We start from the raw sequence: 144,179 nt of genomic DNA, 5'->3' as shown, positions 1-144,179 counted from the left end.
TTTTAACAAAAAACTTCTGGGGTTCCACAAATGTTTTTGAAGTGCAAATGACAAAATATTCTGCAGGAGTCAACAAAATATAGCTCAAGTGTAAATTTTACATTTAAAAAAATATGTAAAAGACCTAAAAGGTTGTGAACTAAGATTTCATAATTAGCCTCAATCCATCAATATCCATTGCCAATGACATCTCCATCAAGGGATCCACTTAAATCAAATGACCTTTCTTCTGGAAAACACTTCTGTAGAACCAGCCTTAACAGCCAACATCTCCAGGTTTTACCAGTCCAGACGCAGAGTGAATGTGACACAGGAGTTCTTCACTGAGAATGAGTTTTCACAAGAATGCTGAGCTGGTCTAACAGCTTCCTACCACTAAAAATATGGTTCAGCTTTGCCCTTTTTCTCCGTCTCAGCTGTGTGTACTTACCACTTCCTTTGTGCTAGCTCCAACAGTTTGATGACTCAATTCAGCTCACTCAGCAAGCAAAAAACGGGAGATAATTTTCTGCCTGTTGAATAAGCTGACATGTCTCATCAAGGGGTCAGACTAGCTTCAGAGACAGCAAAAGAAAATGTACAGGATCACACAGCCAGAGTGCAATGGGGAAAAGAAGGCACAGGATCTCCTGTGCTGGTAAATTAGCACAACCATCTTCTGAAATGCTTATTTCTTGTCATTCACACCTCAGCACTGAAAACGGGACTGATAACATCCGTATTGTCAGATTTATTCCAGGTACTCTACTCTCCATACACCACCAGCTGTTAAACTTGGGCAAACACCTCAAGAGTTTGTCTGAACATAAACAAAACTCTATTGCTTAATCACTAGGTGAAACACATAATGTTCACATCTTTCTTTCCAGCAGGATAATCAGATATAAGTATTCACTTAATAATTTTCTTCTAGCTGGAAGCTACATTCTCTGATGGTATGCGAAGAATTTGACCAATCTCATGACATAAGATTCTGTTTCTTAGCTGCAAATTTCATTAAAAATACTTGAAATATCTGCCTAATATTAGGCATTGTAAGTAGTGTTAGCTCTGGTAGTAGTGGTTTCATTTGTCACAAAGACAGCACAGGATCACACCCAGCAGCTTAGAAGTGGAGGTATTCATAAATAAACATCCTTTTTGAAATGTGTGCCCTCCCCTACACACACCCACACCCACATCGCACACCCCCCAGCCCAAAAAAAAAAAAAAAAAAAAAAAAAAAAAAAAAAAAAAAAAAGAAAAAAAAAGCAAACTACACCCTTTGGTCCTTATTGCCTTACTGCATTTATTACAAAAAGCAGAAAAACTGGTCCCTAAACGTGTGGCTATGAATTGTGTGTTCATTTTTGCGCCCTTCACTACCAGAAGGACATTGAGGTGCTGGAGCGAGTCCAGAAAAGGGTAACAGAGCTGGTGAAGGGTCTGGAGCACAAGTCCTATGAGGAGAGGCTGAGGGAGCTGGGATTGTTTAGCCTGGAGAAAAGGAGTTCTGGAGGGGACCTTATTGTTCTCTACAACTACCTGAGAGAAGGGCAAACCAGGTAGGAGCCAGTCCTTCCTCCCAGGCGACTGGGGACAGGACAAGAGGAAACAGCCTTAATTTACCCCAGGGAGGTTTAGGTTGGATAGTAACAAATATTTCCTCATGAAAATTGTTGTTAAACATGGGAACAGGCTGTCTAGGGAAGTGCTAGATCACTATTCTTGGAAGCATTTAAAAAAGTATGGATGCCATCCTTAGGGGCATGATTTAGTTGTGGACTTGGCAGCACTGGGTTAACAGTTGGACACAATGATCTAAGAAGTCTTTTCCAGCCTAAATGATCCTATGATTCTATTTTATCTGTTGATCCACAGCTAACTGACTGTTGTGTCTCATGCTTTTTTTTATTAAGAGGCTGGAGGGGAAAGCTGTCCATTAGATTTGTGAGAGGAGGTGCTCCTTGGGTCAAAGAATACTCTCTGTAGGGAGTGGAGGTCTGCCCCCAAGCACACTTACCTTTTAGATTCCAGGGTGGAAAAAAGCAGAGACTCTGGATCAGGAGCAGACAAACAACTAGGGTTAAGATCAAAGACCAGATTTTTATATAGTGTCTGCTGTAACCTGGGAAGACACTAAAACTGAAAGCAGAGCTGGAGGAAAGGACCTGTCCTTCAGGGAGCAATGACTAAGAGAAATAGTTGTTTTCAAAGCTTTTAGTTTTTGTTCTTCTGTAGCAGACTTCAATTATCTCAGTTTCAAAACTAATGTATTCAAAGCTGGTTCAGTAAACAAGGAGTTTGATTCTCAATTCCCTTTTGCACCCACTGGAGGAGAAAGATGAAGGCAGCTCCTCCTTAGTGCTTTGGCTTGTTGTGCATTCTGTCTCACTCGGATCAGCAGGCTGTGCCCACTGCACCCCTGCCATCTCCACACTCAATCCTGCCAGGCCAGCCTTCCTCCTGCAGAGCAGCTTCTGCCCTGTCTCACCATGACTGCGAGCAGTCAGCTTCCTCCAGCACAGGACCTGCCCATCAGGAACAGCTTCTTTGCCACATTCCCCAGAAGCAGTTTTAGCCTTGCCCTGTGCTCTGCAGTTAAAAGCCCAGCCTCTCTGTGACAGACAATCTGATATTTCACACAAACCCAGGGGCTAGGCATAGCCTTTATCGCTGCATTAAAGATGCCTTTATTCTTTTTAAATTAAAAACTCTAAAATATTGATTCACATCAAGCAAAACTACAACACACATTCTAAGACTAATTTAAAATATTATTCAAAGTCTAAAAACTTTTTCATGAATAAGCTTTCTGCACACTTGAGAGCAGAATATGACATACTGAATGCAAAAGTAATATTAATCTTTGAGAAAGACAAATTTCCCAGTCAGCAAAAATTTGCTGAAGTTGTATACTTTTTACAAAGAAATTAAATCACAGAGCTGCTCTGGAATCCTTTATAGCTAATAATTAAAAATCTAAAATCTTCTTTTCGTCCTGTAATAAATATAGCTAACAATCAAGATAGATGAGACAAAACTAGAAAGGTTTGTTGGATGATTTAAGTTGAAGGAGTTACTACATCAATATATTGTACTCTAAAAAGGGCATGCATCATTAAAAAAGAAGGCTTTATAATTAATATGTTTTCATACAACCTACCTTATTTCCCCTGAGATCACTAACCAAACCCTTTTAAAAATCGATTAGTTCAAGCACTTAGCCTAGTACCACTTTAGAATGTAGCAAGACAGATATTAGCTGAATTTAAAATTACAGCAATTTTATTTTTAATTACTTACCAAAATGCCAGATTTACATATTATCAAATACATTTCCATGGCAGAACTGACCGCTAAGCATTTTTGCAGAGGGCAAGAAAAATTAATCATATTCTTTCTAAAAAATTCACTTAGCATTCAGAACACCTGCATTGTTGTCAGGGATAATAAATGTGATTAAACTTGTATAAATTTCACTATATTAACCAGTACAATAACTCAATAGCTTTGCTGAACTGAGCTGATGTTATACATTGCAACACTGTAGTACCCAAGCATAATGTAGGGGAGTTCTAGAAAAAGGTATGAGTTCCAAAGGGAAGAATTGCAACCTGCCAAAGACAAATTCACCTTCTTAAGCTGTGAGTAAAAGGGAAATTTCTGGAACTGAGACATTTTAACAAAAAAAAGTTTGATCATACATCATGCACTGCTAAGGCATAGCAATACCAATACCAATTGTCCTGCTTGTGCTAACATATTAGTACTCAGGGTCTGGCTGTTTTACTTAAGAAGAAAAAAATTGTGTTTTGAGGCATTACAGTTGGCTGAACATGGGGGAATTTTGCAGTATCCCTATGCCATTCCACAGGAGGCTTATGAAACAAGAATGGTGTTTGGTCCATACAACGATGTCGTGCTGCTAACAGTTGACAGCTGCATCCTGAACAAACAACAGAACATAAGTAGAAGTATTTACAGGTGAAGGATATTTTTCTTTTATTGAAGTGAAGTTCCAGACTCCAGAGAACTGTCTAGACAGGTAACAAAGCATCCTAAATATCTCTCAGAAACCTGTCACCTGGTGCATGCCACTGGTGAGGACAGGAGGAGCTGGCCCTGGAGATCCCTCATGAGTGCTTCAGTTCATCCAGTGGGAATTTCCTCAGTGCAAGAAAAGGAGATACTGAAAGCATAGGCCTGATGTGTCTCTAAGGGTAGGGTGTGCAAACCAGAATGTCACAGCTCACCTAGATGCAAGGGAAGGACTATGGATATCTGCACATGACAATTTCTCCTGCTTAGTCTTCTCTTTTACAAAAACCATGCCCCTCTCGATGGTGCTTGTTCTCTGTCTGTCAACTACAGGTGAAGCTTAGGTGATGAGAAAAGGTGTCTTGCCTGTATTCAGATAATACTGAAGGACACCTCACTCTGAACTAAGCTTTGCATTTTTCCAAAAGGCTATGCAAGATTCACTGGAGCAACACCCAATCTTCACGTTAAAAATACAGCCCCTAATAATCAGAGAAGAGTACTTGAGAACCTCACTGCTCAAGTGTAATGCAGATGATGGGCAAACAAGAGCTAAGAATGGGGATATGTGGTCTTTGTTGTCAGTCCAGTCAACAAGGATGCATAATTTACAAACAATGGAGTCAAAACTGAGGAATGAAAATGAAGTGACAGATGTGCTTATTAGAATGTCTGGTCAAATTCGGATGCCTCATTACTCATTCCTAGATAATGTTTAAAAGTTACAAATATCACAAAGGGAGAAAACTACCCAGGGGCCTTGAGTCAGCTGATAAGAAAAGGGTAAGTTATTGAAGGAGGGTTGCAACTAGAAGAGCATATGCAATGATGCCAAGCAATTCAGACGATGATGCAAAGGCTGCTGTATAAGCAAACATTTGCAGGAATCTGAAAGAAAGTTTGAAAGCTTCTTATCCTTTTAAAAAATCCATCTCAATTAGTTTAATACCCCTTTGAACTGCCACAGCAAAGAATATTTTTGTGGTGAGGCAGATTGCTGCTGCTGTCTGGGGGGGACTGTTGAATGATTTCTTTATTTATGTCGTGGCCATGAGAAGGGAAATCAAAAATATTTCCATTCACAGGCAACACATCCATGCATGCACACATATGCACACACACATAAACCATGGTAAGGAGCAGAGGGTGTTCAAAAATTAACAACGAGCCCAAAACATACTATACTGTTTTAAAAAGCAAGTATTCACATTTGGGGACCAGTCTCAAATTATGGGGCCTGACTCATATTTTTTTGAAACTTTAGTATTAGCAGTACAGCCCTTCATGCTGTAATTACAGCACTCTTAATTAGATTGGGAGATTGCTCCAAGATTCCTGAGACAACTCCTGTAACAAATATAGACACCCTCAAGGCAGTCATATACATTTATGGAAACAGCAATTTAAATAACAGCTATAAATGGATCAAGTTGATCTGATGACATCATCATAATGAAAAAGTATTTTTGAAACCACCATACGAAAAATTATTTTAAAAGTGACTCATTCTTGTTTTTCTCACTACATCAAATCACAAATGTGATTTAAAATCACTCTTGAGGGAAACAAAGGCTGTTCTTTCACCCATCTAGTAGAGCACACTTTCTGAATAGAAGTTTATAAAGAAATTGTGTTACACTAGAAATAGTTCTGCACACCTTTGTTGGACCAGTAGGAAGCTATTAAATGCAACCTTGACACTGCATTCTTTGCTTCAGTTGCTCCATGCATGAGGTTATCAGTTTATATGATGAGATTTTAAGCACATTCCTGTATGCTTTTCTTGTTTTCCACTTCTTTCCTAGTGTCTACTTTGCTAGACATACCTAATTTGGTTTTAGCAAATATAAAACAAAGATTGCATTGCCTTGCCAAATTCCCTCCTACCAAATTACTGAATTACTGAAGGCAATCCCTGTTTCAGTAGACCTTGGTTGTTTTCCTTGACCTCCAGCAGGTGTCCAATTAAGTCTGAAAAATTTATATGATATTCCCTTTCCATTGATAGTTCTAGAATTAAACTGATGAGATCTCTAGAGAAGGATCATCAGTGTTACACCTTTCATCTTTAATTACGCTGGTTGAAGATGAATGAATGTACCAGAAGGATCCCAGCTGGGAAGTAGCATGCTTATTAGATAGTTGATAATTTAATATACACTCTGAATTCTGAATATTTTCTTAAAACATCTGAAGAGTTTTCGACATATCTTATGACAAAATCATAGTACTGATTCAGCTGAACATTGACTGTGCTCTTTTCCTTTTAAAAAATACTGCTCAGATGCAGGCAAAGAACTGTGACTGGCACATAGAACAAAGAATTTTAGACAAGGTGAGTTAAAGGTCCTGGTTAATACATTCAATCTGTTGTTTCTAACAATTGTATATGCATCTAAGAGAGCACATAGAGAAGCAGAGCAGAAAACTCCTAGAGGGCTCCCAGGAAGAAGAAGATTCAATCCCTCTGCTCCATCACTATAGCTCCATCTGCTCCTCATGTATTTTTCTTCTTAGAATACTTCATTGAAAATGAAATACTAAATGAGTGTTCAGTTTCAGAGTGAGTCACAGCAAAATAGACTTGCTAGGCAGAGTCTATAATAGAGACACTTAACATTAAGTCTCAGCCACTAGAGGTTGAGAGCTACTTGTCTGGACCTCTTGTAGACTATTGAGAGAAATAGGTATGGAAATAATTCCTTTCATCTTCAGAAATAGGTAAGAAAAGAGATCAGATAATACTGCAAAAGTACCATCCTTAGGGGCCAACATGAATGTCGCTGAATTATTTCAGTATTACACTCAAAAAATACTCAAGTCTTGCCTAAAGCCGGATGCAGTTAAGTAAAAGCAAAATTTTGTTCAGATATCTCAAGCTAAGTAAAAACATTGTAGCAGGATGCTCTATCTAAGGAGTGATACAGCAGTTCAAAACTTGTATCTTTTGATGCCATCCAAAGCCATCATGCCATTTTGAAGCCATCACAGATTGACGGCTTAAGCAAGGAGAGTTTGCCCTTTGTTGGAGCAAGGAGGGTCTGCTGATTTTAGTGTTGGTGAATGCTGGTATCAGTTTGGCCAAACCATCAGACCCCACCACAAGGACACGCCACACATGCTCCCTGAGGCTGGGACCAGCAAGGAAATACAAGCACTGATGCAAAAGTGGGAGTCAGAACTGTTCAGCAGGAAAAATCAAAGAGCTGCTAATACTTTTGTTCAGCACAAAGCATTTTTTGCTGAGTAAATCTGAGAAAACATAATCTTAAAAACACGTATGACTCAGAGTCCATCACTTTATACCATGTAAGGCCAACCCCACTTTGCATGGTAAGACCCTTGAGCATACATTCCTAAGGTGTGTGATGGTTCTTCCCTTGAGTGGGGATACCCCTCAAGGTTACTTCTTGAGCTTGAGAGAAAGTGATTTGCCCACAGTCATTAATAATTGTTTTTTCTAGTTTTAATATAATTGCTTCAATATAATTGTGTTAATATAATTGCTCCAATATTGCATCAAAAAGAGCATTATACTAGAAGTTACAGCATACTGCATAGTAAATAATTCTGATTAAGCTCTTTTTTTGTCTAATCATTATAATTTTTAATTAACTCAAATAAACAGTTCATTTTATTTATATAAATATATAAATATATATGGCCATCTTTAATCCCGCAGGACAAAGTTTTATAAAAGGTCAATTACACCTGTAAAATCACTTAGATATGAACTGTTGACTGAGCCTATGGAGATCCAGTCCCACCAAGGCTCCTCTCTAAGAGAAGTTACAAAAGCAAGGAGGTCCTTCCTGCACCTTGTGGCTCAATGGGAGGACCTTTCTAACAAATTTTGTCTGAAGCTCCCACTCCACCCACAAAAATCACGTTGATTTGTTTTATTTGAGTAAACTCACCAGCACATGAACAGTGCCTTTTTCAGTTGTTCAGGGCCTGCCTTGGAAGGGAGAAGGTACAAATGATAGCCTGGCACCTCTGCTATGCCTTTCTAGACTCCACTGCAGTCAAACTGAGCTGCTGCAGAAAGCATATCCTCCACAACAGAAACTAAATCTCAGATCTTCTACTTCTATTCATGGGTAGGCACAGCATAGAACAAAGATGATTTGAAACAATTATGTGGGAAGCTTGAGTAGTCCTTCCACTGGGCATATTCCTTTGCTGTATTCTTATTTTCTTATTAATATGCTGCTTCTTGATCAAAAATGAGCCAACTCACATTACCAGGCAAAAGCCTGCTCAAAGATCACATGCATTGAACAGAAACACATCTGTTGAGACTAAAAAGAAAGTCATGGGTGATAGCTCTAAGGTCTCACAATTTTTTGATAGGTTGCATGAGTCTGTAAACATCAAATCCAGCCATTAAATATTCTTTTACTTCTCTTGTACAGAAATTAATATCTTTTCTATCAATTATTGGCTAGTATGATAGGCTAGAATTAAAAAAAAAAAAAACAAAATCAGAAAACATTGACTCTTCTTTCTGCCTCCAGAAATCAAAGAACATTGTGACATCTCAAAAAATATTGTGAAGCTTTCTTTATTTCAATCCTGAAGAGCTCAAAAGTAGATATTGTCTTGTGGCACATACAAATCAGACATAATATTCACAGTTACTTTGAGAGATATGAAATGAGACCCTACACAGATGCACAGCAAGACTTACAGAAACATATGCACACAGCTACAAGTGCCTTCCACTCTTTTTTTTTCTATACAGAAAGAATCTATTCTGCTATTTTGGATTCAGTCTGTTATCAATTAAAAATGTTTTACAGCTCAAACACAAGATCAGTCAACCAAGGGGCTTAGTAAATGTGTTATTTATATAGTTATTTGTTAAAATGAACTTCATTGCATTATAGAATGTTAAGACAAATTGTTGTGCCCTTTAGATTCATTATAAATGACAAAATACTAAATAAATCTTAAATAAGTATTCACCTTTCATCACACAGGAACATAAGTGGTTAGATCTTATCAACAGGGGAGTCTTTTTAATCTTCCTTTATTAACCATAGGAAAAAAAATGTTGTTTTTCCTGCCTTCTTTTTAAAAAAGTCTGATAATTCTTGGCATGGCAGGGGAGAGTTAAAGCAGATCATCTTTCAAGTAAGGAGCAAATCAGTCTCAGTGAAGGAAAGTCTAACCAGCCTCACCGACTCTGGCCTGCCAGGTGCTGTCTTACAGAGAGACTTCAGTGAAGTATCAAAGGCAAACCAGCACTTTATAAGGGTATTTTATTGTGCACAAGAAAGGAGTGCATTATCTTATCATCTGGTTTTATAACTTCCTGCTTCATTGTGCTGCAGATTTAAAAAAAGAAAAAAAAAAGGATATAAATGTCATCTTCTATGTCATTAACCTAAAATCTATTAGAATTTTATTAGAAAATAAGTAGCAAGACAGTACAGCTACATTTCCTCCCTTATGCTGTGCTAAATTGCTTGTGAAAGTGATATATTATGACTCTTACTCTACATCTATTGCAAAACATGGAAGAGAAGCCCACATACTGTGTACACTAAATGGTAATGTTAAATTGGCAATGAAGCAATGAACATCTCCCTAAATCTCCAAGCAGGTTCTACAAATTTTGAAGGATAAAGATAAATAAAGATTTTTTTTTTCCACCTAGGACTACACAAATGATACTAGTAAGCTTCCTTGCTGATATACCCAGGTCACAAGCCATTAAACTTTTTTTAAAGATACCCTTTTTTTAAGAATAACCAAAAAAGGTAGTGCTCTGGTATTTCTCTGCTTGGAGCAGGCAGTTCCTTTGTTACTAAAAGTCAAAAGTCTTCAGAAAGAAAATAGATTTCTGAGGCAATAATTTAGAGGCTATGAAAACTTATTAAGGTTTCTGCAAAACAGAAAAGGTGTCAGTTCATTTGGATTTTTTAATTATACATATTGGAAAGCAGAATTCAGGAGGGATTCAGTTTATTCCTGATTACTGGTCAGCACAAGGTTAAATAAAGAAGCAAGTTATGTGTGGACTTCAGGCTCCCTCTCTAAGGGTCACTTTTACCTAAAAATGGAGCACATGAAGAAACTGCAAAGGATAGATCCAAAAAGGCAAAACAATACATCAGCCAGTGGCAGGCTTAAGCCTGTCTTGGGAGCTCTGCTACCAAGTAAACTTGGCACCTTGAAATGTAGCCATTCTCCCAGAAGGATGCAGGTAGCCTCTGTAAAAAGCCCATTTCTAATTCTCCTGCTCCCATGGCTGTGGATAGTGATGATAGTCCATAAAGCATTCATCTGCACAGAAGAGCACCAGGAGAAATTAGAGCTCTTCGTGCTGGAACTGCTGTTGCAGAATATAACTGACCCATCCAACCTTGGTTACTGCTTTCCAGCCTTTGAAGGTTTGAGAATGTGTAGTGGGACAAAGATTTCAGAAATTGAAGCAGCCTTCAGGTACAAGCTGAACCAGGGCATTTTCAATCCAGTCTTAGTTCAGTTTAAACTGGGACTAAAATCCTTCCCGCTTAGGTCCAAGTTCAGGCCCATAATTAACATGATTGGGCCCAACAATCCTTTGGAGCATTTAGCACTGAGAAATGCTGCATTTAAAATGTGATGAAGGCCTGTGGCAAAGGTAAAGCACCCAGGCCCAGCTCAGCCAGAGGGATTGCCCCTGCTCCCCCAGCAGCACAGGCACTCTTCACACTTGTAGCACAATGCCACAGGGTCCTCTTACCACTCACATCTGACTTCAGAAGATGGAGGGATGCTGCAGCATTGCATGGGTGCTGCTGTGCTGCAGAAATCAAGCAGAAGCATGCTACCTGCTTGCTACCTGCATACACCCCAGATGTACAGAAACTCATACATATTTCTACAGTGATGCAAGCCACAGGACTGCCAAGGTTCAAAAGGGATATAAAAGGCTCTGTTGTATAAAAATGCATCATTCCCTGTTGTAAAACAAAGAAAACCAAAAGAATAGAGCAAAGTGAGCACAAGAAGTACCTGAATTGATAACCACCAAGCTTAATGGCTTTTTGTCATGATGCAGAAATGAGGGGTTTTCCTGCCCACACCATGGTAGGGGAAAGGCAGAGGAGGGTTACGAGCAGGGGAGTCTCTACATGGTGTGGCCTTGTATACCCTGGAAGGTTTAGACAGCTCCTGTGCTCCATAAGGTGCCAACAGAGAGGCCACTTTATGATCAACTCAGAATTTTCAAGTAGTAACTGTTTGCTGGTTCAGTCTCAAATTGACTACAATGATTTCAACATTAAAGTTTTGTATCTGTCTCAGGTAAAGAACCCCCAAGATTTGAAACACTTATATGCTTAGAATTGGTGCTAAGTTTAGCTGATTGTGAAGAAATTAGGGGATAAATACCCCATATATGGAAAATGACATCCATTTTTCTTGACAGTTAACAAATTATACCTGATCCTCTTTGTACAGAGACAGAAAAAAAAAAAAAAAAAAAAAAAAAAAAAAAAAACAAAAACAAAAACCTGGAACTTCAAAAGTACTGGTGTTGCTGCTACTGTCAGAAAAGCTGTTGGTGAGCACTCGTCATCAGAGGACATTTCATGTCTGCATCCACACCCTTCACATTCTGCTGCCAAAGAAATATCAGGCTGGGTCAAATGCCTTCAAGGCAACTTTAACTTGGGAACATTTCTTAAAAAGTCACTAAAAATCATTTACATTTTTTCTTACTAAATCATTTGTGTATCATTTGTGTCTGTGCCAACTTCCTCTCATTCTTCACCTCTGTTCTGGTCTGGCTTTCCCCTCCCTTGTGTGCTCCTGAATACCACTTGCATGCCAAGAAATCCATATTGATGAATGTAAAGTTTGTCTGGCTTATTGGAGAAAACTATATTATACAGCCTCCAATGTAACCTACACGAATTTTTTTTCTAACATTGGCTTACATCTTTCATGAATAGGAGTAATTTTTCTGAATAGGATACTTCCTTTACAAATGCCACATATCCGAGATTTGGGGTTTTTTTCTCATTACATTTTTTGACTCAAGCAGTTAATGCCAAGATGACAGAAAGTGGCACACTGTGACCTCTATCCTGTCAGGAGGAGGCTGAGATGCAGAATTTTGGACTTGGAGCAAGCACTCAGATACTGTGGTGATTATCTCACACTGATTATTGTTCTTTACTGCTGATATTTTCCCTGACTTCTTAACTTTTCCCATCCCTGTGTCTCTTCCATCAGGGTAAATTATTAAACAATTCATTTAGTTTGCTTGAGTGCTGTTGATTTGGTTTGGGGTTGTTTTCCCTTTCCCAGAAACACATTCAATTTACGTTGCAGCAGTGTGCAGCAGAAATCACAGTGAATTTCAGAAGGAGTTAACAGGCAAGAATTGCACATTATTCATATCTCACAGAACTTGAAAATAAGTTGTTATTCCTCACTCTCAAAGGGACAAACTGCCATGAGAAGTGATTGCTGAGATATTCCAGTGCTTCTGCAGACACAATGGTGTGAATGTTTCCAGTGTGGCTCAGCAGACTGTCTTCACTTACATTTACTGCCAATGCCAAACACACAACATGAGGGCACTAAAGTCCTTTCAGATGTTGATGACTCACACTCTTTAAATACATCACATGCCCTGACAAATCCACCTTCCCATAGAAGGCACCAAATGCCATTAGATGAAGCAGATGTTTCTAGGCAACCTGACCACGACCGTGAAGTGACCCTCATCTATTTTGGATTTATCAAACTCATCAAAGGCTCCTGCCAATAAGACTTGGGACAGGGGATTCAAAGAGGTCATTATATAATGACCAGCTGCCTGAGCCTACTGAGGTAGAAAATACTGCCTACAGGGAGCGGATTGAGGCTCTTCCTGAGGGAAGAGGAGCCCCCAGGAGCCAAGGGGACACAGAAGAGCCAGTGTCTTCTTCTATCAGGGTGCTGACCCACCCCATCTGAGAGGAGGGAGCCTGTGACTGTGGCAGCCAGCCAACCAGCCTGGGACCATCAGGCAGGGTGAATGAGTCACACCTGGGGTCTATGCAGGAAGACCCTTTGGGAACAGGGGGAGGCAAGGATGGGAACCTGACTGCAAGTCTGAGATGCCTCCAGAAAATCCCATCAGGAAGTCAAGACAGAAAGACTCTGAGCAACCCTCAAAATTTCTCAGTCAGGAATGGGGACCTGTACTGAAATGAAACTCCTTATGCATAGGCAGGGCATGTATGGGTAATAATGGCAACAGAGGCATTCGGATGCTCTTATGGACCTGACAGCATCCTTCCCCTTTTAAAGGGCAGTAAATACCAAGGTTAACCAGCTTCCAAAACACCTTCTTATTGTACACACACCAGAACACAGATAATCACAAACATCTGGAGGGTAGCAATCCAGTCAGCCACCTAACACATCATACTAAATCAGATACCAGATATCAACCACAGCGTCAAAAACAGACATTAAAGCAAAGAAAGGCCACTCAGCATTTGCAATTTTATTCCAAAAAATCCTGACTTCCCAACATCTAGCAATACAACATTTTAGCATCCAATCCACAGCCACAGCCCACTTACTAAGCAAACATGCCCGAGATGCAACCGTATAAGTACTGATAATGTCAAAATGACAATGTGGAATACAGAGGAGGTCGTACTCCCAGATATTTTCTCAGTAACCTATCAGGAGTGTTACATATGAATTATGTTGGGAAACAAGAGGTTAACAGTGAAAAAACTAGCTGATAAAGAAGCATTGTAGCAGTTTATTAGAAATGTGGGCTGTGTCAAACCTCTTATTGTAATTACAAATTGAATAGCTGTGAGGGAGAAATGAAAGCAGATGACTACACAAAAAAGACTCTTTATGGAGTGTTCAGGCACTAAGAACTTCTCAGCCCAACCGTCCTTTTCTGCTTGAGTGCTATTTCCAAGCACTTTATATTTTGTTCTTGGAGACTCACACGATCAAAGCCTGGAGTTAAAACGATGGTTCTACACCAGGTAAGCAGCTAAAGGGAGTTTTCAATACCTGTATTAGGCACATTCTTTTTCAGAATGTATTAATCATTTAGTTTACCAAATACAGACCCCAAGCAACTCCAAACTATCAGTAGGGAGGAAAAGGTTTTGATACCAAACATAACCCCTTGCCTTTGTGAATTTTATAGTGCTATGGTACCTTACCAATTCTGGGGTAAACAAAAACAGCTCAAAAAAAAAAAAAAAGGGGAAAAAATCAGCAATTAACTTGGGCAACAGACTCTGAAAAATGCAAATTTCCTATAAAATCAGGACTGATGCTGTCACTGTGGAGGAAGGGTGATACTGCCTGGAGCAGGCAACTCCACAGGCTCAACTGCTCCCCTGTCTCTGGTCTGCATCTCCCCCTGCTTCCTCACCCTCCTTCCCTATCCTCTCTCTCTTCAGAGGCCACCTGTCCTCCCAGGAGGAGGTGAATCCTGCTGTGGCCAGTGCTGCCCAGAAGACCAGAGCAGGTTCTTGGAGCAACAGGCAAGGACCACTATGCTGACTTTGGTGGAATTCTGCTGATGCAAAAGCAGCCTTCAGCGATACCACACAGCATGCTGCTATAGCTCCAGTAATAACTGACTTGGCAAATTTCTTTTCCAGACAATCTAGCTCAGAAATGGCAAACAGACTCTCTTTCTGTGTTGTTTAGCTGCTAGGAAGCAGTGAATAAATGAAGCATGCACAGGTATGTGCACAACTTCTTTATATTGGGAAAGTTACCTGTCCTTCACTTTCTCATTTATTAAATTCTTACTTTGACAGGTTCTTGCACACATGCTTGGACAATTTTTAGAAGTATCATCAATCTAAGTACAGCTGAGTTGCTCTCTCACCTCCCTATTCAGTCTTTGACTGAACGTTTCTTTTAATAAATGAGTGATATGGCTGGGTGTTATCAACCTACTGTAACATTTAATAGATATTCATAACATATATTAATCATGAGCAAGTTTACAAAGGATTCAATCCTGCAAGGTGTGGAGAACACTCGATTCTCCTTGAAGCCAGTGAAAGCAGAAAGGGTGAAATTTTTGTCCTTCCGTGCTCTGCAGTATGAATGCCAAGTCTTCCTTCTGGACATTAAAAAAGTGAGTGCAGCTTTCTGAAGCAATGTATGAGCCATTTGGTCAGTTTGTTTTACCAGTACCCTATTCTTTGTGGACAGAAAGATCTATTTTGTTTTAAAAGTTATACTCTGAAGAATAGCCTTCCATCAAATCTAACCCAGGTTCAGAAGTCTGCTCTTTAGCAGAACTCTCTGCACATTCCCTACTTGCTTTGAATCACAGCAATACTGCTTGGCCTATAAACTCCCATATAGAAAATGGCAGCGTTCACATTCCTTTCCACATGCAGAACTCACAAAAACTTCATGAATAAAAAACCAATCAAGTACATAAGAACAACAACAGAGCTTCCTAAAGTCTAGCAAGCTATTAAAATGAAATAGAGAATTACAGTTAAGATTAATGGGAGACAACTAGAATGAATTTCAATCAGTTTTATTTCAAGTGCATGTGGGATCCTGTTCATCATTTATATGAAATTATTAAACCTAACCTCATTAGTGTTACTTTTTCCCTATATTGGGATTTTAAAAATAAAGTTCTAATTCCTAACATGAAATAGAAAGAAAATAAGAATGTTTAATTCTAATAAAAGGGAAAGAAAATAAGAATGTTTAATTCTAATAAAATACAGTTTGTTGAGAATTTTTTTCGTAATAAGAAGATGGCAAGGCTGCAATACACACAACTCTGTTCACTAGATACCCACCAATTTGTCTGGTTTGTTTACAGACATATTCTTGCCCTGGCAGCAGCTCAGCCACTTCTTGACATCGTTATTATTTTAGACATTTCATAAAAGATTACAGAAGATGCCACCCAAACTCTGTATACCACAGAAGGTTATGTTCTTTTCCCCCAAACGGTGTCCCAGTTCTGTAGTTCATTTCCATGTTGAACACAGCAATTTTCACTACCATCTGCAGACTTGCAGTTTGGGTGTGCTAATCTCTTTCTTCACTTTCAAACTGAAAAGGCTACTGGTAAGGTCTTATGTTTCCACAGATTGTATTGAACAACAAGCCTTTTATCTGAGAGGACATCTTGACTAGTGAGTACCTGTTGCAGGGTTTCTTGGAGAGCAAGGACATGATTTATATTTGGATTGAGGGTTGAGCTATCACAGACTGGGCCTGGAGCCTGTGGAGCATCACGCCTGTGCTGTGGTGCAGGTGGAAAATCGTGTTAAGGTATACACATGGAGATAGTGGGTTTCTAAGTGTAGTTTTGTGGCATGAACAGTTCAGCCACCTTAAGAATAAGCTAAATAGTATTTGTTTGCATTCTTTGTATGGCTGTCATTGTAAACTATGCTAAGAATCTATATAACCCACCATCTGGGAGAGAATAAATGGAGAACACCATGCTAACCACATTGGTTCGATGTGTCAAGCGTACTGGGTCATAAGCAGTGAGAAAATCTTGGTGATTTTCCAGTTATTTCATTCTGCTGAATATTTCTGAAAGAATTTAAACATGATAAGAAGAATATACTCTCTCTTACAGCACCAGAGTTAGTGAAAAATCACTGGAAAGCAATTGTTGAGTCTTAGGAATGGCCCTCCCCAATTTAGTACCTTCTGCATTCCTCAAGCAAGACTTTCTGAAACCAGACACCACCTGCTTACTCCCCACCCCATGCCCTCCCCCTTCCCACTCCAGGGATGGAGCTCAGAATTGGAGGCACAAAAAGGTGAAAGGGTGAGATAAGAACAATTTACAGGAAACAGCAATGAGATAATATAATGAATATCAATAACATTAATAACAAAAGGTATTAAGACAAAGAAAAAATTTACACAGAAAAATCGCAACAAAACACCAACCTTCCCCCCCAGAACGTCAGTCTCTTACTTCTGCCCCTTGTAAGATACGATCGAATAAGAGTATGCCCCTCCAAAACTAAAATATTAACCCTTTCCTGCCCAAAACTAGTTCACCAACACAGATGTTTACTTTTCCAGATAGCAGAAGGTTGAACCTAAAACTAGGTCCAAGCCCAGGAATGCAATACTTGGGCAGCTGAAGGAGGTTACACTATGGCCCCTGACCAGTGCGACTAATTATAGTCAAAATATTTTACTTTCACTTTTTCTGTATTTATACTTTGGGCTCATTTGTTTGCAACATTCTATGTTATAATTGCTTTGCCTCCATAACCCATGATGAAATGTCAAATTAGATGATACTGCAAACTAGCAGAATATTCAACAGCCATGAAGAAGAGTTTCTTCACCTTCTTCGGGCTTGTATATGTAAATGTCTCCTTGTCTCCTTGAACACAGTCTAGGCTATTTCAGGGATTCTTTACCTCTGGACATGCTTTCAAATCTCATTATGCAAATCCAGTATGTGACATATAAGCAAAAAAAAAAAAAAAAAAATCAAGTTATTAAGTGCAAAACCTGAATTCTTTTTCAAGAAGGAGATGCTCAGTAATAGAAATTAGAACTGTTAACTGAGAATCAATTTTCCAGCTGTCAGTTTAACAAACAGCAATGAAAGTTTTTTAATTGGCTACCTGATGTTTCCTTTAACAAGAGGCATTCTTCTCATGACAGGTTATTGGGAAGAGGCACAACAAACCCTATATACATGGGCCGAATGTCTGTAACAGGAGACATCCTGCTAGCAACAGTCCCTGGAATATCCCAGCTCTGCTACCCTGCAAAGGGGTCAAGCAGGAAGTATCCAGTGCAAAATTAAAGAGGAAATGGGGAAACTACAGTCACGGTGAGCAGAAAAAAACAGATGGTGCCAGTAAGCTGTAGGATTGTTGATTTTAGTTTGTAATTACCACTGGCAATCATTTTGAACCACTGCTACTTTTTTTTAATTATTCCACTTTGATTGCGATTACCAGCCAAAATCAACAATCCTAATAATAGAGCTCTTCTGATGAAATGGTTAAACTCCCAAGTGTTTGCAACCAGACCTTACAAACCTGCAATTTAACAGGAAAACTTATTAACAAGAAAACCTTTTGGATCATAAGCTGTATGCCAATGTAATCATAGCCTAGAACCATGAGAGTAAGAAGGTTACAGTGAGGACAGTTGAAACTTTCTTTTGGAAGTTGAATTACAATCAGCAAAGGCAACACTTAGCAAAGTTCAAACAATTTCATGCAGAGTTTTGCTGTAGACCATAGTTTAAGGCAAATGAGTGTCTCAAGATTAACCAAAGCCGAAGGTTTTCCAAAGCAGTGAATTTTTTTTAAAGCACCATGTTGACTTCTAACTCATGGGAAACTGTGCCACATATACAGTAAAACTCGTCAAATTTCTTAAGCATTTGCAAATAGGGCAGGGGTATTTTGAAGTCCACCTACTAGGCTCAGCCAGCACCACAGGCTCACACAGGATGCAAAAAGCCCATTCTGAGCATGTGAGAGATGATCATGAGCACACAAGTGGAAATCAAGTCAAATGAATCTCTTTTTTTCTCACAGTTATTCTTGAGAAGGAATCTCATCTCAAAAGGAAAACAAAAACAGACTCGGACAAAAATCATACCTAGAAAATCATACTGAAGTGACCTCAAGAGTACATCTAATCCTACTCCCCACTGAACTATACCCAAGCCGTGTTCCCACAGACAAGTTCCTCTAGTGGAGATTCCACAATCTTTCACAGACTGTGCTTAAGTTTTTCTGTCTTTGTTTTCATTATATTATTCTTAATTTTCAGAGTGAATCCTCATTACATCAGCTAAAACCTGTTTTTTCTCATTTTATCAGTAGAATATGAAAGGAACAGTTTTCCATCCTCCTTTAATGTGTGCAAAGAGTGTTATGTTTCCTGATAATGTTTTTCTTTCTTTACTTAACCATCACAATTTCTTAAGCCTTTCTTCATAAATCACATTTTCTGCTCCTACAGTTGTTGTTTTCAGCAATCTCTCCAGCTAAGTCAGGTATTTGTCAAAACTTAGTACTCAAAACTGGGCATAATATTCCAAATGAACCTTTACCAAAACTTAATAGACTAGGAGATGATTTCAAATACCCTACAGGTAATACTCTTGTGTTACTATCCTATTAACTCACAACAAAATTACTTTTTTCTTATCCTGTTCAGTAGGTGATTCACTGTGACGAGAGATTCAGCCTAACCTCTTATTCTCCAGTGAGTAGGACACTCAATTATCTAGCCTCTTATTCTCTCTCTCTCTGTGGATGTAAGAAGATTATTCCTGTCCAAGCATAATATCTTGAAATTCTTCTTGTTGAACTGCTGCCTTAGACTGCATCTTTAATGTGTCAAACTCTTTCTCAAAACTAATCCTGTCCTACAGCATGCTCCTTAAATGTTGGTATCGTATGAAAATTCACAAAAAATACTAAAAAGTCACAATGAGCTTTAAAAAAGTTTTTAAATGTAGTTTTCCAGTGAGAGTGCAACTAGTCTTATTATAATTAAATCTATAGCATGCTTTCTTAGTTAGTTTATGAAATGCCATGAGAGATAAAATCAGAATTTTTCAGGAGAAAGCAGCATGTCATAGCCTATTTCTTTCCTGTCTATAAAGGTAGTTATTATTTAGTTCCAGAAAGAAATTAGATGACTGATATAACCTGATTTTGGAAAATCTATAATGCCTGTTAATTCATCTCCTCATCATCCTCCAGATCTTTAAAGATACTTTGAATATTTGTTCCAGTATTACTGCAGAAAGTAAAGCCTAGCTGACTAAAGCATTAACTCAAGCAGCTGGTGTGAGAACTACAAGGTACCTCACGGTGCTTTTGAGTGCAAATCTGGTCAGCTGGAGTGAGTAGGTGCATGAGAATCTGCCTTGCAGCAGCCACTGGCATTTAGGGTTTGTAGTGGAGCTCGTGGTTATAAATGTTCACAAGTGGAGTGAGAGCTGGGATCACATCAGGTACCAAGAAGAGCCACCATCAAAGACAACGGAAGAGCAGACAGCAGTCTCATGTATGTGACAGCATCATCTCCCTTCTTCTCATGTGCATATTGGAGGTCAAATGTAGACTGAAGAGTAGGGTAATGCTGCATTCAGGGGCTCACTGTACCCTGCATCTTGTGAGACATCCCTCCCTATCAGACCTACCTGCAGCTGCCCTAAGTGCACCTGCTGATGACTGTCAGCCTGCTTTTGCCCAAAGCTCCAGGCAGACCTGAAGGTGGACCAAATGGCTCCTTTTCTCTCTATTTTCTTTTCAGTTCCTCGGTCTGTAAATAATGAAATCTCTCTCTCCACCATGCCTCCCTTTCTCTGAGCAATGCAATTGGAGCTGTGTCAGGGCAGCTAGTCCTTTCTTTGCTCTGATTGAATAATAATGAAAGGATGGGAAACAAAGACTAGCAGCTTTTGAGATTAATCCCCCTTCTGTTCTCAGCTGTCAGACTTACTTATTTTTTCCTTTTTTCAGCTAAATCAGGTCATTATACTACAAATCTTTACTCTGAATGAAAGATTAAACTCAGGTATTTTATTTTCATCAGGGCATAATATTCAGCACAGAATAATTGGCTAGAGTTTCAGCTGGATGTTTGTATGGGGCCTCCTATCAAATTCCACTAAAATCTCACTGACTCTTTCCATTTTTCTGAATTTCTTAGGATCTTACTGTAGTAGACTCCCGGCAAATGGAATCTTTCCCTCAATTATACCTATCTCTACATCTGAGATGTCATGTTTTCATGAAGCCTCTTTAAACAATCAAGAGAATTAAAAGGTCCTCAGGGTTACCTTGTAATAAAAACAGTAATAGAAAATTTTAAAAAATCTATAACCTAAATGTTTGTCCTTAAGATAGTTTTGTGGGGTTTTTTTCTACAAGGAGAAGGAAAAAAAGAGGAAGGAAAAAAAAAAAGCAATAAATAGAAAAGGTTTTCAGACTACATTTGACTGCTTTGAAGCCAACAATAAACTTACCACAGTTAAACCAGAAGGCCAACAAGGCATAGGGTCATCAAAACCAAGGCTCATTGAGCCAGTATGTTTGTATAGATGCTATTTCCACTTTGTCAGTACAAAAAGTGCTATATTGAACAGAGAGAACAGAACTCATGCTGACATAAAATTAAAACCAAAAAACATCAGGTCTTTTGTGGTGATCTCCTGAAGCAGGCAGGTTTGCTATGCATTAGTAAACTCTTTGGTGTGACTATTTGATTTACCTTGATGTTTTTTACTTTACTGATTACTTTATTGATAGTGTCTTTTTAAAAAAGACATTATCACAGAGGGAATGTATTTTCTCAACTGAGAAAAGCTGGCTTTATGCCACTTCTGCTCTACCCAAAATCGACCCAACAGTAGCTTTGGGATTTAATTTAAACAGAGAGAGACAAAGCATGACAAAAGTATAGGGCATAGTAACCCAACATGGGCTTCTGCTAATACACAAATTTTTGCTGCTGTAACAAATCAGAATATTTCTAGACTTAGTCTTTCTGTTCATGTTTTGCTTTGTTTTCTCTTTTAAAAAAAATCTCAATTTAGAAGTAAAATACTACTATAAAATTCTCCTTAAAAGCTAATAAAGGTCTTTTGGGTTTAATGGGACTGACTAATGTTTGGAGCCCTTGAAAAGTTATATTAATGCCTAAAAATATTTATGAAGCATTTCAGGTTATTTCTCCCAGAGGTATCACATTTTCATAATATAAAGGTCATGGGAAGAGTTCATATCAGAGTAGGTCCTGCAAAGGCCTATTCTGATATGAATATTGTTGATTCCTTTCCTCTTATGAATGGAAAGCATTTCAGACACATTTTTAGTATATGCAGTGCAAAGACAAGTTTATCCTTGTGCTCTATGATACAGACAGTCCATTGACTTTGGGCAGGAGAATCCTAATGAGAATTGCCAGAAATACTGCTTGGATCAGCAGTGGCACTAACAACTTTGAAAGGTACAAGGCAAGCAGTGTCCTCTGAATGTGGAAACATATAACTCACCTCTTCTTCAGGTTACTCATGTCTTGTCTGATTAATATCCTTCTGAGGTTATTCTCATTTCCTCCTTTGATTGAGCTTAGTTTCTTTTGCACTGCTGGGAAACAAAATATTCTATTGTGAGAAACATACAGCTAGGAAACAGAACAACTACAATGTCCCAGTGACAGCAATGGCAAAATGTTGCTTAAAGGGTGATGCTGGGCAGGGGCTGGAGATTCAACCATGGCACCCCAAAGCCACTGCTCAGGTAGGACAGGGGAAAGCCTTCCACACAGACTACCAGCAGGCATGATCCTAAAAAGTTAAACCAGCTTTTACATCTGAAGAAATGAGGGTCTTTCTCATCAGTGGGTGAGTGAAGCACAGAGAGGAATAAGTGAGGAAGCCAGGATGGGGTCCTGAGCACCTAGGTCTAGTGGAAGGGTGTCCTTGCCCATGGCAGGGGGGTTGGAACTAGATGATCTTTAAGGTCCCTTTCAACCCAAATTATTCTGTGATTTTTGTATTACTCTGAGGTGGATAAAAGTCACTCAAGAGATCCTGAACCTGAATAAGCACTCTTTGGTTAGAGCAAGAGCAGGTTGCCCTGTTTTCTACCCGTAGGCAAGTCTAGGGACAATCCTGACACCTTTCAATGAAATTGAACTTTCAAATGTACACTAGACAGCAATAGGTTGCAGTAATATTAACAAACAGCCCACTAAGGATCTGAAATCCTGTAGAAACTCGTGGAACGCATGGACCTAACAAACTTCCTTGCCTTTGAACATCACAGGCAGGCAGACAAACATGATGCCACTATCAAAAATGCCAAATCATATTTAAACACTACTGAAAACTTCATAAAATTCAGTGAAGAAATAATTCTTCTGTTTATTATTAATGGCTACAAGATAACCTTTATTTATAGTACCTTGGGGACTTATTCAATAGGATGTAGTGACACTGATGAGAAGGATTATTTATTGTTTATACAGCTGCTTAAAGATGAAGGCACTGCACAAATACTCTGGAAAGTATAATTCCATGAAAAAGCTCTTCGTAATGCATCAAAATACTTCCTGCATTAAAGTTATTCTGGACTCACTCTTTGCATCACAAGCCACATTTGCAATGCTCAGAAGGCCTGACTGTATCCTTTATTACACAGTATCTGATATGCAGTCAATGTAAGAAAATTATAGTTTCTATCTGGTATTCATGTAGTGCCAATAATCTGCAAGGCACATTGACATCTTTTGAAAAACCAAGGAAACCGTGGTCTTGTTTGACAGAATTTGATAAAGGAAGTTTCAAAAAGTACATTAATGGGCCATAGAACTTGCATTCAGAAATGACAAAACGGTATGATAAGGACTACATGAGGAACAAAAACCTCCCCATTTTGTGAAGGTACATTAAAATACACCATGTTATTACCAGGTTGTGCATAAGTTCAGAAAAATCTTAAGTGACAGAAGACACACTTTGTCCATAATTTCCAAAACAGATGTAAAAAGAAACTTTATGCACCCACGAGGCAGGTCAGACAATACAGAAAATGCAGGTCAGACAATTCAAAACCTTTGGTTATCACCTTAAACTCTTACTCTTCCCCTCCTGTCACTGGTACCCCAAGCAAATACATTGATCACAGAATAGTTTCCACCACTTCTGTCCTCACTTTACACCAAGACCACCAACAATAATGATTTAGTGATCAGTTAGACATAAGAACTATTCATATGGCCTGTGACAGAATAATTCACACCAGATACCATTCACACTGGAAGGACCTGCTGTTTGTCCCATGAGCCCTTTTGTCTTGTGTTCTGTGCATTACGCTTCTGTGAGAATTTGGTTTATTCAATTCCTTTATGCCTTTATATGAACATGAACTTTTGTATGTTCAAAGACTGCTATACCAAATACATCTGCAATCATTCTCTATCATGTTTCTTTTTTCTCTAAGCTCCAGGTCCCAGGGTCCAACTTTTCCCAGAGGTAATGAGCAGTCTAAGCCAGTTTTCACTGAATCAATAACCTCTAATCAAGAGCATCTCTAGGGGTTGATTTTAAACACTTAAAATTAATCTGTCTCAGGAGGCACCTGTTCCTCTGTGTCCACTGCAGACCTGGCTGTTCAGACCAGGTATCTGACTTCTGGTGTGCAGCATCAGAGAAACCGAGTGCCATCATCTCTGGGGTCAACTGAACTAAGCTACAGCAGTACTTAGCCCAAAACCTACTACTGTTTCAGAAACTGGAAGTTTGGGAAGCTGAAATGCTCTCTTTCTGAAGCCAGTAAATTAATCATAGAATCATAGAATGCTTAGGAGTTGCTATGAATCTTAAAGATTATCTAGTCCAAACCTCACTGTGATGTGCATGGACATCTCCCACTTGACCAGGTTGCTGAAGGCTTTATCAAGCCTGGCTTTGAACACCACCAGGGTTGGGTCAGCTGTAATCTCCCTGGGTTCAGAGACATTTTAGACCAGTGTCTAAATACACCTCACAGTGAAAACTTTATATCTTTTTTTAATGGAGGATTGGGAGAAAAAATGCGTTTATCTTGTGGGAGTCATAGGAACAGAAAAAAGAGTCTTTTTGGCTTTTTCTGCAGAAAGAAATCCTCAGTGATATAAGTCCTCAGAAAATTTTGTATGCTGAAAAAGATTTTCTGTTAAACTTTTCTGGGCAAATCCATCTGGGGTGTATTAAGACAAATCTAGTTATACTGATCTATTAGTTCTGTCTGAGCACTTAGTTTTCTTCAATTTATAAACAACGTAAGGGAGCAGGAAATCTTTAAGCAATGAGACATGACATACTATACCATGCTGTACTGTTGATTAATGTGCATCCCAGGTGTATGGGGAGTAAGATAAGTGCCTACACCATATGTGGTGAGTGCATTAATCAATATTAACGTGTATTAACAGGTATAGAGAGAGGGTACTGAAGAAGAGCTGGTTTTGGAGCTCACAATCCTGCTGTGATGGCAATGGGGATTGAATCTTGTTGACACGAGGAGTCAGCCCAACATCTGAGACTGATCTTAGAAAAGCATGCAAATTTGACAGACTCCACACCACAGGATGTTGCAGAAGCTAAAAGCTTACACGGATCCAAGGAGAGACAGGGCAAGTCCACAGATCAGAATTTTTTTCAGGCTGTAAATGTAAAGAAACATCTCCAGGTCATGAAGCCTCTGAGCTGCAAATGATTGGAAATAGAGAGTGCCTAAGGAAGTATCATGTATTGTGCACAATGTTTTTATCCTCTTTCCTAGATACCCCCTTTTGATGGCCATCAGGGACTGGGCAAATAGCTAGAGAGCCATGTGGTACAACTCCATTCAGTGCTTTTATAGTCTGGTGGTTTATGTCCTAAATTTACAGCGTACAATGAGTCTCCAGTAAATCTGTGCAAGCTGTTCAACATCCAGAGTGGAGCAGTGTGTGCAGGTGCATGCATACCTCCATTGATCCACTGAACAGCACCGAGGCCCAGGGAATTGCCTCACTGCAAACCCTGGCAGGAATTCAGCGTGGTCTCCTACTGCAGAGACCTGATACCACCAAATATGTGCTGCCAGTGATGCAGCATCTCCCTTGTCAAAACTCTGGTGAGGCACAGAGCCTTGAGAGATACTGCCTGCCTGAAGGTAGAAAACCAGCCAAGAGACATAAGTCAATGCAGTATGGGACATTTCAGGAACCCCACAGCACCACTGCTCCAGACACAGGAGAGGACTGGGATTTTCAGGAATGAGGCAGCATCTCTTGCTCTCCGCTGTGTTCAGAAACAACCCCATTTTCCACCCTGCCAGACAGAGACCTTATAACACAACTGCCATATTAGGGAAACCAAACAACAATAACATATTGCTTATTGGAGCATATTAACATGCCCCACAGCAGTCTCATTACGACTGTTAAACTTCCACCTAAGATACCAAATTAAACATCTTTTTTTATTTACAGCTTCCTCTCTAGACTCTCTGTTACTTCCAGCCCTTCCTACCAGCACAGGAACCAAAGGAACAGCTCAACAGCCAAACAATGCTGTCAGCTGCCTACTTTCAAATTAAATTAGGCTTCTCTAATGTTTTTAATTTAATGTATTAATGCACATGTCAAAAGCAAAGATTTTGGGTTGGCTTTTGTCTGATTCATGTAGTCCTGTGTTTCAAAATCTTTTTTTAGATGCTGAGGTGGCTTTTAAATTATAATTTCATATATAACTGATAAGTTAACCAACATATTTGAATGCTGATCACTCTCCAGAACTATAATTTTGAATTTAAAAACCTTCTATTTTAAAGGTGGAGAACTCTATAAACTGCACATGGCAGTAAAACAGCTCAGCTATGTTTCATGCTTTGTCTCCATTCTAGGCAATATGAGGGAGCATCTGTAGCTTACATCCAGCTATTAGGATCTGGCCCTGTGTTGATCAATAAAGACTTCACGACTTTACACTTCAGTTCCAAGCCTTAACTACTCAGTAGACAGCCTGTAATTTCAGCAAGGGAAGAGAGCGCCTGCAGGTGTTGAATTAATACACCATGAAAGCAGAACTCTGCTGTGTTGCAGTGGAGTTAAAATCAGGCTTCTCTGCTATTGCTGGCAGTATTCAGCTCCCAGTATATTTCTGACTTTGGATACATAGGCTACCCGGTAATTTTGTCATATCTTGAAAATAGAGCAGAGATAAAAATCCATTTAGAGTCTTACAACCATAGGTCATACTTATCATTTGCTAACAGACCATTGTGTTGTGAAAGGAGCCTGCTCCTCCAGTCCCACCACTGAAAGTTTCTTTTGTCTCACTAAAACTCTCAAAAAGGAGCTCAAAACCAAAAAAGTCACTGATTTCCTAGGAAAATAATGTAAATTGTGATGTTAACCAGAAAAATATCCTCTGTAAAAGTCAAACTTTGGGGAAAATTATTTTGAAAGAAAAGAGTTTAAATTATTTTTTAAAATTTTAAAATCAGAGCTGAAACATTGTACTGAGTATTTTCAATGTCACTGATCCCTCTGACTTTGGATGAGAAAACTGACACAGGCAGTGAAGAAAAGCCATCATCAATGCAGCTGTTTTTTAAGCAGACACCTGCTCAGCTATGCCTCTGTGGGTCACATCTAGTTGCCAGTCCATATGTGTGACATTTCTGAGGCCAGATTGCAGTTTCATCTCCCAGTACCTCAGTAAAGCTGAGAAAATTTAGATGTCTCACTAAGACCATGTTGACACCTGTCTCTGCTCCTAACCTGTACCACTGAGCCAGCCCATGGGGAGAAAGAGGAAAACCTTCAGCGCTGAGATGGAGATGAAGACGTCTGCTCAGTATTTTGAGTACAGCTGCTCTGTTCCCCAGGGCAAGTTTTCAAGTCCTGAGTAGAGCTTGTCATCAAGGTGAGGTGATGTAGGCAGCTGCCTCAGGCAGCAGGCTGCCAGGTGGAAATCAGCCTTTGCTGCGACTACAGCTGGAAACATGAAGGGCAGCAGCTACTTCTGGGTGGGAGAGTGGGGAGCCTTATTCAAGAAACAACTACCATTCCCCTCTTCCTCTCAGCAATGACAAATGAAGCTCCCCAGGGGTCTCCCTCTATTTTCTCCATCTTAGTTTTACCTCTCTCCTTGCTAAGAAATCTCAGATGCACAGAGTCCCCCCAGGTAACTGCTGCAGATTTTGATGTCCCAGTGAGTGATACAGCTTACGCTACCTGTGACCTTCTGCAAAGCCAGGCCAGGCCAAAAGTTCTAGTTAACAAATGTACTCATTGTGTCAGTCCCTTAACATGCTCTGGAGTTCACAGCCTTCTACAACGAGAATTGTGCATGTTGGAAGGTGTCTCCCAAGGTCACCTTGTCCAACTTCCCACTTGAAGCAGGGCCACCACAAGCATTAGACCAGCTTGCCCATCTAGGGCAAACATCCAACAGTAGAGATCACACAATCTTTCTAAGCAATCTACTCCAGTGCGGAACTTACGGCACAAGTTTTTCCTAGTGACAAATCTGAATGCAGTCTCTCGCTGCTGCCCCTGGCTGTATGACCTGCCACCACTATCAAACACTTCAGTTGCATCATCTTTGTGACTGGCCTCCAACCAATATACCTTGCTCCATGTGCAACACCACCAGCATGGACTGGAGAAGAGTTTATTTCCTTTGTCTACCCACCACAGTCCTCCCAACATACTCTGCATGATGTGCCTCGCTTACAATGAGGCTGCATAGTCACCTCCCATTCATTTAGGTATCCACCCAGTCCTTTTCAGCAGTTACCACTTGGGCAGTCAGCTCTCAGTATTATTGGTGAGCTTATTTTGAGCAGAGGAGCAGATCAGGAATTAAAATATGCAAAACACATCCACTGGAGTTCAAAAATAGCATGTTCAGTTCCCATTATCCACTTGTTCTCTCTTCTGTATTTGCACTGCCCACACTAGGCTCTGCCCCATGTTATTATTATATTCAGCTGTTGGAACTGCCAGTACCAAAGCATTCACAGATGCTTTTAAAAACAGGCTTAAAATCATGATGTTCTCAAACGTAAATGGGACAACTACTCTTGGTTTGATCATTATTTATATATGTTCATATAGCCAGAATGTATTACGGGTGTCGGCAGGGCAAGGGACAGAGTCCTCAGTACATTTTCCTGCTATATCCACACAAGCAAGAAGTGCAGCCCTATAAAAGGGGCTTTTTTGAGTGAAACAATGCTGAAGACTCAGCTTACACTTTACTAGAAGTTCAGGGCTAGTCAGAATTTTATTTCTGACTAGCACCAGTCTATTCCTATGGATTTGATCAGCCATGAACAATGTGAATTAGGTACAAACTGAGAGCACAGCTTTCGTTTTACTTTTATATGCTCCAAGATGCCTCCACAATATGAGCTGAATATTGTAAATTGTAAAGATCATGATTTGTGCTCCAGAGGTACTCTCCTGACTTGAACTAAAATGCTAATGCAGAGATACCTGAGTTTCTTCTTTGTGCACTTCCTGACCCTACTCCTTGTCTCTCAATAGCAAGAAAGATACAATCACTTAGACTGGAAAATGCCTTAAGATCATTGAGTCCAACCTTTAACCCATCACTGCCAAGTCCATCCCTAAACCATGTCCTTAAGGGCCTCATCTACATATCTTTTAAATACTTCCAGGAATGGTGACTCCACCACAGGGCAGGCTGTTAAGAGAAAGGAGAAAGGCAGGTATTGCATGAAAAGTACTTGTGGTAAAACACAGGCATTTTGACAGCAAATAGTATCTCATGTCTATCAATGTGTATTTCATTTTACTTTCCCCAGCTTGAGCTTATTTTGTGCTCAATTATTCATTTTGCATCATTCAAACAGAAACAAAACAGATAAGAATGTTAAATATAATTACATAAAATGCCTTTCTCTGAAGCCCTGAGAATCACTGTGATTAAAAGAAAATTTCAGATGTTCAATACCATTTTGTTTATCTCATGCCTTCAGTTCAACAATGATTATTATTTCCTTATTTGCCTCACATCTCTCATTGCCCCTTCTTCGCAGCATGTGGCAGTGCAATCCTTCCTGAACTGTTTGAAGGTTGTTCAGTTTATTTACATCCAGTAGTACATTAATACTTTCCACTGTGCAATGTGAGGTCTTAGCTAATCCTTGGACACTAATTTAGTTGAATAGGATAGTTACAGCTCTCTGACATTGCTTAAGTTAATGATTTGATACTTTACAAGACAAGAGACATTTCAAATGAAATTGTATTAATACTTTTATTGAGCATATTAACAGAAGTGTGTTGTTCCACAATGTCCTCAAGCAAAGCCTTTATTGGACCATTAATGGTGACATAATGTTCAAATCCATAGTAAGAGACACTTTTTATTTCTATAAAATACAATTATGGATAGCCTAAAATTCTACATTAGAAACTTATAACCATCTCACTCTGCTTGAAAGCCCCACCTTCTGTGGGAATGTATGGATAACTGCTGCATGCAAATCATCCAATTTTATTGACAGATTCTCTGTGTTTCCAGCTGTCTGTGCTAGAGAAGAGGAATGTCTGGTGGAAATGGGATGCATTAATCTGCCTCTGAGGTACTGAAGTATCTAGGAGCCCATTTGATATTAGAAAGAGGGGAAGGAAGCTAGCATCTTGAAAAATAAGACTTTTTCAAAGAAGTGATATTAGAGCATTTGAAGTCTATGGGATGAGTGTAGAAAAACCTTGGTGAGGAAGGTAAGAGGGAAGGGAGCTGGGAAGGGCAGGTATACTCTACTTGAGAGAGTCAAAACCGGCCTGACTCAAAGCTGTTGAAAAGCAACTCACACCTTACCTATTATCTCAGTCTACTTGACTTAAAAGGACCTATTCAAGCCAAAGGTTTTCTCATCTACAGGAATGCTGCACTAGCCATCATGCATATGGATCAAAGTTTCTCACACATATCACAGCCCAAATTCAAAAACAAACTTTTGTTCTCACAATGGCCATATCATTTAGGTCGAGTGCCAAGTATCAATGAAAAATTGCAGAATTTTCAATTTTATCATTTTCTCCATGTGAGATTGCCAAGCAATCCAAGCCGTGTTTCCATCTCATATATACAGACATTCTTTATGAAGCTGGATATCATCATAAACAGCTATGGTCAATCAATTAATGCCATATAATTTGCAGCAGGTTCAAAAGGGTTGTCTAGCACAGTTTAAGGTGTACTGATGAAGAGAGAGTATCTGCTACATTACTTAAAGCACCCAAACAACAGAAATCAGAAGAGAGTACAGTTCAACAAAATGTTTCATCTCCATCTGCCCTTAGAACTGGGTGTATTTGCCTGACATGACACATCCAGGGAAGAAAACTGAGGTCGTCGATGATGTAATAAAATAATGAATTCCGCCCACAAAATGCTGTGTCAGACCAGCACTCAGAGGGTTCTACCTCAGGTGCTGTGATTGTTTTTCTCTGCCAATGGCAGTAGTTTATCTCTACTGGTAGCAACCTGAATAGTACAACACTCCCTCAGTGTTAGACACCATAGCAGCCACAAGTCGTGTAAGAGGCAAACACACCAAGCAGTGTGATTACCACAGAAACACAGAATCATAGTATTGGGCTTGGGTTGGACGGTGACCCTGAACTTCATCTATGTCCAATCTCCTTGCCATGGGCAAGGACACTTTCCACTTGACCAGGTTGCTCAAAGCCCCATCCAATCTGGTCTTGAACACTTCAGGAAGGGGGCATCCGCAAATCTGGGCAACTAGTTCCAGTGTCTCACTACCCTCACAATAAAGAATCTCTTCCTAATATTTAATCTGCATTTATTTACTCTATCAGTCCAAAGAGATATTTTGGATGAGCTTTGAACCTTATAGCAGTGGTCAAAACTGTGGCTTGCAAGGGCTTGAAGTTTTCAGCTTGTCATTTCTTATAGTGTTTTCAAATAAAAGTGTCAGACAGTGTGTGAGATGTGGTGGGTGTGCCCATAACCCACTGAAGCAAAAGGCTTGTGAGGCATTGCCTTGGAGGAGTAAGACTCTATCAAATCATCCAAGCTGCCTTTAGTTACATGGACTTCTGGCACCCTGCTAGATCAACAAATAGAAAAAGCAATAAAGACCATCCCAACTAATAGGGTAAAGAAGCCTACATGGCAAACACTTCTGCCTTTTCTTCTGTGTTTTGCTGCTTTCTCCCCAGGAACAAATGATTTCCTGTGCCTACAATTTTCAAGAGGGAGCCTTGGAAACTGTGTATGATGCAGCAGAGTTTGACAGCAATCTAGCAAGGTGGACAGCTGAAAGAGGAGGCAGAGGCAATCAGGGGAGAACTGCAGACAATTGTTCCACAGCTGAATTGTAAGCCTGCACTTGTGAACTAAAAAATCTATCTCAGATAATTGACATTTATTTGATTGAAACAGCAGGGTGCCCTCCATCAGAATGGGAGGAGACCATATGGAACAACAGTATGAGTGGAGATAATGTTTGTCTGCTGAGTGTGTCAATGTGTTTAGAGATTATTCAGCGGGCTCTAGGGATTCCAGTATGGTAATGTTTCAGCTAAATTAGAATCAGATTAATTGCTCTAATCTAATGGAAAGACAATGTTTATCAAATTATTGCTCCTTCACCACATGATATTGTGGTGTCATTACTCTTTGTGTTATAAAAAATAAATAAAAAGGCTTTCTTGTATCACATCTGCTCGTGAGTGCTGATTTCTGCACAAGAGAGTTAGTGCAGTTTATAACTCCATAAAGAAATTAATGAATTAGAGTGAAAGTTTGGTAGAAGACAAATTCTTCATATTGTGGGAAGACCTGAAACTACACTAATTGGAATGACTTTGCCTTCTTTTGAACTTGGGCTTTTTTTGGAGGGACTTTATTTTTCTTCATATTTTGATGCTTTTTTGCATGTTTTAAATTTTATTTTAGTGGAATGAGCTTGGTTTTTTCATAGTAAGTAGCACTAAAACTGAACCATATAGTAAAAAATGTGATGTTTTCCTCATTTTCTTTCATCTTACTTAAGTTGCATCTGAAAATTAGAATGAAACTACTAAAAATTTGAGTGTGCAGATGAGATGCCTAAAATCCTTCAGATATACTTGCCATTATTTAATGCTTAGGGTCATTTTAGAGCATCTGTCAAATGTCAACCCAGAGGAGATACAGAGCTCTTCAGCTACTTTAAAATAGAATGGAAAACTGCAGTTCTTGTAGCACTACGCTGCAAGTACTGAGTACCTCAGAAAGTCAGATACTCCTTTAATCTTTCCCCAGCCTGAATGGTGCAATAGCCTCCAAAGACATCTTTTAAAAGCTGATTCAAGGTTTTTTACCCTTGGCATTTTAGAACACTTTCAGTATATGTTAAACATGCTAAAACACATTAAAATATTAGTCATTTGAAAACTTTATCTAGTAAGCACAATCCTCAAAAGGGGTAGAAGCATGACCTCTTCTCAAAAGTGCTAATAAACCCACCAAGAAAACTCCTCCAATGTGATTTTCCATTCTGCTGCCCTGACTTGATGCTACTGAAAAGTGCTTGGACTTTTTCACAGGACTTTGTGTTGCACTAGAACAATATAGAAGACAGTCGGGCACTTTGTCTCAACTTAATTTATAATAGTGACACTCTGTTTGCGAGGCATTCAGGCTATGGGCTTAAGAGTGCACTGAGCAAATATTTTCTAGGCTTCTATAGTAACTAATAGTTTTTCCTGCCTTAAAAGAGTCATACATCCTCTCAAGACATATTTCACTGAAATTCTATTTAATGAAAGTGAATACCTTTGTTAGTCAAGTGTTCATAACACCTATTAAAACACATAGTTCATGAAAGTGGGCTAAACACAACAGCAAAAGTGATCGAACACTGAGCAGAAAGCACTGATTATACATTCTGTCTTCAGTGGTTTTCTCTCCCGGGTACAATTCGGCAAAAAGATGCCAAGTTTTTAAGGCCAGGACCTGTGCTGGCAGGATATTTGTTGCGCTAATATTCTAGGATTCAGTGTTTCCATAAGCCATTTTCCTCCACATGCATTTTTCTCAGACATATACAGCCAAGTTTTCTGGCCTTCTGGAGAGACAAACTCTCCTTCAATCTTTCTTATTTGTGAGACATTAGATGTTCATGGCAAGTCTCCTGCATAAAGTTTGAGTTTTAAGCCTTACTTTCTAAAACTTAGATCAAAGGTGTAGTGACATGTGCAATGTAACTTGGCTGCATAAACCAGATGCACACTGAAGACATGACAAAGCCCTAGGCACTTGCTCTTTTCCAAGTTTCAATGCAAAGCTGTTGTTAAACCCTTTTTGGCTACCCAGTTTTTTTATATATCTGTTTGAAACTAACAGACCAAGACCCTTTCCCAGAGTCTTCCCACTATTTTTGACATGAGTAAGGCTCCAGAAAGAGCCATGGTGGACAGCAGACAGAGGCTTACTCTATCATCACTCGATGCTTGGATCTCACTTTGTATCTTTTGTTCCGAGAGCTCCAGCAATCACTTCCCTGTCGTTTGCCTGCTGTGGGAGCTGTGAACTGGCAGCCCAGCCACTCCCCGCCAGGCTCCTGAGCTCTGTACAGCACAGATCCACACTCACGTCGTGCTGGGCACTGAAACACTCCCCACAGATATATATAACTTAAGCATGATGCAGCTTGCTGAGGAATACTGTGACCCAAACACTATTCAGAAAAAATATACTAGTTTAGTATGGATCTATAGGCTTTGAAATACAGATGGCTAACCTAAATGCTTTATTTAAATAAATGATTTATTTATGATCTTTAAATTATCCACTACTATTATTTGGAAATGATTTAAAGTAGCTGTAGTCCCACACGGGAGAAATGGTAGCATGCTGTCGGGAAACCTTTGTTGGTAAAATTTATGGATTTATCTGTTTTGAAGCAAAAAAAATGTTTTACACATAGGACACTCCATGTGGTAATGAATTAGAAGATTTGCAAACTAGCAGCAGGGGATAGTGTTTCTGAAGAAAAGTCCTTTACTAGAATCGGCAGGGTACTTCAAAATTGCTATTATTACTATCTATTAAAAATCGCAGTTTTAAAAATGCATAGAATGTTCTACAAAAAGATTAATGTTATGGTTTATTCCTTGCTCCAAAGAATTTAAAACACAGTTCTGCCTCTGGAGACATTGCTGCCGTACTCATAGAAGCCTGAAGGACCCCACAAAGTCGACAGAAGTTGCAGCCTGTGATAAAGAGCATGGCTCGGCATTAATATAGGCAAAACAAGAAAAAAATGTAGAGAAAAACAAGACATTCAGATCTGAGAATTTTGACCCTGAGTCCTCTTATAGTCTGGTTTAATTGCACTGTATGAAATTCTGCTTTCATTGGGAATCTATAGAATTTTTATCATCTATTTAAATGCAAATTCAATTGACTTCAAGGAAGTTTCCCTGGTTTAGTTTGTGTGTGTGTGTTTGTATATATATATATTTTAAATAAACACCAGGAGTAAATTTTGGAAAATAGAATTGTTTACTTTTTTGATTTTGGCAGTACAATTTACCTACACCCAATCTTTGTCTGAAGTGGTATGCACTAAGAAATTACACAACATATACCTCTTTGGTTTATATACCCAAGCAAAAATATAGGAGGAATATTCCCAGATAATTAATTTTGATTACAGTTTTATTCCAAGTTGTCACTCATACATGCATACAAAATTCATAAAAAACATGGTCTTCTCTATAGAAACTCAGAGATAGCCTTAGACCTAGGAATGAATGCAGTGAGAGGAGAATAAGGACTACCACCCCACTTACTTTCCTGTGTTATTTCTTCATTGCTTAGGAGCTGTACCAGCAGAGCAGAAGCTGTACCAGCAAGCAGCTGGCATAACTTGGTAAATATCTCACTTCAGTATTCAACCATGGCATCTGCAGGGCCATCACAAACTGTTGCATCAACAGGTATGAGGACATAAATTTTCAATTACATACAATTTTTTAATCTCTGACATAGATATGTAAAGTACTAAGAAAACAGGTTACATACATGCTACACAGACAGCAGAGTAATTTTACAGCACAAGGGAAACTTTTCAATGTTCAATAACTCAATTTTATCTAATTATTGCAAATTATAACACAATTTCTGAGCCAGCAACATTGTTGCAACTGATTTTCTGCTTGAGCTGTTGTAAAAACACTAAAAAACACCTGAAACTGCCAGGCTCATGTGTGTAATTGAAAAAAAAAAAACAGTTTCTGGTAAACAAAATTTGCCAAGGTTTTTCACCTGGAATAAATTATTGCAGGTGTTAATAAAAACTATTTAAATAGCTTTCTTAATACATGAGAAACTGCTCAAATAGCTCTGGATGTGGCTCTTTAGTTTGGTTTTATGGGAGCCTTGTAACTGTAATAGAAATAAAGTGACTATAGAATTCAGTTTTGCAGGACTGGTGGCTCCTGTAAAGGGATAAACATTGCTGTTTATCATAGCCGCTGACTTGAAAGACCCACTTGTACTTCTCATCTATGTCTCAAAAAAAAAAAAAACCCCAAAAACCAAAATCTAAAAAGAGCCCACAACACTTGTGCAATTGATTTGCTCTTTGTCACTGTCACAGATATGTTTTCCCTATTTTGACAGGTAGTTGTAATTCTATTAGTAGCCCATCGACTGCCCTGTGAAATCAATCTGTGTTGGGCTAGCTGGGTCTTCTTAAACTAGATGATTTATTGCTTCTGCCTGATAAAAAAAAAAAAAAAAAAAAACTAAAAAGAAGAAGAAGGGAAAAAAGAAGGTCTTTTGCCTCCATGGTAAAGTACCTAAATAATGTCTGAAAATGAGTAATTTTTAGTTTGGCTGCTGGCTGTCCCAGTGGCAGAGGAGCTGTGACCTCTTGCCAGCAGCTTTACTGAGGTGCCTCCTGATGCTGGCATGTATAAATGATTGTTGATTTCCCTTATTCATTTACCTGACTCCCTCATGTATAAACTAGATCTCATTCACCCTAAATGTCCTCAGCATCAATCTATCGTGTTTACCTAACTTTGTGATTTCTCACTGGGATGCCCAACTGCCTGACACTGGAGAAAACCATTTGAAACCTATTCGGTGCTTATTCACTGCTGCAGGCAGAAAATTGGGGCACACAGGTGCATTAACCATTGTTGCCATTCTAGTTTAGGTCAGAGAAAGAGGTTAGCATCATATTCGTCTTATGCACTGGCATCTGACCTACAACTTACCAGGGTCTAAAATGATGTCCTGAAACTTCATATAATGTCCTGATATCAGCCTTGATTGCACAAATTCTTTCCTCTGGATCAGAAAAATAAATTACTTTTCTACTGGCCAAAAAAGGAAATTTATGTTGTTTCAGGTTGCTGTGTGGAACTTTTCTATTATCTGAAAACAGGAATTTTTGACTGTGGATACAAATAAATGAAGAATACTTTTACGTACTTGGTTATCTTAACCAAAAGTCAGTTTCTAGCTGCTATTTCTAATAGTCTGTGTAATTAAAACAGAGATTTAAAGAAGGAGACTTACTTTTTTTCTAAATTTAGTACCACTGCTTTTTACATAATGATAGAGTCATTCATTTTTTCATCAAGCATGTGCAATTTGTTAATGAATCCTGAACTATTTTTCTCATGTACTAGAAAAGGTTACAAAAGTACAGAGATGCTGTACTGTAGGTGGCCATTAGGAATAAAACTGACCCACCCAAAATGTTGTAGTGAGTTATTTTTGTACCATTCTTTTTCTTTCTGACTCATTTTAAGATCCATTCTGGATCTAAGAGAGTGTCTTAATGCTGACTCAAAACGCCCAAGGGGTAAAAAAAAAAGTAACCCAGCAGATGTGTGACTTGAAAAAAGGAGAAAGATGCCTAGAAAAAAGTACACAAGTATGTACTGAAGATAAAGAAAGAAAATTCAATAATATCCATTTGAAATGGAGCAAAATGATACTGCTGGAGGTGGCTATTATAGTTGATAGACGATACTTAGTAAAGAAAGGATATACCAAATAAAAGACTGAGATGACTAGGAAAAGAGGAAGCTGTCTTGCAACACCTACATCAGAAAAATGATCTAGGATATTTGGGCTTTATTTAGTCCTTTCAAATACTAAAGCCTAAAGAAAAACACAGACCATTGCTCAAGATAGCGCCTTTTAGAAAGATACTGGCAGAAAGAATTTGAGCAAACTAGCAGAAATTTCTCAGGTAAGATTCCAATGAAACATCTCAGAACACAGTGATTGTAGTACTTCTAGATAAAAGAAATATTACTAGTGAGAAAAGCAGAGCCTGAAAACCATCAGTAGGCAAAATGGGGGTGCATTCAGGGCAGGTTTTGGACAGGATCACATCATGGACCTTTACTCCACAAACACAAAGCTCCCAGCTGGCAAGACGCCCCCAAAAATGTCAAACTCCCTGAATATAGAGATGACAATGGGATCTAGACCAGATGACCTCCCACTTTTCCGGTCTATTTCCTCCCACCATAGTTCTTTTTTCTGTGGGTGTGGCCCAGGTTATGATTTTGTCAAAAGACAGGAAGACATTTCCCACCAGGACTTGGGGCTGGGGTGACGGTCCTCAAAAAGTCTTCAAACTCCTACTTATTTTAAAACTAAGCATTGACCTTCTTCCTTGAATTTTTTATTGCCAGATGTAACTAATTTTTTTACAGAACATTTTGACTGCCAGAGAGCAGTCAGTGAGACATTCTGGATGAAACTGAATGGTTGCTCATTATCACAGGAGAAGCTGTCCTTTTGAGAATCTGTGAAATCCAATATTACTTGCAGAGGAAACCATTTATAATACTGATAAATGTCAACCATACATGGGAGTCTCCACAGAAAACAAGGACTTGCTAGCCCTGGCAGTTACCCACTATGGCATTTAACATGGACTTCTGCTGAGTATAAATATAGAATAGTGTATAAAGGACACTGGCCTCTCACAGCAAAGAGACTCTGAGTTGAATTCAGGTATACAAAAAACAAGTTCTAAGGGAGACTGTGTTGCACAAAAATTCTTCTTCCTTCCTTCTCTTTTCCCAAAGGAAGTGACCGCAAAGCAAATCTGTTTTTTCCTGTCTTGGAGGTGTATGTAATGAGAGTAGACTGGAGAAATGTAGAGAAGAAAACAAAAATGTGAAGATACCAGCAGGGGTTGTACACCCAAGGGGTGGAAGCAAACTGTAAAGTATCAACTTCACAGAACTAAAAGGGCAGCAGGTTCAAAATGAGTAAAAGAGTAGGTGACAACAACAGCAAACTCTACTGATACTTGAGACATCTTTGCCACAAGAGGCAGTCATCACATATCTCTGAACAACAGGCTCCTCTTATAATGGTGAAGCTTAAAGAGCAACTCTACCTAACTTGTGGATCTGATGTTCACCTATATTTTCTGCACCAAAAGTGGCATTTATCTCATACTCAGGTCTACATAGCAGACATGAATACATCTGAGTCTATCAGAGGAGTTCAGAATGCAACTTGTTTGGCCTGTTTTTGGTCGGATGAATGAACTCCACTGATGATCTGGGTTAGATCATCAGTGACCACAGCAGCAAACATGACACCTACTCAGTCATGGACATTCTCACCAAAAATCGGACAAATTAATCAAGCAGTTCTCTGAAAGAAAGTGCCCAAGCTCACCGGGTAGCAGAGACTTGTCCTCTTAAGGGATTTTAGACCTAATTTAGAAGTCCTAGAGAGAAAAACTTGTTAGGACCGGTAAGGAAACAATGCAGAAAGTGATTAATGGGGAGCTATAATCACAGTGTGCTTGATTTGTTTTGCAACACAGACAAATCCTCAAGTTAGAACTGCAGTAAACTTTACACAGCTTTTGAAGGGAATAGTCTGTTTGCCTTCACTGAACTGAATCCTCAACATACAGCAGCTAATTAAAGACTCCAAAAGTCTGTAAATACTTTGACAAATATTGATATATAAGCCTGTGATGTTCACTTGGCTAGTTGGCTAAGTCCTGCCTCATTTACTTCAGTGATACTGCAAATGATTGTGGTGATCTCATAATCTGAAATTCCTAATAAAACAGCTACTCCAAGATGCATGAAGAGGACCTTCCTGATATAAAAACTAAAGAAATTACCTTTGATAAACGAGGAAAAATGGAGTCACTCACTGTACATGCCTACTGTTGGAAGGTATCTGGGAAGAACATTTCCCAAAACCCTTTTCATTAAAATGAACAATAAAACAAATTACCTAATTCAGAGCTGACTCACAGCAGAGAAATATTATCAAAAATTGGACTCTGCCAGAGTAAATGTATTTACACCACTTAGACCAATCTGGCCTAAAATACTTCAAACGTGGTTAGTTGGATGCTTACAGTCTGATGCCTCACATTATAACGTAAGATTTACATCCTGAGGAATATTTTTTCTATGTCTTTTCCTAGTTCACAGTGCCACTGGCAACATATATCTAGAGATGCTAATTTTTCAAATTACACCTAAAGTCTAACTATGGTATAAATTTTTATTATTTTCCTATCCACCTGATAGGTTTACCCAAAGGTTATAAACATAACACAAGTCAGGAAGCAAAGGTACATAATTAAGATGCATCCAAAATACCCCATGCAGCAAGCAAATATTTTCTTTTTAATTATATTATTACCTGGGTTTATGTAACTAAATTGCTACACAATTCCATATGTAATTGATTTTCTAAGAAAAGTATTACTGAAGTGATTCTGTAGTTCAAAACAGCATGAACCTAATAATACACAAACAATTTCTTTCTCACAACCTATAGTGCTGCACTGTATTTGTATGCTTAAAAAAAATTCCTTCATATTAAGAGTAATTTTGAATGTAACATAAAACTCAATGACTTTTTTTCTCTTTATTTGTTAAGAATACTAACAGTGCCTCCTGTGAGGATATATTTTGTAGGTTCTTTTGCAGATTATGAAAATAGTTGTAAGGAAATATTTGGATAAAGGAAGACAAAGCTCCAGGTAGCAATAGGTTTCATACTGAGTTGATAAATGCAATTAGGGATCAGAAGGATGAACAATTACTTCTGAGGAGTTTTGATACCAGAATGCAATATCAGATGATTAGAAAACTGGAAAAATATCATCTTTTTCCTATTGTAGACACATCCAGCAGCCTCAGCACAAGTGAGAAAAGAAAGCATTGTGCTATAGCAATGGATATTGCATGCCCTGAAGTGTTCACAGGCTCAGTAATCAAATATGAGCCTAAAGGAATACCTTGAGATCTCAAGAAACTAAAAAGCTACATTATCCCACCATAATGCAAGGAGTACTGTGAAGAGTTAAAATGAAGATTTGAGGGATATCCTCCTTGGTCCAGAGAGTTTGAAATGGGTGAAAACATTTCTCCCTGTGCAGGGGAAGAACGCGGATGCAGGTGACACCACAGTTCTGATGAAAGGTACATGCACTTCACAGCCACTTTTAATGAAGGAACTATGAACGTAGCAATGTTAATATCTTGCCAAACCAATTATTGCAATATCACAGGGTTTCTTTTACTAATTGCCAATATTTCTTGTCTAGTTGACTCTCAGAGAGCAATATTGCCAGCAGCATTCCAGCACTGCTGTGAAATGCTGAGCACCTGGGCAATGCCAACTGCCTAAGTTCCTGCACTTACAGACGATGCTCAGCCTCCACCCAACTGTGAGGCATGGAGTGAGTCCCTACATTCCTTCAGAGCTGAAGGTTTTGTTTTTGAAGAAAAGTTAAACTGAACATGGTAACTTAACCTATGATTTGGTCTCTTACAACTTGAAGAAAAAAGAGAACGAGATAATAAAACCTGTGCTGATTAGCTAAGCAACACTAACTCAGTTTTTGTTTCCATTATACAACTAATAGTCTCTTCTGAACAGGTTTGATTCTTTTATCTGCTTGCATTAGAGTCAATTTGTGGTATGAGATTGGTATTATTTATTGAATGCTACACCCAGCCACAAATTTAAAACTATGATAAGCTTCTATGAATTTAATTACACTACTGTGAGACACAGTCTTGTATAGATGCTATAAATTAAGTTTAGCAAGTATGATTGGTGTGGTGAATGGTTAAATGGTGGTACCAGATCCATGAAGTTTCTCAGTCGTTTCAAAAACTTTGTGGACTGCTGGTTTGACCTGTGTTGGCCAGACTCTTTGAACTAGCTCATTTTATGCAAGTATGCACTCAAAATCAAGTAAACTTTACCTAAATAGTTAAGGCTAACCTAAGACTGAATATGTTCAGACTTGGAGGCAGGTTAGTATTCAGTATCACTGAGCAATGTGAGTCATGTTGGTGACTCTTTAATACACTTGATGCTGTAGAATTTTTTCTCATTACTAAAAATACTTAGTATTCCGAAAGGCAGAATAAATTTGATAGCAATGAACATTAGCGACTTTTTCTATTTTGTCTAAACCCTTCTGCTCTAAGTGCTACAGACAGTTTCTCTCCTCTTGTTCCAATATGTAATTGACAGCTCAGCCAAATGTCCTTCTCTACCTCTTGATTTTTCCCTGGCTGCTAATAGCATACACCATTTTATACAGTCTCAGTCTATTAACCAAGTGCCTGACCTTGTGGGATGCTGAACACCTGCTGGAATACACTCAGTGCCTGTAATTCTCATTGATTTCATTAGGAGGAGAGAGAATTTGGTCTCTCCCAGGTCATTTAGGCTGACCTCACTCATGAAGACAGTGCTCATGGTGGACTCCTGCTGTTCCAGAAAGGCAGACCAACATCAGAGGTAGCTGCTTTCAGAGCATCCAACTTGGAACTAATGCCAAACAACATTAATTGACAGGAAAGAGAAATTAGGAGCACAGCTTCTCTTCATTCCTTACGCAGTCAGTGGAGGGAAATGTTAAGAAGTGCCCCACTGGGTCTCACCAGTAATCCATTTACCCCAGCATCATGCTTATGACTTGCACAAGAAGAGAGACACTACTAAGGAAAACACACAATCCAGGCTGTTTCTACTGCCTTGCCATTAGGTAGCCCCGGCAGCAACAGCTGTTGGTAGGTATGTCAGAAGGAATGTTCCTATCTCTGATACTGTCCTCTAGATCCAACAGTGGAGGGTTTGGTGATAGCAGCAATCCTGTCTTTATCTTATCTCGTACCCTGGTGACCTCAGTCTTACCCCCCAGGCTTTTCCTCTCCAGATGAAGTATACAACATCTTCTAACCTCTCCTCATCAGGCAGCTGCCCCTGACTATTAATTATTCTACTCACCCTTGTCTATATCCCCTCCAGCTCCTCTATTCAAAAATTGGTGTGCCCCATTTTTCACACTGTAAGCAGTTCTAGGATGGTTTCAAGAACTCCCTCGATTCTTGAAACTGGGCCAGAAGTGCTTACAGTGGTCAAAAATGGGGCACACCAAAGGCATAAATGCAAAATGGTGCCCTCTGCTTATTTTGAGTGATGGAGGATCTGACCTGCAGAGTTTTATGTTTATATGCCAGTGACCTGAAGCAGCCATATACATCTAAGCCAGTCACCTCAACCTCCTCTTAGGAAGTAGATCCCTTCAGGCGTGAGTTATCTGACTTAAATTTTCACCTATTTTAAGATTAAATAAACAGATTAAATAATCTACTTAAGATATTTTAAGATTAAATCATCTACTTAATTAAATAAATTAAGTAGATTACACAGATAAGGCAGTTCTGGATACGTGGGCTATGGCTGTGTTCTGTTGACCATAAGAACCTCTTCTGGTGTGCCTCTGATTTCCACAGCCACTCTCTGCCTCCTTGCACTGTGATAGGGGGAGAAGCACTCTAAGGGATGGGGTCCTGAATCATCCTGCAGTGAATGAAGCTTGCTTAGATCCAGGCAAGTGTTAGAGAAAAATGGGGCATGTTCATCTAGGCTACAGGTTTTCTGGGCAGGCATGCCATGGGCCATGCTTGGTTAAAAGGCAGGGAAAACAAACAACCCCCACATTTGAAGCAATGTGTCTGCAGAGTGATGTGAATGAGAATATAAACTAATGATAAAGGAATACTGGAATATTCTCTAATGAAGGCTGTGACTAAGAACAATGAAAGTGAAAAAGACAAATAAATAACATTTCCTTTTGCTTTGCCCTTTTCTGGAGAGTATAGTTTTTTGTTTCAGCAATACGACTAGTTTACAATAAAGTGTAGGAAGTGACAGAGAGGAAAAAAGGTTGAGTACTAACTGCTATATCACCTATTATTTTATGTTCCATTTACTATTGCAAGAGTGACTCTTCCACACTTTAGTTTACATGCATAAATTTGGCACTACTCAAGAAAATAATTTTGAGGGTTCAGAATAAAAAGAAAAAGAAGAAATAATTAGTACATGAAAAGATAAAAAACTACCACTACAGTCCAGCCTTGCTTAAGTATCCTTTAAGCTTGAACCGTGAATTAACCTCCTGAAAGACAATTCCTGTGTGATTCATTAGGCACCTTGCTTTGGTTTTAGCAAACTTTCCTGTGAGGGAGCACATTATAATCAACTTTGGAACATAAGAGTTAGTCCCAACGCCTATGGAAACACAAGCATCCCTTAATAATATTTATTTACTGGCTTATTTATTTGCAATTCTCAAGGTAGTAAACTAATAAGCTCCCAGGAGCCCTGCCTTGCCCTGCCTATTACTCCTGAACAGCCTGGAGCACCCAATCCCATCATTCCAGTCACAGGGCTCATTCCACCAAGTGATATCACTAACACCAGTGATATCACTAACACCAGGGATATCACAGCTCAGAGAGCTGTCAAATGCTTCTAGATCAGTCTCCTTGTTCCTCAAGTGCACTTCTAAAAATTCATGTCATGCCAGTATTACTGCTTTTTCCCATCTTTTTGACTGATGAATAAATATTTTAGGAAGTCTCTTCTTCAAACTGTAACAAAGCTGATGTGGACAGTATATAATTATTTTGGAAGAACTGAGTGTATGCTATCAATTTGTCCTTCTATAAACAATTAGAGTAGTGAGGGAAGCTGCTGAATCTGCTAATCATACGCTAAATATTCACACTTTCTCTTCTCTTGTTTTCATGGGATTTTTTCCCCCGCTTGTTACCTGAAATCAATAGGGTTTTTCCACTGGCAATTGAAAATACTTCCTGAAATGCCCTGAGCTGCTATGCAGAAATTTCTTGCTGTAGAGAAAGAAGAGAAACACCAAGCTGAGTAAAGAAGTTCATTTTGCTCAGACAAGAAGCAAAGTGCACTTTTTCTTTTCCTAAACAAAGCATTTTTAAGAGCAGAATAGAGGACGCTTAAATCAATAACCATTAAGAAGCACAAAGCTGCTAAAAGAATATATCTTTGGAGAAAGAAATTATCAGGCTCAGCACAGAAATTACTGGGTGAAATTCTATTTATGCAGGAGGGATCTAAATTAGACAATCCTAATAGGCCTTTTTGGCATTGCAGACTGAAAAACTATGAAACATGAGAACAAATATTGCTCATCCCCATCACAGCTTTTACAGAATGCTTCCCCAGTGACAAAAATACTTCACTCATTCACTTACTGCATTGAATTTATTGTTTTTCTACACATAGTTTATTAGATTAAGTATTTCAAATTGTCAAAATCATGTTTTTGATGACTTAAATTCCAAGTCCTTCTCTTCTTTTCAAAGTGAAACATAGAAGAGTGTAAACACCACAGCCACACCAACTGACAACTTTGTCAAGAGCCTGAGGCAAAGAGGATATAGGGACAGGACTGGTAAATAACCTTACTGGGAGTAAAGGATGTTCAGTAGACCTGAGTAGCCCCAAGAGCCTGGAAGCTTCCTCACAGGAAAAGGAGAGCCACAATCAACTGAGAGTACCCAAAGCCCAGGAGGCAATAACCTGATCCCACAGAGGCCCTTTCTGCTGTTCATTGAGGTGAGCTATATACTATTAAATATTGAATAACTGCTTTAATTGCCACATGAACAGTGTTAAAACATGGAACTAGATCCTGCCTAGGTCAATACTAGAAGACTTATATAGTCAAGAAAATATGCAGTCTCAAACATCTGGAAATCTCACTCTCTGTCCATTAATGACTGGATTTCCAAGGTCTTAATAAAAATCCTATTTTTCTTTGAAAGATGGAGGGACCACCCCCTGCCATCCCTCTGTGGTAGGGTAGCATTTCTCTTTCAGCTCTAGAGCTGTTACAATGACATCCTACAGCCTGGCCTGTAGAAGAAGGTAAAACATAAATGGTCTCTGTGGTGGCTGTAAACAGTAATTCCTCCCCCTGTTCCCACCCTAGTGGGTTACCCTGCACTCACCTCTGGAGCTAAGCAAACACTTGCAGGCCTACCTCAGGAAAGGCCATTCCTCACTTCACTTATGGACAATCCCCAGAGGACGCACAAGCACTCCATATTTCCACTGGAACAGTTCAGGAGAGTTAAGTTTTCCAGGAAACACCCTCAGTGCTGTGCTTCTGTGTAGCTGACCAAGCATCAGGAGACACATCAATGTACAGATACCAATTTAGCTTCTCCAAGTGCCTCTGCATCTTAGGGTTAAGAGCAGTATGACATAAGCCTGACATTTCTTCTTAAATTCCATAAAGGATATCTACATACATGTAATCCCTCCAGAACATGATGACACAAAAGATATTGCTGTGCTCAGGGTCTAAGAATACATTGCTTCTCTTCACTGGTAATACATCAAAATCTTTTGAATTAGAAATAAATGCCCACACTTTTTTTTTTTTTTTTTTTCCTTCTTATTTTAGGCAATGTTACTTGCAAAACACAAACCATGTATTGATCATTTGGATAGGGGGAGTGCACTGTTCTGGAACATAACATTTTCATGCCATAAATTGCATTCCAAAGCAAATGAAGATTGAGATTTCCTCTCATGTATGAGCACTGTGATGTGAATGAGTTCATCACAGATGAGGGCTAGTTCAAGAACTTGAAGGAATAATTTTTAGTGTAAAATTGACTATTGGAATTTCATTAAGCTCAAAATTAACACAATTTACTTCCAAATAGTATCAATCATAGTTACTATAGTTCTGCTTCTGATTGCTCTGTTACATTCATCACCCATTTGGAACCTAAATATAAGCTTAATATACTCACAATTGTTTCTTGTCAATTGACAACGATATTACTGAAACAAAACAAAACTTAAGTTGTAGCTTGAAGTTATAAAAATGATACAGACAATATTTCAACCATGGTCAAAAAATCTGATTACATACAGGTATATTATCAGAGTGGAAGTAGAGGCATGAGGAGACAAACAGCATCTAATCCTTCTGTGAAGCAACTTCAATAAACTTCGCTGTAGTTATACCACTGCCAGGATTAGCCCACAAACTTTGAATTAAAGTATGAACTGTGCTCTGACAACATTATTGTAATTTTTTCATTTTAATCCTTGATGAGAGAAAGAAATTGTACAGACTCCAGGAGCACAAAAATAATTGTTACATTTATGATTCTTCAATTATGGCTTATGGGCACGGCTTCTTAGCCATCTCTTTGGTCTTATGAAGGTTTTATAACAAGGCTTTTGAATAAAACAAGTGTTTTCAATAGCACCAGTAAAATAATCACATACTTTTGTAAAGGAGGAATTTTCATTTTGCTTTGATTCATGTTACAACTTATAGAGAATCAACCTTCTATTTGTTCAGACAGCTTAATCCTCACTTATGTTCTTAGTTTAAGTGGATACAAAGAAAAAGCCCTCCTAGGACTGGTCTTTACTATTTCCACTTCTCTCTATAACATTACTGGAAAGAGGGCATACTTGAAAAGGAACGAAGTCTTAAACAGAGAAGAAATGCGAATCCTATTGTATACTCTGCTCAGCCTGAACTACTCTCATAGGGGTCCAGGCTAGAAAAATATCTACTTTACATCTCAGTGTAGGCTGAGTCAGTAAACCCCGAACCCAGTCACGAGTTATCATATGTCAGCTGATCTCTTGGCTGGGTCAGCAGGAAGGGATTGTTAAGGGTTTTGACATCCATTTGCTTTACAGTTGATGCTGACTCCTTCCAAAAAGCAGAAAAATTAGTAGTTCACAAATTTTTCCCAAGAAATGTTGCTGATTCTCTGCCTGACCTAATACACTATTCTGCATGAAGATTCTATGCCCAAACACAGATAAAAACAGGAATCAAAATGTAGAACTGGCCAAGATTACATAATTTATTCATTAATTACAAGATTATTCATAAATCATAGATGATATTATATACATGATGAGTTAATCTGACTTTTCCCCACAGAACTTTAACAACAGATTCCTATACCAAGTCTATAATGTCTCAGTTAGCTATAGCCCATATCTGAGAAAAATATTCACTATTGTTTCAAAGAACCAAGCAATTGAAAAGGTCATATTCCAAGTTAAGTAGTTCTGTGGATTAATTACCCTCAATACTAAAACCACACATATTGTTTGTTAGTCTTATCTTCTGACTATTGGATCCTATTATGCTTTTCCACTGCATTAAAGACATACCTCCACAAAGATTGTCCTTACATAAGTGTAAATAATAATCAATTCACTCTGAATTCCTCTTTGGAGAATCAACATACATGTAGTTTCTAATATCCCTAAATTTATGGTATATTTACAGACTTGAAACTTTTTTGTTAAATCTTGGTGAAAGATTTGTGACAAGGGCCTTAAGATTTCCCTGGTCTTCAGTATCCTTCTTGAAGGTATTCCGGCCTGATTTATTAGTAGTCCCAGAAATATCTCCCCAACACTGAACAACATGGGACACCAGTTTCCGGTTCATATTTCATATTTCTTCCTTTCCCACCTAAACACTGTGTTTGCCCTCTATCCTTAGCTCTTTCCAGTGAGCTCCCCATTCAGTGTCAAAGCATATGATTACCCTTTTTCAGCCACACATATTTTAGGATATACATTTGATTTTTTTTTTTTTATCCACAACTGGCCCAATTTTGCTAACACATGAGTTGTTCTGATGCAACTCTGCTGTTAAAGAGGCGCAACTCAAAGAGCCAGATCCCAACCAGCATCAATGTACAGAGCTCCCCTTGCCCACCACACTCATGGTGTGACATCAGCTGACACAAATAAAAAATCCGGCCTCATGCATTCAACACAAGAATTTAAATTCTTAAAGCCATTTCTCCCACAATCCTTCACATCTTTTTCTACCAGACAGGACAGAAAGAGGGCAAGAGTTCTACTGGTTTACCCCCAAACACATCTGGAATGTAGGTAGATGATCTGCTTGTCAGGGTGACAATAATTATGGAGACCTGATCTGTTGACATGGAGGCTCAGTTAATTGCTAGGAAAGAAGGATACTGCAGATTTCAGTCTTTAGTGGAGCATAACATTGATTCTGCCTAGCACTTCATCCATCATGAAGAAAAAGTACTAAGCAAGAAATTCTAAACTTATGTCATACTTATATTTGTGCACCCCAGTACAAAACGACAAGTTTTCTTATTTTATCCTGATAGTTATTTAAGTTCTAACAAAAACACATTCTTGTAACATGTCCCTTTCCAGTTTGATAAGTTTTTCAACTCTAGAAATCCTTTTGGTTATTAAGGGTCATCACAGGGACTAAAGAGGGACAAAGAGGGATTTTAATGTGAAATCAGAGACAGCAATGAGAAGCAAGACACTTGAGAAGTCTGCCAAAGTTCGTGCCATAGAAAATAATAGACCTACATTTAAAAATTATAGGCCTATTAAAGCACGGAGATATTGCACTAAAGGTGTTAAAATAACCAATTAAACATGCAGTTTTACTCCTGCAAAAATACGGAGCATTTCTGTGGAAAAAAATACCACTGTTGAGAATTCACCATGACTGCTAGAAATCAAAATAAATAAATAGCTTTAATTGGAAAAAGAATATTTGAAACCACAGTGCACAGTTTTGTGGGCAAAGCAAATCTGTTAGCCAGTCTTTTAATAAGTCCACATTGTACTGGATTCAATTTAGCTTTTCTGTGAACATGGACATAACCTGTTAATAATTTAACACACCTCTGGTAAAGCAGGAATGCAGTAAATAAAAGGTAAACTAATAAAACAAAAGCAGAGCTTTGTTTTTGGAGCTAGATGGTAAATTAAAAGATTGCTACCACAGCACAAATTCTGAAAATGTTATACACACAGAAATCATGAGATCAAAAATTTATGATTCCAAAAGAGGCATTAGCTTTATCATGTAGCATAATGCAAATGACATGCTTTTCTTCTGGAACGGTTTTTACATAAAGTGTGTGCTCTCAGTCCAGCTCAGCAGCATTGCTATGGGAATTCCATTTTATTAAATTCTTCACTGCATTTCACTACAACTCTTTCTTTACAATTTTTTTTCTAGACAGAAGCAGTGTATATATTATATATCTTCTGAACATGATTGAGGAATATGAATACGAGGTCAAACCAGAGCTTCATACACTCTGTTCTAAGTATTGCATGGCAACAAAATTTAATGTATTTGAATGAAGAATGAGCAACAGCTCATAATTGCATTAGGGGTGGAAAAGCACTTTGCATTGGTTAATCTACCTTGGTACATTACACCTGCTGATTATTCCAAGCTTTGCGCTGAGTGAAGGTGAAGGAGGCTATGGAGCACGAGCCCACAGAGGCGTGAACAGCTCTCCTAAAAGTCTGTCTGAGCAGGCTCCTAGGGCTAATCCAGGCCACAGCATTGGCAACCTGCTCTGGATACATTTGATGCATTCGCAAGAGCAGCGCAGCCCTGCTGGGCTGATGCCAGCTGGAGAGGAACATGCAGCGTGTCTGCTGAGGCTGACTGAGCTGTGGGCAGCTCCACACATCATCCCTTCACAAGGCTCCTGGGGAGACTCGCTGAAGGCAGCAGGACACCAAATCTGCTCCCTCCTGACCCCTCAGGGCACCAAGCCTCACCTGAGTCAGCCCAACAAGCCTAGATACTGACTGGCCCCTTTCCTGGAGGTGGTACAGCCTCCCTGGGCTTCATCAGTTTCCAGCATGCAGTGTCCAGACAGCCTGAGCACCTTCTTCACCTGAAGTTCCCCCCACATTATTTCTTTTGCCCCTCAATCCCACTAGTCTTTGTCTAGAAGCAGTTTACAGGCCCAGGGAGGTTCCAGCTGCCAGCACATTTCTGGCTGCATTTGACACACTCACACAGCACTGTGGGTCTGCAGACAGACCCCTTTTGAACAACCCCGGAGGCCAGTGCTGCTCCAGCTCAAAGGAAAGGCAGTCTGGGGAGCACAGGCATCCTCTATGGGATAATTCCCCTATTTGTCAAGCTCTCATTACCTTCCTTCCATAAATCTTTCCAGTTTCCTTTCTCCACTCAGTGGAAACTTAAACTGGGCCTGCGTCCACTGTTAAACTTCTACTGAAGGCAAAACTTTGAGTTTATTATATTCTGCCACTTGAGAAAAGCAAGGATTTGAATACTAAATAGAGCTCCATAATCCATAGCCATGTAATTGAATGTTACACCAGTAACTTCTGTTAACAATGGAACTCAGGCAGAGGCACCAAGCTGACGTGGAGACAGAGGCTGCTGCGGGGAAAATCGGGGGGGAAAAGGATGTTTAGGAGGAAAGGGGGAGGGAGGAGAGAGAGGAATGTCACTGAGAAATATGTGAGTTCTGCAAAAGCAGTAACAGAGAGCTGCTGGGAAAGTAAGAGATGAAGACAGACTGGTCAAGGAGGCTTTGTGGCAATATTGTGATGGGATTCCTGGAAGAGCCTGCAGGAGTAGGTGTCTGATGGCACCCAGAGAGACCTCAGTAGGAAAACACAAAGACTGGAGCACTTTTTTGGTAGTGTGCTCCCCTGAAAGTCTTACCTACACTTAGAGGGAATCTGTGAAGTTGAAAAAAATCACTCAAGTGTATCATATCTTTTTTGTGTGATGCACATCTAGCAAATGTGGAAGAGTTTTAGACAGCTCGTAGTGCAAGGGCACATGGTAGGATAAAGGCAAATGAAGTCTTTGGTGAGGAACTCGAGCAGAGGCAGAAAAGCTTGAGAGCTGCTGCCTTCTGACCTGTCCAGTGTGGAGTACCCACAGAGGACTGATGTGATGTGTTCACTTTCACCACAGTGCAGGTGCTGTGGTGGAAGATGTGAAGACCCAGCAGAAAAGGCAGGATTTTCTTGCAGAGTTGTGAACCTTGCCAGGCATTTGGGCTGAGCTTTGCTACAGGATTGCAGATTCTGTGTTTCCTGTATGGTGATAAGCTCACACAAGCAGCAGTGAAGGCACAGGAATATGTCTGCTCTTCTTATTTCCTTTATACTATATGTCCCTTCTCATTAAACATGAGAGGATCACATTTCCAGTTTAGGATGCATGAGTGAGAACAAGGACAGAAAGATAAGAGAATTGTGCAAAGCCTCATCTCTCTGCTTTTTATTACCCTTGTCATCTATCAAGAGACTGACTGCTTCTCTTGCTATTGCTTTTTTTGTTGTTGTTTTCCTCCAGCATATTTGTAAATGTTATTTACTTATTGTCACTAGCTCCTCCAGGCTGTCTACTTTAATTTTATATCACAAATTGTGACCGGCAGCATTTTGTTGCTGCTGCTTTCTTTATTAATTTGTATCTTACTACTCCAGCAACAATAAACAGTCTTCAACCCTCACATAATTTGTGCTCCCTTTTGGATCGGAATCTCACAGGAATATTGAATTCCAAGCCTAGCAGGGCTGGGAAGTTACTGTGGTAGTTGCTATGACATACCCACATTTTTGATTCAAGTCCTGGGCCCTTCTACACAGAGGAAAAGATTACACAACAGTATCATTATCAGCACTATCACATTTCTCTTCACATCACTAAGCATCATCATTGGCATATTCTGAAAAAAAATTTGCTAGCAGTTAGAGCTTCCATAGTTCAAATATGTTATATGGACCTAAAAATAATGCTTTACCCTTTAAGCACTTCAGATAGAAAATTTTTTATGAGTTTTGAGCAGTTCAGAAAAATCTTCCTTGAGCCAATTTACCATGTAGAGTTTATCATTCTACCCATGTGACTAGCTTTCCCAAGTTTTTCTAGAGTCAGCATGTCCATGTCTATGTACCACTGAATTGACTTTCATCTGTGAATATGGTTGTGGATTAGAGGCCTGACTCTTTCCCTATTTAATACTCTGATTCTGACAGTTCTCATTCCTAATTTTCCTAATTTGGACCATCACATTATCTACAACCAGCCTGTAAACCTGAATGTGACGGTCTGATTGTTAAAGATTATTGAAATCATCTTCTCTTTCCACACTTCATCTTCCTTAAATACCCACATCTCGCCACAAATATAATTTGTATGAGCAAGTCTTAGTCATGTCTTTGTGCAGTAGTGCTAATAAAAGCAATAAAATACATACTTTTTATCATGAAAAACTTGTTTGTATGTGCAGAGTAGGTATCTATATTATGGGATGTTTATTCATGTCTCTTACTGGTAATAATGAAGAAGCTATATTCTGTGAAGGGAAGTTCTCCAGACACATTTGGCTAGAGGGATCCCCAGAAGGCACACAGTATTGCAGCAGCTCTGGATTTCTATTCTTTTTCACTACCATGAATTGAAACTACAGCCTCTACAGTACAATATATTACATTAAAACATAAAACAGATATAGCTGAGGGTAATAAGAGGAAGGAAGAAAGGCTAGAAACCTGTGATATTTACCCAAAAGAATTAACTTGTTTTTAAATATGTTTAATTCCCATAGGCTTGAGTTTAAAGCACCAGTCTTTTTCTTAAAGGTATTAGTCAGGGTACAGGAGCTGTGAGACAAAAATAAGATTGGATAAATGTGCCTGTGGCTCAGATCAACACCCGTTAAGCAAAAATCTGCCCGTCATTATGCCTGCTTTGTATGCCATCACTGTTGATCCCTGAGTGCAAGGATTCATGGCATTATCACAGCTTCCTTCCCTAGACCTAAATGCTGGCTTCACCACCATTTGTTTTTATATTATTATATAGTAGGAAAATTGAACGACTCACTCTGCCCACACACACTGGCTGATGCATTTGTACTCAGCAGTCAGAGCCAAAGGTTGTCTAAATGATACACAGAGTGATGCTTTGAAAATTCATGATAAAATGAGATCCCCCTCTCATTTCTAAATTACCATTCTTCCCACTTGCAAATGCATCCACACTAGGAAACAAGGTTTTTTCTATGCCAGAGCTGACCGTTCAAATGAGGATTTTTTTTCCCATCACATCAATTTAAAATAAAAAAACCTCTCTCTATAGAATTTGTTGCACTTTAAATACATAGTGAAAACATCATAAAAAGTCTATTAATGACTATTAATTCTTAGGGGTTTTAAAGTAATTTCTGTAAAACATTATTATATTTTTATTGAACTTGTTCAGGTTTTCTAATAGATTTTAGGGCTAGAAGGGACTACCCAATCATTTATTCTGACCTCCTGTATTACTAATAAAATGGCATCCAGTTAGTCCTGTCTTGAGCCCATTGCATTTGTCTGAATTACACACACCTTTCAGTTTCAGCTCATTCATTCTGACAGATCCCTGGGTAGAACTGCCTTTTCAAAATGTAGATGGAAGTCTCATTTGAATTGGAAAGAAAGGAATCCCGTTGCTGCTTTTTTCTAGAGGAAAAAAAAGAACAGAAATTATGAGAAATACAATTCCTGTAAGGCATTTGAAAACATGGAAATATTGATTACCAGGATTCCTGTTAGCAAGTAAAGCTATAAATTGCTATCTGTTGTCCCCTAAGCCTTAAGAGTCTGTCCCATGGCCTGAACTAATTATAGTGATCTAATTAGGTCACAACTTTTGAAAGTAGCAAGTTATAAGACCTCTGGTATTTTTGAGGTGTCTCCTCTGGTATGAAACAAATAGCATTCCAGAAGTGCCTAGCTTTCTTCATTAATTAATGAAGAAAGACAATTAGCTCAGTTACAGACAGCTGTGCTTGGGCAGATGAGTCTTATTCACAATGACTTGGCATTTAGCTGTCAAAAGGAACAAAAATTAGAAGACCATTATGTAGCATTTCTTTGCTTCACATAAAGCTCAGGGAATCTTCAATACAGTGAATATGAGAACCTGGGATAAACCGCAAATTTAACCTGTTAAAAGGTCTAACAGGTATTGCTGTCCTGCCTAGAAGAAAAAGTCATGAGAAACAGGTTAAAACATTGCTTATTCAGGGTTAGAAGCACCTAACAATTATAAATGAGAAAAATGCTTATCCTTCAACTGAATTCTTAGAAGACAGCATCCTGCAGAAAATAATTCTCTCTCAAGACTCTGTTAGCATCTACATGCAGCTATGAAATGGTTGGACCAGACAATATGGGCAATAATCCAGCAGCGACACACAGCACAGTGCAGCCTTCACTGTCCACCGCTCCTGCTCAAATCATGGCTGCACCTTCACGGTGGCTGAGCCCACTGACAGCAATCCCAAACTGATACTGGGTCACACCCCATCGTAAAGTGAAAAAGATGCCAGCAGTGGCCATACCTCTGCTACCATAAAGGAAAATTATAGGAAATGGGGGAAGGCAAACATACTGGCCTCTCACCCCCACAAGCCAAAAATAGCTTGTATTTGAAGAGTGACTGGACAACCCGAAACCTGCAAGACAGAGAATTATGTCTGCAGCAGACTTCAAAAAGTTTTAGTTACTATGCAATAACCTTTCTATGACCCTGCATGCCCACAGTATTTAGTTTAGGTTTGGATTTCTCACTTACACCAAGCTCCCAAGGAGCCATATCCACCGATAATACTTACTTTTATCTCTGATTGGTTAAAAAACTCCATCCTAAGCGAGTCCAGCTTAGTTTTATATGCCATCATCAACTCCCATCTGGATTGTACCAGTGCACTTTATTTGAACATGAAGTAATCAGACCTTCAGTGATACCTACTAGCTGATTACAGGGAACAAATTATATTACTTTCTCCACTGCCTCTACAAAATATTGAATTAAGCTCAAGATTGCAGTGTTTATATTCAAAGTACTCCCGGGACCTCACAAAGTTCTGTCACAATGAAGCCTTATGGTGTAAGAAGAAAAGTTGTTTGCCTGAAAAAGAACTGCTTTGTGGTCTAATTTGCAGCTCCTGAATTTCACCAAGCATCCCGCCTCTTCCTCCAAAGTGTATTTTATACTTACCTAAAAAAATTAAAATTCTACAGAAAACAAAGAACATTCACCCCTTTTCCCCAGGGGTGAACTGAGAGAACAAACGTTATTTGTGGCAGCAAATACTTTAAGATTTGATGACAGTAAAACTGCTACCACAGTGAACACATTCTAAATGTTGCCATATCTGACAAAAATTGTCATCTTCAGATGGAATAATAATCATAGAAATTACAGCAATTCTTCTTCATTTGCTACTTATTATTCAGCTACTCTTTTCCTGACTTTTATTGCAGTTAGAACTCTGGAACGGACAAGAGAAAGTATATAAGCAAACAATTTTTTCTATTCATAATGAAATAAAATGGCAATATATACAGTGCGTAACTCGCTTCTATCAACAGTCACAATTTCGCAGGCAGATACAGGAAGGACAGATTTTCCCCAGTTTATTTCTGCTTAGGAAAGTCTCACTTGTCCCCCTTCTCCACCAGACCACTCCTGAGGTTTAATACTAACCGAAAGATTAAATCTGTAATAATATTCTTTTCCTACAAGGTAGTGCCCACCAGGAATAGAAGATTAAATCGTGTTTGAGCTTAGACAACTGTTAGCACACACCACAAGAATTCGTTCCTGCCAGCTTTAATGATTCCATCCAAGTATTTACAGAGCCTGTTTCACAAAAGTACTAACTCGCTTTGCAAGTTTGCAAACCTTCTGCACAGAATAAACTGGGGAAAGGGGGAAAGAGAGAGAAAGATTAAAAAAAACAACTTTCCACACAGAGAATAAAGATGCAATTTTTTTTTCTGTCTATAAGTGAAATACTGGAACTAGTAGTACACAGGGTTTTTGGGGAATTTGCAAGGATCATCTCTCCCAAAACAGATTCTATGTTTTTCTCTGGTTTTTTAATCACCCTTAGGAGAGTGTTAGCTCCAGAGGCTGGATTTCAAATTGTCCAGTGATGAGGGTAAAGGCAGAGTGACTCTCTGTCTTTAGGAGGACTGTAAAAAGGGGGACCTGGCAGCAGTCAGAGCACAACAGCCATTAACAGCTCTTCCCAAAGAGCCAAGGCAGGGGAACAGCAAGCATTGTTCCTGAAACCAAATTCATCAATGTCAGTGTCGTCCTTGCTAGCTCAGATGCACAGCTTTCAGCTGGCATATTTATTATTAATTATTATTAAATTTATTTATTTAAGCGTGCTTTGCATAGATAGACACATTGTCAGTCACCAAGGACTTAATATCTAAATTAGTTAGGACAAACAAACATGAGATGAAACAACACTGTAACAAAGAGTATGTGAGGAGATTACTAATGAAGAGAGAAAGAGAGAAGTAGTTGTTTGAAGTGGTGAGTTGGGTCTTTGAAGAAGAACCCACAGATTTTAAAACCAGTGATTATGATCATTAAAATAATCTAGGACAACCACTCATATGATGCAAAAAACAATCTGTAATGTCAAAATGGACATTCACTCAAATATTTCAACCTAGGTCTTGAACCCACCTCACAAGTGCAATTCAATTCCATTCCTATTCCCCTCTTTCTGAGATTATTTTGCTTCCTGAAGAATAGGAAAAAAAATACTCAGAAGACAAGGACAAAAAAGTTTTCCTGATATTGGAAAAAGAATCCAAATTCTAGAGAGCAAGAAGAAGAAAAAAGAAGGCAAGGGAATAAATGGAGCAAGTGGATTTAGAGGGAACCAGAGTATGCCTGCTCAGGTGAGAAACACACAGAGTGATCATAGGGTAATTAGCCTTACAGGGTTTTAAAGAGCTAACTATTAAAAGGGCTGGAGGTAGAAAGAGAGTGCAGAATTAATATTATATGTTCAGAGTAACTGAGAAGGATAATAACTGTATCAGCAAAGCACCACTAGATAAAACAACGAGGAATGAGTAGGGAATGAAGGCCAAATTAGATCTAAAATGTCTTTGGCTCCTTAATAAAGAGAGACTTTTATCTGAGGTCTTTTCCATTTCCAGATAGAACAGACCAGCAATTTCTATCATTTATTAGATAAACCAGAAACCATTCTTCAGTGGGTGACTAGATATATGTTTGAATTCTTCCAAAAAATGATAAAAGCAGAAGTGGAAAGTACAAGAACTCCAGGCTTTGAAGGTCAGCTTTTTCACCCTGGAGCATCCTGTAGACTTGGTTAAAGCAACTGATTAAGAAATTACAGGAGAATAAGAGACTTTCCAAAGGTCATTTTATTGGATCTACACCCTCTTAAGTACATTATTAAAAGATTTCTTTTCATCTTAATCCTGCTGTCCCCTTTGGTGGTCATCTCCAATTGACAACCCTTCAATTTCTTTCCATAATATGAAAGCTGTGCTTTAGTAGAGGTTCTCTAAAGCCCAAAATGGCTCATAAAACATGGGGTTTCTGGTTGCTTTACATCAGAGTCTGCAGATGTTTCAGAGTGCATGTGAGCTGTGTCTGGCCTGTGCAGGTGTGAGTCCAGCTTAATAGTTTTCTTAGGCTTCAGAAAAGGACCATTTAGGAATAGAAACCAAAACTGGAAGCCAGAGGGAAAATATTTTTAACATCTGCTACTCTCTGTGTGATATTCCTCTGCTTTCAGAAGTAGGATTCTTAAAATTATTTTGTATGGCTTTGCTTCAATCTCTGAAGTGCATTCTATAACAAAGAAATACTGTTACTGGGATCTAGTGTCATGGGAAACAAGATTCTCCTATTATAGGGCATAGGGACACCTCGCTTTCCGGCTTGTAGCTATATAGCTCACTTTTCCCCCTGCAAAGATGACTTGTGGCACTGACAGCAAATTCTGACATAGAAAAATGATGTCAGAGAAGCATTTAATCTCTTTTCACCTGTTCTTTATGAACTCTAAGTCCTGGAAACAAGAACTATACTCATGTTATTAAATATCCCCACCAGCAATTCTCTCTATGTACTACCAGCGAACCACTTCAGTGTGATTCCTTCAAGCATATTTCTCCCATCCTGCAGTCTCAAGAGCCTGGCTAAGACACATGCTTATTCTTGTTAGATCTCATTCAAGCACATTTGAGACATTGCTACCAAGTCCAGAACACTTTTCCCAGGGCACTGGATATCTTTTTCTCTCATGAAGAATTAATATTATTATCTACATCAAGAAAAAAATGGAAACCTAAAAAAAGCCCACAGAAAGCATTATTTTAAGCATGCACATTTTCAGGAAAGTCTCAGAATTCAGGGAACTTCTTTGTGATAAGGGAAAATAGTAGGAAGAAAGAAGCCTTTATCAACAATAATAGATGGAGATTGTTCAAAAGCAGAGCCAAAAGCTGAAAATGCTGACAGGTCATTTTCCAAGCAGGTTGTACAGACATTTAATAGACCATAACTTTATCCTTTGAGAAGATATAATCATAAAGAAATTCTTTGCTTGGGATCTGATGCCTAAAGAAAAGGTGCCCATTTGTAAATGTACAGAATATCTGAGCAGAAGTGCCTTGTGTACCTCTTTCTATCCTGCTCTCATGTTACCTCTGGCATAATAATATGAGCATAATAGTGGTAACAAATCCCACTTTGCAAGCACTACTTGCAAGATCTACTTTGCAAGCACTACTTGCCAGGAGACCAAGGTACTTCCAATTCTTTTAGCCCCTTTCTCATGTTTCCATGCCTCCCACACCCTCATCTCAGTGTTGGAAAGCCACATACTTCACAAAGAGGAGCATCTCCTGTCGTGTTTTCACACTAGCAGGACCAGTTCTATCTTCTGACCTAGAGGCCATGAAGGGCAAGCTGAGAACATTGACAAGTTGTGCTTGTGGATTCAAGGCATTCACTCTGCCTCCATACAGGTTGTATGATGCCACATGGTTGCAGCCCCTTAATTTGGGACTTGCTTGGAGTCTCTCACTTTCCTGATCCACGTTGTTGTCCCCAGCCTGCCATGGAGCACAAGAACCTGGAGTGGGATGCTGTTTGAAAGGAAGGTTTGGAAGCTAACAGCCACACTCAGCTCTCCAGTGTATTTCTTCCATTCATGAAGAATATATTGAAATACCAGATAAAACTTGTAGGAGCATCCAGCAACAGCAGGGAGAAATAACTTATTCTTAGAAAGCTCTTAAACATCACTAAGTAAGGCACAGACCATTGAACATCTTTTTTATAATAGTTAAATGTAAGTCTCCATATGTATTTTTTAAATTATTATATTATATAACTAGAGCCCATTTTGAGGTTCCCTCCAGCTTTTAAGTATAGATTGTGCATGACACTTGATAATTTGTACAACCAGTAGGGTAACTGCTTTATCAAGCTGCCTGTGGTATATCAATGCTCAGGGGGTAAATAGAAACAGCCACACAGAAGAAACACAATGGATGAAAAGGTTGGGCCATAAAAACAGCAGTTTGTGTTTCCAATATTGAGCAGAAACCTACCTGAGTCAATCCTTAGCTTTGAGCATAAGGATTATTCACTGGATCCCAGTGGCTGCATTGATACTGATGAATATAATGGACCAAGGCCTGTTCCTCTGCTTGTGAAACCAATAATCCCTGCACAGCACATATCAGTAGAGCTGAACTCTCTTCCAGGTAAAGTAGAGGCTACAGCCAAACCCTGACAAACTCTGTGTGGGGACTCTTAGCACTGCCAAGGACTATACTGACCATTTAGCGCATGCAGACCCCCAGAGCAGAGCTAGGGCTCACTCAGGTCTCCCCTAGCCCTACTCCACTTTCTAATGTAAACTACAAACTACAAACTACAGTAGTACAGAAGTATAGACATAACCATGGAAAAGTTATCAAATGCATGGGGTGCAAACATATAAAGCTGTTCACAATAGATCCCACAGATCTGCAAGCATCTGGAAGAACCCCATGTGCTGCCACAGAAATTGATCAAAGCAATTCATTATGTTTTGTTCCTGTACTTGGCAGTGGTTAGGTCCATTTTCAGGAGGAAAAAAAAATGCATTCCCCTAAATACTTAATGATTTAATTTATTTTTTTTTTACATCTGTAATTAATTGTAGGTACCTCTTTACTTACGTGTAACTAAAGGGGGGAAAAAAGAGATTAATTTCTGAACAAACTTACAACAGCTATCGTTTTAGTTAGAAAACAGAGTCTAAAACAGAGTATTTTTTAATGCAATAAAAGGTGAAAAAGTCTAAACAATAATGGAGATTTTCTGACAATCACAACTTGAAATAAAATTTATTTTTATGAGAAAAAAAGCTGGGGAAAAGCACATTTTAAAAAGAGTCATAAGAACACTGCAATGACATTTGATTTTAACGCTGAAACTTTCTTCTTTGCAAACAAAAATCTGTCTTTAAAACATGTCTTTAACACATGTCTTTAAAACATGTGCAAAGGGGGTACAGATATAAATCAGCTACAAGCCTAAACACAACTGTATAATCAGTACCACAGTACCACCTTGTGGGGAAATAAAAATGGCTTCAGTATTGACTTCTTCCACTGCAAAGTTTCAGGAAATACCCATCATATAAACATAAAATTATAACTAAGACAAATGAAACAGACCCAGACATCAGCAATGTATGTGATGTATGATTTCTTCCAGTGTCAAATTACTCTTTTTGAAGAATCCATGTTCCAGATAATATCTTTCAGAAGTCTACTGTAAAAACTTCCTGGAAGAAAAATGTCTCCTTTTACATTTGCTTGCATTCTTTACTTGGCTTCCATTTGCTTCAAATTTATTTCTCTAGTTACACTGAATCAAGAGAACAATTGCATCAGGCATGTCAAATTCCACCCACACAAAATGCTTCATAAAGTTAAAGGCTATGACACAAATAAACTAATGCCAGGATCTTTGAGATGACTTTTTTATTGCTTTTCTGCAACTGATGTACATATTAGAGACAGCAATATTCCTAGCTACATCTGAAGAAATAAGGTTATCAAATCCTTAGATCCCTAAAGGGAATTTTCATCTGCTTTTCTCCATTTCTTTCACAGAGCAAAAGAAATTTGTATGATTAAGTAATTGCCGCTTGTCAGAAGAAATGGTTGCCCAGCCATCATAATTTAAGAGCTGTATTAAATGCAATTTTCACCCTTTCAAATATAACTTCTTATAGGCATCTCTGAATTTAATGCCCCTCATAAAGCAGAGCAACTAGTTCTTTCTTTCCCAAGTTTGAATGTTGACCAACAGGGCAGGGGGAGATGGGGAGGAGAGTATTCTTTTCATGATTTTGTTGGGCTATTTTATATTTTCTGCCAATATAAAAAACAAAGTTTAAACTTGCTTGTCTTCTTGCCATGGAGAACCTGCCATTGATGACAACAGTGCAGGAACAAATTCACAAGAAATTAAACAAAATTATATTCGTGTTTACTCTTCAGAGTCAGGTTGTGACATTTAGACCTCTAGAGTTTGAGGACTCATCTCTGTACAGCTATTCTACTAAGACTGATACTGGCTTTAGCTTGGCTGGGGTCAGACCCCAATAGCGAATACCCCTCACCCTACTTTATGTAAGAAATTGGGTGAACAGCCCATACATACCTAACATAATCTCAGATTCCCTGTAATATGCTTCCTGGACCTTCAGTTCACGACCTGCATCACATTTACCAGCCCCATGCAGACGTCACAGAATCCCTGGGGGTCTCCAAAATCATTAAATGGCTATTAGTAAGAAGTTGAACCAAGCCTTGTAAGTCTAATTGAAGTTTGTCACAGGGGCTTGCAGTAGAGATTAAGACATCTCCAAAGAGTAATCCACCATATCCTAACATATTGGGAAGAAATGCCCTCTGAAGATACCTGTCTCTCCTTACTGATCAAAGAAGGCACTTTGAAACCATCTAACTTTCAGGGAATCACATTTTGATGAGACTAAACTGAAAGTCAATGCATAACAGAATACAGACTTTCTCTCTATTTTTACATGCTGACAATTGCATTCTTGGTTGTTTGGTTGTTGCTTGGGTTGCACACTGTACATATGATTTGTATAATGTGATCTGACCTATAATGCATGCATTATTCCAGGAAACCAGTCAGCTCAGATGACATTAGTGGTGGTAGTACCAGCAACTGAGGTCTGATTGCCAGGGATGGTTCATATGCATGAACAGTGCCTCTGCACCCAGCTGCTCTTTTAGGATCACATGCTCTCTTCCCAGTGAAGGCAGTACCCATCTCCTACAAACATGTATTTAATTTGTCAGAAAGACAGAAAAAAAATATGCCTCTGTGAAAGGAGTCACAGCTGGCCTGTCGTTTCTTTTAAGTGCAGCTTAAGCAATTTACAAGTTCCCATATAAAGCTATTTTGAGAATAAGAAGTTCCTTTAACACAGCAATCTGTTCTGAGAGTGAAAAACGAACACACCTGTAAAGGATCTCTCCCATGAGAATTAGTAAAGAAAATATGTAAACAATCCAAGAATAGACAGATTTGATGGCTAGTAGAATATCTTTTACTAATCAATAGAATAACTGGCCAATTAATAGAATTAATAGAATATAAACCAAAGTTGCACATGAGGTCTGTAAGAACTGTATAAAAGACAGCATGCCGCCATAATAAAGAGAGCCTTTGAAGACTTTACTATGTCACTCCATATGTCATGTCCACCTAAACAACAACACGCCTCCCTCTCAACACGTTCTCCACCTCCACAAACCAACACTCTAAAGTCATGGCATCACACTAATTCCCCAAGTTCGATCTCCACATTCCAGTCTCCATCACAGTGGATCTGACACACATCTCAGAAGTAAATGTCTTTCTACAAGAGGTCAGCATCAGGCAAACTGAACTTGGAGGGCCTACTGTGCCACCAAGCCATGTATGCCCCACAGTCTGGGAGACTCACAGACATTCTCAAAAAATATGGAATTCCTGAAGTTGCCAGTTCAAGCTAGCTTTGAAGCTATGTCTTGAGTTTTCCACCACAAAACTATGAGATCTACATGGTTTTTGGGGGGTTTATTACAAAAGTTTATTTTTCCTTCCTCTTCATGAGTAGGGACCAATGGACAGAGACTGAGCTTCCCAAGAGGGCACGCACCTCCACGTCTCATCAAGGTAAGTGAATCTGACAATGAAATGCGGAGATTATACCAAAAGTTAGGCCTTAGCAAGTTAAATGGCTCATCACATCTATTACATTGATCTGTTGAAACAGGACTAGAAGCTTCTAGAGGAAACACAAAAAATTTTGGTGATTTATCACTTCCATATTTACTGTGACTTTTGCTCCTATATGGTCTCATTTAATTGGGAGTATCACGTATAAAACAGAAGACGACGACTGTATTTCATTACCAAACAAGTGATACAATGATATAAACTGTTTACTTCCTTCTCCTATAATTTAATTTGCTTTATTCTTCCATTGATAGAAATGTCTTGATTACAGATGATTTTGACTGATCATTTTTTAAAAATACCTTCAAGAAAGCAATACTGTCCTAATAATGCATGGCAAAGCATGTTAACAAGTACCTCTTTAAAAGAACCAGATATTTTTGATTTTTAATCTACATTACAGAACACTGACTTTCAGCACACATAATATGTGACTCACATATCAATTAGAAATATGATTATCTGGTGCATATCTCTGGACCCATATCTTTGGGTCCTCTGTGTGCATTCACAGGCTGTTTTCCAAACACATCCACAAGCAACAAGAAAGCAAAGCCACACAGAGGACATACTTGTGCATCCAACCAGGCTGGAGCTGCAAGCCCACATTCCACACTCATGCCATTGGTTATCGCAAACTACACAAGAATGAGCGCACCTTCTGTGAGATGTTTTCAGCCTGCTGGCATATTCCTAGCCAGCAAGGTTACAAGGAACCTTGAGAGATTATCTGGTCCAACCTCGTGTGGGAAAGGGAGGCTAGATGAGATTATGTAGCACCCTGTCCTGTTGTGTCTTGAAAATGTCCAGTGAAGGGAACTTCACCATGAACCTGGATATGTTGTTCTGGTTATTCTCACTGTAAAAAAATTCTCTCTTGCATCAAGATGAAATCTGGCACAAACAGTACCCATTACACCTTTTCTTCCCCACAGAGAGAGACCCCATCCTCTCTGGAGATCCTTTAAGTACTAGAATACTTATGATGAGATTCTCTCTTGAGCCTTCTATTCTCAGGGAGGAAAGGCAGAAATTCCTCACAGGCAAGTTCTCCATTTGACTGAGAGCTCTATATGTTCCTTGTTTCTGTCAGTTCTAGCTGGTACAAAACCAGAAAATAAGCACACAGAGCATCTATTCCTGTTTCTCATTTAAACAGCAGAACAGATCTTCTAGAAGAAAAGCTTTGAAAGTAAGTTCCTCATACACAGGGGCCTTAGTGTACATGCTCTCAGACTACATGTCTTTATCCCCATTATGTGATGAGGACCTTGAACAGTTTCCCCTCTTATTTCCAGTCCACTGCTCCCATGTTTGAGTGGCACTCCGGCGATCTAGGTGTCCTGTATAAAACATACAAGACTGTAAACACCCTTTCCCACATTGTTTAAAAATCACACCTGCAACAATTCCCTTCACATGCTCTAATTCATGAGTTAGAAGCTTTAAAATATGAAAGATTATGATACTACTTCTCCAAGAAATAAAACACCAAAAATTTCTCCTACTTCCAATTTCACTTCCTTCTTTAGAACACTGTCTTCCTCACATAATTCAACACAATTCTTACTTCATCTTAAAAACATACAGTTCTTTTCAGTCTACACTCAGGTAAAGAAATACCACAATAAGAAGTTGTTCTATTATTTACACTTTTAATAGCACTTTTTTATTCAACATATGATTAGAAGATACCTCCTTAGGAAATTAACACAATACTTTGCTTTCACGGATAGTTATGACAAAGAAATTATTTCACTTATCAGGACCATCCAGTGAAGTGACTTGCTCCATTTGCAAGGAATATTTACAGGTCTCCAATCAGCATGAATTAACAGGGTTCTTGTGCAAAAAGGAGTTTCCTTTTACTTGAATATCACTTTCCATCAGTACTGTTTACCTCTACAATATCTTTATCTTTCCAATCTCTTTAAACAGAGGCAACATATATCCTCCTCTCTGTCTTTGTTTTGCAAGATTAAACATGCCAAGTTGTTTTATATTCCCTTCTGTGGTAAGCCCTCTCTTATCTCGACCATCTTTGTAGCTTTTCTTTGCAACTAGTTAAGTCGCAATTTTCTTGGAAAGCAGGTACCAGCACTATAGAGCCTTTTAGATGAGGTGTGCATAAACTTCTATAGTTTTATTGAATATATCATACGGGATATATAACCTTGCACATTTTCTAGGTCCATTACCCACAAGACTCACAGTCCCCCTAAAACCAGTTAAAACACGCAAGTTGTAATTTTCTTCACCTCTTCTTCGTAAGCCTTTTACAGGATAACAAGATGTTATGAGTTATCAGATTAATTCATGACCGTGCACTCTAATATTTTAAATACTAGCCTCTTTATTTTTCTTATCCTTGGAGTCATCTAATTTTTCCCATTTGATATTCTTATCCTTCTCTCCATTAACTATGCTGTCTAAACTCATGCCTTCAGAATCACTGTCGTACTCCTAATTCTCTTATCAACACTGTTAATGAAATTACTAAGAACCTTTCTCTCAAATTTCAATCCTGAAAAAAAAAATATTAGTAACTTCATGCCAATACTTCCCTTTTGATAGTCTCTACCGTGTCCTAACCACTCCCCTACTTTCTTTATCCACTTTCTTCTAATGATTCTTATCATGTCCAGCTTAATTAATGATTTTCCCACAAGACAATATATCAAATACATTTAAGATAGAATTCTACCCATTCTCCTTGCCTAAAAATATCACTGAATACATCAAAAATGATCTTTTGTTTATCTGAGATAATCTACCTTTGATTAAAAAGATGTGACATTTCATTTCATTTACCTCTATGCTTTTTATTATTCTCTCCATCACATTTCATTTTGAAGTCTACTGAGAGCAGAGCAAAAGACACTTAGATGTCTGGATCTGGTTTTGCATCTTTCTAAAATATCTTTGCTACTTTATAGCTGCCTACATTTACGCCTCTCTCCAACGCATCTTCTATCAGCAATTTCATGTACCATATCTTTCGGACCTCTCGCTTCAAGATCAGCCAGTCTTCAGCCATCTCTTCTTCTTTGTGCTAAATTTGTTGCTATTTTTTTCCCCATGGCCATTTAGCCAAGCCCAGCTGCTGACAGCTGCAACAGAGAAAATGCGTTTGGTTACAGGACTGAATCTAGATAGCCTGTCACCTTTACTTTGCCCTTACTGCACAGTGGCTGCATTACTTGCCTTTCCTAGCTCTCTTAGTGGTTTAGACTGCTGGAAAATCCTAGGAGATCTAACACACCTCAGATTAAGAGGTAAAATAAGGTTCAGAAATAATTGTGATCATTTGAGTTTCTGTAATATTCACACAATAGAACTTTTCCTTTTACCGAAGTAAATACAATTCCTTGCATAATCTCAGCAAACTGAGGTTGCTATTTAGCAACATTTTGCATTTATTTATTTATTTTGCATTTATTTTGCATTTGCATTTATTTTGCAAGGGTTTTTTTCTGTTGTTTTTATCTTTTAATATATGCATTTTATCACAAATAATAGGGAACACCACCACTGAAGGAATTAATAACTATTTAGAAGATTTTACATACTGTGGGGAAGTCTTCCCAGAAAGCAAAAGAAGCAATAAAAATACATGAAGCATACTGGGGCTGCTATCTCAGTGTATTTGGCAGAAGACACCCTTGTGCTGTTTTCCAAGACTTTGCAAACCATTAATGCAAGATATAATTGAAGAAACCATTGAGATTCAAAGTGGAATCTGACACACATAATATTGCAACCTGCTCTTGGGAAACATTAATGTAGAAGCCAAAGGAGTTGCATGAGAAGAATGGATTAGGCAACAACTTGGCCATGCTGAGACACAGAAGTTTTTCAATATCATCACAGTGACTTGTCCTCACAAGATATTTTCACTTTACCTGCACTGGAACAAGCAGTGGGCGCCTCTGGGGTGCCTCCCGCATGGGACATGAATTTGTGGGGGACATGTGTTTCATATTATTCTCCATACTCCTGTCACCAGGAACCTGCTCTTTAATCATAGAGGGTTCCCACAAACTGAAATAACATAACTTCATACATACCGGACAATATTTAACAGGGACAAAATAGAGTCAGACTTGGGAGAAACATATTCTTGTGCTTAACCTAGAAGGGAACATTTTTTTGTTCTAGGCATTCCAGTCAGAGATACCATCCAATATGTTCCACCACCGTTTTCTAGTATCAATCTTTAATTGCCTGAAGTAAGACATTTTAATCAACTTTTTAAAAACTGCATATACTGAAAAAAACCCCCACAAATTAAAGTCTTTGGAAAGAAGAAATCACTTAGCTTTTTTCTAAACTAAGTTAGTGGAAAATAATGATTGTTCACTCTTATAAAATTGTCAGAGTAACACCAAGGGAGCTGGATAAAGGGTAGCCAGGATAATGTATCTGTGCCTTTGTCTGCATTCATGAAAATGTGTCCAAATTCTAAGCTGTACAATTCAATATTATATTGGATAAATTTTCATTAGGATTATATTGGATAAATTTTCATTAGGATATTCAGATGTTAGAGCTAAATCTCAGTTCTGTTAAGCTGTCCAGGTAGACTTTGTGTATATTTTGCATCAGACTTACTGCTGCCTCTTCTGAAAAAACAGAGCCCTACACTGCAGGACAGGTGTGACAAAGAGCTCCACAGTGACTGTCTCAGGTTTGAATGTTTGTGCACACTCAGGTCATGGTGCCCAGATGTTTCCAACAATCTTTAAGTGAGCACTTTCCAGGCAGTGTAACCATTTTCCAATGTTAAAGAGAGGCTACTAAGACCCAGAAAGTGGACTTCCCAGGTTCTAGGTGTTTCTTCTAAACACAAGAGCAGCTTTCCTCCAAGATAAGCACAGCAGGCGCAGTTTTTCTTTTCCTTTTTCTCCTGTATTTGTTGAATAAATATTTTGGGGCTGTACAACCAATATTCAGTCCACAAAATAGCTAATAGTAACTAATTAAGAGTGTGTCAGTCAGGAAAAAAGGGGGAAAAAAAAGTAATATCAAAATTACCACATCTTTAAAACCCCTCCTGATCTTCACAGCAGTGACATTTTGATAATGATGATGACTCTGTCTTTACAAAGAAAGAGCTCATTATTTTTGAGACACTTATTTCCACATCAATTTCTGAAAGGAAATGAACCTTACAAGCAACTATAATTGGAATGCTTTCCTCTGCTGTCTTAATACCCATCGACAAAATATAACAAAGGTAACAGAAAAATCTCTCCACTGAAAAATAGAAGACTGCAACTGCCATTTGCTTGCTACATACCCTCAAGAGAGGTCTGTGAAACATAGCAAAAGGCCAAATATTCAGTTAGATTTACTGATCCCCCGTAAAGATCATCAACTGCCATTCCCTAAAGCACAACCACCCACTTGGCCATCTTTCTAGAAAGTACTGATGTAGTTCACCTTCCCCTATGTATAAGCATCCAGAAAAACAAACAAAAGTTTAGCTTTTGGCCTGAGACCATGCTCTTGATTGCAATTAGGTATCAAGACTAGCAGTGGTAGATTTTCACACCTTTCTTTTCATTCACACCTTTTCCTTGGCTTTAGTTGATTTTACAGGTTTCTTGTCTTGATCTACAAGTGTTTAGAGAACTGAAGCGATTCATCCAACAATATGAAGACAGTATGAACCAGTATGAAGATGTACGAACTAGACTGAAAAGAGTCTGGTTTTCATTGCACTTGCAGTTTTCTCAATTCCTCAGAAATTCATATTCTTCATATTCCAATAATCAATATATTGCACACTCAGCAGCTGAGATAGTAGCTCAGCTTACTTGAGTAAGCTGCTTACATAAGTGATACACTTTCCTGTAAGAAGTTGCGAGGTCCAGCTATAAACATGATTCTTTATGACTTGGTTCTTGGTCACAGCATGACCAAGATGTGCACTAACAGTAGCTTTTGAGAAAATGAAAAGCAAATGCTCTATTGGGTATAAGGGGGTACCAGGGTCAGTATGAGCAACCAAACCTATAAACAATCTGAGAAAGTAGGGGCTCTGAATAACCACACTGCTGGATGAAGCAGATATTAGCCAGATTTTGTGGTACCTGGAAACTTCACCTGTCTAACAGAAGATTTTTTAGATATTTCTAGACTAAACCATACCAGAAAATCAAAAGCAGCAGAAACTCCGCACATTCAGCATACAAGTCTGCACTCCACACACGCACAGATTGCTTGGGCGATGTTACTGCACATGCATTTATTGCAGCTGCACGTAATTGCACCAACCAGCCCCGCATACGAGCTTCATCTTGCATGCAACAGAGTCAACGTGTACTGTGACTGCTTGGCTAGGATTTCTGTATTGGTGTACATCTAAAAATCCTGGACAAATTACAAAAGCTGACAAAAAAATACAAGAGGGGAGCAAACAACCCATAATGGCACCTTGTCACAAAGTGCAGCAGCTATGATGGAGGTACTTTCAGTTTGGCTTTTTTAACAGCTGAGCTACTATAAGATTAGGTCACTGCCCATATTCTTCCTCGATTTTTTTTCCTAGGTAACTATTTAAGTGGTGTTCCCAGGCTAGCTCTGTAAACCAGATCTATCTACATTTATGAAACTTCTTTGTGAGGTAGATATTCACTAGCATGCTAGCAGAGGAAGATCTAGGAAAGCTTACTAGATCTACTAAAATTACATACTATTAATAGTATTGTACAATAATAAAACTTTATATATATAGCCCAAAGGCTAAACATATCAAAATTAAACACAGCTGTTTCAGGAGAACACAGCAGTTTTATTCCCTGATATCAGCACTGATTTCACACCATGGACTGCCCAGAAACGTCAGTCTGAGACATTTACCACCAAAACACTAATGGGGTGGATGCTCCCACCAAAAGCAGAAGCAGGAGCCAGCCCCGGCAAAGAGTGGATCAAGACGGCCTTGGAGAGGGAGCGGATAAGGTATACATTCATCCCCGAGCCCCATCCCTTTATTACTGTGTTTACATCAACTGCTCCACCACCCTCCACTCCACAGCCACCCTCCTACACACAGGTTTCCCCTGAGAACGCACCGCTGAGGAGCACAAGGGCTGCCCTCGTCCCAAGAACTCATATAATACCTCCTGCCCTGAAGAAATATATGCATATATACAGGGAAAAGGCATGAGCATATACCGGTGGGGGGGGTAGGGGAGAAGGCGGCGCCCCGCACTCGCATGGCGGTGACACGCGGCCCCGGGCTGGGGCCGTGCCCGGCAGGCGCCGGAACGCGGGGAGCCCGCCGGCCTCGGCCCCCCAGCCGCAGCCGGGACGGGCGGCTCCCCGCCGCCGGCTCCCCGCCGCCTGCTCCCGCCGCCTGCTCCCGCCGCCTGCTCCCCGCGGCCGCCGGCGGCTCCCGGCTGGCGGCGCCCACAGGAAGCGCGGCGGCGGCGGCTCCCCCTGGCGGCGGGCAGGGCGGGGCGGGGCGGGGGCGGTGCCGCCGGAGGCCGTGGCCCCGCCGCGGCCGCCCGAGAGGCCGCCGCTGCCGGCGCTTCCCCGCCCGCCCCCGCCTGGCGCTCCCTCCCCTCCCTTACTCCCTCGCTCCGTCCCTCCCTCTCGGCCCTCCTCGGCCGGGGCAGCAGGAAGTTGCTCTGATGTCAGCGGCGGCGGCCGCGGCGCGGCTCTGAGCGGCTCCCCCACCCCCGCCGCGGCCCCCTCTGCCGCTGCCGCCGCTGGGGCTGGCGGAGGAGCCCGGCTGCGGCCCCGGGGGCGCCGCCTTCTCTCGCCCGGGGACGCGCGGCCCAGACGGTGCCGAGCTGCGCAGAGGCCGCGGCCTAGGGGAGTGAGCGCGGCGCCCCGCGGGGCTGCGGGAGGGCGCGGGATGCGCAGCGGCGGCGCCGGGGCCTGTGCCCGCCGCCAGTGAGGCCCGAGGCCGCCGCGGATGCGGCCCCGGCGGCGCCTCGGCCAGGCCCGGCCCGACCTGCGCCAGGACCCGCCGCCGAGCCCCGCGTAGCCCCGGCCCTCGGCTGCCCGGTGCCGGACCCTCGCGTAGCCCCTGCCGGCTCTCCTCCCTGCGGCTAAAGAGGAGGCATGTCCGCTGCCGCCTCCGCTGAAATGATTGAAACCCCCCCGGTCCTCAACTTCGAAGAAATCGACTACAAAGAGATCGAGGTGGAAGAGGTGAGTGAGGGTCCCGCCGTCCCCCTGGTTCCTCGGGCGCGGCCAGCCTGGGCCCCGCCGCGCAGACCCCGAGCGCCCCCGGGGCTCTCCTCCCCGGCGCCGGCGCTCCGCTGCGGAAGGTGCCGCCGGGGCTTCCCGGGATCCCGCAGTGTACCTGGCCGGCCGTTCTGTGCTCACGGTGGATGCTACAGCGGCCGGCACCAGCGAACCAAGGCGATCTGGCTGGGAGCGGAGCTGACAACTTACTTCTGCCGGCCCTGCCGCTGGGTGCCTTCCTGTGGAGTTTTATTTAAATGGGATAGATTTAGTCAGGACGTTAAAGTTTCGCCGCCCATTTTGCCACCCACTTTAGTGTTGGTGGCAATCATAGTTGTCAAGAGGGAACTGTTAATTCTAATGTTTCTTTCAGATCTCTATTTCTCTATGCCCCTGCTTTCACCTTCTGCCACCAAGCTGAGCCATTGTATATATAATGTTCATACCACCCCTTAATGATTTTCTAAGCTTACAGCTCTGTGAGCTGTAAGGATAAACACATTTTTTTTTTTCTTAACTTAGGGTGATGATGTTGCACTCATGGATATGTAACACTTCATTTGTGACCTGTGCCTGTTACCCAAGAAGTGACATTCAGTTATTGTATAACAAAATTGGAAGGACGATTTTCTTCTGTTAAAATCACATAGAGAAATTATTTCAGGTGTACCTTTCATCTGTCTGGGGTTCCTGTGAAAGTGGGGTGGGTGTGATTTGGGGTGGCTTGCGTGCTTTAATAAATAGGCGCAGTAGTCTTTATATACTACAGTGTTGTTTGGCTCAGAATTATACAGAAATATTGCTGCTGTCTTTTCCTTTGTCCTCTGCTAAGTTCTCTACAGGAATGAAGTTGCTTCATGTAGATCCATAACGAATTTGATGAGGCCAGCTTGTAGAGTCTAGACCTAACAGGCACCCAAGACAGCTGAAACAGTCTCTGTGTTTTTATTTGTAGATTACCATCTTTCTCTTTCAGTAATAATTACCCTCTTTTCCTTAAAAAGTTTGTGAGGAAATGGAGTGTTGTGTTGGCTTTGGTAGGTCCTGTGTCTCAGGTTTTTAGAGTAGTTTGCTAGGTACTGGTCTGTTCATAATTATCCTACTGGGCTTGGGTCTCCTGGGCATAGTATAGGGACCTTAAAATCTATGTTTCCATGGAGCACCACGACGCTTACTGCTGTATTCAGGTAGTATTGTGGTAACTTTGGCTTTCACCGTAGCAGGCACTGGAAATTTGCAGAAGACAGTATCTTTCAAAAGATTGCCTTTATCTCTTTCTATGAATTTGGCAATCATAAAGATTTTTGTTCCTGTAAGTCTAGTTGTTCTGCCTCCCTTTATGCATTTAACTATTCTGAAGTGAAGGTATTTTTGTTGTTTTTGCAACACTTACTAATAGCCAGGGATCCAGTCACATATTTTGGGAGAAATAGTGTTTCTCACCCAAGGAAGGAAGTTTGAGGGGGTTATCCATCCTGAAAAGGTGCCCAGTGATGGCTCACAGAGGTGAGTACCACATCTGCTGTGTTAGGCATAGCCCTTTGAATGAATGAAGTTCTATACAAACCTTTAATCCTCACAACACCCTTGGGGAGGTTGTTAGCAAGGATTGTATTGCTGTTTTACATATAGGAAATGTGGAGCTGCCTAGTGTGTAATTGGTGTAACCAATTACATTTAGCATTCTCAGGTTTGGTGCTCAGAGCTTGACTGTGTCCCACACATGTGCACCTGGCAGTCACAGAAACAGGGCTGTCAGCGCAAAAATGTGTCTAGAGGCAATGCTTAAGTAGAAATTTGGTTAATGCAGTTGTTTATTCTCAACACAGTATCTTTGTAGACATAACAAAACTCATGTGTTATAAGCAAAAGAACTCTGATAAAGTGTTGTTTACAAAGATCTGGTCACAGCTGGCATAACATTTTGAGTGTCTCTGTCCTCCCAGAAGTTCTTATAGGCAATGGGGATACCCTAGTGCTGAACACAGTCCTAAATATCATTGCACAGAGGAAGAAATAAGACCTACTTTACAAGAAAACAGATGGGTTGGAGATCATACTTAGACCTTGCTTTTCTGAGCTGTGGGTGTTGACCTCTTACTCATGATGCAGTTTCAGCACAAATAGTCAACTTCGTAGTCATAACAAAACACACATCGTTACTGAGGATTTTCTGTGCTCTCACTTTAGGCTCAGAAGTTTTCAAGGATTTTAAGTGGCTGTAATGTCTCAAAATGGTTATATTTATGCTTGGCAAACTTCAAATGTTTCAAAATGGAGTGTTAAGAAATCTACACTGGAAACTCTAATGCTTTTATAATCATAGCTTTGCTGTTGTATTATCAAGGCTGTCTTGTCAGCAGATAGCAGTCCCACTCTGCCACTGGTTTATTAATAGATATTGAAGTTCTGGAATACTTGCAGGCCCAGAGACCTTGCTAATAAATGTAAGATCTATAAGTGCACTTTCATTTAGGTTTGTCTGGACTCTACTAAGGTAAAAACAAGAATATACCATATTTCACTTCAGCTAGTGTTACTTCCCACCAGTCAAACATGTCTCCAGCTTCATTCAGTCTGCCTTTTTGTTATTTCAAGTGCTTAAAATGAAGTAAATCATAGAGACAATTATTATGAAAGAGTTGGAGTCAGATCAAAGTTGATGTGACACAGCAGGAACATCTTCTAGAACTAGAAGGGGGAAAACAACATAAAACTTGTGTTCAACAGAGGTGCTCTCTATTTTACTATGCAAGTTTCCAATTGTGAAAATGCCCATTTTAAATTACTAGTATTAGATAGACAAATCATTAGAAAGTGAAAAAAAACCCCTAATATAACTGAAACCAAGTCAACAATAAAAAGCCTAATAGTCTTGTTTTAAAATCTCGTATTTAAATATAGAACACTCCTGGTTTTTTTCTTCCCAGAGGAGTTTCCACATCTAAGCAACAAACAGACTTTGGTTTCTAACTGTTCTGGCAGCCTACTCCCTGCCACTCTTTCCTGAAAATTCCACAAGCTTTCCTCCACCAGGTAACTGGGTAACTGTCCCATACATGACCAAACTGTAGACCCCTTCATCACATGATGTGTATATCCTTGGGTTGCACAGCTAGAGGTACATGTCTGGTCATGTATACTGTAATCCTGCCCAGTCACTTGCTGCCTGATGTAGACAAATTAAAAAACTAATGTCATATTTGTGTAGTTGAAAGTTACTTTTGGATGATCTGAAAGGAAATTGTTTGAAAACTGTTGTTTAATGCTCTACTGGTATATTGTAGTTTACAGTAAAGTTTATTTTCAACAATCTATTTGGGCAGTGTTAATTCTAAGAGAATTAGGGTAATGTTTTCTTTGAGATTAAGGGCTAAGCTTTATAAATATTTATTTTAGAAAATTTACTTAGGGTCCCAGCAACTAAGGAGATGTAATTTATAGTATGTCCACCTATCTTAGATATTTTTGAAATAGTTAAATAATTTCATTAACTGACTAGTGTGCTGAGAACTACGTGTGTTCCTTCCAGTTCTGGAGCAGAGGAGTTCAGAGGCAAGAGAATGAGCAATACAGCAAGGCAACTGGGTTTTGCTCACCCTTGAATAGTTAACTTTTAAAAAGTTGGTGAGATGCAGTGACTGATGACGTCCATTTCAAGGTGAAGCAGATTTATGTAAGCTGTTGTTTAACATGGAGCTGTTACTACCTCCATTGTTTCTGTATTCTGGGGATTATCCCCAGTTGTAGAATACCAATCTGAAAAATTAGAAGAAATGGGAGAACAACCAGATGTGATTTGAGATCTAGGATTGGTTCTCATGAACCAGGAGTGGTAATTAGAAATCCATTTGAAGTCAGTTGAATTTCTCGGCCATTTTCAGTAAGACCTCAAGATGCAACGTTGGGTATTCAAAAACAAAGGCAAAAAATAAGTACATGGTGAAAATGTATGCCAGTATTTTCTCTGATTTTACTTTAAATACATTTCTGAATTAATTCAAGTAGCTACTTAAATGTAGTTTGGTTACACCAATGGAAGATTCTCTTCATTCATTTACATAAGAAAATAGCTGAAGTGTCAGCTGGGGTGTGAATTTATAGCAGTAGTTATGCAACACCAATTCCATGTGGATGAAGTTTACTGTGCAGTGAATTAGAAGATGGCTAATAAGCTAGTTAAACTCTTCATGTGGCACTTTACACTCATTTCTACGCGTGCAGATGTGTTCAGTGAATCAGTTTGTGTCCTGCAAAAGAAACTCACACTTCACTCTCATAAAGAACACGTGGGAAAGAAACCTCACAGATCTTCCTGTTCCAGTGATGAAAGCAAGATCCATATTTATGAGATAATAATAGAGTTCCATGTCTAATACCTTTCCCTAAGAAAAAGAACTGAAACAACTGAGCGAGTTTCACATGTCCCTTATTTGTTCCAGCCAGTGGATTGTTACCAGTATTTTACTGGTCGCAGAATACTTGTTTGTTTTTTGGAGTTTTGGTTTTTTGGGTTTTTTTTTTTTTTTCAAAGACCAGTAATTTTAGACAGTGCCAGCCTAGAAAGCTCATGTTAGAGTCCTGCACCCTGAGTGCCTCTTTACCCAGCATCTTGTTTCTAAAACAATAATCCGCTCTCTGGGCTGCTCTAACAGAACAAATTGATTCATACTAGAGCATCAGACAGTTGTTTTGTTAATGTTTTTAAATTGCTGGTAATTAAAATGAGTTCAGTTCTTGAGACAGATGAATAAAACCCTATGAGTGCATAAAAGCTTTTCAGCATGTGATAAGCCAGAATGAAAGTATAACTTCATAAACTGTTATCTTTGAGACGCATGCATTTCTTGGAATCACTTGAGCTGTCAAAATGCAGGGAGGTTTGGTTACATGTTCAGAGCAAAGGAAGAATTTCTGGAAACATAATTTCCAAGAGCAGGGTGGATAGGGTTCTGAGGAGCCTGGTCTAGAGGAAAGTGTCCCTGCCCATGGCAAGGGAATTGCAACTAGATAATCTTCCAACCCAAACCATTCTATGTTTCAATAATTTCAGGAACATGCAAGATGATACTTTGATTCTTCAAACATGTTCTAAAGAAGCTGAAAAGAGAATTAGTTCTTAAAACAGTACTAAATTCAGATAGACAATCCACTGAATGAGAACTGTACAGTGTTATACAGCTCTATTAGATGAAACCCTAGACAGGGACCAATTGTACGAGTTGTCAAGCAGAAGTTGCCTATATTTATTAACAATCTAAGTTGATTTTAATAACCAGTTTCTTTCAGGAAGAAATTATTTTTCCTATGTTGTTCGCATAACTTCCAAGTTGAAACTTGGAAGCTAAATCTAAACTAAAGGATTTAGTTTACTTCAAATTAATAGGATTGCTTACAGGAGTTTTTGGGGTGGGGGTGTGGAAAGGATTTGGAGGTTTCTTCATTGCTGTATGAATCCCAGAAAGGAAAAGCAACATTTAGAGTTGTGCTGACACTAGTACAAATAAACTTAACCACTCAAACAACAGAGCTGTAAGAACTGGCAGATAGATGCAAACTCCTTCCTAAAGTGCTGCCAGGGCATTGGCTGGCCACAGTCATTTGTGGCACGGGGCTGATTTGCTTCAACCTGCTTAATAAAGCATAGCACACACACGGGAACCAAAGCTGGAATTTGAGGCTAGTTGAATAGAAAGTGTAGGCATATATTTTTAGAACCTCTAAACTGTTGTTCATGGCTTCTTATGGTGCACCTTTTTTTTTTTTTTTTTTTTTTTAAATTTAATTTATGCTCTGTGGGCCATACAGGCAGAAATGTGAAAAACTAAAAATATTAGTATACTTTATTAGTACTGTTAGAGCTCTGGTAGACAGAGAGAGTAGAAGCAACTGAATTTTAAAATGCAATTCTTTTTTATTTTAGAATGCATTATAGAACATTTTTTTCTACTCTGTGTTGTGGAGTGTCTGGAGCTTGAGAGATCCAAACGTTCAGTTTGCATACATACCATTTCATTAGCAAATACACCAGTAAACAAAGCAACATAGATATTAAATAGAACTTAAAGCCTGTTGTCATTTTGGAAGCATAGGTTTTGTTTGGTTTCGGTTGTTGGATTTTTTGTAACTGTCGTACTTCCCAAAATCATAAATGAGCATGTCATGCAGTAGATACTGCAAATTAGGAAGTCAGTTCTCCAAAGAATACTATGTCTGCTAACCAGGGAGCTATTATATTTTATAGCTGTCTTATATATCCAGCAAGGTTTTTTTTAGAAAGAAAAGCACTAGGTATTCAGTATGCAGAACTACCTTACATGGAAACTTTATGGGTAGAGAAAAACTTTGCATTTTTATGTTTTTGAGTTAATAGAAAACCTGCACAGTTAATGCAAAGTTGATATTATTTCTTCCAAAGTTTTGACATTTGTTAGGAGATTATGGTGTATCTAAATAAATAGAGATGCATTTTTATTGTTTTACTGGGGGAGGGGAAATTTTTGGTCACATCCCTTAGGACAAAATACATCCTTAAGGTCTTAACATATCTGCAGTCTCTATTTCCTGCATGATTTCTAGTCTACATAACTTAACAGTCAGTATAGTCTACATACTTCCAAGTCAGTATCATGTATCTTTGTTTATGTACAGCATTTGATACTATTTGTACACAGAGACAGAGGTAATGCTTGTTCCAGGGTTCTTGTATGGTTCATATTCTTTAAATAAGACTCTAAATACATTATCTGGAAAACATGCAAATGGCACTGTCCTTCACCATGTCGCTTTGTCACGCAGTAAAATGTAACTTTTTACTGGTATGTATTTTATAGGTAGAAGAATAAATTTTAATACACTTTTCAATCTTTGAATCTCTTGAAGTATTGCTTCCAGTTTAAAATGGTTTTTTGTCATCATGTACTGAGTGGTTTTTTGACAAACTTAATTTTCTTCTGTGAGAAAGGTAGAAACAGACTTGTTCTTCTCTGTTTCTAAATGTCTCATCCACCCTATATTTTCCTTTTTTCTCCTAGGCGATATTTAAAGGAACAGAATCTTTTACCAAAAAAATGTGTTTATTTTTAGATGATTTTCCAAATGTACGCAGTGCTACTGATCAATTGCTGTTTGTTAATTTGTTGTGTTAATAATTGCATTAACTGTGCTTTATATAATTCCAAATATGTACTATTGCCCAAATATATGGTGTGGCACCAAAAGCAGGGGACAAGGGGAAAAGAGCATGAAGAAACTAAAGTTCAGGGAGTGCCTCCCTCCTGTGATATTAAGTTACTTAGTTCCAGCGGTGCTGAAGGAAACTACGTAGTTTTTAAGCCCATTCTGAAAATATCTAAGACTTACTTCTTTAAAGAATAAATTTAAGGGAAGAAAATTATATGTAAATGGAGTCCACCACAAGCTGCATTTTGCCAAATACAAAGGGATTTTTGCTATGAGTAAAGTACTTTCTCCAGATTTAGTAGGAAAAATACACTGAGTTTTCACATGTGGGAAACTTAAATTTGTGTTAGATCTGTCGTTGTTTGTGATGTTTGCTCCTTTCATGTGCTATCCAAGAGCCTGAGCTGCTTTAATGGAGGATCAGCTCTTCTGTTTTCCCTGTATCCTAGGTAAATATTCACTGCGTTCATGTCCTCTTCTCAAGTTCAACCCTCTGCCTAAGCAGGCAACAAGTTGCTGATAAATTGTTATGAAACCTTGACTGCATGATCATTTATCAAACTGTTTTTACCAACAATAAAATTTACATACCTGATGGTCTCACAGCTTTCTATTACATAATTAAGGTTTAGATTGCCTAGGAAACTCTTCCTCTGATTTTATTTTTTTATTATTACTTTTTTTTCCAGTCGTCAGTGGGACTTCTTAAAGTCTGATTCTTGGATTTATTCCGCTTCTCAGTTAAAACCCAAATATAGTGACATTCCTGGCTCAATGTAAAACACTACATTGGGCAGTATGTTTGTTTCTGTGAGTTTCTTAGATTTAATGGAAACATCGTTAAAAATACAACAACATTGAAAAATAATGATTTCTTTAGCATATGAACTGGAAATACACGTACCAGTTCTCAAGATGAAACTTGAAAATAGTCATGGCTTTATCTGTAGTGGAACATTATGCATTTATATTGACTTCTGAGCTGAATACCATGTGGAATTAAATAAAGAGATCCATGGGCTTTTTTTTTTTCTGTTGTACATCTGAAAAATAAATATATTTAATGTATAAAAATATATGTAGTGTATATTGCATAGTTACAATATTAAAACCATATACATAATACATATATTGTATTTGTACATATTGACATACACGAGTCTTTTCAATGGGGAAAGATACAACTAGCCAGAAAAGTAAGCCTGACCCATCACAAACTGTTGTAAATCATTCAGGTTAAGTAAAAAAAAAAATATATATCAATTTACTTCATTAAATTTTGAGACCAATCTTTTAACTGACATGTATGCACTGTTCTCAAATAACTCTTTTTGTTTCTGTCACTGGATTAAATGTAACAGAGTTGTAGTTAAAAACCGTGAAAGAGTATGAGAAAAGATATATTAAGTAAAGGAGCCTTCTAAAAAGTATCTGGTAGAGGCTTGCATCATAAGGCCAGTTGTATCCACCTAGAAGAATTCATTGTATGCCCATCTCCTTTTCTCTAAGTGAAGGGAGAGTTCTTCCCACTCACTTGGGTAACCCAGTTTGGATTCCTTCATGGTGTAGGGGAGCAGCAGATGTGGAACTGTATTGCTGCTGCCAATACACTTCATCCTACACAAGCTGCTCTGTGGCATTCTTCTCTCATTAACTCTCCTATGTATTTCCCAGGTACTTGCACAGTGGATTTTTTGTGCTCACTAAATCACCATTTCTGCAAAGTGCAGACTTACGGCACACACACCCACTGATGAGATCTATCTTGCCCTGTAGGTCTGGTCATGTGCTGTGCAATGTGTGTAGAGGCTTTGTAATGGACAACTCTTGCAACAGTAGAAGGCGGGGGGGGGGGGGGGGGGGGGGGGGGGCTGCCAACCCCAAGGAAATGGGCATATTTATTCAAAACACAGTCTGAGAGAGAAAAAGAAACATCAAGGAAGACTGTTTGGGACTTTTATGTCTTCCAGTGACTCATTGTTTCTGATTTGTTTATAGGTACTATTTTTGTAGGCTGCTCATCTATCATTCATATGACTTGGGGTTTCCAAACTCACTTGTTGGAATGCAAGAAAATAGTGTGTGTTATCTCAGGACAAGAATCAAGGCCCTACACTTTGGCAAGGGGTTGAGGTTACAGTCAACAAGTCCTGCTCTTTAATGGAACAGAATGAGGCATGTTCTGGTTCTGTGCATATCTTATCACAGACTCAGTCTGTGAACCACTGTTGTGGGAGGTGAAGGTGAGATGGCAGGAACTCTTGGAAGGCTAAGTGCATTCTGTAATGTAAAGGAGAAAAATATTTCTTATAGTAATAAGGAAACAAAGACGAAAGGGCCATTGATCACCATGGCTGTCACAGGCAGCTGTCTTATATCCACATGAAACTTTAAGAAATATTAAGCATAAGTTCATTCCCCTTTTTGATATTTCTTACTGCAAGATCTTGATGGGGTTTTTTTAATTTATATTTTTCTTCTCTTCAGACTGGGGCATTGATTGCAGAATTTCTCATATCCATCATGACAGTTTAGCTGGTCTTGAGTTATGCACCTGCAGCCTTTTCCATCTCATTCCCGGGGGAAATCAGTTTCACTGTTTATTTTTTTGGAAAGCACATAGTAAGAACCTAACCCAAGAATGGATTACATAAATGGTAGTCAGTCCCTTGTTTCTCCTCCCCTCTCCTACTTCTCATCTCAACTGCTTTACGTATTTTGGGTCTGGAGAAGCTCCTTTTTCCTTCTTTGCCTGTGTGTGCCTTGACACAGGAGGTTTCCTCCTCCTCAGCATTTTCTTTTGAGCCTATGAGTAACAACACACTTGTCTGTACTTTCCTGTAGTGGCTACAGTCACTGTTGTGGCAATGCCTTCACTTGAGTTTTACATCTCATGTGCATATTTTGTCGTTATTCCTGTACGTGGCCATTTTGCTCTGAGGAACAATTAAAAGAAGTGAATTTTCGATTAAACATCATGTATAATTCACCAGTAACTGAAAGTTACCTTCTTTCTATCCTGCTTTCATTTCTGTACTTGATTTTAAAGAGCTACTCTAAATAGTGGTGGTGTAAAAGCTTCTTCACAGCAAAGGTTAAAGATTATTTAAACACTAGTATGCAGAAGCTGCTACTACTGCTTGTGCAAAGTTACATTTTTTCACAGTTTTAGTCAATGTTAATTCTAAATAAGCTAGAAAGCAAACTAGGACAGAAATAGGGGAGGCTTATTTCACAGACACGGTGCTTTTTTGAAGGACTGGCAGGATAATTTACTGCTATCACACTCTTGAGTCATCTGTGAGAAAATGAACTGATAACTTTGAGCAAACTGAATCTTGTCCCAATTCCATCATGGTCCCATGCCATTGTGTATGCATTTAAATTTCAGAAGTCTTAATTCCTGTTTTTAGCAAGAATAAGCAAATATAACAGATAGTTATAATTTCATGAGTGAAACCTAAAAAAAAATTAGCCTAATTCCTCTAATTTTCTTCTGTGCAGATCTTGTTCTAAGTAATTGAGATTATACTTTTCTGAAATACTGTCACTGCACATTAGTAATAAAATGTTTTGTATGTGTGTTTTCCAATTTTTCTCTTGAAAATGAGAATGATCTCTTGAGCAAGCTTAGCTAAGACCAGTTATGTTTTAATAGCATTGTATACAGTTCCTACTGCAAAACTCAAGCCTGTGTATTTTCAGTTTTCTAAATCAAATTTCTTTTCTGTTTGTGAATTCCTGCACAGTGAATGAAACCATTTCAAGTTTTAACTCTAGTGTTTTATATTTTGTTCTAGGTTGTTGGAAGAGGAGCCTTTGGTGTGGTCTGCAAGGCGAAATGGCGAGCTAAAGATGTAGCCATTAAACAGATAGAAAGTGAATCTGAAAGAAAAGCCTTCATTGTAGAGGTACAGTATGTTTGATGGAACATATAGGGTTTGGTAGAGCTTCTGAAATTCATGGGTGCATTTAGTGTACTAAAGGCTATGTCTTTAAGACAAGATAAATGCTGTCTATGGTCACCAGTTCAGGACTGGACCCTTGTCTTGCAGAACAGCAGATCTGTCAAAGCACATTGCAGCTCCTTTAGTTTGCTTCTCATAAAAACTGAAAAGCAAGAGTGTGGGAGAGACAAGGGCACACAAGTAGGGAAATAACAGTTCTTGGATTCTGTCCCAGTCTGAAGTCAGGGTGCAGCTGGAATACCCACCAAAGCCTTGGAGGTGATGAACACTTGCAGGAGGTACAGCATAGGTTCTCCAGTACAATCAGATTGATATTTGAAACTATTTCTGAGTTCTTTCAGCAATTTTAATAATTTGATTCATTTTTTCATATATATAAGTATACTGCTACCTTAAAGGCAATCACTGTTTTCATTCAATGTTTGCTTCTTTAAAAATGTCTTGAGTAGTTCAGATGTATTGATAAACTTCCCAAGATACATAATATTTTCTAGAATCAAAAGTTTCACTTAACTGAGATATATTGTGACATGCTGCTTAGTATTTATTCAGTTATAACTTAGATATTCAGGATACACAAAATATGTTTAAAATAAAACTCTTAAATTTAGAACTAGCTCTAGGAAAATGTAACACACTAAAGGGCAGAAAAAACATGTTTGTGATAGGACGTTCTGTAAATTTATATGTTGTTCATTAAGATGGAAAGTTTTTAAGGTTATTAATCCGAGTCAGGTCTAACACTGAGTAAATCCAATTGGTCTCTTGGGTTTTTTGTCTTCGAAAGAGATCTGAGTAGATAATTCCAGAAATGCCTCAGTAATTTCTGCTCTTCAGGAAACCCTGCACAGTGCAAGCATCTGTTGAAATATTTCATTCTGATTTTTTAGATTTTCTGACTTTTAGAGAAATAATAGCATTTGCTCATTAGACAGCATTAGCTACTTCAGCAGTCTGTGTAAAGGGAAAAAATTCCTTTTTTCTTGCTTCTACTACATACTGGTAAAAAAACCTCAATGCAAAATAGTGCAATTGTCAGTACAAGTAGTAATATGTTCTTGGAACTATGTCCTTTTACTATTAAATTATTTTATAGGATTGTGGACTTGGGGATTTTTAGAACTCTATATTGTCAAAACAGACAGTATGATTCTGATTATTTTTAATTTTCAGACAATTTTTATGTAGTCCCAAAATTGAGGGCTCCAGGAAGAGCACCAAATCTATAGATGTCATAGTTGCACAGTGCTTGTGACTTGAGTGACATCACTATAGCCTGACGAAAATACTTTCTTTAAATGGAATTTCTTCAAACTTTCTTTTAAAACACAGTTCCAGTTTGACACAAACCTCATTACATAAATTAAAATGCAAAGAGTGACATAAGTCTTGTAATTTGTAAAATCACCATCTAGAGTTATGCAAACATAAAAAACTGTACTTGCTTTTGTGGTGTATTAATTATAGCTATGACAATAAAGCATTATCCTTTGTGATTTGTATTGCAGCTTCGACAACTGTCACGAGTAAACCATCCCAATATTGTCAAGTTATATGGAGCCTGTCTCAACCCAGTAAGTTACAGCTTCTGTCAGTATGACAAAAGGTGACTAGCTTAACATATGCAAGCATCAATGCACAGAACATGTATTTTATATTTCAAATGTTTATTTTCTATATTTTTCATGTTTTAGCCATAGTAAGGAAATATACAGATGTCTAGATTGGTTGATATTTTCAGGTATTTGTTTTTCTTTTCTATTGCTATGAAAAATAAATTCTTTCAAGAGCACCCCAAATCTGTTTCTAAACACCAGTTATACTTCAGTTTGTCAAAATGTATTTATTGCATATGTAGTTACATTCATATCTACAGTCTTACCTACAGTCTTACTGATTGCAAATCAATACAAAAAGAACATGCATTGTCAGCACACGATTGTGTCTTGTAAATCAGCTCCTATTTTCATACATGCAGTTTTCAGGGTTTACTTGCTTTTTGCCACAGCCGCAAAGTCTCAGAAATTCTCTAAGCAGAAAAGAGAATACTGTGACAGGACAGATGTATCCTTAGCTATTTCTTCTTTGGGCTATTTAATTGCTTGAAGTAATGCTGCACCCCTTTTATTTCTTGGTACTAGTGAAATTCTTCTGGCATGGTATTTAATTTTGTTTGGTAAGCCACTAAAGGAATAAAGTAAAGGACAGTGAACTGCAATTCGAAGACAGTATTTCCTTTTTAAGTCTGTGGAAGAGGGAGGTCGTTCTTTTATTTTCTAATTAGAACTGAGTGTAAAACTGATTTTGCTTATATGTAAATACGTACATTTCAAACCGACGGATGTATTTTCCATTAGCTTAGGTTTAGAGGCCTTTCAGTTGCTCTCAAAGAACTTCCCTTTCAGTTTACAAAAGCTGTTTTCTGCCTCTGCATTGAAAATATGCCTATTTTTTGTCCCCTTACCCCCAAAGGTGTGTCTTGTTATGGAGTATGCTGAAGGAGGTTCTCTGTACAATGGTGAGTATCATTTCAACTTCCTGGAGTCAAAGTGCTAGTATTAGGGCAAACATCATCTAGACTACAAGTTGTTCCATAAACATGTCTCCATTCTTGGAGCTGTTCAGAAGCCACCTGAACACAGTCCAGGGCAACCAGCTGGATGTGGCTGTTTGACCTGCTTGGTGGACTTCCTAAGATTCCAACTATTATGTGGTTCTTTAAAATTCTTAAAATAATTTTAAGGAGAAGGGAGTGTGCCTTTTGAAACCTCTTTTCAATTCTCTGGTTTGTTCTTGATTTATGCAGTTTATTCTTGTTCTTATATTTTATACATGTAACTTAAGGTTTTCCAGTGGAACATCTGAAAACATTCTTTCTTAATTTGTAAATTCTCTGGGTATTTGTTTAAGACTTTACCAGGAATAGCTGAGAACAAGCAACACTTTTCATACTGAATTTTAACATAAATGATTATGGAAAGTGTACTAAAAAAATGGGAAATATTTTGACATTTATGTTATTTTAACAGTCTGCAGAGGGACATTTTTAGTTGCAGTAATGAGGTGTTGATGATTACTTAGATCCCACAGAGCTTTCTGACTGGTATTTTGTTAACTCCATTGTATCTGTTGTAATATGCAATAAAGTTCTTTTTAGTTTGTGCCTTTGTTTTGCAGTGCTTCATGGTGCTGAACCTCTGCCTCATTATACTGCTGCACATGCCATGAGTTGGTGTTTACAGTGTTCCCAGGGAGTGGCTTATCTCCACAGTATGAAACCAAAGGCTCTAATTCACAGAGACCTGAAACCACCAAAGTAGGTTTATAGTTAATTTTTCATATTTTCCTACAATTGGTATTTAAGGTCATTTATAACAATTTTATTGCATTTCAAAGAATTACCTTTAATCAGTACTAACTTTTGGATGTACTGTATTCCAAATGAAAGCTGTGCATTTGAAACTTAAGTTACAGAATGATGGTTTACGATACAGAAAATTAACTGTATTGAGTTACTTTCTGTTATACTGGAAAAATATCCTGCTCTTGCCCTGCATCGTGGAAGAGGATTTTATTAGGAATAGAGCTTCTTATCAGAGGCAGTTAAAGTCTTCCAGTTTTGGAATGGTTGTGTTGTTCCATAAGAGAGCATTTTGGGGGGGGCTTGATTGGTTCTAATGCCATATTTAATCTGTTGCATTTAGAGCTCTTTTGCCACATGGCCATCCTCCTTTATCCCCTCGTTCTGCCTGTTCCACTACCCCTGCAAGAAGCTCCCATCACTTTCCTCTGAAACAAAACTTATCACTTTTCTATCCAGTCAGTTTGTTATCTGGCTCATTTTACAGCTTCAGATCTGGCTCCACAGATTAGATAGAAACAGATATTTGAGGATCAGCATAATCATCCCTTTTTGGTGGTAATCTGCAGTTATTACCAGGTAAAATTATAACATGAAGCCACAATTTAAATCTTTAGTTCTTTCTTGTATTCCCCAGTTTTGATTTAGAGAGTTGTTCACATGTAACTTCAAGTGCTTCCATTTAAATAAATAGCTACATTAACTGACATTAGTGGGAGTCTTGATTGTTCTTCTTTTAGTGAAATTGTTACAGCACTTGTTGGTTTTCAGCACCTGGCACCTGAAAGTCTACTTTTGTCGATATATTCTTAGTGGTTTACTATGGCTAAAGGTATTTATTTAAAATCTAACATGTAGAAATATTAATAAATTACATTTATTGGATTATTTTGAAATATGTAATATCTTCACATTAGATGCAAATGACCTTCTGTATTTCCTATATTATAAAACAAAGCGCTGAGATACAACACCTAAGATATTCACCTATATTAGAATGATAGCTGTTGGGATTAAAAAAAAAAGTCAGTGATATGTTATCAAACTATTTTATTCTACAATTTTAATATCCTTTTTTTTTTTGTTTGTTTGACAGTTTGCTCTTGGTAGCTGGGGGGACAGTTCTAAAAATCTGTGACTTTGGTACAGCCTGCGATATTCAAACACACATGACCAACAACAAAGGAAGTGCTGCTTGGATGGCACCTGAAGTTTTTGAAGGTAATAAAAATTCAGCATTAATATTACATTTTCTTCATAGGGATGCAACTGTGTACTAATGTGATGTTAAGAATAAGAGCATCATATAGTCGTTAAAATAAAATTTACTGAAGTTTGGGATAACAACTGAAAGAGTTCTGGCAGAAGTCTAACTTTTTTTTAAAATCTGTAAAAAGTGTAATTGTCAAATTGTACAATTGTCAAATGTCAAATTGTACAATTGTAGTCTGTCCAATAGTTGTGCAGAGGTTTGAAAAGCAGCACTGAACCAAGTCTCTCATGTTAATATTAGACATTTAATTACGTGAAGATGTGGAACCTTTATTTGTCATTGCTCAGATTTGCATAAGGAGTACCTTTAGACAGCTGCAGTTCCTTATTTTGTAAGTAAGTAAAATACAACCAGAGATGTCTTTCCCCACAATTTTGCTGTTTCTAATATTCTTAAAACATTTCAAACTCTTCTGTCATTTAAATACACTATCATTACTTTTCCGCCCCTACTCGGATCAGCTTTTAACTTTAGAATTTCCCTGTTAAAGTCTCTAAATTGAACATAATTGCCTTCTTTTTTTGATCCCCCACTTTCTTGTAACTCCCATCTTCATCTGCTTTTTGTGTAATCTAGAGATTTGATGTACTTCCTCTTTCCGACATACTGAGGCACTTGTTAATACCAGTTAGTCTGGTTAAGTAGGAAAACAAGCTATTTCTTGGAGTCTGATTGAGGAAGACTGATGATACTTGATAATTAGATACCTGTAATTGCTGCATGATTATCAAATAAATAATCCCATAGATTAAATTGCAGATTAAACACCTTTTAACCTGCCTGCGCCTTAATTATCGATGCAGTTTAGCAATGGTCTGGAGGAGTAGTTCTCCTGCTTTAGGAAGCAGGTGTCCTTGATTTGATATATTTGGCAAGTGCCTGTGTGCAGCATTGGTTTCCTAGATTCTGGATCCAAGTGGCCTCTTCTCTTTTACTGTCTTATTCCAGAGACTATCATATACAGTTTAAGGATAACTCCCAAACATTACCTTTGGAACTTTTGTTCTGGCGGTATAATTTTCTTCCACATATTGCTTAGAGTACCAACCCAATAACCCAGGAATTATTTGTTTCACTCTGATGCCTGAAAATTTTCCATTATGTCATTTTATATTCAGGCACTTTGTCTGTTTTTTCAGCCAGGATTGTTTCTTTTCTTTAAACTTGTTTATTATTAAATTAAATTGTATAAATAGGTGATTTTTAATTATTATTTTAGAAATAAACTATTAAACAATCAGTGTTAAAGCTAGATTTTTTTTTGGTGAAAAATCTTAATCTAAAATGGATGTAAATAAGTGTATTATAGTAGGGATTTAGATTTCATATCTGTATCTTCCAGTTCCTGTAGTGTATTAATCCAGCAAAGTGGAACAAAGAAATCTTGTAATGCAGTTATTGTTGGACAGCAGCAAGAAGCCTTTAGTTTATAGTTGTTTTTATGTACTTTTAACTGAAAGCATTTACTCATAAATAGACAAATATAAAAAGAAAGAATCTAGTATGATGTATCTTCTACTATGCGGCATATAAAATACTCTTGAAACAATCATTAAACTACTAAAATAACCACTTCAAATGTCAAAATTGTGAAAAATTTCTTTGCTTGTGTTACTGCATCAAAATTCAACAGTGGAATAAAGGCTACTATTAATATGTTGCTGTTATAGGTACTAAGGTTTCTAGATGGAAACAGTAAAAGCACGAAAAGCATCCATTTCAGAACATGGCACTTAGTGAAGTAGTTGGTGTAATATTAAGATTTTTTCCCCCAATTTTAAACAATATGGGACCTAAAGCCTTGTACAGGTCAAATAATCTAAATGGAAATAATATGATACAGATCAGGATGAAGTAAAAGACAGCAATTCCAATTCAGAACTCCTATTAGAAGAAACTTAAATTAAAATTGCTTTGGTAAAATTGGACTAATTGAGGAATTATTGTGTCTATACAGTCTTAGTCTCTCATATAAGGGAATAATACAGGATATTGTCTCACTTCCTTTGGACTCTCACTTTTTAGAATTAGTCCAAGACTTCTCAGCTGCAAAGTAGAATTTCATTGCTCAAATAGTGGAGTAGCACTACTTTAGTTTCATAGGCTGTGCGTTACAGGAGTGCTGTGACTGCATAGATGAGACTGTTTTGCTTCCCTTAGTGGTCTATCATTGTTTACATGACTTTTTTCCCCACTATCTTTGAAAATAAGCTGACTGATAAAGCTGACTTTGTTTTTCTTCTTTGTACCTTTTGAACTCATTAGCCACATTCAGCTACTCTGATAACAGGTAAAGAGTTTTTGAGATCCACATTTTTTGAGAGTTTTGTAAAGTCCATATTAGTGCCTTCACTTAAAGAGGGCTTGTGGCTCATGCTTGTCTTGCAAACTGGCTGGACTGCAAGAGCTGGCCAGAGAACAGTGTTTGCCTTGCACGGTTTGTCAGAGGTATGGGGGCAGTGGATGGAGCCTGTTGCAAACTGTTGCTATGTGGTGTGTATACACATGAAACTTGACGTCTTTAGTTCCACTGTTAGTGAAATGATTTGTCTGAATAAGCTTTCTGATTAGGTATAAATAAAAAAAATCTCTTTATGCCAATTTTAATCTTTGTTTGAAGAGAGATGAGCAAATCTCCTATAATTTATATTCACATATTTATTCTCGTATCATTAGCCATTCACATATCTTCCTAACATTTGCATGAGTTATGGTTACAAAGCATACTTTATTTCTTTGTAGCTTCTGAACATTTTTATTTATTATTCTATGTCACCTACCTGTCTTGAGCACCTGAGGAGTCTTAGAAATACTGAACTTCTGGTCAAAGAATTTTAATTAAGTAATGACATTACAAAAAAAATAAAAGAAGAATAAACCAGGAGGAAATCAGATGGTGAGGAATTGGGGACTCTCCTGAATTTGTTCATATGGTAACTTAGTAGTTCTTCTGAAGACTGTAATTAATAAAGAGTAATGGATATGACAGATGCTACAGGCTGGCATATTGTCACCAAGGTTGGAAGAAGTGAATTGAAGAATATTTAGAGGAAGCAAAAATAATCAATTAGATCATGAATGCAACAATTTTTTTAAACCTAATAAATTGTGATTTATATTATATAAGGGAACTGATGCATTTTATCATTTCAAGATGACTCCAAGGATTGAGTCCCAGAGAGGGGCATTCTTTAACAGTCAAACTGTCAAGTGATTTCTGACTGAAGTTAGCATGAATCAGCCAGCTTTAGAAAACTGGTTTTTTTTCAGTGTAATAAATGTGAAGTGAAAGTAAGTATGTAAAGCTATTTATTTACTGGACAAGATGCCCAGGGGACTGGTGGAGTCGCCATTCCTGGAAACATTGAAGAAATGACCCAACATGGTACTTAGTAACACTTGATTAGTTGACATTGTGGTGTTTAGTGAAAGGTTGGATTCAGTGATCTTGGAGCTCTTTTACAGCCTGGATTCTGTGATCTGCTCAAACTATATATCTTTTTAATGTGTTACAAAGAAAAGAGTCAAATTATATTGATGGCTTTCTTCCAGGTAGCAATTACAGTGAAAAATGTGACGTTTTCAGTTGGGGTATTATTCTCTGGGAGGTAATCACCCGTAGGAAACCTTTTGATGAAATTGGTGGTCCAGCTTTCCGAATAATGTGGGCAGTTCACAATGGTGAGTTGAAAATACTTTTCAACTTTTATTTCATTGAAAAATGATACATTTGAAGTTGTGTATATGACCTATAAATTTGCTACATGCTCTTAGCTGTACAGCTTTAAGTCCTAGTGTTTCTTGTTTGTGTAAGTACTGTACTAGTGTCTCTATTCTGTGCTTCATTAAATATGTGTTTTTGTCACAAAGACTAAATAGTTAGACACTGCCACTTTTGTGTCAGTGTGGGTCTTGAGTTACTTGGCTGCAGCAGTGCTTGTAACTGGTCTATGAACAAAGAAGGGAACAAAGAAGGATAAGGAGCTGTCTCCTTGTTATTAGAACACTCCATTTTAAAAGCAATCTGAGAAAAACCTGCTACCTGGCTGAATGATGATTTTATTAGCTACATTGTCTTTCTTTTATTTTTTTTAATTGAACCATCTACAAGAAATGTGCAATTTTACGTAATTTAATCTGTGTTTAGAAATGTAAGAAGCTTTGAGACCTCCTTCATGGCCATTAGTCATTACAAATGTTACTTTTGTTTTTCATCTGTGGTGTTTTGGGTTTGGGGTTCTTTTGGGGGTTTGAATGGTTTTACCTTTATATCTAGGTACCTGCACTCATAGAGCAGTGCTCTGCTGTGCTAGGTACTAAACAGAACAGATTTTCAGGAGCTTAGACTATGAACAGGATACAGTGGTTGTGTTCAAATGGACTGCTTTCTTTAAAGCAGTGGTGTAACATTGGTCAGTGTAGTAGACTGTAGTATCTTCAGGTTAGAGGTGTAACTTTTTTACTGCTGTGCTTTTAGGTACCGTGGCAAAACAGGTTTTTTGAGTAATAAAGTAATGATAGTGAAATAGTTCAGTGAATGTCTGCAAAGAGTTTCTGCCATTTGTGAGAGACAACATCAAAGCAAGCACCAACTTTTTGGAAGAAAAAATTAACAGGCATTGAAGGCTGGTACTCTGCCCAAGTGTCATTGCTTCAGTAGTAAATGATAGAAGCATAAGGTGAGCACAGGCATATCCTGTTCAAAGAAGAGAATAGGGCAGATAGTGATAGAGTCAATTAATATTATAGTCTTAATAATGCACAAAGAGAGATGCTTGCAAATACCATTTTTGAATGAAGAATGAGATTCTCCAGCTTTTCAAGGACATTGGACATTGAGATTAAGAGTGATAAGTGCCTTGCATAAAAGCATTAACTGTAAAACTGAGTGAAAATCTAGTGGTAAATCAGGAAGCCTCAGTAAGGTGTGGGACTTGAAATACTTGAAAATTCCCTATCTAAACCTACTTTTGCTTTAAAATTGTATCTTTTTTATCTTTTCCCATTTTCTTTTTCCTTCTTCAGAAGGAAGTGTTAGTGCACTTCATCTCTTCTTAAAACTATTGTGGCATTCTTACTTCATGTATTACTTGTTCGGTTGAATATATTATTAAATACTTACTGCTTTCTTTGCAAACCATCACCGTGTCTCATATATCAAACACAACTGGTTGTCCATTAACTGTTCTCATTGAAATTATAGTAAGAGGAGAAACTTGAAGCAAAAACCAGCTGAATAGTTATACAATAATTGAAGTAAAATGTTATTAAAAATGAGTGTAGGCTGTGAAAAAGTCACACAAAACTGGTAGTTCCAGTGCCTAATAATTTTTCAGGATGTCTTTAGGAGAAAAATCAGGTTTTAAAGATACTATAAGACTTCTGAGTTAGTTTGGGGTTTTTTGTGTTTTTTTTCTTTTTTTTTGTTTGTTTGTTTTGTTTTTTTTTTGTTTTTTGGGGTTTTTTAGATTTTTGGGGTGTGGGGTTTTTTGCAGGGGTGTGGTTTTTTGGTTTTGGTTTTGGTTTGGGGGGTTTTGTTTGTTTGCTTGTTTGTTTTTCATATTTTTCTTGTGAATACAGCATTAGGAAGCAAAGACTGTTATTACTTGCTTCCCAGTTTGGCCTAGGACTTTATTCTTCAGAAAGAAGTAACATTTCATTAGCCTTTGTAATATGCTGTATTACATAGTCAGTGAATGTATTTAAACATGTACTGAAGGAAAAGTTAAATTTTTTTTCTACTGCTGCTGTGTAGTGCACAGAACTTTTCTTGTCAGTCTTTGTAAGAGAGAACATTAAGTACAAGCCAGTTCATCCAGACTACAATTAACTCTGCATTTTCCTTTATTTATTAAAATTCTGGAGAGAGATCAGACACTCAGTTGTTTCCAAGTCTGTTTAAAAAATGTAAGGGTGTTTTCTAATTTCAATTGCAGGTACTCGGCCACCACTGATCAAAAATTTACCTAAACCAATTGAGAGTTTAATGACCCGCTGTTGGTCCAAGGATCCCTCACAGCGGCCGTCCATGGAGGAAATCGTTAAAATAATGACACACTTGATGCGGGTATAAAAATTTATTTAAGTATTTTAATCATTTCTTAAACTATTAAGCTGGGAAATTGGTTTACAAAAGGTATGCTTTTCATCCCACTCCAAAGGTGGGCTTGCATATATTCTTTTGCCTCTCTCTTTTTGACAAAAATTACCAAGTTATTGTAGTAGAGAAGAGAAATAATTTGTCTTTTTTATATGTATTTTTTAATATATATACACCATCTTTGGAGGAGTATAATAACTCATAATAAATTTCAAAAAATAAACAAAGGTGTATCTAATGTATTAAATTATTAAAAATAATTGCATTCCTTTATCTTCTAAATAAATTGTTATAAATGTAATACATACTTTGCACTTCTTAGGTACTATTTAAATAATTTAAAGACAGTTGTTAATTACTTTTTTATCAAATAATTACTGCTTTTTCACAGTACTTTCCAGGAGCTGATGAACCTCTGCAGTATCCTTGCCAGTATTCAGATGAAGGCCAAAGCAACTCTGCCACTAGCACAGGTATATTTGTGTAAGTTAGAGAAGAACAGCAAGATGAAATGATGCAGATAGATTATAAAGCACATTTTTACATTGATTTTGAACTCAAAATGGAAAAGATTTCCAAAATCTTAAGCATCAGCAGACCTTATTTATTTTGTTAAAGCCTCATACCACATCATATTTAGTGTTCTCAGTCAAATGGTTTTGCTGAAGAAAATGGTTGTGTTGAAGAAAAAGCTTATAATAAAAGCTATCTCCAAATGCCCATATTCAATGTCTCCATTTTTTCCTCATGAATGTTGCTAGCAATTGACACCATTAGCTCATATGTAATGTTTAGGAGTTGTCAGTTTAAAATTTTTCACTATTCTTGAAAGTTGCACCTGCTTTAAGTTGCAATCTCCACACTTTAAACTTGCATTTGTTTTATGATAAGTTGTAGTAAATACAGTCATTTAATAAGTGCAAAAAATCACTCAAAAGGTAGATGGAACAAAACATGGGCTAGACTTTCAGGTAGTTTTGCCCTCAAAGAAATCCTTTTAGTAATAAAAGAAAAAGATGATTTCATTTCCTCATTGTTTCAGAGTACCTTTTTTCCATTTAAGTAGTTTTTAATCTTACATGTCTTCAGCTTCCTCTGCTTGGTTGGATTATTTTTTATGTCCAAAGAAATTGCTGCTACTTTGGATAAAGCCTCAGTGGCTACTTTGCAATTTTGTGAGCTTTATATTAACAAAATCTTTCCAGCTTTAGCATTTCACTGACGTTATTAGTTTTTCTCCACCTCTCAGCACATGATTTTAAGCCATAATTTTTCACTTCAAACTGTGAATATATGTTGGCTGATATTTTTCAGGTATTTGTGCTCCTTTATAGTTAATGATAGTCTTTGTCATTAATTGTGAATGAGGTTGCTGTTGTGTTGTTAATATAACAACAGCTACCCTAGCAATTTCAAAGAGAGGTGAAGATTGACTTCAGAATGTTATCATATTATTTAGTTGCATTTTTTTTTCCACTCCTCATGCTTCTTATACTAATTACTCTGGAGCAGTCTTGCAACTGATCTTTCATTATAAGTTTTCAAAAGTGTTGCTTTAAAGGCAAGTCAGACTTCTGAGAGCTTTCCTGGAAAGAGATGCCCTTCAATATTTTTAGTGAACATTCTCAAATGCTTTTCATTGTTCCCGGTTTCTAGGTTCATTCATGGACATCACTTCGACAAACACCAGTAACAAGAGCGATGCTAACATGGAACCAAGTGACTTCCAAGGAGCTTCTACCAATGACACTATTAAACGTTTGGAATCAAAATTGGCACAGCAAATCAAAAATACAGCCAAGCAGCCGGTAAGCCAACCTGTGTAATTTTGAGCCATAGCAACAAAATGGACATGGGTTGTAAGTGTTGCATCTGCTCTGAAACCTGTATCCTCATTCAAAACAGTGCAATATTTTGATCCAGTTAGTTATAGTTATATGAAAAGGGACAGAAAAACGTTGTATGATTCCAAAAAGGTAAACTGGAAGGCTCCTGTAAGATCTGCAATGAAATGTAAAAAACGGTTCATGGTATTTAAAGGGATTTATTAGATTAAAAAGATAACTTTGAAAATTGCTGCTTTAATTTATAACCTAAATATTAGTATGACATGAAAGGATTAAACATTTAGGTGAATTTTGAAAATACCTTGGTTTATTTCAAGTAGAATGCAAAAATACAAAGATTCTCTTACATTGGCCTAATTCTCGTGATTGTTTTATCTGTGTGAAGTTAGATTATTTTCAAAGCTGCAGATATTTCATTTGTATATACCAATATTAAATTTTTGCCATTTATTGTGTTATAAATTTGAAATCTTGTAACTTTGAAAATGCACATTGTAGGAACATACTGGTGCATATTATGGAGGGGCTTCTGCAGAATTTTCTGTTCACCAAATGTGACTGTTAAACAGGGTGATCCTGGCCGCTTGAGCTTACCCCCATCTCGTGGGAGCAGTGTTGAGAGCTTGTCAGATGTTCGTGCACGACCACCATCAGCCCTTGTTGCTGGAGAAGCCAAAAGGATGAGTGCTGACATGTCTGAAATAGAAGCAAGGATAGCTTCCATCACAGGTAAAATTTAATGATATTTGGGGAGTAGACTAAGGAATTGGAAAGAAAGGAAGGAAGAAGGAAAATGTAAAACATGCATAGTCTTACAGAAAGTTGACAACAGTAGCCATATGAAAATACTCTAAGCTATTGCTGTAGTCTTGATTGTCCTTTATTAATTGTGGGGTGAAACTGCCTTTATTTATGGTTATACACTCATCAAGAGTGAGTATTTTAATTGAGTATTTGAAAAGTTTTAGAGATCTTGTTGAAATAGATTTTTACCTTCTTAAAAATGCATTATGAGATTTCTAAATATGAGTCCTATTCCAAATGCACAACTTTCTCCTTTTTATAACATTTACTCCAGGGTTATCTCTGTAATACTTTTGAAATTAAGAGGTAGGCTTGAAGTTCAGCATGTGCCCAAATAAGTTCAAAAATCTACTTTTACAGATTTCAGAATGAGAAACGTGATTAGATTTTATTCACCAGGTTAAGGAAGCATTGTCTTTTGTTAAAAAAACAGCTACAGGTGTTTTGCCAGGTTTCCTTCAGATAGAAACTGTAATTTCTACACCCTTAATTTTTGAGACAATTAGAATTTATCTGTAAGTATAAATACATAATTTTATGGTGAAAGCAATTTTGATTCATCCCAGAAGAGTGAATTAATAAAAATGTGTACACTTGGCAAACACTTTCTTGTCTCTTTTCTTCATCAAAGATATTGCTTGCTAATATGTGTAAACTTCTGGCTTTAAGTTTCATATATGAAAGTTTTTTGTGTTATGGCATATAACCACAGATTTATATAATTAAACAAAATTACTTTGGTTAGTTCAGGGTTATTTAGCTGTTTGAGTATTTTTCTACCAATATGAAAATTAGGGTAGCCAAATAGCTGCAATTAATAAGGAATTATGTATCAAAATTCTGGCTTTCTTGTGCACCATGGCTATTTCATTTTTGTTGTTCATTGTGTTATGATTACTCCAGGATCTTGTTTTACTAAATACTGAGGTACTGAAATAATATTTACCTTGCCCTAAATTTTTTTTATTTTCATGTTTTTATTTTAAAGCCCTATTCCAAAATCTGTCTTTTGTATTGTCAGTCTTTGACTGGATGACTGTGTAGTACATCTCACCCTGAATATCTCTAAAGGTTTCTTAACACAGAAGGCAGCTGTGTACTTACCTGGTAATAACACCATACTGTTTTTATTTTAAAACATGTCAGGACTCACTTTGGTCACTGACATTCTTAATGTAACTTTCTGACATTAGCAGAGATAACCTGGGCCTCCTTTGTATGAGTTTTTAATTTTCCTAGTTTGTCTTCTTGTACATCACTCTGAAATAATAATTACTATTCAGAATAATCTAAGGGCTTTATGGGGTCTTTTTTGTTACAATTGTAGGGTTTCTTTTTCTTTAAATAAAAGTACATATTGAACATACTATTTTTTGGTTTGGGGTTCTTTGGGTATTTTTTTGTGAAATCATTTCATGCAGTAGTGGACTATGAGAAATGAGGTCAAGCACATCTGACCATAACTTTTTCAAAAAGTGGTGAAACAACACTGTCTTTGCTTTCGTTTCTTTTTTTAATCTTGTTTACTCTGTGACAGAAATAATATGCTGTGAACCTGAAAAAAAATTGTATGGCTGGGTGAGGATTTGGCTGTTGTTAAATCAGGTTGAAAATTACTTAATCTTGTTCCATCGTCCTGTAGATTAAATGTAAGAGTAAATCATGTAATGCACATCACCATTACTTAGTGAGATGAATATACTACAGTGTTCTTCCTCTGGGAAATGTATTCAGATTTTTCTCTGAAACGGAACAATTTATCTTAAACTATAGAAATGGTGAAATAAAAAAAAAATTATTAGGTTTTATTCCAAAGTGTATAACATTTCTTGAACATTATTCAAAAATGAAAAAGCTGGTAGTTACATCTAGTTTTCAAAACAAAAAATCTTCACTAGTAGGATAAAAGAGTAACTGGCAGGAATTATATTCAAATGTAATAAAGTAAGCATTTTTTCAGAGGTAGATGGGATTTGCTTTGAAAGGAGGTAATTTAAAGAAACGGAAGTATGTAGCTATTAAACTTTTTAATAAAATAGTCTGTACCCAACACTAAAAAGAAAATGTTAGTTAAGTTCAGGCAGTCAAGATTTTTTTCTGAATATACAGGTGAACTGAAATAATTTAATTTGTTCTCTGTTTGGTTAATTACATTTGGTTTTCCCTTCTGTGTTGCCATGCTGCTTTCTGTGTTTGACTTTTGTGTTGCTAACTATAACTAATTACACCGTGTTGTTATGATGGCTAGTTCTGCATTTTTTGCTTTTTAACAGTTGCTTTACTATGTGTAAGCATGAGTGGAAGGCAATGCAGTTTATTCTGCATGACACATTTTTGCATGAACTCTAGTTTAACCAAGTATATGAACAATGCAGTATTAGGAATTTAATAATTTTGCTCTTGCCATTTTAGTGTTTTGCATGTGTATTGTATATGTGTATTTTTTCAGCCTATTCCAAGCCTAAACGAGGCCATCGTAAAACTGCTTCATTTGGCAACATTCTGGATGTCCCTGAGATCATCATACCAGGTATCGCAGACCAGGTGAACGGGTCAATTGGTTAAGATGCTGGAATAATGATCAGACTGCTAAAATACTTCTTGCTCCAGTTGCTTTAGGACAGGCCCAGAAATTATCCCACTAAATTTTTCATAATGCTTCGGTAAAGACGAGCATGATATTTTATTACTTATATCAGTGAATTATTCAGTCTTCTAATTCAAATTTACTTCTACTGATAAAAGTCTTTTTCCCTTAACGATCTTGATGTTCAGTCTTCTTACAGAGGAAAACTAAATATGCAGTCTTGTACTATTTGGTGAAAATGGACCTTAATTGAAAAATTCTTGTCTAGGTAATTGTTTTGCCCTGACCTTTGTTGTGTTTAGGCTCCCATTTTTAATCAGATAATAGTAGAACAAAAAACTAAGATAAATTATGTACAGAACCTTAAATCCATGCGATATTTGGAATTAAAACATTAACATTCTCTGTAATTCTTATATTTGACTACGCTTTTCTAGGGCTAAAATGTGTGTGCATGAGGTATTGCTGTTGTGTTTAAGTTAATGCAAACCAAAATTACTAGGAGAGGCTTCTAATTGGAAAAAAATTATTATAATCAGGCACCATGGATGGGAATATCATTTGAGACTTTAATGAATAATTCTCATGTATCCCAAGTCTTTTCTCTAGTTAGTAGAATGATGTTTTTCTTTCTTCCATTTCATACTTCTCAAAGCCTAAAAATAAGTATAATCCTTCCCAAACTGGATAGGCATACCATTTACAGTATGCAGGTCACTTCAAAATGATATGTCAAGGGCAGGAAATGCAAGTGACAGTATCTAGAAATCCATTAAAAACTGTGGCACTCCTATTCTAAATTTCTGTCATCTGAGGAAGTTTCCTTGTAAATCTTGATATTGTTAGGTATTACAAAGTTGAATGCAAAAGATAATTTTGTACAAAAGTTTCTTTCAAATAACTTTATTGAAGGTTACAATAAAAATAGAGAATATGAAAAAGTAGATTCCAAAGAGCAATAGCACACATAAAAAGAAAACCTCTCTGCATTGAGGCTAACAAATCAGCAAAAAAGTTTATTAGAGTAGCTTTCCACTGTACCTTTCAAGTGGTCCTGGCCTGCACTGGCAGAAATGAAATCCTGAGAAAGCAAGGAAAGTGAAAGTGAAGACATTTCTCCAGTTTCAGTGTTAACTCATGACGAGAGTCTGGTGGTTAAGCTCTAGAAGCTAATGAGTGCCCTTTGTCTCTATATACTATCTGCCCATACCAACATTGAAGCTTCCAAGAAACCTTGAAACTTTTAGGCAATAATGATGCAGTCAGTGAAATAAAATACCATGTTGTTTTCACAAAACAGACTGTACCAATCTATTGGTTTCTTAGTTAGGCAAAGACAGTCATTAAAAATTCTACACCTGGTCTATTTTAATTGAACTTGACAGGATGGGAATTTTGAGATAATTTGGAATACATATGAAAGAAATAGAAACCTGTAGAAATAAAACAAGAGGTAGGGTTGGAGCAAGCATATTAATGAGTTTCTCAACATTTACTCCCTAATGTATTTAAGTCAAATGAGTAATAATAATAAAAAAATTCTCTGTTAATGTTTTATCAGAAGCAACTATTCTTTAAGGGGAGGATTAGAGTATCACAAAGAGAGAATTTTGCTCTGACTGAATAGAAACAGGGTAAAATCCAGCGTCATGCTCTAACAACAGTTTCTATTAACAAGATGCCTTGGGACCATAGCACATGCATGCAGATTAATCCCAGGCAGTATGCGCCACGAATCTAACGTACTTGTGAAAAACTGTGAAATCATAAGATTCATTTCCAGGAAAGATAAAGAAGCACTGACATTATTAGTGGCCCTTATTGAGTTTGAATCAGGAATTGAACATACTGTTCTGGTCAGCCATATAAAAGAAACATACATGCACTCAAATAATATGAAGGAGAGTTACTAGGGGAAGAGGGGTATAGAGAGTATAAAAACAAATCTGAAATCCTGGCTTTTTGTAGCCCACAAAATGAAAGCTAAGAATGAATATTTTCTATAGATGAATCTGCAGCTGAAAATTAGCAAGAGAGAACTACTTAAGCTAAAAGACAGTATTGGTGCTACAGAAAAAATATGTCTGCAAATAAATCTGGGCTTTATATTGAAAATTTTTTGGTTGTCAGAATGGCTTTCCAGTAATAATCCCAAAGCCAGAAAAAAAAGAGATTAATCATTACATGACAGAATGTGATCATCTGCCCAGTAAACCAATTATATTCATCTGTATATCTCTCACTTGTTTCCTTTCTTTACTCTCTCAGCACAAGGCTCTCAGTTCTGGCCTCTAAACACTTTTTGCTTTCTAGACCCCTAAGCTTCCAATACCCCCAAACATCACCACCATCTCAATCCCACCCAGTTATGTTCCGTAGTATTTCTGCCACAGACCCAGTTCCTCCGGATTTCCCTGGGCTCTTCCCTCGGTGGGGCAAGCAGCTCGTCCCTGTCCTTGGAGCTGCACAAGAGCCGATCTGTGCTGCTGCCTGGAGTTGTGCTGAGCACATGGTAGAGCAGCTGCTGCCCGGGGAGGGGAAGCACCAGGCAGGCATGTTACCGTGAGTCAGCTGCTTTGGCCAGGGCTATTTTGGAAGTATGAGTACTACATCTGCTATCATTGGGGGTTTTCGTAATGTGTTGCCTCAACTGCATTTCAGCCATGAACTGATTATTCTTCCAAGGTCGTAAAATACATACTTTATCAATTAAAGGTAAAATATTGGCAGAAGGGGAAGTTTTTAGAATATATTTGCTCTTCTTTCTAAATAAGTACAATAAGGGTGAATAGAACTATTTGTTCATTTAAGATGCTATTTTGTGTTTCTAGCTTACCTAAAAACTGAAAAATGGGTCAAATAATTCCTCCTTTGTGTAACAACTTAGCAAATGAGTTTGCACTAGGGGTATACAGCAACCAGATAGCCTAGTGATGTATCAATTCTTTTTTTTTTCATTTATAGCATGTATAGTATAGGTTATAAGCACTGACTTCATTTTTATATACATATTCATATATAAAAAATATAAACCTTAGTAAGTACAAAAGGTTTAAGTATCTTCATGTTTAAAGTAACAAAAAAAATCTGAATTCTAGTTTGTATATTTTTTGATGGAAGCTGTTCAAGCAGAATCTAGCAAATATACCTACAAGCATGCTTCTCTTCACTGGCAATGTTAGACATCTCGTGCATTTAGCATGTGTGCATTTGGCTTTGTAATTTTGTCATCTGAAATGTTGCCACAGCGTTACAATTTTTATAGCATTGACACTGCATAAATGATTACTCAAGATAGACACATTCTGTAGGGGGTCTTTAGAAGGTGGATAGGAATTATGGATGCTGTGGATCTGTAGCTTTTCTATCTACTTTTAAAATTGGTGTGTGCCAGAAATCCTGCCCTTGTCTTCCCAGATCACTTCATTCTTCTGGAAATCAGATCAATGTTTTAACTTCTTCAAAATGTCTTATAGCATTGTTACAGTCACTGATCATCCTGCACTGTGAGAGAGGCTTGAGCCCTGTAGGTGTGTAAGGAAGAGAGAGAGCTGTGAGTAAATAAGAAAGTGTAAAAGGAGATGCAAGTATCTACTAAAGGGCAGGGAGAAGAGGTCATAGCTGGTCTGGATATTTGGCGGTTGGGTGGGGGTGGTGATCAAAAGCTTAATATGCTGTACAATTTATTTTTGCCTAGAGTATGTGGGCAGGACATGATGGAAGTTTCCTGTTCCTTTAGAATTTAATTTTAGAAAATAAACACTCTACGTGAAATGGGTTTTTCTGAGGCCATGAAGTATATTTGTAACATTTGCTTTTTAATCTTAAAATCCTGTAAACCTCCAAAAGCCTGACACTGTGCATCAAGTTAGTGTGGATTAACTTCTGTCTATGTACAAATCTCTTAGTTTTTATAATAAGGAATTTTTTTTTTAATAGACATAGAGGTAAGAACAAGATCAAAACTGGGAGAGGAAAACATAATGTACCCATGGTCTTTTCAAATAAATATTTTTGTTGTGTTGTATAGTATATTTTTCAACTGAAATTTGTCTTGAATCTGGAGCAATAAGTATTTGTTGATTCGTAGTCTGTTTCTGCCTTGTTGAAGCTATTTGCCAGATGTCTGCAGTATTATACTAATTAAAATGGCATTGCCTAGTAGAGCTTGCTCTTCCCTCATGCTACTAACTTGAAAATATTTCATTTAAAGGTGTTCATTTTTTACAACAGTAGTTTTGGCCCCTCTTTCCCCCCCGCCCCTTCACTTCCCGCAAGGCATTTTCTTTTCTTTCTTGCACCCCACCCTGATTATTTTAACATTTTGGCAGCCATGTTCTAATATTTCAGCAACACATGTGCTGGGTTCTTCAAATTCACAAATGTTGCTAATCTGAAATGAGAATTTCAGATATTTTTGCAAGCCTATTTCAGCTGAGCTAATTTTATAACAATGTTGTTGAATGAAATGTGCACATAATTTTGTATCAGTTGTGGGTGGATTGCACATATGTTGAATATTGAGATGAGCTGTGGCAGCCAGATGAAGTATCCACAGCGCATAATTCTATTAAATGTATTATCTTGTTTGTTAAATGATTACATAGTGAAAAAGTTCACTGCAAATTAGCAAGTTCAAACTTTTTGACATACATTTGTCATTCACAAGATCCCTAGTATCAAAGTATTAAACAAACTTAGCCATTCTTACTTAGGTAAGTATGTAGTTTCCCTGAATTTCAAAATATCAAGACCAGAGAACTATTGCAGTTCAAATCCATTTGTAGTCAGAGCAGAAAGTGTATTCCTGTTTTAGAGTCCTGCTTGATTTTCTTATATGCTTGTTTCTTATATATTATTCTTCTATAAATTTTAGAACATGACAGATTGATGAAGTGACACTAAACATTTTGTATTGCTGTTTTGTGGTAGTGTGTTCCTACATGTAATGGTACATACATTAAAAAACTTAAAGGCTTATTAAATAATCAATATGAAGTAGTCTTACATTTTTGTAGTAACTGTTGCAATTCAAAACACGTGTCAGGATAGGCTTGGGGTCGTGGGAATGATGCTGAATGAGAAGTATCCAAAAGGTCAGCAATGTGATGCCTTCTGCAGGGCTTTGAAAGAGCTGTGTTGGTGGCTGAGTGCAGGGCCATTGGGCAAGGGGCTGCCACGGCTGCAGTACATATTTCAGATGCTCCCCTCCAGTAGCAGAGTTACGTAATGCAGAGCTAAGAGCAAGAATTTTGAGCATTGTCAGCTGCTACTCAGGACATTTTGGTGTTTCCTTTTGGACAGCTGACCTGCTCTCAAAAGATAATATAAACAATCACTGTAATAAAAATCAAAGTAGCCAGGGGGATTCTGTTGCATAATCTCCTTTTATTTTTAAGGAGATTTTGTTTCCTGAAAATGCCTTTGGTTGCTTGTCAGTGCTAAAATTTAAACTGTTTTATGTAGCTGTCACTGGTGGATAATTGCAAACAGGTGGAAGGAGAAGAGGAAAAGATTACAGCATTGTGCTTCGTAGGTTGATGGTGAGATGTGATTTAGCTGAATGGTCCCCTTTTCACACTTCTCAGAGCATGAGAACAGGACATAGTTTTGTTCCTGTGAAGAAGACAGGAGACCAGAAGGAAGCTCTTTCACTTCTTAGTTTTCCTGAGGGGAGTGGCACGCAAGCAGAAGTCCTTGCTGTGTTCCTTGAGCAAGCCAAAGAGCAACAGGTTAAAGCTGGCAGCCTGTTATCTTCGCGGTTTAGCTTTTAGAAATCCCCATAACGTAACGCACTTGAAATAGATGTCGTCATCAGCTCCTGCCCCGAGTACTAAGCCTGACCAAATACATGTGACAGAAGATGGTGGAGTAGAGTGCAGCAGCTATTCATGTGGTAGGAGTGGTTATTGTATTAGGATGTACTTTTTGTGGACAGGCCAGCATGTTTTGAGTTAAAATTCTGCAGCTGTCTCTCTCTCCCCCTCTCTCACTTTGTCTCTGTGGATTTGTACAAATTCCAAGCTCCTCTGCAACAGTCGCACCCTTCTTATTTTGTTCTGAATATATTTCACTGGTTTGTTTTTGTTTTGTTTTTTTCCCAGCAGGAAACGGACAGCAGAGGCGCAGATCTATTCAAGATCTTAGTGTTGCTGGAACAGAGTCCAGTCAGGTAATGTCCTCATCTCTTCTTTGCCTTTCAGTAAAGTCAGCACCAAATTGGTACTGGGGAACTGATCTGGAAACCTTCACCTTTGATGCTTTCATAGAAATGATGTGGAAGCTTGGCAGAGTGTAGTATTGTTTGTATTGCATTGAAATGCGATTCCATGAGGGTAACTATGAATGAGCTCCAGATGAGAAGCATTTTCTGTATAGCTTATGCAGTATTTGTCACTTTTATGTCGTTTGTTTTTTTTTTTGTATACCGCTTAATTTGGCTGAGGGCACATGTTACACAGGAAAGCCTTTTCATCTCTCTGTATGTAGAAAACAATTCTAATTGCTACTTATTGTGTAAAACAGTTATATAGAGACTCACTTTCTGCATGAAAATATAAAGCATGTGCATCAGTATAATAAATGGCATAATAATGATTATTATCAATCTCTGAATCCTGAATAGTAAATTACAGGGATATCTCTCTATTTCTTGTGAAAGGTTTACAGCAGGTTACAGCAGGGTGTTGTCACAAAGTTTTGTTTAAAAAAATACTGTCTCAAAAATATATTTTATAATAACATAGCTATTTGTGTGGTATTGTAAATGCCATGGTAACAGAAACAGTGTTATGCTACATAACATGCTCCTAGTTACATTTCAGTTTTAAATGAGAAAAGTATAGCTAATACTTCATTCAGTTGTGTATTTGTGTTTTTAATTGCTTCAATAGTTCACAAAGGCTATTTGGTCCTTAGTGTGAATTGGCAATGTTGAGATCCTACTATTATTTGAGTGTGGGATAGTGGCACTTAGAATATTCATCAGGTTTTCTTCTTAAACAACCTACTGCAATAACCTAAAGTAGGTGGTAATTCTTGGGGGGTGTAATTATCAGGGAGATAACCTTTGATTTTTCTTTAATTTCACAGAGTGTGATAGCCACAGAAAACTCATCAATCCCGTAGGTGTTAGTAAATTTACTGTGTACATCTATCAGAAAATAACAAGTCTACATAATACATTTTAATATCTTCAGAGAAGACAGGTTTGTTAGAAAGAAATAATATGCAAAATTTAGGGACTAATTTAGCCTATTCATTTAATTGTAAAATTAAAATTATGCAAGACTTGGGAGGAAAATTAAGTGACAATACATCAGTTATACCAAATTGCACTGATTGATGTATGAATATATTTAATTATAGCTTTTTTATTTAAAAGTTTTCATTCTGTTCATTTTAATGAATGGTTGATATTTCAGATTTTCATCATTTGCTTCATATCTTAATAACTATTGTAATCTTTCTTTGAAAGCTGTTCTACTGCTTGTATGGGTGTCTTAGCTAAGTTGTCCTTGTGAACAGAAGGATACAGAAATTTCGTTTTGTGTCAATTTCTCTGTAGAAGTACCAGAGTCACATTTTATGTTCTTGCTTCTGATAATGTATATATTGCAAATGTAAGTGGAAGAATTACAATTATCTGTTCTATCCTGCAGTTTCTTTGGAAACATTATGGTAAAATCTGGAAAATACAATATTTTAACACGCATGAAAAACACAGTTTCAAAGACATTTTTGCACTCTCCATATAAACAAATAATAAATGTTTATCCCCTTTTTCATGTGAGGAGAGATAGAAAAGTCTGCTGAAACTAACACTAACTTTTGATGTACACATGCTTGTATATTAAAAAATAAAATTGGAAAACAATGAAGAAAGAGCACAATGTAATTATGGCTAAATACTTAAGATTGATCTTTATGGGTTTCTGTAGGTCTGGACCTCAGTGGCTTGATTTTTTTATTAAAAATTTTGAACTGCTATCCATGTAAGCAATCTACAAGCCAAAGCAGAAAAAACGTCTTTGTGGCATAGCTCTGGTCAGTTTATCCAGTCTCCCCATATGCACCATACCATATATAGGTTATCCTTTCTAATGTGAAAACCCCCTTCCCCCTCCCTCCCTTCATTGCAAGCATCCTTCTTCCCTGCATTCCATTCTCCCTGACACCCACTCCGTGGCACAGCCTTCTTCACCAAGCAGCCATGGCCCCATGTGCCTCTACTCCCTCACCCAGGCCGTGAAAGGCCCTATCCCACTCAAAATTGAAGGATTGCCAGAGTGCCTCTTTTCTGACTTTTAACTATTTGTCACAGTAAAGCTGATCAGAAATATTTTTATTGAACGTATTTTTCCTGAAAATCGCTGCTGTGTCAATAGAAGATGATTCTGTTACAACTACTGGTTTTAATTAGAAAGGTTTTTCCAATTCAAAATGGAGTTTTTCTTAAGGTGAAGGAACACACCAGGCTTGTATATAAATATTCAAATATATGCATATATATTATTAATCAATATATAATTAAAAATATATATGCAAATAAATATTTAATAATACACATACCAAAGTTTGGGTGGTTACCTGAAAGGAGTGGACCAAGACTCTTGGTCCTGTGTACTTGTTTGTCTGTTTTCATTTGACCACTTTGTACATTTTATGATTATATGTCTATTTTATGTCTGTGTGCTCTGAGAAGAATTTTTTTGTGGCTTGTATGGCTCACAGTTACTGTGTTTAAGTTGTTCAGTTGTAAGGCACTTCAGGGTATTGCTTTTACTGGTCTTCTCAACAGCAGACAGTAATAGTGCTTTGCAGAGGGTTGTACTACTCAGCATCAACAGTTTAGATAGGAAAATTTGCTAGGTCAAAGCTTTTCCATTTTGGATCAGCTGTTAGAATGATTTACTGTTTAGAACACGTTTAGGTCTGAATTTTCACAAATTTTAGCCGTTGGTGACCTTAGACTGGTCCTTACTCCTAGGGACATGAGCAGTACTGGTGCAACTGTCCCTTCTAGAGTCAGATGCTACATTTTCATTTGTTTCTGTTCATATACTGTGATGTTCTGTTAATTTCTCTTTTTTTGAAACTAAATGGTTTCTTCTGCCTATTTCCCTGTACATGCACTTCAAAACATTTAGTGTGTCATCTGTCTAGTGCTGTTGCTCTTGCCTAAACACCTTTGTAACATAGAAACAGATGTGCAGTCTCTTAACTACAACTACTAATATTTTTGGAGATTTGAAGGAACACAGCAAATTGCTACTTATGCTGCATGCAGTCTTTACAAAATTTAATGTTTTATACAGATACTGAGAAACATCTGGCATAATGACCCAAGATCTGCAGGTTGTGATCTGATGCCCAGTGTAGTATCCATCTCCTTGCATGTGTATCTTTTATTGGTTTGGGTTTTTTGTACTCATCTTTCACAGTACTATCATAAATATGAAAACTAACTACTTCCTCTTTTAAGCATTTGTTTTGTTTTGTTTTGGGATTGTTGTGTTTTGGGGGAGAGAGGGTGTCATAACCATAACTGGGCCTTCATAACTCTTGAGGTTTACTTTGAAGTGAAAAAATTACTATATTAAAGACAACCATGTACTGACATGAAGCGTTGAGAAGCAAGGTCAGAATGTATGTACCCACACGCATGCAAGTTAAGTGGGATAATTTTGGGATCTGATATTACACAGATGAATCATTCTGTCCATGAGATTGTGAAATTTGTCACAGATGCACATTTGGGTTTTTTCCTCCCCTTTCACAGCAACATAAAATTCACAGATGAGATGAGGAAACAGGACTAGTAATGATGATCACTTGAAATTGTGTTGCGTATTTAAAATTAACTTCAGGGAGGATTATTCCTCAGTGTGCCAACTTTTCAAGACTGTAAGTCTTTGAGATATAGAAGCTAAGAATGCCATGTGGGTTTGACCACCTGGCAAAGATGATTTGAGAGAAACCTGGTAGCAAGTCTTGATGAAGCAAGGATGAAGGAGTAGCAGAATCTGATTGCTAAAGTCCAGACATTGGTTTAGCAATCTGGACTAAATTGTCAGAGGAGCTGCTGTCCAGGTAGCCTAAAGCATCTCACTCAACACACACTCATACACTGTAATCTAACCAGTGTTCAGTTTGGGAAACTTCCCTTCAGTTTCATAGTGCTTTTTATGCTTCAGATGTGATTCCCTCATTTCTATATCTACTGATTTTCATGTAAATAATAGTATCAAGGAAATGGTTTTTTGGTTGGTCAATCAAAACAATCTTGTAAAGCACTGGGAAGTTACTGTAACTAGAATATTTCTCAGGTGCCCTTCACTATCCACTATAGATACTCAACAAATCTCTTTTTGTTTAGAGGACTTTTATACTGTTACAATTGCTTTCTCTATCTTCTGATCTTTTACATCAGCAGGTTGTGTTTATTATTCATATCTGAGGATACTTAATAGCTCAGCAACTTAAACCTTACTTAATGTCAGCAAAGACTCCAACACAAAAGATTTTTTTAAAAATATCTGATGCCATCATCTTGAACATACCTATCAGATTATTTCAGTTTATTGTCTTGTTTCTAGATATGAACACAAAACACTAAATGCTTAATCAACATCACAGAAGAAAGACTGCATTTGAAATAATGGATGTTCAGTGTGTAGAATCTTGTTATTCTTTGGATTGTTAATTGGCTGGAATCCTGAATTTTAAAACTTAAAGAAGGATATTTGGAAATAAAATCATAAAGAAATACAGTTTCTATTTAATGTATATTTAAGTACTTCTTTTGAAAAATGGAGTCCTTTAATGAATCATTTCATGATAAATATACCAACTTGAAAATAGTTGTATTTTAATAGCATCTTTTCTTTTGACTTCATTTTTTTCTGAGAAACTTACTGGTGCTTACAGTCTTAAATCCTTTACTGTGTTAATTCAATGTCACTGAGGGGGTATGTGAAATAGAAACATATATATTGTAAATAACATGTAGCTTAGAATAGTAGCTTAGAATAATGAAGTCTTTATTATGTTTGTGTGCTTTGGTAAACAAAAGGATTGAAGGAGTCAAACAGTACATGAAAAAACATCCTTCAGAATTTTGGTTTAGTTCTTAATTTGCGTCATGAAGGAGAATGAGCTCATTTTCTGATTGATGTGCTTCAATTGACTGGTCCTTTTTGATTAAGCTCTTTTTTCATGTTTTCTGAAGATTAATCACATAACCTCTGAGTTAACAAAGGAACAAGAAGAAAACTGTAGATTAATACATGGTAGTCTAGTGCAGCTACTAAGCTGTATTCCTTTAATTGCCTGTAGTTCCATTCATTGATTCAACGTTGGAAACAAATTTTATTTCCTCTTTATGTTACTGAGCTGCTAGATTTCACTGAATGATGGTGTGAAAATCACTAGACATACTTAGGAGTTTCTGTAAAGATCTTGAACACATTGTTCAGTATTGCTTTTTGTTATGCTGAATAGCAAAATCGTATCAATTTCTTCTACACAGTAAAGAAGAAATGGGTATGAAATTATCTCTACAATGCATGTAAAGTTGACCAAACTAACAGGAGACCATTCAGGGTAAAAGCTTGGGAAGGGAGAGTATTTTGGAGGATTATAGGTTCAGACTTCTTCAATTTTTTTCTTATAAATGAACTTCTCAAAAAATCATCTGTTAACTTGTCATTTTGTTTTATTTTGTCATTTCAGGAGAGTAGAAACAGCAGTAGATCATCTAGTCCTAGCGTGAGAATGATCACTACCTCGGGACCAACCTCTGAAAAGCCAACACGTAATCCATGGACACCAGATGATGCAGGTAAACCTTTGTTTAGTATATAATTTTTTTGCCTGTAAAAAAATAAAATTATTTATTTGATTGTGGTATGAGGTGTGTGCTCAGACATTAATAAAAGTAAGAAATTAAGATCATGATTAAGTTCTGCTTGAATCCAATCATTACATTACTGCCTTGTTTTTTACGGATGCTTTAAGAATACTTTTTTATAGATTGTTAAGTTACATGAACTTGTAAGTATTTTGCTTGTAAGAAGGTACTGTAAATTGCAGTGATAGTTGTATTTAATGAGGATCTTGTTAGTGGTTTTTTTTACTGTAGTGTGGTTTGGGGAATTAGGGGAATAGACATCTTGGAATATTTTAGTCTTGTCCGTTTGTATTTTGAATACACAGTTAAAAATTTCATTGCTCTGCCATCTGGAATTGAATGTTATGTAGATGAGTATCAGCTGGAGTAGGTTACTTCTGTTTACCATCTCTGTTGTAATTTTGCTTATGCAGAATGTAAATGTGCACACAAAATTGCTGGTTTTAAGTGCACTAACACGTGTCTGTAGAAACATAGTAAGTACTTTTACTGCAGTATTACTGTTCTTTTGTTATGAAATAGGATTAAGAATGAAGATAATTGAATAGTTCAATTTGATTTTAAAAGTCATAATGCATTCTGTTACGAAAAGAACCAGTTCTGGACTGCAGGAAAAAAATGGATCCCCAGAAATTCCGTTTTAGAATATAAATAAAAATTACATTTTTGTTACCAAAATGTACATGTTCAAACTTAAACTTAGTCTAAAGATGCTACCTCACAGTACCTCAGATTCTGTAATCTTTTTCTTGTGATCCCTTCATCTGGATGATCAGACTCTTTTCCTGTAACCAACTGCAAAATGGAAACCCATGTGGTGACTGACTCCTGCACAAGCATATGTATATATACATATGCTTTTTACCAAACACACTTTCATTTTGCTAAATATAAGGTGATTATGTAAGATGTGCTTTTTTTTTTCCCCTTGTTAGTGGCAGGACAACACACTTCTTGTGTTTTGCTTCTCTGTTTTCCTCTTTCTGTCCTTTGTTGCTTTGCCTGACCACAGTCAGTGCCTTGTCACTCAACTTCCCCAAGCCCTTGCCCGCTGCTGCAGCCCACTCTGGGCCCTCTTGTGCAGCATGGTCTCCGAGTTGCTTTAGGCAATGAGAACATTAACAGGAATTGCTGCCTTGTATTGGAAGCAAGCTCTTACCAAGTGAAGGGTTCATTGGGAACTGAAAGCTGCAAATTGTAAACCAGTGAACCAAAAGTTTGTGCCAAGTTTTTGATCTTAAATGCAGCACAGCACTGGAGCTGAAAGTCAATTATGTCTTCTGGCCCATTCATTCACCTTATACTCAGGTAAATACAGAATGTGCCATATGTATTTTTTTTCCTTGCTACATTTATGTAGGCTATGCACAAAGAATTGTTCAGATTTCTGAAGAGAGAAATAATTTTCGTTTTCTGTTAAAGATGCTACATTTTTCATTTAATGAAGCAAAGTGATAAAACAAGGATGCAGCCAAATCTGGTCAATCAAGGAAAACTTGCAGTTCTGTGCTGCAGTGCTGAAACACTCGGGAATGTCACCTGAAACACTTACATATGCTGATGTATTTTTGAAGCATTGAAATGATTCCTTCATTTTCACAGTGTCCATATATGGCAGTGGTCTAATGTAGGGAAGGACTTCTCATGTTGATTGCATTTAAAATACCATGGTGATAAAGTCTCTGGTTTTAGGGTTGTTTTCTTTTTCTTTTTCCTTTTTGTTTTTACCACCTTCCAGTTTCCTTACAAGCATACACTTAACCACTTTTTCTCCATTCCCACCCTCTTATTTCTGTTTCCTTTTGAAGCTGCTCTTGGAAATAGCATAGTCTTTGAGGGCAACACCTTAGTTTCTCTACCACGACTACTCTGTGGCAGGTGCTTTTGGGGTATGGGTAAGCAGCCCCTTTTTTTTCCCACCTACCCTCCTCCATATAACCCTCCAGTAGCAATTATGCGGCTGTAAAATCAGTAGTTTCTCCATGTGTCTTTACTCCCGTGTCTCTTAAAGCTTAACAGTAACCTTGTGATCCCGAGATTGTGAGCTACTGAAAGATAAGAATGCAGAAACGTATTACATCTGGAGTGAAAGCTCCAGAGAAATCCAGGGTAACTGCAGAATAAGAAGAGAGCAGCCATGCCCAGGAGACAGACTGGTTGTTGGGTTCCTTGCTACCCACAAAGTGTCTGTACAGAGCAGAGAAGATTCCCTAGAGCATGTTATGAGGAAGATACTTAGAGACCTCACTGGGAGCAGGTTTCAAAACTGAGCAGGAGGTTGTGCTTATTTTATTTTGGCACAGCTGATTTGCACAGCTTCTAATTTTAAAGTCATTAGATGCATGGGCTGGCTGGCTGATCCTTCATAAACAAGAATGAAATGGCAAATCTTTATAAACAGAAATTATCACAAACTGTACAAAAATAGTATTTTTAAAATCTGTATGCTGTTACATGGCTTCTAGAAATGTAGGTTGATAACCATTGGTTTTTTTTCTTGATAAGATAGACCATACTTTTGATGTTCTTAACTATCAGAAAAACAAAATGATTCATCTGCCTTGGGATTGGAACGCTGCTATTTCCATCTGCTTATCCACATTCAGATTGTGTATTGTGAAATTACTTAGACTTTTTGTTTTTGTCCTGTAAGAATAGAATCAACTCTTCTTAAGTACATTAACATTTTCTTGGTATTGTTACAGAGACCAATGGGTCAGATAACTCCATCCCAATGGCATATCTCACATTAGATCATCAGTTACAGGTAATAAATACAGTTTATTAGATTCTCAAGTTTGCATTTCATTCTAACATGTGACTTTGGGGCTGCAAAATATAGTGCCACATATTTACCTGGGTTTATGTTCTGTCTAATTTTTGACCAAGGCTAAAAAAATATATTATGTAATCTGAGATTGGTTGACTCAGGTTTGATCAAGCTATTAAAAACAAGCCCTGGGAAACATGATCCCTAAAACCAAATGTAAGCTGAGTTTGACTCTCAAAATAAGACATTATTTGCTTGAACGTTACTGAATCAAATTGTTGTATACACCTTATTTTTGTATATGGGATTAAACATTGCTTTGCTTTTTGTGGCAAGTGTCAGATTAAAAACTCCAGATTTGAGTAAACTTTGACATCGGTGCAGTAATATTTTCCAGGGCATGGTTTAACACTTATTTTTAAAGGCTTACTGGTTTTTAAAAGACTGTTATAAATACACTGCAGAGACATTCTAACACAGTATTTACTAAGATATCAGCTCATTAGTCTTTAACATGTCTGATTTATTTTCAGCCTCTAGCACCATGCCCAAACTCCAAAGAATCTATGGCTGTGTTTGAACAGCACTGCAAAATGGCACAAGAATATATGAAAGTTCAGACAGAAATCGCATTGCTGTTGCAGAGGAAGTAAGTGAAATGTGTTTAACCTTTTCTGTTCTTCTGTTTTTTTCCTATACACAAAGTCTGTGTATATTAAAAAAATGTATCATAAAAAGTAAATAATAGTAACTGTGACTATTATTTCTAGCTTTATGAAGTCACATTTCATAGGGCATAATTATTTTCCAACCTAAACCAGGACGCTTAATCTCAGAAATACAGAGCTGCTTAGTACAGATGAAATGTTTAGAGCAGTTAATTGAAAGTTCTAATCAATATTAAGACTGTTCTTCTGGACAAGTGCTACATAAGATCATGGCAAATCTCTGTATGTAACGGACTGATGATGTTTATTTGTATCGTCTCAAATGAAATGACTGAACTGTTAAAGAACCTTAGAATTTAATTTGCTACACTATCCATTAAAATATTTTCAGTTGTAATTTATAAATAATTGTTTAGGTACCAGATTCTAGAATTTTGGGTAATATGTCAATGTTACTAATTTTGCAGTTAATTTTAATCGTATATCTGACTTTTGTCAAGCACTGCATTTACAGCAATTTTATCAGCATTCATCTTATATTTTTTCTGCCATGGGTTTAAGACCTCATGCTTAAAAGCTGTTAAGTACCTTCTTCTTGTGCGCTGGAAATAAACTCTTTCCTCTTGCATTGCTTACACATATAAGTAAAGCAGCTGCACATATTGTATTAGGTCAAATACCATTGCTGATTCAGAATTTGAAAAACAAGTTCTGTTGTGTTCTCTGTCTTGATGCTGGGGCCCAGTTCGGAGAGGTCATAGTCGCACACTTGGCCAAATAATCAGCTTGTGACCCACCAGTGTCTGAGCCATCGCAGGAAAGCAGCAGTTAACAGGGAGCTTGGCTTGGTGTTTGTGGATTAGCTAATGAACAAAATGGGTGTGTAAACCTTTTGTACAATAGAAATAGCATACAGAAAGAGGGGAGAAATGTTAGTGTACGATTGAATACAGGCTTAGTATTCTGTGAACAATTTGGTTTTTTCACATGTAACTATGTGAAAAAGATAACACATGTAACTAAGATTGGATGGGGAGATAATGATGCTAGACTTAATATCTTAATTTTGGTTCTATTTATCTTGCACCAATCATCAGTAAATTATTTAAAATATATTTGTTTCAAAACAGGTAGTTCTCTACTTTTAGATTCCTACTGTTTTGGTGGGTGTTTTTTTATTCTAGGAAGTTTGTGTTTACATTACTTCAAAACTGCTTTTTCTTAGTCAGAATGTTATTGTCCATAGGCTTTTAAACATAAAAAAAAAGATGTGATGGATGCATTTAATGCCGGTTAAGGTAGTTGTTAGTTCAACCCTCATAAAATTACTGAATTTTCTTTAACTGTAATTAAAAAACATATGGCAGCAATTAATTGACATGAACTTTCTCCTTTGCTGTTCTGTTGCAAGAGTATTGCTGTCAGCTTGCTTTCTTGTCACCTCATAACAAAATAGTAAAACAAACTGCCACATCAGTTTTACAGAAAAAATTATAACAAGATTATCAGTGTGTTTGATAAAATCGTTGCTAAAAACACATGATGAACACTTACAGCATAAGTAATGTGAAATGCCAGGTACAGAAGTAATTTCTTTGATTCTATTTTTCCATTGCTTTAATAAGTTCAAGTTCAGGTAGAAAATAGCACTTCACTAAAAAGTTACAAAAATTACTGCAATTTTGTATTTTAAGTTTCCTTTTAGAGATTTAGAATGTGCATATAGATACCAAAAATTTGAGTTGACTATATTCATGAAATTTTGTGTTGCTCCTTAGGTATTTTACTGTGACCTGTAAAACTACATCTGAAAGACATTATCTAAAGGACAGTTTTAGAGACTGAGGCTCAGTCTCTCAGCTATTTTAAAGTTTAAATGTGGATTTGATTTGGAAGGGAATTTTTCCCCAGACTACATTAAAGAATAACATTCTTTTGTCAACTTCTTTTGCACAAAATATCACCAGCTGTGAGTTTAGATCAATAATCAAATACTGATTTGAAACATATGAAATCATCTACACAGAAATGGAAATAGAATATAAATGACATTGACTTTTTTTTTTTTTTTATTTCAGACAAGAACTAATAGCAGAACTGGACCAGGATGAAAAAGACCAGCAAAACACATCCCGCCTAGTACAAGAACATAAAAAGCTGTTAGATGAAAACAAAAGTCTCTCAACATACTATCAGCAATGCAAAAAACAATTAGAGGTCATCAGAAATCAGCAACAGAAGCGGCCAGGCACATCATGATTTCCTGGGACCTTTCAAATGAAAAATATGCACAGAAAAGACTGATTTTTTTTATTGTTATTACTATCCCTTATTATGACAGCTCATGAGTGTTAGCTTCTTGGTGTGATCTGTACTTGTCTGCTACACTTAACATCATTTAATTTTCTTTTTCCTAGGTGAAATCCAGTTCAACAGGTTGATTGAATAGGGTGAAAAAACAGTAACTTGAATTAACCGATAGCCCTCAATTTAAAGCAAGAAGAGTGGCTGTTTGCATGCTCCTTGTGTGAAGGCTAGCCTAACAAGTGTTGAGGAGGCTGCTAAATTGTGAGAACTTATTTTTAGTTTTTGGTGTTAACCTCAGTAAGAGCAAAAAAAAAAAACTTTCCTGTTTAAGAATGATTTTGTTCCAGTGTCTCATCTCAAACTATTATTATGATGATTATTTTCATAATAAACTGAAACATGCACCAAGCTGCAGAGGTGATGTTGGCTGACCAGAGTTATTCATGATGCATTAGTGATGCCTTTTACCTGTAGACAATAGTGTATTTTTTCCACATGCAAAATGGTAGGCAAACTGATGCTGGCATTCTTGGTTCAGTGCTTGATAGCCCTGCATTTTGACTAATATATTTCTTGTAATCTTGCATTCATAAAATATTTGAAGTAAAAGGCTGTATTTTGTTTACTTTCTTGGGGTGAATGACTTGCAGTTTCATTTAAATCGTGGCCAAAAGTTAGGGAGGTAATCAATCACTGGACAGAGTTGGTTACTTGTATAAAAGGGATATAATGAAAAATATGTAAAAGCGTGGTTTAAACCTTTGGATCTTTTGTCTCTGTAGAATCTTTGGAAGAGAATTCAGAAAGAATATTAATATAGACCTTGAAATACTTGCTCCCTTTATGCTTTTGCTCCCTTATTGATTTTGTTTTAGGAGCTTTTTTCTTAAAACTTACTGGTGAAAAGCATTTACTATAAATGTAAATAAATTTGTTTTAGATAGGGAGAGAAGAGTTTTGGGAAATTACTTTATTTTAAATAACAAATTATGAAATGGAGTTGAATATGCAAATAGTGGAAACTATTAAGAAAATGAGGGAAATAGCTTAGATCTCTATCAGGAATCTCAGTTATTCCATTCATTTGAGCATAGCTTAAAGGAAGTTCATCACAGAATGCCTGCTGCCTTTGTGACTGAAGAATTGCATTAAATGAACTTGAGTGGAATATGTGATGCTCAGTTTTGCTATTTACCATTATTACATAGGAGAAAATAATTACTTGTTTACATTGCAGATTGATTATTTGTATTATAAATTAACTTTTAACTGATACAAAAATGAGGCACTCCTGTATAAAATGATAATTTACTCCTTACATAAATACATAAGTTCTTGATGTTCTCAGTTACAGGCAGGGTTTTAATAACACTTGTTTGCAAAATTAAAATAGGAAATTGAAGTTTAGCTGCTGAGCCCTATAAATAAAAGATAAGTAATCTGAATTTTGAAATACACTTATTTCAAATGAATGGTTACTAATACCATGAACAGAACTTGGAAAAACCTGACACTATTTTCGCTTTTTCTTCCTACCTACTTGATAAAAACCATTAATACTCTTGTGCTTATCTATGAACAGCAAAGGAGACAACTTACTGAACATCCTGTCTTGAACATAAATCTATTGTTGGCAAACCTTTGGGAGTTAGGAACCTTTCCCTCATTTTATTTAAATAAAGCAAGGGTTCTCATTTCCAAAACCTTAAGAGATAATTTGATTAGTTAGCTGAAACTGATATTGGGATCAACTTAAGGGCACACATATTTATAGCAAAATGTAATTGGGGGAGAAAATAACTGTAGTATTAGGAATAGCACAAGTTATCCAAAGCATTGCTGTTCACATACATCTGTCCGTCTACCAAAATGGAGACACTCGGTGATCAGCAGCTTACCTAACATATGCTGAAGCATTAAGTGGAGCAGGATAAATACTGATGTTCAGCTTCAGAGGCATTGATAGTTACATACACAAAATCATTTCACAGGACAGTTTTTAGATTTTGCTGTGTAGTAAAGAGATATGCTTAAGGTAAATCAGTGTTGTATGTGAAAAGTCACTTTATGGCAAGGTTTGAGTAATGAAAGTGAATGCAGTGATAAATTAATGGTACATAATACAAAAGTAATTTCTAGCAGTTGCTTATCATTTTTCACAGTTTACATTAAAAAGGATCTCAGATTATAAAATAAGTTCTGTGCTACCATGCACTGTTTGCTTCCATCAATAGTTTTGTTTTGTCACCCTTTTAATTCTCAAAGGGAACTTAGAGTTTGACTTTTTGCCTTCAAATTGTCTTTTTCTTAATTTTACCAAAAATTAAAAAAATACTTGCCCAGATTTCTCACTGAGGTTTTCCACATGAAAAGAAATTGTTTATCATAAAAAAGACTTACAAGGGTAAAACACAGCAGTTTGGGCTAAGAAAAGTTGAACAGCTTAACTTTCAGTGACCTTTATTGTTTTCATAAGGCTCTTGTTTAAAGTTGTTTCCAAATGTACTTTTATTTTTCTGTTAAACTATTTGGACTGTTTAGGAACTTTCTTCATGTACTCTTCTGTTCAGTTAAAGCTTTTCCTCTAATAATGGAGATGAAACATCTAGTTTTGGCTGGGCACTGCCTTCTCAGAAAAGGTAACAGGCTCTGCTTTTTGTTACAGTCTGTGTTCTGTAAGATATTGTGTAGTTGAAGTATGCTTCTGTATACTATGCAGTTCTTCCAAAAATGCTTTTTTAGGCTTTTTGGTTTGTTATTTTTTCTGATGAGGAGTTGAAGATTGTAATTCAAAACTTGTACATAAAATGGTGAATGATTTCATATGATTCAGGAATGAGCAGTGTGGCTTTCTGTTACAGGGTTTTACTGCTTTGTCAGGAGTCTAATTAATAAAAGCTGAGAGACTTCCATAAACATGCAGTAATGCCCCAGCACTTGCCAGAGCATCCGTGGTCTCTCATGGAATCCCACACTGGGTGGAAGATAATCGTCATGCAGTTGTTCCCACTGCCAAAAAAAATTCATCTGCTATGAGCTTGTCCCTTCCTGTGTGCAGAACTAGGGTGTAGGATGAATAGTCTTACTCATAACTGAGTATAAAGATATTTTAAGAATGCCACATCTTCCTTGTAAATCTTCTGCAAAGACGTAAGTGCTTGTCTTCTGTTGTTAAGTTCAGAAAAATTCCATTCCCTGGAACTCGTCCCTTGTTCATACTAGATTTTACAGCTTGAGAGGTTCTGTTGCCATACCAGAGAGAGAAATGACCCCCATAAGTGTCTCATTGCCTGTGAAGAACAAAAAATTGTGTTTCAGATCAGTTCTGAAGTGTTCTGAACAACTTGACGCCTTTCAGATGCCCTGCTGTAACCTGCCGGGAAAGTTTTGGGAAAACAAGGGTAAAGAAAAAAGGCCAACCCCTCAGAATACAGATCTGCCTGGTGAACTGGTTGATGAGGAGGATCTTAGGAAAGTAAACCTGTGTAGATGTGTTTGCACATGTAAACACAATGTTACGTAGTCACTTGTTCGTACCTACCTGAAAGGAGGGTGCAGCCAGATGGGGGTCAGCCTCTGCTCACAGGCAACCAGCAACAGGACAGGAGACACAGTCTTAAGACATGCCAGGGGAGATTTAGGTTGGACATTAGGAGGAATTTTTTCACAGGAGTGATGAGACATTGGAATGGGCTGCCCAGGGAGGTGGTGGAGTCACTGTCCCTGAAGATGCCTAAGGAAGGACTGAAGGTGGCACTTGGTGCTGTGGTCTGCTTGACATGGTGGTGTTCAGTCACAGGTTGGACTTGATCTCAGAGGTCTTTGCCAACCTCACCGATTCTGATTCTGTACAGAGGTGTATATATCAAATCAGAATTAATAGATGGGATTTTTTTTTCCAACATCAGAGCTTTCTTTAGTTTTTATTGACTTGAGTAATGTCACTAGATGGATGATATTCTATGCCTGTGAAGACCATGTTCTCTAGAGGCAGATAAATAGAGGTGTGAGAGTGCATCAGTCATTTTCTGTACCCCTGTAGCAGTTTCCTGCTTCTTGCAGGGACAATTCGCATCTCCCACTGAACTTGGGTAGGTTTGCTACAAATGTTTTAATTTCGAACCTACATCTCTCTAGTCATGCAGCAGAACTTAATGAAAGAGCAAAACCAAATTTAGACTAAGTAGTTCTGACTTTTAACTATTAATAAAATACTGTCTTAAAATACTTAGAGCACTGCTAATCCCAGGGCTTTAGCCTAAACAAGCATTAATGAAGAGACTTTTGTTCATAGCTGTGTGCTTTACACTAAGTAGCTAAAAATTTGAGATACTCCAACAGGCTTGTGTCTGCGTAATTCCACGTAGTTTGTCAGTACTCCTAACTTGAATGTACGCGGCCGTCCACTTAGGACCATTTCTTTTTACAAATGAATGGAGAGGAGCACATCACAGAATCACAGAATCATTAACATTGGAAGAGAGTTGGTGGACAACAAGTTGTCTGTGAGCCAGCAATGTCCTTGTCGCCAAGAAGGCACATGATGTCGTGGGATGCATTAGAAAAAAACATTACAGATTTAGGGAAGTGATTCTTCCTCTGTACTCCGTCCTGGTGAAGTGCTGTGTCCAGTCTGGGCTCCTAGTACAAAAGAAACATGGACCAGTCCCAGTGGAGGGCAATGAAGATGATGGGACCAAAGATGAAGAGGGAAGACTAAAGTAGGTGGGCCTATTTGGCCTGTAGAAGAGGTGACAAAGAATGGATCTCATCAATGTCTGTGAGTATCTGAAGGGAGGTGACAAGAGCATGGAGCCAGGCTCCTAGTGGTGCCAAGCAATAGGACAACAGCCAGTGGGCAGAAACTGATGCACAGGATGTTCCACCTGAACACGAGGAAGAACTTTAATGTGCGGGTGACTGAACTGGCACATATTGCCCAGAGAAAGTGTAAGAGTCTCCTTCACTGGAGATATTCAAAAGGTGCTTGAGTACAATCATGAGTAGCATGGTCTAGGAGACCTTTGGAGGCTGGACTGGGTGACCCACTATCATCCAACCTTACCCATTCTGTGAATCCCTTAATGCTGGTGTGCAGCCTGGTGGAAATGCATTGGTCTTTCGCTTTGCCGGGTCATGCTTTTCCCTCTCACTGATACTGAACAGGAAAAGCAATGGAGCAACTGCACACAGTTGCTGTGGTCATTAGGCAGAGGACCAAGGGGTGAGACTTGCATTCATATAACATGGTATGAACATTCATATATCATATAAGTATAGGCTTAGCATGTGCTGTGGAACAGAATCTTGGTTTATACCAGAAAATTAGAAAAAAATTCCTATCTACAGGCAGCTTGAAGATTATATAATCTTTACATTTTCTCTATTCAGAGGATGGTGAGGCACTGGAGGAGATTGCCCAGAGAAGTTGTGTATGCCCCGTTCGTGGCAGTGTTCAAGGCCAAGCAGGATGGAGTCTGAGCAACCTGGTTAATAGGTGTCCCTGCCCATGGCAAGAGGGTTGCAATTTGATTATCTTTAAATCCCCTTCCAACCCAAACCATTCTGTGATGAGGTGGATATGTGAATAAATCTGTCTGGCTCTGTTCCCCTTCTTTTCCATTAGAAGTAGCAGTGTGGACCTCCCAAATCTTACCACCTTTGAGTCATGTGCCAAGCTACATTGATTGACCTGGTAGCTCCTGCAGTATGGAAAGAGGGGTGGCCAAAAAAGGTGCTTAAGGAGAACACTTCATGCAGCTTTGCTGCTCTATCTATACAGTAGATGCTTTAAACTACTCAGACTCCCTTCCAAAAACAGGCAGTTACACAGATTAGGCTAAAAGAGGGAATAAATCATCCTATCATTTGGGGATATCCATATTTGCAAAGCCACAACTGTGGAAGTATTCCTGTGCGTATTTTTGTTCCCCAAGGTCCCAGAGAAGCCTGCCTGTGCCTGTCACTGGAGTTCTTCCTGAACAGATGTCTCAAAAAAATTAAACCTGGTACATGGCGAATTAGATTTTTACTCAAGTTTCTTATATCACCTTCATCAATAGCAAATTCCTGGCACAGCCAGGAATTGTTCACGAGGTAGAGGTGTAAATAATTTATCTTATCCTCTGCAGACTGCCTGGGGCCTGCAGGGCTTCCAGGAACAAACTGCTGTCGGGAGAGTGATCAGATGGGACTTCAGAAGAAATAGGAGCGCCAGGAGCCCCTTTGGTCAGTGCTGCTGTGCTTTGCACCAGAGCACAGTGCCATGGCTGAGGTTACAGGGCTGCTGGTGAGAGCAGGGCTGCTGCTTTTCACCAGCAACATTTAGCTACCCCTCTGGGTGTCCTTGGGCGCTGGCAGACACCAAAACCTGAAGTGTGAGATTAAGGGTGATAGCTGTATGCTTATCGAAGTTACCTTGGTTACAAAGAGATGGCTGAGGAGGGGTTTTGTTTATTTGTTCTGGGGCAGAAAAAGATTGAGGTGAGGATCACTGACAGTGCTATACCCCACATCTCTAGAGCAGGGAAGTACACCTGTAGCTTTGGCACAAGTCCTTCCTTGTACTACCAAAAGAACCATGTGGTGAAACAAGTGATGAAGGCTTTCATGGTTGCTTCCCTGAGTGCTCTGAGTTCTCAGACCTGAAAGAAAGAAGAGGAAAAAAAGGGAAAAGCCTTAACAACACAGCTGGGTAGCTGAATGTGGCTGGTTTATTGATAATTTTGCGTGATCCCCCCAAATGGTGCTAGAAGCCGAACTGAGGTTTCAATCTCAGTTGCTTTAATTCAGTGGTTTTAGGACCATGTAATCTGCACCTCCTGGATAAACCTCAGCCTTCACCTGGCCTTCACAGCTGCATTTGCCCCTCTGTAAAGCAGAAATTTTTATCTAAATATTCCTGGAGCAGGACCTCAGGTAAAGAACTTGATATCTATTTAATAAAATCCTGTTGTGGTAAATCACAAAAGGTGCAAAAAGTGATGAAAATTAAAAATCTATCTTGGTTTTAATAATCTGAAAACTCAGATTTTGGTGATTTTTCTTCCTTCCCTGGTGCCCAGTCCCAGGGTGAGAAAAGATGCAAATGTAACCAATTGCACACTGGTTATTTTGTATTCTATCTAGCTCCTACAAGTTTAGTCTCTGTCAGTGAGGGGTCTGGAGCACAAGTCCTGTGAGGAGTAGCTGAGGGAGCTGCAGGTGCTTAGCCTGGAGAAAAGGAGTCTCAAGGGGAACCTTATTGCTCTCTACAGCTCCCTGAAAAGGAGGGTGTAGCTATGTGGGGTTCAGCCTCTTCTCACGAGTAACAAGAGGAAATGCCCTCAAGTTTATCCAGGGAGGTTTAGATTGGAAATTTCTTCACCAAAAGGGTTGTCAAGCACTGAACAGGCTTCCCAGAAAAGTGGCTGGGTCTCCATCCCTGGAGGTATTTAAAAGCTGTGTTAGATGTGCCACTTAGGGACATGGTTTAATGTTGGACTGGGTTAATGTGCTGGGCTAATGGTTGGTCTTGATCTTTGAGGTCTTTTCCAATTTAAATGATTCTGTGATTCTGTGATTCTGTGATGCTAAAGAAAGTAATAAAATATAATTTTAAAAATTATTGTTCTAATGAGGTTTAGCCCGTACTTGATTTATTTAGGTGCAGATTTCACAACAAGTGAGTGGTTTTTAGAATATCTTTATCATGTAGAACACCAGTCTCATGGCAGGTGTTGTTGATGTTGGAAGTTTTTAACCAGCACTGTGCCTTCCCTGGACCGAACAGTTGCTTCTAGTCTGGATATTGAAAATTACTGGGGGAAAGCAGAGCTTTGGGATCACAGAGAGTAAACCTAGTTAGTCCATTTCTGAAATCAAACAAAACGCTGAAATCTCAAAAATTTACAAGAAAAATGGAAGAAAATTACAATGAATATGAATTTTCAGTCACTTTGGCATGTTAATCCAGATGCCTAAAACTGGATGACAAGGAAGTAAATCATGTATTACCCTCACACCTATGCAGAAAGATGGTGTTCTGAAAAATTTGCTTTTGTCCTGCTCTGTCAATTGATCTGAGATATTGTTACTCTCCCAGAGAACCCAAGACCCTTTCACTGTCAGAGAGGGATGGTGCCGTCTCTACTCAGTATGTGGCTAGTCTTCCCACACCAACCATTTTCCCAGAGCTCAGCCTTGGAGCAGGTATCTGGAGGGCTGGTAGAAGTATTCACAAAGACACTTCCCACTTGCTTCACAGGCAAGGCAGACACACATTCCTCCCCGGTAAATCAAGCTGTGAGCCTAATTCAGGGTCCTGAGATGCATGGTGCAGAAAATTGGTCTCTCTGCCTTACAAGTGAGGCGACACAGGTGGATACAGGAAAGGTTACTCTCAGATGCCTTTAGCATTTGTGAATACCTCAAGAAATCCCCAGTCATCAGCACCTGCCAGTGAGAAAAATCAGAGATAAGACCTACACTCATTTTGACCCATCTGTTTTGTTTCTGGTGCTGAACATTATTTTGGACTTTAAAACCTTTTAATGGCTAAACATATAATTTACCAACACTTCTCATAGTATGAGTGCATAGCATAACTTGCCCTGTTATTTGGACCATGGCTAATGTTTGATGTATAATAGCCATTTATATCTAACTACCCCTAGAATTAGTATTATCAAGAGCAGCAAGGTCATGCATACCCTTTGTGTGTCCACTGGCAGGCTGGACCTGTGACACAAGGAGAAGTCTGAGTCACCAGAACCCCTCACCTCAAAGAGCAGCAGGGCTGTTAACTCGTGGCAGTGATTTTGAAAGGTTTATGCCTGCAAGCCCAGCTAACCTTGCTAATTCACTCTGTGGTTGCCATTCAGCACACAAATTAATGGCGTGAGTCATTGTCAACTCCTACTAAATAAACCAGTGAGCTAGACATGAAAGGCTCTGTATCCAAGTTGTTTTCATTAATTGCACTGTGGGGCAAGGGTAGACTTAATTTCAAGGACGGAATATTAACCTCAATTCCTTTTCCTTAATTGAGTGTGGAGAAACAAGAGGCGTAAGCAAGGGAAACAGAGAACAAGGAAATGGGTCGTTAGCACTGTCATCTGGTCTCTGGGCAGCAGTGCCTTGTAAAAAATGTCATTGCAGCAACCAGGAGCAAAAGCTTGTTTGGCAATGCAGAGAGCATAAGTAATAAGGAAATTTACATTGGTGATTGAATTTTCAGCAGTATTTAGGTGAACAAGTCTCAGCACAGGTTATAATGATAAACCAGTAACTGGAGCCCATCTTGCAATGATTCCTAGGGTAAAAGCACCAGCAAAATCCTGCAGAACATCTCCATGGATGATGCTGGCTCCATGGGAAGCCTTTAAGGGGAAAAGGTGGTGATTAGGCCCACTTTTATTACTGATATATAACAGTTGCAGAGCATTTCTCACCTGAAGGCTTCAAGTTGCTTTCCTAAAAGATGATTACAGGAAAACAGAGGCCCAAGGAAGCACAGCTGACCTTCAGAAAGAAATAAGAGTTTGGGAATAAGATTCATGCTTCCTGCCTCTTATTCCGATAATGTGTGTGGTGGGCTACAGTGATTCTGTCACTGAATAATTATCAGTTACGCAGCACAGTTCAGGAGAGGATTCCTGGATCTAACTTTGTTAGATCCAGGAAACATCCTATTATCTAGCGAGGATTGGGAACTTTTTTAATTACTCAACTGTTTGAGTTGATTAAGCTGATGCAAATGGAAATAAGCCAATTACATACCAGGTCAACTGTTGTTGTGAAAGTGGGATAACAGTGAATGAATAGGTACATCTTTTGGGTATGCATAGCAGGGTGGATGATGAAATTACATCTTACTCTGAGATAAGGTGTCTTCTACATAAAAAAGGCTTTTGTAAAAGACCATGAATTTTGGGCTTGCTACTAACTAGCTGACTATGCCTAATCTTTTTCAGGATCATAACTGTTAATGAAATAAAAAACCTAAGAGACAACTTTCTGGTAATGCTTCAAGGAACTTTATAGTTCAAGGACGGAGTAAAATATTCTAAACCAAACACATTTTTGTTTGTTAAAAGTTCTGCAATACAATTTTAAAATTAAGGTATAATTTATTGTTAATGGAAGAGGTTAACAGAGATTTATTTGTTATACACTTCATGATCGTTGGTTGGTACAAGTGACTGTTCTTAATTACATTCAAATGCTATGCAGTTAGGAAAGAATGTGTCTAACGCTGTATCTCCACATGCAGTGCTCATAAGAACAAAGAATTTCTCACCAAGTTCAAATTCTATCTTCTCTGCTATTTAGAACACAGGAAACATAAGATCATCTTTCTTTTACAAATCTAGTAGTGATTGCAAAGCTGTAAATAAAAAAGCAATTCTTTCTTGTGATGCCCATGAATGAGCAAACCAAAATTAAATAAATGTTTCCCTTACATCTACAGAAAACCTTTAGGGCTTTACAGAACAGTAAATTGTGGGAGTTTCTTGACTTAGCTCAGTTACTCTTGGTTCCCTTGAGGCCCATCATTCTGAAAGAACTGTGGCCTACTTGGCTTGAGAAACCAGGTCAAACTCCCTCTACTCGGAAAAAAAAAGTGAAAATAAAATATTAATGCCAGGGTTTCTTGCAATAAATCAAAGCACACAGCTGAATTCAGAAAGGTACCGCCAGAATCCAGCGTACTACAGAATGGCACTGTTCTGTGTTCACTCCCAGTGTATCATTGCTGTGTTAGTGAAGATCTGATTTATCATCTCTTGCTGGGAGAATTGACCTCTCCTGGAGGATCAATTTAAGTCCTGCATGCTCAGCTTGGGGTTCTGTTACCCATCCTGGCCAGGGAGCCAGCCAAGGCCAATGTCTGTCCAGAGGAACATGCCCACAACCTCTGCCACCTATACCCTAAACTGATTGAAAGAATCAGTCAATGTTTTGATCAATATTTTCTTCATGCCCAGCTCTGGTTTCTTTTTCCCATATTCTTCATTGTTGAAGCTTATCTGAGAACAGAGGCTTTACATCACCCTCTACCTGTAATCTTTGTTGTAAGACTGGATATGAGCACACGTGAGTTTTAAACTACCTAATCATTGACCTTATTTCCAATACATAGAGATAAACATATGATAGACACACATTAGCCTCTCAATTCGGGCAAAGTGGAAAAGAAAAATGCACTATTCCTTTTCCATTGAGCACAGCAGTACACAGGAGCAATATTTTTTCACTATGCGAGTGATCATAAGTGCAAGTAGTTTTTCTGCAAAATTTCTTGGTGTCAGCTTTGCAGTAGCCAAGACACAGACAGCATTTATGCTGGATCTGCAAGAAACTGCAATAAATTTGAAAAACATAATTAAACAACACTGAGTCTGCCAGCAGGGGCTAAATTACATCGTGCTATAATCTGGATTTCCTGGAGGTGAGAGACTTCTGCAGAAGGAGAGCTGGGCAGCAGGACAAAGCCTTTTTTCTGAGCTATGCTGCTCACAGAGCCCTTCAAACCATAGCATTCTGCTCTGTAACAGTGATGAGACCCTGAGTAATGACCTGGGGACAGAGAAATGGTGCCAAATAGCCCTTATAATCTTTTTGTGCAAGGCAATTTTTCCCCTTGCATTAACATGCCAGAGCACTGAGGACTTCGTATTTACTAAGACTTTTTTGTCTTGCCATTTCCCAGAGAGCTGTGAATTTTGTACTGCTGAAAACCGAGATAATACAAAAATATGGCCTTTTTTTCCTCCCTCTTGCCCCCAGAGGAACATCACTGCTTCTGAAGAAGTGGCTTTGCTCTGCAAAGAGAACCCGGCAGGCTTGGTAACTTAAAAATTTGATTGCCAATGAGCAAGTCTTCAGTTGTGTGCACATTTCATTTCAGCACAGTGGCCTGGGAACATACTCCAGCTAATTAAAATACACTAAGTAGTCAGCTGGTGGTGCTGAAAGCTACTTTACCACTTGGAAATGGGAATTGCAGTTTTTTCCTCCTTATGGTCCCGAATTGTTGGGAAGGAGCATCACAAAGAGCCTATTCAATGCACAAAGTCTCTCTAATGGGTGCAAAATGGTCTGGGGTTTTTTGTGTCTGAAATCAGGCATTGTTAATAATGTAAGAACAAGGAAAATGTGCTCTTGGGGAGAGGCTGGGCTTTGCAGCTGCTACAAAGAGCCTACTTAAAATCTAGACTGACCTTGATTGCAGTTGGACAGGCTTGACCTCAGAAAAACGTTGGATTACAGCCATTGAGAAGCATTAATCTCAGAGGTATCTGAAATGGACTTGTCTTTATTTTAATAAATACCTTCTGTGTTTCTTTTGGTTTAGAAAATTCCACATTAAAAAAAAACCAACCAAACCACAGTCGAGTCCCTAAAGTCACAAAGATGAATCACTAGAGTAGCCTTTGAAATGACCAGAGGATGCTTGCAGTATTTGCAGCAGCTGCCAAAGAGCAGAAGGACAAGTGCAGGGTTCTCCTGCTCCATAATAAACCCTGGTGTAAGCCTCCATATCCATAGTGGCTGCTTGCCTTAAACCCTGAAAAGTTCAGAAAACATTTGCTGGAGTCCAGCTTCTGTTTCAGCAGTGGGCAGGGCTCTTTAGAAGGAAGAAGTGGGACTTTTGCACCACTCTCATCCTCCTGCCTGGCATAAAAGATGCAGATTAATCACTTGGAGGTGAAGCATCTTTGCATTTAACTACATGCTCCTTCTGACTACTTTTTTGCAGCACTGCGACCTTTTTAAATTTACCAGCAATTTACCAGAGCGTGACAGAGAGGAAAATGAGGTGTGCTTTTACCTTTCCTTCTGCCAAATGAACACACAGTCTCACAATCACCCATGGAAACTGGAAGGGTGGAAAAGTGAATTTTCCTTTTCTCATTGCAATTTCAAGAAAGTACATGGAAACTATTTTGGTGGATCTGCAATCTGTATCTTATTTAAAATTAAAATTGTCCATTGAATAAATTTCCATTTACTCTAGCAGAGCTCCGGCGATTTACATCAGTTAAGAATCAGCTCATCATTTCCTTTAAAGCTACTTATATAGTTCTGTGGTTATGAGCACTCTACAGAGCATTTAGGCTGCATTTTTGGAGAGTAGAAACACTGGGCAAGCTTCTTCTTGCAAATATAAGTTTGAAGTGATATTTCATCATGAAAACATGGTTAATTTTCCTTTTCCAGGGATTTTAGTGAGGTTTAGTGCTATTTTAGGTACAGTGATCTGTTTAATAACATGGAAAAGTTTCATCCTGTTGGTCTCCATCAGTGTTTGTTCTTTATATTGTTTTAGAAAAAAAATATTATGACAAACCATTTTATTTAAACTCAGCATATTAAACAAGGCTTTCCTGAAGTTGTGATGTAATATCAATCGTTTAATAAGCATGGAGCTTACAACTGAGCTAAAGGTTATCATCTACAATAGATACATCTGCTTGTGTTTTACTCCAAGTCGTGCACTTTGACCTTTTTGCTATACAAAAGAATAAACTGTTTCTGTGTCTGTACAAACTATGATGACACTGTGGTCTTCCCTCTAGAGTTTGAACTGCTTTGTTTTACATGATCTTGAATCTAAAAAAAAAAAAAAAAGATAAAAATTGCAGCAGCAGGTTTATGCCAGAAAATAAAAACTGTTGTACTTTCTTGAGCATCATTGCTATGATGTGAAGTTTTATATTAAAGCCGATTTTGCACACTGTCAGACTGCACCACTATACACTTCTCAGGACAGACAATGTTCCTGTCAGAACAATTCAACTTTTCTAGCAAATGAGACCATTTCTAATGAGATAACACTTTCTCAAAGAACCAGATGACTTAGGGATCTGAGCTCCATGCTCAGCAGTGTGTTTGGCACCCTGAAACTTACATTTCACTGAAGTGGATGGGACTTGCATTCCTAAAAGATCAAGCTGCTTCTCAAGATGAGTGTTAGCTGGCCAAACCATTTTCATCTGGAGTAACAGTCCCATTAAAAAAATGCAGGTCTTTTGGCAAATGTGTCAGCAAAGTCCAGGCCACATTATTATTAGTTTTTCTGTGGTCATTGGTGCCCCTGGACTTGGGATGACGCAGACCACGGAAGTTTGATACCTGACTTCCCACGCGAGTGGGCATTGCTGAAAAGTTGTCCAGAGATCCCACAGCCAGGCACTGGGGAATGGACCCCAGTCACCATCAGCAGCCAGAGGCATCAGTCTTCTAAGAGCATACATTTATTCTTTTTAAATGGGACAAAGGCTCTTAAATCATTTGGTATATGTAAAATTTTTTGCCTGCTCCTACAAGAATTACTGTTTCAAAGACATATGAAGGAGTTTCATGTTAGTCATGATAATACAGAGGTGCCTCATTTCAGTATTTGGGGGTATTTTTATTCCCAATCCACCTTTTTTTCATAACATTAAAAGGAACTTCCCCACTGGGAAGAAAATTTCCTAACCTAGTGCTCAGTATTGTATTTTGGAGTTAGATTTTGCATGTGGTCAGCTGAGATACTTCTCTGGTTAACTCCTAAAGGAGGATACAGTCAAGGTTTCGTGAGAGAACTCTTTGTTCCTTCCATGAACCTATACTGAAGTAGGTAGACAATCTATTATTTTTAAAGAAAGATTGTTTAAACCAGAATGCCTGGAAGCACCTTAACTCTAGACGACTGGGAATCATTTTCTAAAACCTCTTATTCACTAAGAATCATTTAATTCTTCAAAATCTAGTCCATTTTCAAGTAATTTTCTACAAAAATGGGACCAGCTCAATCTGTTCTTCACATTTTAGTAATTTAAAAGGACATAACTGAATTTTATTTTAATGGTAATTGCAAACTCATGCAGAAAATGTAAATGCACACTTCCCGATTAGCTTGCAGCATAAACCATGGCTTCTATTAATGTATTCCAATTTGTAATTCTTTGCACAGTATGAGATTTGAAAGCTGTGATTAAAATTAATTAGGTTAAGTAAAGTTTATCCCCCCTGAGCACTGCTATTTGAAGAAAGAAATAGTAAAACACTAGCTACATCTGGCACCACAGGAGGCTCGAGCATCATGAGGCGTAGCAGCATTGCTTTTTCAGAAGAGTTGCTTATGCTGCTTTTCTTGGCGAAGCTTAAGCACAGTGCTTCCTCCTCTAAAAGCCAATTTGGAGCTGTTGAGTTACGCCTTGCCTCTTTAAATGCTCTGGAACTACAACATCTGTATGAGCATCTGACAAACCAATTTTTGTAATACAGTGCCTGATGCTAATTTGCAAGTGGCATCATTCCCTGCCCAGCTCAGCATTACAGTGGTGTCTCACTGCCATGGGGAAAAAGTCTCACAAATTCAAGAAAGTAGAAATCTTGTCCTGAGGGAGCTCCCAAAATTTCTGCTTGCTGGTGTATTTGGTTGTTCTTGGGTGGGGTTTTGCCAAATCCTTTTCAAAGTATTTTCTTACAGAGAAGGAGTATTTGGATAAAAAGAAGCATAAGTATTGGGAACACTGAACTTTCTGGGATGGAAAGACCTTTTTGAAAGAAAAGACAGTCATACCTGATCCCCTCTTCCCCCATTCTGGTCCAGAGAGAAGGGCACTGGTTGGAAGCAGTGTAACTTTTCTATGTACGCCATTTTATACTCTGATTTTTGTCACTCCAGAAGTGACATACCTCAAAATCTGCTCTTTTGACACTCTCTGTTCCTTCAGAGCAACTCATTAACTAATTGAGCAATTCTTCGTCAGGTGAAGCCTGATGCCTTTTGCAATCAGCATGTGTCACAGCCAAACTGCTCTATTAGTTACTGGATATTGAATATGCTTGACCTAATAACCAGGTCTGTGCCAAAAGCAGGAAGGTATTTTTGGGGACTGATGCCATTGATGACTCAAGATGAAGCCTTCATGCCTCTCTGACAAAGACAGTCTGTTCCCATCAGGGGAAGGTAAGGGCACTGTGCCAGATGACAACTCCTGAAAATGTTTTGCCCTGCCAGTCAGTGCTCCCTTTGCCTTCTCTTCCAGATGGATCTCATTAGAAGCTGTACCAGTGGAGCACTTCCAGCTCCTGTGAGCCATGTTCCCATGGCTGGAGTCCCTCTCTGTTTGTGTGTTAACCAGGATGCAGCTCAGAAATTCAGTCAGATGGGAGAGTGAGGAGCGACAGGAGATGCATCCCTGCAGAGGGCGAAGCACGATGGGCTTAGCCCACAGCACCCACCAGGCACCCCAGCAGAGAGCACAGAGGCATATTGGGCAGAGGCATGGCTCCCAAGTTAAGCCAGGACAAAACTGGATAAAAATTTTAGAGGAATTAGAACATTGAAATCTGAAGCCCACTCCAGGTCAGCAGTGAATTCTGAGAGGAAGCTTTCACATACCTAACTCTGATTCTGCTGTAGTATCTGGTGAGGAAAGAAATGGAAATCAGGTTTGCTGTTGTTACCCTTGTTCAAGTCCAGTATTAAAAAGGACAGCAATAACGAAAGTTGTGGTGTCTTTCTCACCCAAACAAATTCACTCTCTCACATATTTCGTTGCCTGGAGTCACTGTGCAGAGAACTCAGTCCTGGTGGAAGCCTAAGGCCAAGCTGCCACACATGATGGAGAAGCCACCACAAGCTGGCACCCAAGGAAAAATTGCTTGTTTCTGTTACTTTGCTGTGAGAGTTGTAAAAGAAGAAATAGGAAATCCCATTAAAATCAAAATGCACTACACTGCCTCCCTGACAGTAATTTCTGAGCAAGAATTTCTTACTCTCTATGGTGGTTTTGGGTAAGAAAGAAAAACCAGAGAACACACAGACATGTAACCCTTTAGCCATGCAGCTGCCCAAGACAGTGAAAGCACTGCCACTGGGGTTGTAAACAAAAGGGACTGGGAAAAGAGACGACTTTGCAATACTGTGTAAAGCCACAGGCTCCACAAGGCAATCCATGGTTTCCCAGGCTCACAAGGGAAGTTCTGCAATCCCCAGGTCTATCATCCTTTCAACTCAGGCCAGGAAGTTACACCCAGTAATTTTGGTGCAGGCCTGTAATTTACCTGAGCTGCTGCTCTGTGCTTCATCCAAAATGGCAGGGGGAATGGAGCATTGTTAGCCTTGGCACAGCAGCAGTTCTGTACTGAGGAGACGTCAGGAAGCTGCAGGGCCCATCAAATGTGGTGCCTATGGGATGGGTGGGATGGGGAGGCAGCTCAGGAGAGCTGTAACTGGCTGAGGTCTGCTGTGCCCCCTTTGAAGGATGTCCATTCTACTGGGCACTGAGGGCCTTGTTGCACCCTCCTGTCTGTGGGGCTGCTCTCACAGGAGCAGAACAGGTCTGAGTCTGGCATTCAGTCAAGAGCAAGGAAGAAACTATACACAAACCAGAAGCCACTTGATTTGCAAGGGCCAAATATCTACTTCCAATTTTCATCCTGCTCCTTCTAGTTGCTCCTTTATCCTCCTTTAGGCCTCTCCTTGGCACAGCACCAATACCATGAAGACTCTTCTCTTCCTGCCCTTCTGCTCCTCCCCTCCACTGCAGCTGACACAAGCCCAGCAGCTTGGATTTGCTGATTTATTGGAGGAGTCTGAGACCAAGGGGGAGAAAAAGGCATGGTCATTACGGAAAAAGGAAATAAACAGGACATGACCACCTGGTAGTACTGGAAGCACGTAGGTAAGTGGGACTGGGAGCAATGCATGATGATGGATAACAATGGGAAAAGGAGAAGCATTGCATTTACATGGGACTTCAGCAGCTGTGAAAGATTCATAGAAATGCGAAAAGTGAAAGCTAATATGGTAAAAGGGGTGTCTGCTCCCTGGCATTCATTCACCTGTTCATTTTAGGGAGCATGGCAATGGCCAGTCTGAGCCAGTACAAAGGTCTCCCAACCTTTCCAGCCTGTCTTTGATGCATGCTTAAAGAAACAGGGCACAGATGATGAGATCTTTCTGCTGGCAGGATGTCCTGGGCCCATGTGAACAGCTTGTGCTTCCCTTGAGCTGGAGGTTGCAACATAAATCACCATGTTCCATGAACCTTCACAGCTGCTGAAGTACAAAATGAAACCAATTGCAAGACATCTGGAAACCAAGATCTTCCCGCATGACACTTACTCTAGAGGGCTCCCTTTTGCAATGTACCTAAAGGAAAAAGGCATGTCGTTAAGAATTAGGTAGAAAAGACTTGTGAGAATAACTTTCCCATTCCTCTGCAGGGCAATATTGTTTTGACAAATTGTGTTTCCCTTGAGGAGGATCCCTTCATGCACTCCCAGTGCAGAGCTGGCTTTACAAAGCTAGATCATGAGTTGCTGAGATGACCACTAACCTGCTGCCTTATCCAGTGCTCTTACATGGACTTCTGCCCTGAGCATTTAAAAAACCGGGGGAGCTGTTGGTTTGTTGGGGGTTTTGGCACAATGCCTGAATGGTGTATTCTGGGGAGAAGCCCATCCTCCAGATAAGAGATGTGCAGAAAGGACGTGACCAGCTGCCATACAGTAGCAGCGTAAACTCTCACTGACCTGCATGATGTCATGGTCCCAAAGTGCTGGATTAGAGAGGTTACTCTGCATGTGGGACTTTGCATAAGGAGAGGTTAATATGTTTCTGCTGGCCTGGCAAAAATTCATAACAAATCTGCAATTCTGCTTCAAAGATCACCATAAACAATTCAGTGCTCTCGTTAGTGTCTACACCCTGCAAATGTTTAAACCACAAGAAACCACAAACCGCAGGAAACCTGTGAACTGAATAAACAGCTGCTGCTCCAGACTCCAAATCAAATCTACAATATTCTGCTAATAGACAGGCATTTGCATTGCAAAATCAGATTTCACATTGCCAATATCTATGTCACAATTAAAGTATAGCTGAGCTTTTAGGTGTTTAAATGAATTCATGATAATATACTCAAGAAAATTATGGCTTCCATTAAAAAAAAAAGGAAGCTCTAAAATGTCAAAAGATAAAGTGGCACAGGATGTGGATGTATTAACATCTCAGGTAAATGGGACTCATTAGCTACAATATTTCATACTTTACAATATAAGGTATGCACATAAGAAAAAACTCCCTTGGGCTTTTGCAGCACATGAGCTCTCTGAGTCTTCCCCAATGTTGTTGCCTGACTTGTTTTAACATTAACATTTATTGTGTATAATTCTATCTGTCCTGACACTGAAGAAAACACCCCCCTTTAGTGCTCTTGCTTCTGGACTTGCTTCTGTGGCTGCATGCAGGGCAAGCGAAGAGGAGCAGCCATCAAGGGCACATCCACCCTCTGAGACTGGCCAGTGGGGGAAGCTTGGGGAGCCATGCCAGAAACAGAGCAGGTATGAAGTGATCCTCCTCTCACCTCAGTTACCTGGGAATCTCTGGAGAAAGAATGAAGGGTCTGCAGCTCCTTGATGGGTCTTTCTGGTGTGAGTTTATTTCAATGCTTCCCCAAATATGTGACACCGTCTTGATAGACATGTCAGGGAAGGGCTGGTCTCATGGGATGTGCACAGCCATGCCAGCACAGCTCTTGTTTGCTGAGAGGAAAGGAGCAGAGAGCAATTCAGTGAGGAATTGTTTCATCTTCTGGCTGATGAGTGAGTCATTCATCATAACAGCTTTGATCAGGCTGATTACAGCTACCTCAGTAAATAAAATGTTGCCTGAGACCGCTTTCAGAGTCCAATGCCCACCCTCTCACAGCCCCCAGGTAACCTTGTCCAGCTGTTGCAGTCTGCTAGGAATACTCCTGGAGTACACCTCAGCACCGAGGAGAGAGTTCTGGTGTGTCAAGACCTTGCTAATCAACCGTACAGACCATGACATGTCCCTGCTCAAGGCCCTGTTCCTTGGCCACTAGAACTCTGTAGCAGAGGCATGGCTGTTGTTTCTGACCTTCACAGAAGGAGAGGTTGTAATCCCCAGAATTCCTATGCTGGTCAAAGCTGTGCTTATGTAAAAGACAGAGTCGGTCAAACAGGAGAGATGGCAGGTCAAAGCAGAGCTCACTGGTTTTCTTAGCTAAAGCTGCTGAGCTCTGCAGAAAGGGACAGCAGGAAGGGCCACAGGAGAAGAGATAAGGTTGGGCCAAAGGAGTAGCTGAAATTGCTGGTGTAGGTCTCAATGCAGGTGAAAAGACCAGCTAGTGCAAAGATAGATAAAACAGAAGAGGAACCTGAACTGGGAAAACTCAGCATAACCCTTATATTTCTGTTGATGATGTCCACAGAACTGGAAAGGGACAAACACATCTGGGCAGCAGGCTGAGTGGGGGGTAAAGAAATGCCGGGAGCTGTAAGCAGTGAGGAGCTGCCAGGCTCAAGGTCTGAGAAGAGCTGGGGTGACAGGATCAGGGAAGCTGGGGTCCCTGGTGAAGCCCTGAGAAGGGTCAGGGGAAGGCTGCCCTGGAGGCAAAGCCATCAGACAGCCAAGAGGAGAAGAGGAGTGTCCCCTCCATGTCAGGTGGCTGCAGATGGAGGACAGGGGCAGCAAACAGGCAGCTGGGCCACAGGCATGGGGGTCCACACTGATCTCTCTAGCTCTTCTTTCTGTCCTGTGAGAAGAATTCTCCTACATGATTAGTGTCTTGAGAGCATTTTCCAGGTCATTTTATCAGCAGCCTGGCTGTCAGAGTCCTGCTAAGAGTGTTCACTAGCAGGAGAAGGCACAGCCCATCTCTCACCAAATGCCAGAGTCAGCTCTGTGCCACTGGGTGGACCCCAGGGAGCGTGAGGAGGGGCACAGTCAGCACCCAGCTCACATGCCCTTTAGAAACATGTCCATGTGGATTTCCCTTTCCTGACACATTAAAAGTTCACATGAAACAGGGACTTAGATCTGAGCTGCCACCAGCTTTCATCAATATGAACCATGCTAAATTTTTGTCTTTTCAAAGTTATCCTCTGTAATTCTGAAATAAAATTAAATTCTGAGTCCTGAACTTCACCTACTTTTTATAAGGTGCTCTAACCAGACATTCACCCTGAAGTCTGGGATTCCTGTGACTTCAGTGTTGATCATTGCACTGGTCTATCTGACAATATTCTTATAAAAAGTGTCAGCACAAGAAAAATACTGGAAAGTCAATTCTGGACACAAAGGTTGGTGTTGCCAACAGCCCCTCTACCCTTGCAGCCACCCTGGAGAGAACGCCATAAGCAGAATAGCCACTAGGTGCCACTATAAGCATGGCTTTATATTTAGAAATAAGGGTTTTTAAAAAAAGAAAAAAACAAAAACAGAGAACTGCCAAGGTTTTCTCATTGGAAAATAGTCCTTTCAGTTGTAGTGCACTTGTTTTGTACAGGTCAGCTTTGCTTTAGAATTGCCATTTTCCTGGGCAAGCTTTCTGTTACCTCTCTCCATCACAATCACCATCCTCACCCACAACATAACAGAATGTACTTGTGGGTAAATGTGAGTACACCTTTGTGTTTTGCCTTTTCTGAGCCATCCTCCTCAGGAGCAGGTAAAGTAGAAATGACCTTTGGCATTCTCTCACGCATCTTTCAAGAGCACTCCTCCGGCTTACATCAGGGAGACATTCCCGTGCCACCTCGGGCAGAGAAGTGCATTGCAAAATCAGCAGTGTGCTTTGCTGCATAGCATCATTAGCCCCACGCTCCTGTGCACATTGACCCCATTTCCTACAGGACAGAGAAGGACCGTGGCTTAATCAGCTTCCACCCTTATGTCCCAAAGAACTCTGCCCACTGCAAAATTGGGAATGGCCCAGGATCCTCTAAGTGAAAGAGCCTTTACATTATGATGAGCAGCACATCTGGAGACAGAGCAGGAGGGGTGGGATACGCAGGCACTGTGCCAAGACCCCATCACATCCCAGCCATTCTACATTGTTGTCCCTTCCCGTATTCTGCAGTGCCATAGGAGAGGAAAAGCCCTATCCTAGGCTGTGCCTCTCTCCACAGGAAGAGGACTTTTCTGCACTCTAGGAGGCTCATGCTATCAAGGCATCAACCACATGCCCTCTCCAGCCCAGTGCAGAGGCCAGACACCTGCCCTGCACCCCGGAGTGCTGAGCAGTCACATCCGATGCTGCCACAAGCAGGACACGCTCGGTGTCCTGATTAACCTCCTTCCTCCACCACTCAAAGTGGTCCTGAGGAAATGGGGGTTCTCTTGCTAGCTTCCTGTTGGTTTCTCTTCCAACACTTCTCTTTCGGTGTTGCAAACTGGAGTCCAAAAAATAAGCAATGATTTCTCAGCCTCCATTAGTCATCTAAGAGAGATCTATTTTAAGATCAGATCCTCATGGTAGATGTGGAAGTATCCACCATAATAGGTGGATAAATGCATGTAGATCTTGGGAAAAATGCTTCATCTTTTAAATTTCATCAGCTTTTCAGATACTCACTGTTTACAGTTGAAAACCCAAATGGAAACTCCTACTACTCACTGACAACTCACATCAAGTTTTAGAGCTCTTTTTGAAAAGTAGAAAGGGTATTTGGCCAAGGATTGGTGCTAAACACTAAAGATTTTGATGGGTTTTCCCACTCAGTAACTATTTCATTTGAATGCAGAGGAGGTCTGTGGGATTTAGTAGGAAATATAGTATCCTTACTAGCCTTGTACTTCTGTTTTGTTACCATGTTTTAGTTAACATAAAAAGAATGGTTTTCTTCTGATCATTTTCTGGTTATTTTAAAAAAGGAAAGCAGAGTCTTAAAAATTAGGCACTTTAAAAGTTTTCTCTTCTATTTTTACCTGCACAACTGAATACTTTAAATCCAGAGTTTTTTCCAAAAGGACATTAATAAAAACTGACAAATTCAAAAATAGACAGGGAGAGCACCAGAGATGAGCACTTGTTGGGCAGACATAAAAAAATGAGAAAAAGTACCGATTCTCATGTGAGTCCTTTCCTTTGGGTTGGTTGCAGACACCAGCAATCCTTATGGTATTTGTGGTGGGGTTGGCTGCTTGCTTTACCCTCTAGAGATGTGTCTGCTAGAAGTCCCAAACCTTCCCAAACCATTTGCAAATGCTTCTAAGTGGAGCAACTATGTCTATTAAAGCAATGAAAACTATGACTTTTTTTCCCCTGCACTCCTGGGATACTCTCTATTTTGGCTCATATTCAGGAAGGCAATTAAATATGTGCTAACTCTATGCTCATGAATAGTCACATTGAAATTTAAAGAATTACACATGCCTAAGTGCTTTCTTGAATGAAGCCCAAAATTTGTATCCCAAAGAGAGCTAAAAACACTGTGGCTGAAAGCCACACACTGCTCCGAAGGCCATGTCAAGGGAGCTACTATTCAACAGACACTCCCAGGAGGCTGTGGGGAGTAAAGGAAGGGAGTCCAGATTTATGGATGTTGCAAAGGAAAATTCACCGTTTCACATTTGTAGTCACTGCCCTACCGCTCTTGAGGAAAGTATATAGTGTTTTTCTTCCATTCCGTTTCTCCTTCCCCAACGTCATCAAATTTATGCAGTACCTGATGGTCACTATTTTGCCAAGTTCTCCTACAGGATCCATCTAGTTCCCAGCCTCCATGCTGTGGAGTATGTGTGAAGGGACCCAGGGGAATCTCTGCAAGGCACAGGAATTTGGTTAGACTGCCACCTCTGTGCCCTTAACAAAGGCAGGTAACTCTTCTCATTTCCCCAGCTAATGATAGTAATTTCCCAGGAATAAAAAGTGAAACTCCTTCAGGACAATTTATTTGTTGCAATCTGTGCTCGTATTGGTATTCGTAGTGTCCTCTCTTGGAAGCAGAGCTGCTGTCAAAATAGAGAATCCTTCCTCACTGGCTGCCATGAGATACAGTAATTTACAGCCTTCTGCCAAATGACCTCCACTGAGAAGGCTAAGTTTCCTGCCAGGGTAAGTGCCAACCCCAAACATCCTGCTGCAGCCCAGCTGCTTGTATGTGCTTGAGTTGGGCTTAATTAGTCAATAACCTGAGAGAAATAGGGTTTGCTAGGTATCAGATATATCCTGACAGTATTACTAAGTGATTTTCCATCACTTCCCTTTTTGTTAGATGGTCTGACAGCTCCTGCTTTGTGCAAAATACAGCAGAATGTAGTTTAGCACAAAAGATAGGGATTTTTCCCTGCAAAGTCACTGTGGACACACTTTACCGGGAGCTGATGAATGATAATGTCACTGTGAAGAGACACTTGGGTGACAGCTGATAATTCACGTATCAATGAGTTGGCTTCTTGGGGAAGCCACTGAAATCAGCACACCCCTCCACAGGTGCCAATGGCTGGCTCACCTGAAAGCCACGAATTCTTTGTGTGGCCCCAGACAATGCGCCCAGGCTCCCATCACCTTCCTTTTCTCCACTCCTTTTTGTCCTTTTCATCTGCAATCTCCATCACATCTTGTACGCTGGGAGAAGGCCTGGTGCCATCAGGCCCTGTTCTTTTGTGGACATGGTCCAGGCTGCCCAGCAGAAAAGGTCATGCAGAGAAGAGATTTCAGATCCACTCTTCTCAGCTCTGCCAGTTGTTGCCCTTGATTTGCCAGTTTCAAGTCAAGATGCAAAGGCACAAATGAAAGGAGCCTAATTTTAATTCTTAAGATTGTTTTGAACCATCACATATCACTGATATTTTTTTGTTTGGTACTTGCCCTTTTTAAATGAAAATAATTTAGTTTTATGTTACACAGAAACATGCTTAGTAGAGTGACTTTTGGTTTCAATTTAGCTAATGGGTGTAAAAAAGAGCACTTTCTTCATTTAGACTCATTCATTCACAGTTAAGAAATCAGTTGGGAGTGGAAGAAGCAGTAAAGCTCATTTCCTCTTCCAGCCTGTGACTAGAAGCAGGTGGGCAAGGTCAAGACACGCTCATTTTAAAAACATAAAGGATGTGGGTGAGACCTTCCAAACTGCAGCTCAAGCAGGTATGGTTCCCACTTCGCACAACTGTCACTAATTTCAAGCAAGATGCTTTGGAAAATGCCATAGAGAGCTCATCTCTATCTTTAAGGACTTACATGTCTTTAAATATCTAATTTAGAGTGACCAATAACAGCCTGCCCATTCATTAGGCACAGTTACTACTTTCTTTATTTAATGCATCCATTAGATGTAGGTACAAAACCTCTTTTGCTGCTTGGCCTATCCAACCTTCCCCACTAAACACCAGGCACATTTGAAGCAGTTGGGGTTTTTGTTTATTAATAGAAAATGTTGGTTAAATGTCTGATTTGTGTACTTTTTATTGATTTTCCACTTCCACCCATCAACTCCTTGCAACTAATACTGGAACTATCAGTTCTAATAAATGTTGCCTTTTACCTTTTCCTCATATGACACTTGTGTGTCTACGCATAGTCTTGCTCATGATCAGAGAAATTTGATGTTTACCCTACTCAACCATCTGGTCCTGTGCCTGAGCATCAGAGAGGGTCTGCTGGAAACCAGCCATCCACTACAGCAAGTAAACATTCATGCCCTTTATGACCTGTCTCTCTAGCATGGATCACCCACTCTCCAAATTTTGGGGTTTTTTGTCAGTGCAAGAATAAAACTAATTTCCTGGAGACCTCTGCAAAAGAAGACCTCAGCTGGTGTTCTGCTACCAAATGTAAAATAACTGCAAATGTTCTCTGGGGATTTAGCTGAGTTGTGACTTGTCCTTTGTTGAAGTTCCCAAATTATTACTTGACCTGTAACCTAAAACTTGCTTCTGTGAGAAAGAGTTTCAGCTTGGTTCTTCGCTGAGGTCTGAAAATAGTGGTCTGCCACAAACGTCCTGCCCATGTTACCAACCACAGTTTTTATATATAGCAAGCAGTCCTGTGAAATAGACTGATTAGAGTTAGCCAACAAGAATTATTTCTACCAGACAGTGAGATCACCTTGTGAGTGTGGAGACTGTTTTGGAGGAGGTTGCTGTTTTAATCTTGCTTGAGGTGTGCCCACAAGTCTGTTTATTCTCATATATCTTATGTGGTCAGGGTGGTGGTGCTGGAGATTTTCGTTTCTGAGCAATTTCTTTTAGTTTATTAAATGAATTTAGTTTCAAATGGAGTACTGGGTTTTCGTTTGTGGTGCTGCTTTTCCTGTTAACTGTTGTTGTGGTTTACCGTCCATGCTGGGGTATTCAAAAACTGCTCTTCAAACTTCACCAGACTTGTTTTGTGATTTGTGTTTTTGCAGTTCTGAGTATTTCTTATTCCCAGGATGCTGAGCATAGGCTGGGACTTCCTGCAAGAGGAATCACAGTATGCACAGTGCTGGGACATGACTGGAGGTTTGTGCCTTCAGCCAGACTCATTTCAAGTCCTTGTTGGTCAGGAACTGAGAGGATGTAGAGATCCATCCAGACAGGGCTTCTTTAACACACAGATGTTATTAAGGAGTTACATTTTCAGATTGGCTTCTTCCCTATATCCAACAGTGTATTTTAATTGCTAAAACAACCCATGGAGAGGACAAATAAATAAATAAATAAACAAATAAAGGAGAGATAGCAGAGTCTTTCCCAGGCTTAAGCAGTGGTTTAGAGGATGCTGTTAGGCAAGTTTTGGTACTAATTTTCCTATTTGTAAGATAGAGATCTTAAGATTAATCACAGTGGGCCAGTCCCTCAAGGATGTCATGAAGGTTAACTCCTATTAGAAAGTATTCTGAGCTAATCAAAGAGAAGGTTCTACCCACACGAACATAGTGGGAGGCTTGGCATTTCTCTCCTCAGCTATAGTGACGACATTTGAGATCGTGACTCCAGTTCCCAAACATGAGCAATAAGGGATTTCAGCTGGGGAGGTAGGAGTGAAACAGTGCAAGAACACATCAGGAAAGGGATAACTGAGGGCACCATCTGCTCAGACCCTCAATGGCCAGCAGAGCATTTCAAGTGCATATTTACATCAGTATATATTTCTGTAGACTTCAGATAGGTACCACTTAAACAGCACAAGAAGCACAGAAAAGCAGAAAGATTCCCCCCTTTCCTTTGACAGCAGCTCTGCTGTCAAAGCTGTGTGCTTGGCAAGGGCAACATATCTGACAAAGTCTGTTCAGATGGTACTTGCAATCATAACAAGGTCTGCTTGAATAACATCACCTCGACACTGGGTCTGAGCCTCCCTCAGAGATGCACAGCTGCTTCTGCTGGGAATCTCTCCAGTGAGGTGCACACCATGGGGTCACAGCAGCTGTGGAAAAGCTGCTGCAACCCAGCCCCAACTGCCCCCAGCTATGCCCTTTGCCTTACTATCATGTCCTGTCTTGCAATGGTCCTCTCTGCCCCCAGCCCCATATAATGACAATAATCCCACAGCCACCCACAACAGTCCTTAGTGTCCCTTCATCATTCCT

General features: G+C 38.7%; 1 protein-coding gene across 6 annotated transcripts; it reads left to right on the top strand.

Annotated features, from left to right (window-relative positions):
* The first annotated feature begins 71,505 nt into the window (after positions 1-71,505).
* Positions 71,506-119,701, top strand: MAP3K7 (mitogen-activated protein kinase kinase kinase 7). Of its 6 annotated transcripts, XM_066315149.1 has the most exons (19): positions 71,506-72,059; positions 83,078-83,188; positions 84,754-84,819; positions 85,718-85,763; positions 86,423-86,561; positions 87,703-87,827; positions 91,432-91,560; positions 93,816-93,946; positions 94,371-94,452; positions 95,636-95,787; positions 96,396-96,555; positions 99,080-99,160; positions 105,322-105,389; positions 110,951-111,059; positions 111,434-111,476; positions 112,935-113,023; positions 113,834-113,895; positions 114,432-114,547; positions 116,645-119,701. In XM_066315149.1, exons 1-19 carry the CDS (start codon positions 71,970-71,972, stop codon positions 116,823-116,825), a joined length of 1,980 nt encoding a protein of 659 aa, XP_066171246.1. In that variant the 5' UTR covers positions 71,506-71,969; the 3' UTR covers positions 116,826-119,701. The 6 variants fall into 6 exon arrangements, with proteins under 6 accessions (XP_066171246.1, XP_066171242.1, XP_066171241.1 ...); XM_066315145.1 differs by lacking the exons at positions 111,434-111,476; positions 112,935-113,023 and having other exon boundaries at positions 71,511-72,059; positions 105,325-105,389; XM_066315144.1 differs by lacking the exons at positions 111,434-111,476; positions 112,935-113,023 and having other exon boundaries at positions 71,511-72,059.
* The last annotated feature ends 24,478 nt before the right edge of the window (positions 119,702-144,179 follow it).

Source organism: Sylvia atricapilla, chromosome 3 (assembly GCF_009819655.1).
Source record: "Sylvia atricapilla isolate bSylAtr1 chromosome 3, bSylAtr1.pri, whole genome shotgun sequence".
NCBI lineage: Eukaryota > Metazoa > Chordata > Aves > Passeriformes > Sylviidae > Sylvia > Sylvia atricapilla.
The sequence above is the reverse complement of the archived record's forward strand: the minus strand, read 5'-3'. Positions and strand labels throughout refer to the sequence as shown.

Bases quoted from the DNA above. Each gene is read 5' to 3' on its own strand.
- MAP3K7 (XM_066315149.1), top strand. From the start codon at position 71,970: ATGTCCGCTGCCGCCTCCGCTGAAATGATTGAAACCCCCCCGGTCCTC. The intron at 94,453-95,635 runs GTATATTTGTGT...CCCGGTTTCTAG, and splicing joins CAACTCTGCCACTAGCACAG to GTTCATTCATGGACATCACT. The intron at 113,024-113,833 runs GTAAGCAGCCCC...GTATTGTTACAG, and splicing joins CAGGTGCTTTTGGGGTATGG to AGACCAATGGGTCAGATAAC.